This window comes from Indicator indicator, chromosome 22 (genome assembly GCF_027791375.1).
Source record: "Indicator indicator isolate 239-I01 chromosome 22, UM_Iind_1.1, whole genome shotgun sequence".
Classification (NCBI taxonomy): Eukaryota; Metazoa; Chordata; class Aves; order Piciformes; family Indicatoridae; genus Indicator; species Indicator indicator.
In genome coordinates, this window is record NC_072031.1 from 6585275 (window position 1) to 6707170 (window position 121896).

Genomic DNA, 121896 nt, shown 5'->3' on the forward strand with positions numbered 1-121896 from the left:
GCACGGCGGCAGAGGTGTGGCGGTGAAGCGCAGCTGGCCGCGTTCACACAGCCACGCCTGGCCAGGAGCGCGTTACGAAAGAGCAGGCGGGGACCCGCCTCACCCCTCTGGCACCACTTCACAGGGGATAATCATCACCGCCGTGAGCCGAAACCCAATTAACGCCGGCGAGCGAAGAGAGCAGCAGCGACAGAGTGGCACAGAGGAGTCATTAATAGCGAGGCCAAGGTTTCAACATCTGTTTTTGTCCCATGTGAGAAGACAACGTCGGATCCCTGCAGCTCGCAAGCAGGGAACAGGCAGTGGGCAGGGATGGGCTCAGACGTGGCTGCTCTGCTTTGGGGAGGAGGGTTGAGCTGTATGGATGGAGCTGTGCCCCACAGAGAGATGTCCCCAGCCCACTTCCATCGCCACCAGTGACATAGTGAGGCTGCACCTCGTATCCTGGGTTCAGTTTTGGGCTCCTCACTCCAAGAAGGACATTGAGGGTCTACAGTATGCCCAGAGAAGGGCAACAAAGCTGGTGAAGGGTCTGGAGAACAGGGCTGGTGAAGAGCATCTGGGGGACCTGGGGTTATCTAGCCTGGAGAGTATTGAGGGAAGACCTTCTCACCCTCTGCAAGGAGGTTGCAGCCAGGTGGGGGTTGGTCTCTTAAGGAGCAAGTGATAGGATAAGAGCAAACGGCCTCAAATTGCCCCAGGAGAGGTTTAGATTGGATGTGAGGAACAATTTCTTCCCTGAAAGCTTTGCCAAGCCCTGTAACAGGCTGCTCAGGGCAGCAGTAGAATCCCCATCCCTGAAGGGATTTAAAAGTCCTGTAGATGTGATACTGAGGGACATGGTTTAGTGGTGCCTTGGCAGTGCTGTGTTAATGGTTGGACTCGATGATCTTGGAGGTCTTTTCCAACCTTTATGATTCTATGATTCTGTAGTGGCCCTGTAATGGGAGGAGGCTGGCATGATCTATTCAATTTGTTTCCCCATGGTTAGATGGGTTTGGTGCAGAGCTACTATGCAGTGCATCCTTGGGAGCAAGAGCTCAGCACCATGTGGGCTTTGTAGCTCCTTCCACCTTGGAGATGGATCTCTGACTCACTGGAAAACTGCTGGTACCTGTGTGGGCAGCAGCTATGGAGCAGTGGGGTCTGCTGCCACCACAGGGAGAACAACTCTGAGGCATGGGCCATGGGGGAAGCTCACCACTGGCTGAGACAGCAGCTCCCAGCAACTCCAGTGGCACCCAGCCCATCCCCAGGCTGGAGTCCAGGTCCTCTCCCACCCTGAGCACAGGATGGGGATGGTTCTCACTCATGCATTTTACTTCCATTTTTGGCTTGATCTGGGCCTAAACTGACTCTGAGGCTCCTGGCCATCCTGGGCACAGCCTGGGGGGGTGCTGCTCTGACTCTGCCAGCTGCCCCTCCAGTGGCCTGGGACTAGATGGGTCAAGGAGAGTGGGCACAGGATGGTCACAGTATCCCCTTCCAGCAGGGTTTGCTCCCGGCGGCAGCAGCTGTGTGTGCCCAGGGAGCTCCACACTCCCAGACCAACCATGTGGCATGGGACAGGTTCTGATGGGTCATCACCGGCCCTCAGGAGCCCCTTAGCAAACCGTGGGACTTGAAGAGTGTAGGATGGGGTCTGTAGTTCTCTCTTGCCTTTCCCCAGGCCCAAAGCAGAGCTGTCTGCCCAGCCTGCTCTTCCTGCACCAGGCTGAACTCTCACACCCAGCCCGCACATAGGTAGGGACTTTCTGCTCGACCTGCCACGAGCTGGGGTCAGATCTCTGCCAGGGTAAGGCTTGCAGGCAGCTGGCACAAGGTTTGCACTGCGCTTGCCAAGCACCGCTCCGTAGTGTTGCTCCTCAAACCACGCCAGCTCCCTCCGTGAGAGCGTTCCCCTGGTTGCAGCATGGCCACTTCCTTCGCAGGTCCCGTGCTTTGCGGCGGCTGCCGTCAAACACCACCCCCACAGCCAGCCCCTAGACCACTCCTGCTAAACCACAGCCGAGCTCAGACGAGATCTGAAAGACCTTCAAGTCCTCCCTTAGTCTAAGAAGGGCCAAACCTCAGAGAGCATCAGCCAAGTGGGGTGGCGGTGTCCCGCAGAGCACGGTGACGTCCGGCTGTCCACAGGTGCCGGTGCCCCTGGCGGGGCGATGCCTTGGCTGGCGAATGGCTGGGTGGCCCCAGGGGTGGCAGCAGCACCGCGCCGCTCGGATGGGATGCTCGTTACGGCCGGGAGGGAGCCGCGCGGCGGCGGCGGCTATTGTTTCTTCACTTCCTCTTGTTATTTCCCCTCTCCGCAGATGGGGAGATCACTTCCAAGCCCATGGTGCTATTCCTGGGACCGTGGAGCGTCGGCAAATCCTCCATGATAAACTACCTCTTGGGGCTGGACGACACTCCCTATCAGCTCTACACAGGTACCGTGCTCCCTGCCACTCCCTGCTCTGCCCAGGGCCTGCTGGCACCAGCATGCCCGCGGCCGTGTGGGCAGCGATTCCCAGCCGCTGCTCTCCGATCTCCCTCCTTACAGCAGGGAGATTGTGATATTACGAAGAGTGGCTGAGGAAACTGGAGCTGTTTAGCCTGGAGAAAAGGAGGCTGAGGGGAGACCTTCTGGCTGAAAGGAGGTTGGAGCCAGGTGGGGGTTGGTCTCTTCTCCCTAGTTACAAGTGACAGGATGAGAAGAAATGTCCTGAAATCACACCAGGGAAGGTCTGGATTGGATATTAGAAGAAACTTCTGCACTAAAAGGGTTCTCAAACACTGGATCAGGCTGCCCAGGGAGGTGGTTGAATCCCCATCCCTGGAGGTGTTTAAAAGAGGCAGAGATGTGGTGCTGAGGGACATGGTTTAGCATCAACCTTGGTAGAGTTAGAGAATGGTTGGACTGGATGATCTTGAAGGTCTTTTCTAACCAAAATGATTCTATGATCCTATTCTGTGATATGGCTCATGCCACCTGGTTGCGGTGCCACACAGAGGGAAAGGTTCACCACCATGGCCCAGAGCCTGTCCATCCTCTCCTGGGAGCAGGAGAGCATCTCTCCCCACTGCATCACCATCTCACAGTGCAGGGCTAACCACTTCTGACCCCCACCATGAAAGCAGCCATCATACCACTAGGGTAACTCTCCTTTGTTTTATCCCCTTTCCCCCCTCATGTGGAGCCAATTAATTCAACCTCCCTGGAGAAAAGCCACCACCTTTTTCTCCTCCCTGCTCTCATCTCACAGCTGAGGGTAGATGTCTGTGACCAGTTCTGCAGTGTGGTAATGAAGGCCCTGGGAGGTGCTTCTCCCTTGTGCAGCCAGGCCACTTCCAGAACAACCAGTCCCCTTCCAGAACAACCAGTCCCCACAGAAAACAGCCCCGATGCTGTTTTCTCAAGAGCTTTGATAAGAATTTTAGAGCCCCACTGCTTGCCTTCCTCCAGTACCTGCTGGCAAGTGAATGATACTCCTGGGCCCCCTATCTGGTTGCAGTCCAGCCCTGTCACATCCACTGCCAGTATGGATTTCACAGCTCTGCTTCTCCTCTCGTTGCTGCACAGGCGCGGAACCCACCACCTCTGAGTTCACTGTCATCATGCACGGCCCCAAGCTGAAGACCATCGAGGGCATTGTGATGGCTGCTGACAGCGCCCGCTCCTTCTCGCCCTTGGAGAAGTTTGGGCAGAACTTCTTGGAGAAGCTGATAGGGATTGAGGTGCCCCACAAACTGCTGGAGCGAGTCACCTTCGTGGACACTCCGGGCATCATCGAAAACCGCAAACAGCAGGAACGAGGTAGGGGGTTACTGAGGGACTCCAGAAAAGATGTGGAGATGCCAAGGGTGGCTCCAGCACAATGAAGGAGAGCCCAAGGCTACAGAGGAGGTCTTGCATTTGAGGAGATGATGACTCTGGCCCGCCCATGGCTATTGCAGCAGCAGCTGGGACCTGGGCAATACACCCAAGTGTCATCAGCTAGAACAACCATTTCTGCTGATTGGAGGTGTGAGAGACAGGAGGTTCATCAAGGTGTTTCCTGGGGCTTTTGGGGCTGTTGATTACTGGCCTCAGCTCAGTATTTAATGCCCCATTTATCACCCTTGGAGCCAGGCTTGGCCAGGTCCTACATCAGGAAGCATCAGTCCATCCCCACAGCATGTAGGGTGCCAAGATGGATCAGCAGAGCTTCTTGACCCCCTTAGGCCCACTGAGGAAAGCAATGATAGGGCTGATACCTGTTCACAGGAGCAGCAAGACTCTATGCCCAGCAGCAGGGAGGACGAAGGTTCGGAGGTGAGGCTGAATGAGACATGTAGTGACTGGCCCAGGCACACAGGGATGGAGCTTCATGCCAAGAAGGTCTGAAGCGTTTTTAGGACATTAGAAACAGACTCCAGGCTGCACGAGAAGTCCTGCACCCTGTCCAACCCAGACAGGACATGAGGCACAGCAGGCTCAAGGTAACCTGAAGGAAGTTGTAGTCAGGTCGGGGTCAGGCTCTTCTCCCAGGCGACTAGTGACAGGACAAGAAGGCATGATATGAAGCTGTGCCAGGGGAGATTTAGGTTGGATATTAGGAAGCACTTCCTCACAGAAAGGCTCATTAGGCACTGGAATGGACTGCCCAGGGAGGTGGTGGAATTGCCATCACTGGAGGTCTTTAAGAAAAGCTTGGATGTGGCACTTGGTGTCATGGTTTAGCTGATGTTGTGATGTTAGGTCATAGGCTGGACTTGATGATTTCAGAGGTCTTTTCCAGCCTCAATAATTCTGTGATTCTGTGACTCACCCTGTGCTGACCATTTCTACTGGATGTGTCTCTTTCCTCTCCTCAAGGTTACCCATTCAACGACGTATGTCAGTGGTTCATTGACAGAGCTGATCTCATCTTCGTTGTCTTTGACCCTACGAAGCTGGATGTGGGCTTGGAGCTGGAGATGCTGTTCCGTCAGCTGAAGGGCCGTGAGTCCCAGATCCGAATCATCCTGAACAAAGCTGACAGCCTGGCTACCCAGGAGCTCATGAGAGTCTACGGAGCCTTATTCTGGAGCCTGGCTCCTCTCATCAACGTCACAGAGCCACCCAGGGTGTACGTCAGCTCCTTCTGGCCCCAGGAGTACCACCCGGATACCCACAGAGAGCTGTTCCTCAAAGAAGAGATCTCACTCCTGGAGGATCTCAACCAGGTGATTGAGAACAGGATGGAGAACAAGATCGCCTTCATCCGCCAGCACGCCATCCGGGTGCGCATCCACGCCCTGCTGGTCGATCGCTACCTGCAGACCTACAAGGACAAAATGACCTTCTTTAGCGATGGGGAACTGGTGTTCAGGGACATTGTGGAGGATCCTGACAAGTTCTTTATCTTTAAGTCCATTCTGGCAAAGACCAATGTCAGCAAATTTGACCTCCCCAACCGCGAGGCCTACAAGGACTTCTTTGGCATCAACCCCATCACCAGCTTTAAGCTGCTGTCTCAGCAGTGTTCCTACATGGGTGGGTGTTTCCTAGAGAAGATCGAGAGGGCCATCACTCGGGAGCTCCCCGATCTCTTGGGGAGCATCGGCCTGGGCAAGAAGCCCAACGTCCTCTCCTGCGACGTCACTGGCTGCGGTGAGACCCCAAAGAATCGCTACAGGAAGCCCTAAGGTGTTGTGTCGTGTAACCCTCCACGTGTTCCTATGGTGAATGAGCTTATGTCTTATCTGTCCAAGAAGCCGTGGTTTGTTAACCCTTTGAGAGCCACACTGGCAAAGGCTACTGTACGATGAGGACTTTGAGTCATTGACATCGATGGCAGGGGAAGATGGGTGGGCATAAGAAAGAGAATAAAAACTGTGAATTCCTGACATTTTATCTTTGTTCTTTTGAGTAGAAGGCAATGTTTAAGCTGTAAGAGTGAGCAATGCACACTGAGCTTCAACTCTAGCTGCTTTTTCACTGGTGCCAAGAGTGTGTGAAGAGGAATGGTGACCTCTGCATCCCCGAAGCCAGCAGGCAGCAAGAAGGTGGGCACAGAAGAGAGAACAGGGGAGAGTGGAGGCATTAACTGGGGCATCACCAGGGGCAAAGCGCTGGGCAAGGAAAGAGAAGCCAGGTCCCAGCTGCTGTTTTCAGGCACAAACACCCCACAGATCTCTGCAGATATTGCTCTTACTTTTCTTTCTGAGACTTTGAGGTGGCCCAGTGAGTTCTCCTTTCATGTAACAGCTGGGTTGAACTTCTGCAGCCTTCACCTGGGTGTTCTCCTTAAGAAGTTTTTTTTTTTTTGCAGCATTGGTAGCTATTTGGCAGCACTGGGTTCATGGTTGGACTTGATTATCTTAAAGGTCTTTTCCAGCTGAAATGATTCCATGATTCTATGATTCCAGGCAGGTAGCCATGATGGGATTTGCAAGTCCATGTCAAATGAAGCAGTCGACCGGAAAGGAGCCAAGCTGTGCTGGAGGAGGAGGGCCAGCACCTCCAATCACAGCCTCACAAGGAGCTGGGTCAGCACAGGGGCAGAGTACTTGGTTCCTGAGTGTGCCATCAACCTCAAACCCCACGCTGGCAAGTCAAGCCTGCAGATCAGCAGGGCTCTAAGGGTTCAAGGTTTGGCAGTTTGACCTTGTTCAAGCCCATGTTGCTGTTTCCTTGGGCACCCTGTGGAGCAGACAGGAGCAGGGGTCACTAGCTGCATCCCTTTTGCCCATCTGATGATCTGTTCTCCCCAGGACAACGCAGGCAGGTTTCTGTGACTTGTTCACCAAACTTTTCCCATTTTAGCCATTGTTGGCTCATCTCTGCAAATCAGCGCTCAGTCCTGGGAGGAGAAGGAGCATTGCTTTGGAAGCATCCAAGCAGGGTGAGGTTCCTTGTGGACAATCAACCTTGAAACCTGTCAGTGAAGGGATTAGAGGTGGCCTTGTCAGTTGGCCCTTATGACCAGCAAGACTGGATGATGAGCTGAGCACAAACTGACCAAAAGGGAGATGCTGCCCCGGATGGAGACTGGCACCTCTGAACCCACCTGCTGAACATCCTTTCTCCTTCTTCCTGCCAAATGACTACAGCCAGTGCTGCTCTCCAGGAAACCTCTGGAGCAGAAGGACTTATCTTTGACAGGAACAAGAAGATGTAGAGGTGCTGGATGAGGCAAGAAAAAGGCAAAAGGAATGAAAGAGGTAAAGAGAAAGCTGGGAATGGAAGGCTCTGTTGTGATGGGAAGGGTGTGAAGGGAAACACCCTTTATCTCCATGTGCCCAATGGGATGTGAGCTAAGGCAGAATGTCTGTGGGAGCTCCATGTTCCCTGGCACTGAGGCCAGGCAGCGCAAAGAAGAGGTCTGCTTGGTCTGTGTTTCCCAGTGGACTTCCAGGCTCCTTGCCTCTGCTTCGAGGTAGGACTCTATGCATGAACCAATGAAGATGAGATCCAAATCTACGTCCAAGTATGGGAAGGGGCATGGCTTGTGCAGAGGGATTTTGCCTGCAGTACAGATGGGACCAGAGGTCTGAGTGAGGAAGGCAGAATGGCAGAGAAAGCAGCAGCCAGAACTGCCCAGAGAGGAGCCCTGAGCTCATGAGTCAGTGCCATGAGGTCTACAACCTGCCCCAGAGCTGCTGTCCCCTCTGCTGCTGTTCCTCCTTCTTTCTTGAATGTGATCCCATTGCTCCTCATTGTCCCCCTTTGTCACCTGCTCCTCTTCAGCTCTCACTTCTGTCCACCAGGCTAGTTATCACTGTTGGTTAGAAGTTAATGGAATAGAAACACCAGCAGAAACAGGCTAAGCTCTCACTGTTCTGCTGTTATGCTGCCTGTCACTATCATGGTGAGCAAAGGCCACCAAAGGTTTCTATCTGCAAGTGCTTTGTTGTGCCATCTCTTTCCTTGCTGCCTGTACCCCCAAAACTCATGGGCTCTGGGGTTCCCAGGAAAAGGTCTCCTTCCCCAGGAAGGAGATTTGACTCTTCCTTACAGCCCTGAACCTGAAGGCACTGCTGCTCTGCTCTCACGCTGAAGGATCACTGTCCCCACCCCTTCTCTGCTTTCCTGTTCTTGTGCTTCATCCTCCAGCACCCATTGCCTCCTCTTCCCTTCCTCTTCCCTTCAGCACCCACATGCCCTGTGCAAAGCCCTGGTACCTGTGTTCTGAATGGGGCTCTTCTGTGACAGCCAAACTCCTTTTCCCTTTCCTGAGGTCTCAGGGAGATACTGGCACCAAGACACTTTCTTCTGCAGATCCAAGTGGCTGTTGGTCCCTGCAGGATTGCAGTTCCCAGCCCAGCCCTCTCTGAGCTCTCATAGGAGAGCTCTGGGAACCTAGATGTGGAAATGGGGAGCAGGGAAACCTTTGCAATTTACCAAGAACCCCCAGGTCCCTGCTGCATCAGGGGGTGAGTGTCTTGCTCAGGAGCATTGCAGAGGCAGGGACTGGGGTGCAGGCCCATGTAGACACCTGTGATCATGTGCATTGAGATGAAACTGTCAGCTTGAACATCAGCCTGTCTAATAAAACCTGGTATATTCCAAACCCACTCCCTAGAGATGCTTCTTCTGTTTCTCCTGCTGGTGCGGTGCAAGTGCTGGGGCTGGAGTGGCCAAGGGGGTGGCAGTGAGGCAGGAGCTCCATCTCTGTCTCCACACCCTGGCCTCATACCTGTCCCTCACATGGGACCTGCTGGCCACGTCTGAGCTGTTTGGTTGCTTTTTCCAACCTGGCTTCCCATGCCATGGGCGCAAAGGGGCAAAGCAAACCCCACTTTGTGCTTCAGCATAGCACAGTCCTCCCTGGTGGGATAAATCCTTCCTTCCTCCCACCCACACCAGGAGGTGCTGTGTAAACCCTCCTTGTGTGTGATCCTTCTCCTCCTCCTCTCACAGAGGCTCCCTCCATGCTGAGGGAGAGGGAAGCCAACCCTCTCCTCTTTTCTTGAGAGGCCCACAGCTCGACACCAAGCCCTGAGCAAAGCAGGAGCTGTGGGGCTGGTGGTGGGCACTGGCAGCTGTGGATCTGAGTCATGGCTGCGTGCCCACGTGTGCCACGGCAGACATGGCACACCATGACTCAGCCTCGCTGGCGGCAGGGTGGGCTGGCAGCAGGCAGGGATGCTCTGCACTGCCAATGCTTCTCCTCCCACCAGCAATGTGGTTGTGTCCTGGCTGCACCAGCCACTGCCTCAGGAAGAGCCCCACAGGGATGCCCTGGCTGAGCACCCATGGATCCTGGATGTGGTCTTTGGCCTCTCCCTGGTGGCAAAGGCACCCACGTCCAGGCAGAAGCTGTGCTGCCAACCACCCAGCTTCATGGCACATGGAAGGGGACTGAGGACTATGGCAGAAGGCAGGGGTCAGGGATCATGGGGGTGGACAGGGAGTACGGGACTGTGAAGGGAGTAAGATGGTGGAGGGCCATGGAGAAGGACAGGGAGTTTTGGACCATGGAGGAGGGTAAGAGCTTGGTGACCAGCACAGAGGTCTGGTTTCCCAGCAGAGGGCAGGGAGTCTAGGACCATGAAGGAGGGCAGGGGCTTCAGGACCATAAAAGAGAGCTGGGAGTAGGGGATCATGAGGAGAGCTGGACATTTGGGACCATAGAGGAAGGCAGGGGCTTGAGGACCATGGTGGAGGACAGGGGCTTGAGAGCCACAGAAGAGGACAGGGGGTCAGGGATCGTGGTGAAGAGTCACTGACTGAGAGGCAGATGGAGACACCATTCCACTGCAGGCTGGGACTCATGCAGTCTGCTTATTATAACCCTGCTGCTCTGTCTGTCTGTCTGTCTTTCCAACTGTCTCACTCACTAATCAAAGAAGGTTGTTCCAAGAAAGCTGGAAGAGGAGAAGGAATGTCTCAGTTGGCTGTGGCTTCCTTTGGAAAGTCTGGAAAAGCTGTGGCATCTTGGTGTGCATGAAGCTCTGCCTGATGACGAGCACAGGCTCCTGCCCAGGCTGCTGTGAATCATGAGCAGTAATGCTCCTGGCACAGCCAAGACCCATTCCACCCAGACGTGGTGCTGCCAGCAGCCCTGCTCTATCTCTTGGATGGAAAAGGCCAACATTTATCACAGAATCACAGAATTTTAGGGGCTGGAAGGGGCCTTGAGAGATCATCCAGTCCAACCCCCCTGCCACAGCAGGATCACCTATACCACATCACACTGGAATGCATCCAGATGGGTCTTGATTATCTCCAGAGATGGAGACTCCACAACCCCCCTGGGCAGCCTGTTCCAGTGTTCTGTCACCTTCACAGTGAAATAATTCTTCCTCCTGTTTCCATGGAACTTCCCATGCCTCAACTTCCACCCACTGCCCCTTGTCCTGTCAGGGAGCATCACCGAGCAGAGCCTGGCTCCATCCTCTTGGCACTCAGCCTTTATGTATTCATAAACATTAATGAGGTCACCCCTTAGTCTCCTCCAAGCTGAAGATCCTCAGCTCCCTCAGTCTGCCTTCGTAAGGAAGATGTTCCACTCCCTTAATCATTTTCATGGCTTTGTGCTGGACTCTTAGAGACATTGCTGGGGAAGAGCTGCTTGTGCTGCTTAGAGCCTGGCGTAGCCAGATCCTGCCTGCACCCAGAGTGCTCCTACCAAGGGGAGCCTTGAGTAGGTTTCCCAAAGGTCTCCTGAAGTCCAGCAGGGGCTTTGCCGATCTTCAAACACAAGCCAAGAGGTTTAGGGTTCCTTCTGGTTGCTCTCCCCAACCTCAGCCCCTCAGTGATATCTCTGCATATCCTGTATCTCAGTGGCTTGTTTGTGATGCCATGGATTGGGTTTTTGTGTTTTTATTGGCATCCTATTGCACATTACAGGGAAAGATGAGGAGAGGCTGCTTGAGTAGGTTTGGTTTTCTTGCTGTGAACTCAAGGTCAGGCCTTCTTGTGGTCATGAGCCAACCTCTGCCCCTCTGCAGCTGGAGTCAGCACGGGCCTTTCAGTAGCAGCAACCATGTCTGGGGAACATGAGGTCTCATTGCCCCTTTCACTGAAAAGGACCTAAACCCTTTGGAAAGGTCTGCTGGGAGCCGGGGATGAGTGCTGGTTCTCCACCTTCAGTGCCACAGAGGTGTCCCTGTATTGTCATTCTGGTCCAACATGTCTCTATGCACCCCATGCTGGGGTCCAAACCCCACCAAACCTTGCCCCCCAAATGCCCTGTTTTACAACTGCAAGACCCCGGGGAATGTGCCATGTTTATTAAGTCACTTACTCTCCCTTCCCAGGTGGCCCCAAAATCTTCCCCCCAGGCTGTCCACCACAGAGCTGGGGATACTGATCTCCATGCCACACACTGACTGGCTCAAGCCACCATTTATGGATCCCAGAGCAGCCAAGACACCCCTTCCATTCAAGTCTCTCCTTTCAGGGACTTTTGACCATTCTGGAGCCCAGAGGGCACCTGGCTCGCACCATCCCAGCCCTTGGGATCAGGGCTCAGATTCCCTCACCACTGCACCACTTAATTGCTCAGAGTCAGAAGAGTTTCACCATCAGGCACTGATGTGCAGCATGGGGCTTCAGGTCCTTGGCCACACATCTCCTGTCTCAAGCCAGAGCATTTTGGTCAGTTGTGTCTGTGGAGAGCCCCCAGATCAGTCTGTTTTGCCCAAAACATGCATGTGCAGGACACTGAACAAGAGGGCAAGGCAAAGTGTGTCCTGAAGAGCATGCAGGGGCTCTAAGGACACCTCTTTAGGGAGCAGGATTGTCCATTTGCAGGCAGCAGAGGGGTTCAGACCCAGAAGTGGGGTTTGCATGTGGCATTGGCCCTTCTTGGGGGAGACAGGGTGAAAGATGTGGAACATGGACACCACTGGGGACCCTGCCTTGGGGGTTGGAGACACAGCAAGTGTGGGACAGCATCACCAGTGTCCCTGTCCCTTCTGTCCTTGAACCCCTAACATTGCCTGGGGAAAGGAAAAAAAATCAAGATAAGACTCAGAGCAATGGATCTGGAGATAAAGAGGGACAGTGAGGGAAAATAGACCCTGCAGCAAGTACAGTACTAGCACCAGGAATACTATCTTGAGTATTTTGGACCTAGTGTGATAAAGATCATGTGAAAAGTGCCCTAAGAGCTTCAGGTGGCTCCTCAGAGCCATGAAGGATGGCAGCAGAATGGCACAGAGTCAGTTGGAGGGGAGGGATAGATGGGGAGGGATGGAGGAGCATTAGATATGGCTAAATTGTGAGACCACACCTTGAATACTGTGACCAGTTCTGATGTCCCCAGCATAAGAAGGGCACAAAGCTGTTGGAGCAAATCCAGAGGAGGCCACAAGGATGATCCAAGGGATAGAGCAGCTCTGCTATGAGCATAGGCTGAGGGGACTGGGGTTGTTCAGCCTGGAGAAGAGAAGACTCCAGGGGAGCCTTAGAGTTGCCTTCCAATACCTGAAGGGATGCGACAGGCAGGGTGCAGAGGGACTTTTGGTGAGGGTGTCTAGAGACAGGACAAGGGGGAATGGTTTGAAACTGTGGGAGAGCAGGGTTAGACTGGAATTTAGGAAGAAGTTCTTCAGTATGAGGGTGGTGAGACTCTGGAATAGGTTTGACAGAGAGACTGTGGATGCCTCCTTCCTGGGGATGTTCAAGGCCAGGATGGATGAGGCCTTGAGCAACAAAGTGTAGTTGAGAGCTGTCTCTGCCTATGGTGGGGAGGTGGGAATAGATGACCTGTAGGACTCCTTCCAGCCTAAGCCATTCTGTGATTCTAAATTGGGGTAGATCTGGGACTCCAGCAGCCCCCGAGTGGAGCTCTAACCACATCCCCAAGTGGTGCTGCTGTGGCAGAGAAGGGAAAGACTTTCCTGGGACCAAAGAGCCAGTGAATGTCTTTTTTCCCCCATTGCTTGCAAACATCATCACCCTGTATACAAACACAACATGCCAGAATGTGACTCAGAGAAATGGCAGCTTGGCTCCTGCTCAGGAACTGGCCTGATGAGCAGCAGGGCTCCACTTTGGAGGGGTAATTGATTCCCAGGGCAGGGAGTTTCACCAAATCACTTCATGGTAGGTAGAATGTAATCCCATGAGAAAGAAAAATAAATAAAGCCAATTATTAAAAAGTTAATTCTTTTCAATTAATTCCTTCCCATCATTGAGGGGAAACTTTTGAGTCTTAGCTGGTGGCCAAATATGTTAAGGAGCAGACAGAAATGCAGACAGTGTCTTCCCATGAGCAGGAGATTCAAACTAGATGAAGATGTTTGAGTTTGGTTTTTTTTTTTTAATAGATACTAAAGAAGTTGTGTGACCCAGTGCCATGATCCAGCACAACAAAAGATTCTATTGAGGTGAGGGAGCAGACTTGAGACTGCCTCAGGATTCTTAATTCCTGCATTTCTCAGGTTTTGGATTTTTTTAACCTAACATAAAGATGGTCAGTGAGCCAATTCTGGAAATCTCAACAGAATACCATTTTTTGGGGTGACAAATGCTGCAGTTTAAACTCCACTCAGGCATGTTCTTGTCTTTACATGTGTAAGCCATCCTGTGCAGGTCAGCAAAACTGAGCACGTCTGCAAAGCTAAGTGTGTGTGAAAAGTGTCTCCAGGACTGGGGCCAGCGATTGCAAAACAGTTTAAACTCTAATCCTCCAGTTTCATTAGGTTCTTGAAAAACTTCTGCTGTGGGCTTGAAATCCTCTCGTTCTGAGCCAAAGGTGATCTTTCTCCCTGGGCAGATTGAGCAAAACCCTTCCCATCAGTATTAACTTGTCAGGCTTCAAGAATCGCATTTTCCACTAAAGACATCTCACTTGGGGAGGGGATTCTGCCCCCTCTGCTGCACTCTGCTGAGACCCCACCTGCAATGCTGGGCCAGCTCTGGAGAGCACAGCAGAGACAGGGACCTATTGGAGCGAGGCCAGAAGAGGTCACAGCAATGATGCAAGGGGGAAGCCCTCTACTGTGAGGCCAGGCTGAGAGGGTTGGGGTTGTCCAGGCTGGAGAAGAGAAGGCTCCAGGGAGACCTTCTTGTGGTCTTTCAGGACTTAAAGGGGCCAAGCAGAAAGCTGGGGACAGACTTCTGAGCAGGGCCTGTTGTGAGAGGACAAAGGGTGATGGGTTTGAATTAAAAGAGGAAGATTCGAACTGGAGAGAAAGAAGAGGGTGGTAAGAGACTATCCCAGCTTGCCCAGAGAGATGGTAGATGCCCCCATCCCTGGAACCATCGCTGTAGTTGCAGAGGTCCCTGCTGGCTGCAGCAGGGTTGGACTCATAGCCTTTACTGGTCCCTTCCAACCCAACCCTGTTTGTGACTTTCTGCCCTTTTAATTCAGAGAGCTCAATTCTGATATTCATTGTGTAGACAAAGCTAATTATTTGCTGTGTGTCATTCAGCACCAGAGCCCAGTAGATCTGGCTGCTTTTACTAAATAAAGTGGTATCATTGTAGGCACCAGGAGTATCCTTTATTTCTATAAGTGGTGGGTTGGGGTTTTGTTTGTTTGTTTGTTGTGGTTGTTTTGTTTTGGTGTGGTTTTTTTTTTGCTTATATATAATTTAAACAAGACCTCAGCCCCAAAACTCCATGTGTTCATCCTCTTCTAGGATGCAGAGTGATGGACTCCAGGCTTGAAGAGAAAGATACCCACATGTGAATGTTGCCAAATCACCACTGCCTGACTGGGAGGATCAAGGCAGCACCAGGGTGTTGCTGAAGTTTCTGTGGCTCAGGAAGCACTCTGCTCACTCAGGGGAAGGAGCTGGCTTGTAGGCTGAGGGTAGTAGGATGATAACCTCTGCCAGAGCCCTGCCCACGCTTCTTATTTGTAAGATGTTTGAGTCTGTATGAAAGCAATGAACTTGGTGCCTCTTGATTTAAGCAGATAATCTGTAGTATAAGAAAGGGTTAAAATCAACACACCTGTGGTTAAAATCAACACACCTCCACTCAAGACAAGCTGCCTCTAAAGACTGTGGTGTGTGCCTTGAGTTTGAACCAAGCATGACATGAAAAGGGAGTAAGAGATCCATATCAAGGGCAAACCCTTCATGAAGAGCTTAAATGGTCCAGGTAAAAGGAAAACAGGCGATTGTTATTTGGGTTATAATAAAATGGGATTTATTAAATATGGGTGACAGCCATGAAAGGGGAATAAAACATCTTCCCTGCTCTTCCATTGAGCCAAAGCTGAGCAAAGAACTGAAATGAGGATGGTGAAAAAGGAGAACTGAGCAGCTGGGAAAAAGCCACTTAGCACAACAGATCTGCTCCTTAGCTCTCATGTGCCTGGTTTGTGGTCAGAGCCTTTTCTCTCTCTGCAGTCCCCTTTTGACTCCTAAGGCCACTGCAGGGATGCACAGGAGTGTGTGACATCCTTCAGCAGAGCTCACAGGGGAGCAGGCAGTCTGGTGGTAGAGGCAAAGCCTTCAAGTGAGACACAGGCACCCAAGCCAGCAGCCAGCACCACGTACACACCATGGCCACGTGCACGTGGTGTGCCCTGGCATTACAGGGAGAGGGGAGGTAGTTCCTGCCACCCTGCAGAAACACCAGCTCAGGATGGTGGAATAATTTAGTTAATATATTTTCAGCCACCCTTCAGCTTTGTAGCTCATTCAGAAGCTGGTTCTCCAGGCACCCAGGGGCTTAATATTAATAATGGAGATGTTTTGACTAGACACATAAGCCACACAATCTGCTTGTTTGTTTGTTTGTTTCTTTGTTTGTTTGGACTGAAGAAATACCAAGAGGCAATTTCAGCTCCTTGTTTTGTTTTCTGAGTATTCAAGGAAATTATTTACCAAATCAACAGAAATTATGTGGGACAGTTTCAGACATGTGGTGGTAAGAGGGGACCACACATCGTAGCACAGCAGCCAACTCAGGCTGCACCAAATTCAGGTTTTGAGAGATCCTTTGGCAAACAACTCATATGTCTACATCTCCAAAACAACACATCTGAGCAGCTCTCATGGGTATGAACCATGCAGAGCCTCCAAAATCATAGAATCACAGAATGGCTTAGGCTGGAAGGAACCTCAGAGGTAATCCACTCTGACCTCCCTGTCATGGGCAGGGACACCTCTCAACTAGATTCAGCTGCTCAAGGCCTCATCCAACCTGGTCTTGAACACCTCCAGGGAGAACACATCCACAATCTCTCTGTGAAACCAATTCCAGGGTCTCACCACCCTGGTACTGGAGAACTTCTTCCTAAGATCCAGTCTAAATCTACTCTCCCTCAGCTTAAAACCATTCCCTCTTGTCCTGTCTCTGGCCACCCTTATGAAAATTCCATCTCCAGCTTTCCTGTAGGCTCCCTTCAGATATTGGAAGGCAGGTCTAAGGTTCCCCCAGAGTCTTGTCTTCTCCAGGCTGAACAACCCCAGCTCCTTCAGCCTCTCCTCACAGCAGAAGTGCTCCAGCCCTTGGATCATCCTTGGAGCAGCCTGGTCTAGTGGGAGGTATCCCTGCCCATGACAGGAGTTTGAAACTATATGATCTTTAAGGACCCTTCCAATGCAAACCACTCTGTGACTCTATGATTTTAGCATCCTACAAAGAACACCCATTAAAAATAAGGTCTATTTGAGAGGTGTCCCTGCCCACGGAGGGGAGGTTGGAGTAGATGAGTTCTAGGGTCCCTTCCAATTTAAGCCATTCTATGATTCTGTGATTCCTAAATCCTGACTGCATCTATTTGGTGGACTGTATCACTTCTCTCTCCATGATCTTTCATTCCATCTTATATACCACTCCGTTTTGCCTCCCAGCTCCCCTTTTTAACAAGTGTCTGCTGTGCTGTTTGTACCCCAGGGCTGATATTTGTCCTTCACTGCAGACATACACATTTCCTCCTACCTCCATCAAAAGGTATTTAACAAACAGCAGAACCCAAACCTGAGTGACTTGACATTTTATTTCCATAATACACCATGGTTGTCCAGGCAGCAACACAGGTAAAGATGATGAGGAGACAAGATAACCATCTCTGTTAAAGCCTTATGCATCAAGGTTTTTAGCAACATTTTCCTCCCACCCTGTTCCCTGGAAACAGAGCTGGGTGCATGGCAGGAACATGCATCCACACCCAGCTTTAAACAGGAGTGTTTGGAAGGAGGTCCCTGCTCTTTTCATGATCATGGGCCACTGACAGCCCTGCAGATGTCACACATACTCAGCAAGAATCACACAGAGTCACAGAAACATTCAGGCTTGGAAAAGTCCAACCAATAACCCTACTCTACAAGCTTTACCCCCAAACCCCAAACCCCATGCACCACATTCAAACGACCTTTAAACACATCCAGGGTTGGTGACTAACCACCTCTCTGGGCAGCCCAAGCATCAAGCCCTCCATGGATATCCTCTGAGAGTGATGAATGCTAAAATTTAGGTCATCTTTTCATGACTTTTAAGTAGAATCAGAGAGTCATAGCATGGTAGGGCTTGGAAGGCACTTCCAGATACCGAGTTCAACTCCCCTGCCAAAGCAGGATCACCTAAGGACAAGTCACACAGGAACACATCCAGGTGGATCTTGAAGTTGTCTAGAGAAGGAGACTCCTCTCTGGGCAGCCTGCTCCAGGGCTCCAGCACCCTCACAGTAAAGAAGTTTCTCTTCATGTTGAGGTGGAACTTCCTGTGTTCCAGTTTGCATCCATTGCCCCCTGTCCTATCACAGAACACCATTGTACTCCATTCTGAAGCTTTAACTATTGCTGGGGCTTTTACTTGAGTCTTCTCTTTGTGCAGTATAAATAAAGCCTTTAAATCACAAAGTGTGAAGTGCAGCAGCCAGTGGTGTAGAATGAATTCAGTTGTTAATCAACACAAATGTTAAAGACATCACTGAGCAGCAGAACCAGTGCTCTGCTCATCTTCAGCTGGATCAGGTTGCTCAGACCCCCATCCAGCTTGACTAGAGACACCTCAGTTTCAGTCACCATAGAATCACAGAATAGTTTAGGTTGGAAGGGACCTTAGAGATCATTTACTCCAACCCCGCTGCCATGGGCAGGGACTCAGTCACCACACTAACACAGCAGGGGTCAAACTGCCCTGCATAATTTCTTTGTGTTTCATTAAAGGCTTTGTCCCACCAGCACAACAATAAACTGGAATAGTGCTTGGTTCCTGTGTCTGTAGAGAGGAGATGTGCCCTCCTTCTGTGCACAGAGAACATGAGGATGTAGAAACCACCCTAATCAAAACATAAAAACTGATGTCATAAGTTTCTCAGTGCCTTGTACTTCACATTTGTCACATCATTGCTCTGGTCGGAGGAGTGGAGGTCATCTGTATTCCTGGACAGCACCTGGAGCTGCAGCCATGCAGGTGAAATCTCAGCTACAGCTGAAGAGAATGCTGAGAAGAAAACCACCCAAAATCCACTATTACTGAGCTGGGTTGTTTTTAAAAGTGATTCTGGCAGCCAGCAGGCAGAATAACAGATTTGTAGTTAAAATACAGTGTGACAGCCTGAGCCAGGGGAAGAGAGAGCAGAGCTATTCCGGGATGCAGCTGGGAACGCTCTGCTCTTCTCCAAGCAAGCGCTGGGCTCAGGCAGAGATGGCTCTCCCCAGACCCACTGCCAGCTCAGCAGCACTCAGGGTCACCTTGTAGACCAACCTAGCTGAGGGATCAAGTCACAGAAATGCCACAGTGACTCTCTTCCCTCCAGAAAAAAACCTAAATTTAACAGGACTCGGTGCAGGAATCCCCAGTGCTCCACCAAGTTCTATGCTGTGTAATCTTTTCTAATCCCAGAGCCACGGCTTGCTGGGGATTTGCAGCAGGTTTGAATTCCAAACCTGTGGCATGTGCACAAGGTGATTGCATAACCCTGTAATTGTGCTGGTGGATTCTTTCATAGAACCTTTCATAGAATCATTAAGGTTGGAAAAGACCTCTAAGATCATCAAGTTCAACCATCAACCTAATACCACTTTGACCACTAAACCCTGTCCTGAAGTGCCAGCTCTGTGCATTTTTTTAACACCTCCAGGGATGGTGACTCTACCACCTCCCTGGGCTGCAGTCTGTGCCAGCTCCTCACCACTCTTTCAGGAATGATTTTTTTTCCTAATATCCAATCTATTCTCATCCCCACCTCTTTTTGGTCAAGTAATCTGCAACACTGTGTGGCAGCTTCCAACTGCACCCTCACAAAACCCAGGAAATGGTAAAACCACGTGCAGCAGCGTCCAGCGGCGCTGCGGGAACGGCAGGTTTAAACAGGTTCTTCAAGTTCATCCATGGTCCTGCAGGAAAATCCAGCACCAAGGGCTAGTCTATGGGGAAGCCTACCTGCAAGATTCTATGGATAGCTCAGGCTAGTTTGCCCAGGTGGTCAAGGAGACCACCAGCATCCTGTCCTGGGTCAGCGATAGTGTGACCAGTAGGCCCAGGAGAGCTATTGTCTGCCTGTACTCAGCACTAGTTAGGCATCACCTTGAGTTCTGGGTTCACTTTTGGGCCCCTCACTCCAAGAAGGACATCGAGAGGCCAGAGCAGGTTCAGAGAAGGGCAACAAAGCTGGGGAAGGGTCTGGAGAACAGGGCTGGTGAGGAGCAGCTGATGGAGATGGGGTTGCTCATCAGAACGGCCTCCTCTTTGTGGAAGGCAGAGACAGGTCAGAAGATCTTTAGTGGAAGCACCAGTAGCAGCTGTTTAACTTAGAGCAGGAAGAGCATGAGGCCAGCCTGCGGCACACATGAAGGTGAAAACCAGGAGCCTTTCCCCATAGGGGAGATGCTCCAGTCTTCTGATCTTCTTGGCACTCCAACAGCTTCATGTCCTTGTGTTGGGAGGACCCTGAACTGGACACAACCAGTGATGCTACATCTGCAAGATAAGAAAAAACTGAGCAGCTTGAGAAGGGGAGGACAAGGGAATTAACAAGATGATTAATTCTCTACTTCTTGTCTTGACTTGAAGCCACAGAAAGTCCTCCCTAATTTCTGTCACATGGGGATTATTTTTACATGCCTTTCACTGCCTTCCACCTACTCATGGAAGTCCTGCTGATGGCTTTCCAGTGACGCTTCCCACTGTGGAACTGTGACTGCAGCAGCTGGTCACTGTTGTTTTTCCATTTTGTGCTACGCTCTAAAGTGGAGTTTCAGCAGGGCAGTGAGAGTGATTCAGGTCTCCTTTGGGAATCATGGATGAGCACCACTGGAGCTGATACCCAGCTGGTGCTATAGAACTTCTGCCCTGTCATTTCTTAACTAGTGAAGACTTTGCTTTAGCCAGGTTATGGCTGTTTATTGTCTCCCAGATTTGATTGTCCTGAGCAGCTGCAAGCAGGTGGAGCTGGAGCTTGGTGCTGGGTAAGTCTAGGTGACATCAATGGCTGTTCCTTGTACAGTACTTCTCCTGCTGTTTATTCCTCGGTGCTTCCATGCCCAGACAGCCTCATTCCTAGCAAACTTAACTCTCCTGTTTCAAGTATGAAAATACCTCCTTTTTTGGCCTTGTTTTTCAAGAAGCAGAGTGCCATGGAAGTCCTTCCACTGAGCATCCCTAGTTCTAGAAGCCTGTTTGATGTGGCTGTATCTGCAGCCAGCAGTGGTACTTCCTCTCTTCGGAAATGGAGCAGGTTTCTATTTCAGGCTTTGCTGACTCAAGGGTGAGGTACCCAAGCTGATTAAGCAGCTTGGCAAGCCAGGAGAGCTTCTGGTTATGAATGGAATGAGCAATAAATTTAGTCTTCATCTTACAGAAGTTTGAGTGAAGCCACCTCCTGGTGGCAAACATTTTGCCGAAGAAGTGGTGCAGCCTGCATGGCCTTTGGTGTAAAAGGTCACTCAAATGGGACAACCATAAAATTTGCAAGTAAAATCCTGGTCCTAAGGGAAGCAACAATTCCCACTCAGCTGGGCCAGGTTTTATCCTCCTCCTTGAGGTCCAGTTTATGGAAAAAGATCTTCTGCTGCTTACTCATATAGTTTATCTCTGTGCCTCATTCTTGTGCCAGTAACATGAATGACTTGGGCTGTAATATCAGAAGGATGAAAATATAGAGCACAGTTAGAACCAACCTGGCTAACCTGAGGAAGTGAGAAGAAGGATCCACTTACTCAGCTTCCATGGCTTCACATGGAGACAACATCAGAGGTAACCCTTGTGCTCTTCTCTTACAAAAAAGTCAAATAAGCATCATGGTTTCTGAATTAAAAAAACATGGAGGAGTAACAACCCTCCAAAATACTTTCTAATGTTCACCTCTTAGTCTGTTAAGAGAAAGGTGTTTGGTTTTTTAAAACCATGACATGAGTTCTTTCACCTAGAGGTTACTATGATTCAACCCAAAGTTCATAATGAACGTTGGATGCATTAGCAAGGATGCAGCCACAGAATCACACAGAATCCCAGCACAGTGGGGGTCAGAATGGACCTCTGGAGATCACCCAGTCCAACTCTCCTGCTAAAGCAAGGTCAACACAACAGCTTGCCCAGGATCAGAATGTTCAGGCAGGTTTGGAATCTCTCCAGAGAAGGAGACTCCACAACCTCTCTGGGCAGCCTGTTCCAGAGCTCCAGCACCCTCACAGCAAAGAATTTTTTCCTCATGCTCAGACTGAATCTTCTGGATTCCAGTTTGTGCTTGTTGCCTCTTGTCCTGTCACTGGGCACCACTAGAAAGAGCCTGCCCCCATCCTCAAGCTCTGAGGTTTGTCAGAAAGTGAGACCCTCATATTTGTTAAGGTAAGAAAAAAGGACATGGACCACCTGGGCTGCCTTGCTTGAGCCTTTCTGTCTGTGGATGGACAAAACAGGTTTAAACATATTTTCCTCCAATATTTATGCTGTCTCCATAGCCAGATAGGATCAACAGTCCCCACCCCTGGCATCCATGACACCAGGCCTTCAGGCTCTCAGTTTCCCTTTGACAGCATGCAGTGAAAACCACAAACTCCTAAAGAGCATCCTCCTCCCCAGCTCCACCAGCTCCACCAGCATCAATATCTGCTGTTGTCCCAGCCAGCAGCTCCTGTGTCATACTCTTCTGCCTCGTGAAGGCGGTTTGTGAAGTCTAAAAAAGCATCATGTGGGTTGTCACATTTCAGAACCCCCCCAGCTCGCTTTCACGCAGCTCCATCAGCTCAGCCATGCAGTACAATATTATGAATGTCAAACAAAAGCTGCTCCTTAGAGCTGACAAAGCTGTGCCTCTGAGAGAGGAGCTCAATTCAGTTCTGTAGACTGAAGATGGGTATTTGGTGGCATGAAGTTAAATGTGCAAGGGCCCAGCTATTGCTCTGTAAAATGTTGCTTCTGACATGGGCACTGAGAAAGGAAGCCAGTCACAGAGGATTTTGGAATCATAGAATCATGGAAGGCTTTAGGTTGGAAGGGACCTTTAAAGGTCATCTAGTCCAACCCCGCTGCAGTCAGCAGGGACATCTGCAGCTACAGGAGGTTGCTCATGGCCACAAACAACCTGACATGCAATGATGCCGGGGATGAGGCATCTACCACTTCCCTGGGTAAACAGGGGCAGGGTCTCACCACCCTCAACATAAAAAAATCTCTTTTTTCTCTCCAGTCTGAATCTCCCTCTTTTAGTTTCAAACCATCACCCCTTGTCCTGTCACAACAGACCCTGCTCAAAAGTCTGTCCCTAGCTTTCTGCTTGGGGCCTTTAAGTTCTGAAACGACACCAGAAGGTCTCCCTGGAGCTTTTCCTTCTCCAGGCTGAACAGCCCCAACTCTCTCAGCCTGGCCTCATAGCAGAGGACTTGCACCTTTGCATCATTGCAGGTCCCTGCCTGTGCTGTGCTGAGGACTCCAGAGCTGGCCCCAGCACTTCAGGTGGGGGGCTCAGCAGAGCACAGCACAGAGACAGAATCCCCTCCCTGCCCCTGCTGCCCATGCTGCTGGGGATCAGCCCAGGGCATGGCTGGGGCTGGGCTGGCAGTGCATGGTGCTGCCTCATGTCCAGCTTTTCACCCCCAAGTCCTTCTCCACAGAGCTCTCTCCATCCCTTCATCCCCAGCCTGGATTGATACTGAGGGGTTGCACTGACCCATGTGCAAGACCTGACCTTTGGCCTTGTTGACCCTCATGAGTTTTACACAGCCTCTCTTCCCCAACTTGTCCAGATCCTAGGAGTTTCAAGATCCCAGTCAGAGTCTTTTGCAGGAAAACAGCACAACTCACCACTATCAGGCACTAAAACGAACCCAGGAGTCAAAATCAATGCTGTGTGGTGACTCCCTGCTCCACTAGGATGTTCTAACTGTGGTGGCTGAGAAAGTGACCAAGAGGAAGCGTCTGGTGTCCCTGCTGACTGCAGGGGGGTTGGACAAGATGATCTTTGAGGGTCCCTTCCAACCCAATGCAAGCTGTGAATCTCCCTCATAGGATGTCACAAACATTACCCACGCTGATGCTGTTACCTGTGCAGATGCTGCCTTAGAGGGACATGTTGATGTACAACATTCTGTGGGGTTCAGTTCCATGCAGTTAAACTCCCCCTGGATAAAACAAGAACAAAACATTGATGAGAAAATAATGGATACAACGACAAACCACTTGTTGCCCTCTGTAAGACAAATTTTACCCTCACTTGAAATAAATCCAAACAATCACTGGCGCTTCTTAATTGCTGCTCACAAGCATTTAATCTGCTTCTTGAATTCAGCAGAGAAAAATCTTCATGACAAAAGCAAAGTGAAGGGACAGTGTCCAGGACACAACACTCAAACATTTCAGAGCCTCAGGAGACAGCAGGAGGTCCTTCCTAGCCAGTGCAGGGCTAACCAGTGATCACTGCTCTCCCCAGGGCATTTTCAGCAGGTGTTCCACAGAACTGGATGATGACAGAGGACACAAGGCTGGTGCCTCTTGGGTGAGTGTTTTACCCAAAGATCAACAGGAGGAGCAGGATGGGAGTCCATGAGAGCCAAACCTAGCAGGAGCTTCCTCAGGGGAACAAGGATTGTGAAGAGCCTCAAAATCAGGATCTGAAGCCAAGCCAAGCAGGGTTTTGACGAGTCAGATGTCTCCCTCAGTCCCATTTCACTGTCCTTCAAACCAGTACACAAAAGCTGGGAAAGAGGAGACTACTTCATTAGTGGAGATCAAAAGCAGTCTCTGACTAGTAGCCAGACAAAATTTGGGATCATGTGGCTCACTCAGTTAAAGCTTGTGACATAGCCAGTGTCTTTGATGTGACTGTGTTTATTCTAAGAACAAAGTCCTGCTTTATTTGGCATAGGGGGAACACTTCTCTTGTGTCTCACACACGGGGAACAAGACACACTTCTCTTGTGTCTCTGTCTGAGTCTGGCTTCTGCTTGTCCTCTGTCCCCTGCACACGTGTACCTCCATGCCTGGAGTCAGTCTCTGCTGTGCGTATGCAGGGAAAATCACAGAATCACAGACTGGTTTGGGTTGGAAGGGACCAGTAATGGCCATCTAGTCCAAGCTCCCTGCAGTCAGCAGGGACATCTGCAACTACAGCAGGTTGCTCAGGGCCCCAGACAACCTCACCTGCAATGGTTCCAGGGATGGGACATCTCCCACCTCTCTGGCCCACGCGGGACAGGCTCTCACCACCCTCAGTGTAGAACATTTCTCCCCTTTCTCCAGTCTGAACCTCCCTCTTCAGTTCAAACCCATCACCCCCTGTCCTCTCACAACAGGCCCTGTTCAAAAGTCTGTCCCCAGCTTTCTGCTTGGCCCCTTCAAGTCCTGAAAGGCCACCAAAAGATCTCCTTGGAGCCTCCTCTTCTCCAGGCTGAACAACCCCAACTCTCTCAGCCTGGCCTCACTGCAAAAGGGTTCTACCCTTGGATCATCTCTGGGGCCTCCCCTGGACTTCAACAGGTTCACATGCACCTGAACCACCTCCTTCTGCACGCTTGCTCGCTGCTGTATGCACACAGACCTAACAGTTGGACATTGAATGAAGGTAGGATCCCACATCTTCATTTTAGATGTGCTTGAAAACAGGATTCCAGCCTACCCAAGAAGTTGTAGTAATAAATATCAGTTTGAAGGGTCTCAACTTTTCCTGCACTCCAGGCAAATAATGTTTTACTTATTTACCACTCATGCACCAAAGGAACTGAATAAAATCATGACTTTGGTGATACCAGAGGGAAAACTCTCATCTTCAACTGGAGGAAAATCTACCCTGGAGCTCTTTTCAACAACATCCTGATTTACTTAGGGCTTAAATTAGTTCTCATTTCCCTCCCATATTTTAGCTCTTTCTGGTTTCTACACCCTTTTAGAAAGGAACTGCAGCTGACCAAGACTGGTGGTTGAGGAAGGTTGTCAGAAGCCATAGCTACAAATCAATACCATCACGAAGCGAGGTGAAAAAATAAAGTATGCTTAAAATTGAGGACCTCAAAGTTCAGATCATCCAATTTCTGCAATAAGATAAATCTTACAGGTTTACATAATGAAATTGAAAAATTCTGGTAGTTCTCCCTTAAATCCTTTGCCACTGAAATAAAAACCTTTTTTTCCTTTTCTCACCAAATTGCTACAGTACCTTGGAATCCTTGGAAGTTGTTACGCTTATTAAATCCTCCAGATTAAGTAGATTAATCATCCTTTATGAAGTAAAAAGGTAACTTAAAGTCTGTTTAGATGGATCAATGAAAAGGCTGCAAAGAAGCCTTAGTAAAGCTATCAATTAAAAGCCAAACCCAGGAGCCTGTCCTGCCTTCCTGCTCTGCCAGCTAAGGGATTTCTATCTCCCTGACAGTGTTTATGTAAGAGTGGCACAGTGAGCAGCACTCTATCAAATATTGATCAGCCAAGCCATTAGTTGGAATTCAGGAGATGGATATGTCACTGCAAACCCAAAACTCTTATCTCTTTTGTTGGGAATTCTTTCTTATAGATTTGTTCAGTGTTTGTGTACATCAGGAAATATAAATTTCCTATAGAATCACAGAATTATTTTAGTTGGAAGAGAGCTTTAGAAGATCAGTAAGTCCAACTATTAAATGACCACTCCAGGTCACCACCAAACATGTCCCTCAGCACCACATCTAAACAGCTTTGAAACCTCTCCAAAGATGGGGACTGCACCACTGCCCCAGGTAGTCAGATCCAGGGCTTGACAACCCTTTCAGGGAAGACATTGTTCCTCGTGTCCAACCTAAACCTCCCCTGGTGCCATCTGAGGCTGTTTCCTCCAGTTCTGTCACTTGTTCCTTGGAAGAAGAGACCAACTCCTATCTGAATCCAACCTCCTTTCAGGGAGCTGCACAGAGCCAGAAGGTCTCTCCTCAGCCTCCTCTTCTCCATGCTGAACCCCAGTTCCCTCAGCTGATCCTCACAAGATCTGTTCTCTAGACCCTTCACCAACTTTATTGCCCTTGTCTGCACATGCTCCAGCACCGCAATGTGCTTCTTGGAGTGAGGGTTCCAAAACTGAGCCCACTATTTGATGTGTGAATATTCTATTTTATTATTAATATATTTAAATCCACAGTTTGCAATGCAACTTTTGCACAAAATTTAATATATTTACAAAGGAAATGTAAAAAAACAAAAACAAAAACAAAAACAAAACAAAACAAAACCAAAGAAAACAAACCCAAATCCAACCAAAACAACACAACAAAAACCCCAGGTTTCAGTTCCAGGAACTGTGTGGCTGTGTACTTTCTATTACTCTAAGGAAAAAAAATTATATTTGACTGAATAGTGACATCCTAAGAGAAGAAAGGACCTGTCACAGGGTAAGGAAGTGGTGCTGAAGGAAGGATTGCAGGAGTGGAGCACTTTGTGGACATCCATATGGGAAAGGCTCACCTGGAAAAAAGAAAATGCGGTTCAACGAAACAAAAATGAGGTTCAAGGAAGCAGGAAGCACAGCAGCGCCCGGATCGCGGCATGGAGAGACCGTGCAAGGACCGGAGCAGTTTCTAGCGTTGCTGAGGAGTACCTGGTGGGACCATCACCGGGGAGCAAGGATGAAGGATGGAGAGCTGGGAAGAGGAAGGGAAGAAGCTGAGGCCAGCGCAGAGGGAAGCCGAGTGAAGGAGGGAAGATACGGCCCATCTGGGAGGAAGAGATAATGAAACTGAGGGAGCGGTGCAGCGAGATAGCGTCACTTATAAACAAGCCAAGAACGAGGAGAGAACAAAAATAAGCCAGTGGGTTCCAGCGGGATGCGGGGATGCGTCCAACTGTTCGTTGGAGTCCTTATTTGCGCATGGCAAATGCCCGCCGTGTCAGCGGCCGCGGTCCGCGGGCCCCGGGACACACACAGCCCCGGCGGCGGCGGAGCGGTGATCGCTGGGAGGGACCCACCGCCTGTGGGCAGGGCGGCGGCAGCGCAGCGCGGACACCCAGACCGCGGGGAGACGAGGGGACCCCCCCGAGGGGCCCGCCCGCCTTCAGTCGCCGGTCGCCCCCGCCGTCCCGTCCCTCTCAGCCCTTCGCGCCCGAGGAGCGGCCTCACAAAGGGACAAGACCCCGTACATCCCGTCTCGGAAGGCACACGGGCTGTGCGTGTGCGCAGCGAACAGCTGCAGCGAACAGCTCCAGCTCCCGCCCCGCTCCCCTCGGCCCGGGAAGAGGCGGACGGGAAGGGAGCGGACCGGGAGGGTGTGCGCGTTCCTGCCGCGGCGCCGCGCCCCATTGGCTAACGGGGACGCGCTCCCGCAGCCTCCCCCCTCATCCCCCCGTCAGGAAGATGGTGGCGGTGGCTTGAGCGCGTCCCCGCCGTTCCCTCCCTCCCCTCGGACGGCGGCGCGCAAGCGGGCGGGCGGGCCGGCCCCCGCCCGGGCACGGAGCTCCCCGCGGCGCGGCACCACCCCGCTGGGAAGGGTGACGGGACCAGCCCCGCCGCAGGCTGTGGAGGAGGAGGCGGCAGCCAAGCCCCGTGCTGGGGGCTGAGGGGCGCCGCGGGGGCATTCGCTCTCTGGCCCACGGTGCCAGGAAAGCGCGGGGCGGCGGAGGGCCCAAGGCCCCGCGGAGCGGCGGAGAAGGGCGACCGGTGCCGTCCCGGCTGGGCGGGAGGGAGAGAGGGGGCGGCGCGGCGGGAGCCGGCCCCTTGGCGGCGGCCGTGAGGGGAGCGCTGCCCGGCGGGCGCGGGGAGGAAGCGGCGGCTGGTTGCAGCCGACATGGAAGAGCGGTCCCCTCCCGGCGGGGGCCCGGCGTTCCCCTCGCGGCACTGACTTGAGCCAGCGGCCGCCCGCCCCGAGCCTCGGCAGGGCTTGAGGGAGCGGGGCCAGAGGCAGCCCCGGCCCTGCTCGGCCGGCCTCCGGAGGGGACTATGCGGGGCTGCCCGCGCCCCAGCGCCCTGTGTGCCGAGCCCGGCGAGCGGCGGAGCGGCGCGGCGCTGCCCGGCCGCCTCTCTAGTCCGGCGGCGGGAGGAGACTAGAGGCGGCTCTCCGAGGAGCCCCGGTGGCTTTTCCCCAAGCCCGAGAGACCCAACTCTTGAGCGGGCTTTTCGGGAGGAATTGACAACATGGCTTCCCCACCGCACCAGCAGCTGCTGCATCACCACAGCACCGAGGTGAGCTGCGACTCCAGCGGGGACAGCAACAGCGTGACGGTGAAAATCAACCCCAAGCAGCACCAGGGCTGCACCTCTTCCAAGCACTGCAAGTACAGCATCTCCTCCAGCTGCAGCTCGGGGGAGTCGGGGGGCACCCGTCGGGCCGGCGGAGCTGGCGGCAGCGGCCCTGGCGTCCGCCGGCCGAAGAAGCTGCCGCAGCTCTTCGAGAGGGCCTCTTCCAAGTGGTGGAACCCCAAGTTCGACTCCAACAACCTAGAGGAGGCTTGCATGGAGAGGTGCTTCCCTCAGACCCAGCGCAGGTTCCGCTACGCCCTCTTCTACATTGGCGTGGCCTGCCTTCTCTGGGGCATCTACTTCGGCATCCACATGAGAGAGAAACAGATTGTGTTCATGGTGCCGGCCCTGTGCTTCCTCTTGGTATGTGTAGCTTTTTTTGTGTTCACTTTTACCAAGACCTACGCCCGCCATTACGTATGGACTTCGCTGATACTCACCCTCCTGGTTTTCACTTTGACTCTCGCTCCGCAGTTCCAGGCTCTGAAGCCTGTCTCAGGAAGTGGTGACATGTCCAATCGGACTCCCCCGGCAGATCCCACAGACACTTGTCTTTCCCAAGTAGGCAGTTTTTCTATGTGTATTGAAGTGCTCTTGTTGCTTTACACAGTGATGCACTTACCCCTGTATTTAAGCTTGTTCCTGGGACTGTCATATTCGGTCCTCTTTGAGACCTTTGGCTATCACTTCCGTGATGAGAACTGTTTTACACCTCTTGGAGCTGGTGCAGTTTACTGGGAGCTGTTGAGCAAAGCTTTCCTGCACATCTGCATCCATGCCATAGGTATCCACTTATTTATCATGTCCGAAGTCAGATCAAGAAGCACGTTCCTGAAAGTGGGGCAGTCCATCATGCATGGAAAAGACTTGGAAGTGGAAAAAGCCCTTAAAGAGAGGATGATTCATTCTGTTATGCCAAGAATAATAGCCGACGACTTAATGAAGCAGGGGGATGATGAAAGTGAAAACTCCATCAAACGTCATTCCACCTCAAGCCCCAAAAACAGGAAGAAGAAGCCCTCCATACAGAAAACCCCCATAATATTCCGTCCCTTTAAAATGCAGCAGATCGAGCAAGTGAGCATTTTGTTTGCAGATATTGTTGGCTTCACGAAAATGAGCGCCAACAAATCTGCCCACGCGCTGGTGGGACTCCTGAACGACCTCTTTGGACGTTTTGACCGCTTGTGTGAGGACACCAAATGTGAGAAGATCAGCACTTTGGGAGACTGTTACTACTGCGTAGCTGGCTGCCCAGAGCCCCGGGCAGACCACGCTTACTGCTGCATTGAGATGGGCTTGGGCATGATTAAAGCCATCGAGCAGTTCTGCCAAGAGAAAAAAGAAATGGTGAACATGAGAGTGGGTGTTCATACCGGGACAGTCCTCTGTGGCATTTTGGGAATGAGGAGATTCAAGTTTGATGTGTGGTCTAATGATGTCAATTTAGCCAATCTGATGGAGCAGCTTGGGGTGGCTGGCAAAGTCCACATTTCGGAAGCTACTGCGAAGTATTTGGATGATCGCTATGAAATGGAGGATGGGAAGGTGATCGAGCGAGTTGGGCAGAGCGTGGTGGCTGAGCAGTTAAAAGGTAGGTGGTTTTATTTCATGCTCAGCCTTTTGTTTTTTAACTTGTTTTCTCTAGTGCATGTTTTGTGCTTGCTGGCTTGCAGATAGAACATCTTTTACATTTAACTGGTAATCAGAAGCACCATGGGAACTAGGGAATAAAAGATGTCACAGAGATAAGCATGAAAGATCTTTTGGGGTACTCAAAATGTACGCAGAACTCCAACTCCCCTGTGAGAAGATCGTTGTAGGGAGGAGAAGGTTAATGTGTTCACTGCCTGCAAGAGGTGTTTTGTTCTACTGTTGTGTGTCATCCTTCAATTCAGTGAGTAAACTTGTTAATTGACTTCATGTGCCATACAGAGAGCATATGTGTTTTGCAAAATTATGTCTATCTGTGAAAAACTTTTTTTGGCATTGGGAGAGTTGGGACTGCAAAGGCATTTGAGAGAAATGACAGCTGGATTCACAGAAAGGAGTGAGCACTGGAGATTTGGCAGTTTGATAGAGCAAGTTGTTACAGCTTGAAGTTAGGCTGGAAAAAGTTACTCAGGTGGCTCAGTCAGCTGGCAGATGCAGCCCTAAGGATTTGGGGATGAAACTGCGAATTTGCCTTCTGGAAAAGAACACAAAGGATCCTTCATTTCCCTTTCCGGCTTGGTGAAGGGTCTGGTTTTTGTTTTTCTAGAGTATTCATTTCGCAGTGAAGCCTTTGACTGCTTGCTGGCAGCATGCAGAAGCGCATGCAGGAGGATTGTACATGCTGAGGGTTTAATTGCCCCTTTAGTCAAAGCCATGTCTTTAGTGCTGTGCCTTTGTCTGGTGGAGGTACAGCTGCCTGCAGTGTTTGTGGCCCAAAGAGGGGAGCAGATGATCAAAATGGGAGTGGAGTGTGTTGCAAACCTTTTTGTACTGTGTGAGCTTGTTCATTCTGCCCATAAACGCACCCCTTTTATAAATTAAGCATGGCAAACGGCATGGGAGAAAAGGAAGGAGTCGTAGGATGGTGTGGTGACAGAGGAAGGAGATATTTGTTGCAGCAAATACAGCAGGAGGCTGGGATGGTTGTCGGAAGGTCAGTGAGCGAGGACAGGGGGAGCGTGCTGCAAACCAGTGGTGGAAGCAGTAGCTGCAGGCCGCTCGCCTGTGGCAGGTGCTTATTTTGATGTGACACACACTTATTTTTGGTGAGCTTCTGTCCTCCTGCATTCAGCAGCGGGGCTAACAAGAGAGGCTCACAGGGAGGAAAAGTATCGACAGTGACACTGGTGGCTGGGAGCTGTAGAACTGAAGCAGATGTGTGTCCCTGGGCTTTGGCTTTCTGTTTAGCTTCTAAAAATACAGATCCAGTTAATTTCTTTGAGATTTGTTGGCACTGATGTATTTACAGTGGAAGTGTGCTTTCAAGAAAAAAAAAAAGGATCAGCCTTCAGCTTTCTGCTGCTCTGAACTGAATCTTGCTGTGCTGGTGAAAATAATTGGAACAGGTTATTGAAAAACAGCCTGGTGGTATTTCCCTCTCCCATCCACCTTTACATCTGTGCTGTAGCAACAAATGATATTAAATATTTTGTAAAGTTATAACTGTCCTCAAAACCATTAATCCCCCAATGAGGTGAGAGAATGCTCGTGCTGCTTCGAAGTATTTCTATTTATTTGTTCCTGTTTTCTAGGAGACACTCCACGCTAGCAGTGGCTTTTAATGGTCTTCTTCAGACTTCTCTCTTGCAGGAGAGCTTAGCCTGCCATCTCTCCTCAGTACAGTGGTTTGGATTTTGCAGCTTTGAATGCCTTTCTCAGGTTCTGCTTTAGACTGGACACTACAGATGAGCAAACTGAAACATAGTCTAGATGAGGTGAAGTATGCTCTCTGGACTGACATTTTCATGGTCTCTTAATATGAAACTTAGCTAGGAAAGCAGCTGTAGCATGTGGTAAGAATTAATTTAAGGAGGAGCATGGGTTGGGTTGATTTTCATCCTTTTCCCTTCTGTGTTTTGTTGTGGAACTATAATTGGTTTCCATTTCTTATCAATGTCTTACATCGTTACAAAAATCAGACTCTGGGTGTACTTTTAAACCAGGCAGACCTCTGCTGTGATCACCTTTACTCTCAGGTCTGTGGCACATGTAGTAAGTTCCTCTCCCTCCCAGACCCTCAGGGGCACGTGGTGGGTGATAGAGTGGCTCATTTTTTCCTGTTCCCTCAGTGCTTTGTTCTGCAGTCAAATTCCATAGCTGACAGGTAAATGACACCAGGAAGAAAACCCAGAACTAGCTCAAAAGGCGGTGATAAAAGCAATCTAACAGCAGTGCCACAGGCTGGTGTTGAGAACCTGCTGCAGGGGAGGGTTTTGTTAAGGAGCTGCTCAGAGATTTAATAGAGTAAACTGAGATTTCATCCTCTGCCAAGCCCCTGCTTGGTTCTGCGAGTGGAGATGCTGTGAGGAGGCTTTGCTTGCCTGTTTTGCCTGAGAATTCGTTGACAGAGAAGAGGAAGTTTGTTGTGATTGTTTAATTGTGTCACACGTAGTGCTCTCTTCAAGTATGTAAGTGCTACGGAGATAACAGGCAGAAGTTTTGTTTCCCTCCTGGTGCTTCACTTCTCAGCTTCCTTTCAACCTTTGGTATCTTAATGATATCCTATTTTTAATGCTGGGTGTCTACTTTGCTATCTCTTTGCTGTCTGAGCTGCTGCAGCAGTCATAGCTATCTTTCTAAGCAGCTCAACACCATCAAGTAAACTTTACAGAGCAAAACAAGAGGTGCTGAGGACTCGGTGTCCACATTATATATGCTTCAGGAGTTCTGCCTGAGACTGGATCTGGACTGGCTTTTTGAACAGAAGTACCTCTGTGGTTGAGCACATCAAGCATGCTCCTGCAGCGAGTTTTTTGGCTTGGTTCACCTGAGCAGAATCTGGGTATAGCTCTTCAGTGGGCACCAAAGCAGGGCATGTGGGCGTGAACTGGGCAAACCACTTCAAACCTGTGTTCCTCATTCCATCTGAATACCGATGTAGGTGTACCCTGAGTTGTCTTGTTGCTGCTCTCATTAGTTTTTGCAAGATGTGAGGCAAAACTAAGTTTCTCTTTACCTGGGCTTCGCTTAGGATGAACATATCTTTTCTTCCTTGTTTGCTTCCTTAGCTCCTTATTGCAAGAAGTGGGGGTCGGCTAGGTGCCCTCCTGTTCCTGACTTCTGAATTAAGTAGGTGGTGTCTAAAACCATCCAAGAGACTGCGACTGATGACTGTATGATGTTTTTGCCTGGTTTTGGCTGCAGTTTCATTTAGGATTGCTTAGGCCATCTGTTTTCACAGCACCTTATCCCCTTGGGTCTAAGGCGAGTACTTTTGTGGTGATTGTTGGAGATCCACAGATAAACCCTAGACATCACTTCAATTCTTTCTTCCATAATAATTTTGCCACAGGATTTGAGACATTTAAAATTTTTCTTTTCCTGCTTTGATGCCAAGCTTCTTAGCAAATAAGTTTGAGGACTGTGTGATACTGAGAGTCACATAATACAGGTTAATGTGTCCCTTCTGAACTCTGGAGTCAGAGCTCTTTTCTCAGGATATAAAAAGCTTTGCTTGTGGAAATATTTTTTGTTTTGCTCTGTTCTTCTTGATTGTTTGCATTTCTCTTTCTTGTAACTCAGGAGGTCACAGTATTGCTATTTGCCAGCCAACAACTCTTCCAGAAATACCAGGGTCACTGGCATTTTCTTTTTTTCTTTTTTTTTTTTTTTTTTTTTTAGTGCTTAAAATACATTAAGCATGTTGGGGCAAGAATGTTTCTTCTGTGTTTATAGAGCATATCACAGCAGAACCATGAGTTCATTTGGGGCAGTTGTGCTGATGCTCTAATAAGAGTCATTGTTAGTGATGTTCCCCTTAAAATAATACCTCAGCTTTCTGCAGCCAGACACCTCCTTGTTTGGTTTGCCTCAAGGAAAGGCTTTATTGCTGGGTTTCTGTTAGAAGCCATGGAAGATACAGACAGGCTTTGCTCTCCCATTTTTGTGACTTGCTACATCATGGCAACGTTAAGTAGGTCTTGTGCATGCTGTCACCTGGCTAACCAAACCAACCTGAGCTATCAATGGTGCCAGAGGGAATCAGAGAATTGTCTCAGTTGGAAGAGACACCCAGGATTATTGAATCCAACCGTCAACCATTAAACTATGTCTCCAAGTGCCATATCCATGTGTTTCTGGAACATCTCTAGGGACAGTGACTCTACCTTCCTGGACAGCCTGCTCCAATGCCTGAGCCCTCTTGCAGGGAAGGAATTCTTCCCACTATGAAATGCAAACCTCTCCTGGCACAATTCTAGGCCATCTCCTCCTGTTCTGTCACCTGACATGAGAAGAGACCAACCCTCACCTCACTATGACCTCCCCCCAGGGAGCTGTAGAGAGCAATGAAGTCCCCCCCCTCAACCTCCTCTTCCAGCTCTCACAGTGCTTACTGCATGAAGATTCACCAGTTCACCTATGGTAGCTGCTGGCCCCTCCTAAACCTAAACCTTGTCAAAGATCTGCAGCTCTTCTCCTGTTCTCCCTTTTTTTTTTTTTAACTACCTGTTTTACTTTTAAACACATTGTAAATAAACCAAATGAGTTATAAAAGTCACCGTTTGGGTCACTATTGAAAGCTTTCTGTGTAATTTAAGGCTATTATTTCTCCATAAATAGCCCAGTGCTTCACGTGGTGCCAACCTGTGACCTGAGGGCTGCTTTTCCCTTGGCAGACCATGGGGTACAGCTTTGCCTGGTGACTTGATACTCTGCTGCTGCTTCAGGTTTGGGTTACAGGGAACACAGTGCTTGTGCTCCTCAAAGACAAGTCTTGGATAAGGTTATGAAGGAAAGAAGTAGTTGCATTGTTCTTCCCTTCCTCTCCTCTGTCTCCTCTCCCCACACTTGGAGGGAGACCACACATATACTCTGACAGCAGTGAAGCTTTCCCCTGCCTGCCTCATCTTTCTGTCCTGTACCAGTCCTGCACACAGAGGACCTGAAGCTGTCCTGTGATTCTGGAAGTTCATAGGTAGATGAAAGATAAGATGAAAAGTTTTCCTCTGCTTTTTGAGCCCAGCATGCTGGGTGTAGAGTAAATCTAGAAGGGTTGTGCTTGTGCCAGCAGGACAGCTCTGCAGAGCTCTGCACAGATTCAGCTGTAGTCTCTGACCAGGGAGTGCTTTTGGGATGTATACAGGAGGTTGAGGTGCTTGTCTTGTGTCTCACCAGCTGCTGTGCAGGTCTTGCCATCCAGCATCTAGTTTCATCCTGTTCAATAGTTGTCAATCTTTAGATTCTGGATTTTGATATTTGTTGAACTCATTTGTGGCAGATACTGTAATTCTGGGTTTCATGTCTTCTGATGCTGATCTCATGGTCAGGCAGCAACTGATCCAGAGCAAATGCCAGGTTTTTCGAAGTAAGCATGTGTATGGATTTCCCACAAAACAAAGTGCTGAGTGCTGACTGAGACAGAACATGTGATGAGCAGTCACCTTATCACTTTTGCATAATCCAAGCTATTAACTGTAGTTATTGAGTGGTCCAGGATCTTATTTGTAAGACTGAGACTGAAAATAAAATATCATCCATGGGTTGACTTCACTCCTGTGTTTAAAAAATGAAAAGTATTCAGTGGCAGATAAAGAATTATAATGAGAGGTGATTTGCATGAAGGCGTAGTGCCAGGCAGGAGTAAATTCTACATTGATTCAACATTTTGACATGATCTGTAATTTTACCACGGAACAGCAAAAAGAACAGGAGGTAAATAGTGAATAAAGTTGTTCAACCTGGTACCTGTCAAGAAGTGTTTCGTAGCTATACACAGAAGACAGAACTTTGTAGGAAACATGAGTGATTATGTTTCACTGATTGTGTTTGCATTCAAAGGCTGGAGCAGGCTGCCTAGGGAGGTGGCAGAATCCCCATCCCTGGAGGTGTTTCAAAGAGGCAGAGGTGTGGTGCTGGGGGACGTGGTTTAGCACCAGGCTTAGTAAGTAGAGTTAGATTAAGATGGAGTTCATCTTGAAGGTCTTTTCCAATCAAGACAATTCTAGGATTCTGTAATTACTGAGCTTTCCAAATACTTCACGTGTGGCAATGACACCACTTTTTCTGAAGGGAATCCTGTGTGCTTGTGCCTTAGCACCAACCATCTTTGCTGCCAGGTAGGATTTGTGACCTCTACAGGAAGGTCACAATTTCTCCACTTTTTGAAGGAGATCTGTTGAGTTGGTGTTGGTTTTATTTGTGTGAGACCAAGTCAAAAATACCTCAGTTAAAACAGCTGAAGTGTGAGTATTTGTTATTATTTAAGGGAAATTTGGGTGTTGGCTTTAGAAGCTTCAAGTTTTGATCACTAATTTAAGGGCTAATTTGACTGCACACTGTGGAAAATTACGTATGAGCATAGTTGGTATCAGTCTCCACTTTGTATGAGGTGGACAGAGTGACTCTAACCATGTCCAGTTTGGGAGCCCTCAGCACAGGAAGGACATGGTCCTGATGGAGTCCAGGGAGGACCACAAAAATGATCAGGGGCCTGGAACACCTTGGCTGTGAGGACAGGCTGAGGGAGCTGGGATTATTCAGCCTGGAGAAGAGAAGGCTCTGGGGAGACCTAATAGCAGCTTTCCAGTACCTGAAGGAGGCTACAAGAAGGCTGCAGAGGGACTGTTTGCAAAGGCCTGCAGTGACAGGATGAGAGATAGTGGTTTAAAATGAGAGAGGAACAGATTGAGATTGGATGTGATGGGCAAGTTCTGCACCATAAGGGTGCTGGAACGCTGCTACAGGTTGCCCAGGAGAGGTAGTTGAGGCCCCATGCTTGGAGATATTCAAGGTCAGGCTTGACAAGGCTCTTAGCAGTCTGATCTAGTGGATGCCCCTGCTTACTGCAGGGGGATTAGACTGGATAACCTTTGGAGGTTCCTTCCAACCTGGACCATTCTATGATCCTATGTACTTTGTTTAACAGCATGGGTTGTGTCCTGACAGCGATAACAAATTAGACCCTGCAACACTGATGGTCAGGTTGTAGCCTGTTGCAGTTCTGCCTGTTTAAGCCCTGTGTAAGCACCACATGGTGAAGTAACAGTTTCAGTAGACCTTTAGACATTTTATATCCTGCAAGAGTCCAGCTTTGTTTTAGACTGTGAGAAAGTTGAGCTGAAATGTGAGGTCCTGTGATAGAATGAGGCCTCAACTACCTCCCTGGGCAGCCTGTTGCAGTGTTCCAGCACCCTCATAGTGCGGAACTTGTTCCTAAAATCCAATCTAAATCTCCTCTAATTTAAAGCTGCTGTCCCTTGTATCACTACAGGCTTGGAGGGACATACTACTGGATCCTGGAGGGAGACTATGATGTCTGCTGCATTTGGTGATCATCATCTGCAAGGGCTTTCCCTCATGTTTTTGGGTTTTGTTTTTTTTGGCCACCCAAAATTTGGGGACTGCACTGTAAACAGGTATCTTAAAAATAAGAAATCTGAGCTCCCTTCTTCCTGTTCATATCAGTAAGTCTTCAGAGGTAGGTGAGGGATTATCTAAATGCAAGAGAACTTCTATCAATAAAAGCCTTGACACAGTGGCTTTTTGGGGAAGCAGATTGATGGAAAAGATAAAACAAAGTCAAAGACATAATTTGGATTCATCTTCTGTCATGAAGAGGGTGCATGATCTGAATAGGTTGTTTAAAACTCTTTTTGCAGTTATTTCACAATATGTACTTCACTTTTTTTTCCTTCTGGCAAGCAAATAAGTTAAGAATTTACATTCACCACTTTAAAGCAAAACAGGATCTCATTGGATTTTCAGTTGCTGTAGATTGTCCTGGAATATTAGTGAAATGAGTAAATGAAAATGAGTTTCTGCCATCCCCATTTGTGTGTGAGCTCACTCTCAGCTCCTGAATCACAGTCTTGCTCCATCCATCCTGGCTCTGTAAGGAGAGACAGCCATTCCTCTTTCTGTCACAGCTGACACTTGAAAATTCTCTGCTATTTTTAGCTGATTTTTCAATCTCATATCTGTCCTTTGAAAAGAAAGAAAGGAAAAAAATTCCTAGCCTTTGGTAACTTGCAGTGGGAGTTGCTGTTGCAGAAAAGCCAGCTAGTCAATATAGCCTCATTAACACATTTCAACAGGCTCTCTTATGTAAGCCTGCATTATTGGGAGGGCTGAGCCATAGCTTGGTTGGTAGGAAATTGTTGGGACTCAATTGAAAGCAAAGCCATGCAGGTTTTGAGAGTGTAGCTGCTTTCTCCCAGTTATGATTTGGGAAAATTATAAAGTGACAGCTGAAAGAGAAGTACTGGCTGGAGGCTGTCCCATAGGCTTACAGCTTTCTCTTCACCCAAACATCATACAGGGGGCACTTGTCACAGAATCACAGAATGCCATGTTGGAAGGGACCCCAAGATTCAACTGGTCTAAGCTTTCTAGATGATAGTGGAGTTGAAATGAGCTGGCCCAGCGCACTGTCAAGCTGTCCAATGTAGGGGAATCTGCCACTGCTCTTGGAAGATGATTCCAATATCCAGCTGGTCCTGACTTGAGACAGATTTGGCTGGCTAAGCTGATCTTGCCTGGTGCTTGTCAGTACTGGGTTGTATCAGAAATCTGCATTACCCTACCAAGCCAAACTGTTTGCATCAAATTAATATTGTCTTTCATTTTTCTCCCCCCAGATAGATATCTGGCTTTAGGGAGAGAGATGTTTCATGGTTCACTTTGTGAAGGAGCAAAACTTTCTAGATCTATTCTCTCAGCTAGCAGCCCTCGCACCCCAGACGCCCCTTACAATTCACAGACTGCATTGGGCTGGAAGGGACCTTCAAAGGTCATCTTGTCCAACCCCTGTGCAGGGAACAGGGACACCTGCAGCTGGATCAGGCTGCCCAGGGCCACATCAGGTCTGATCTTGTACGTCTTCAGGGACGGAGCCTCAACCACATTTCTGGCAACCTGTTCCAGTATTTCACCACTCTAATAGTGAAGAACTTCCTCCTTGTGTCCAACCTAAATCTGCCCTGTTCCAGTTTCAAACCATTGCCCCTTGTCCTGTCACCACAGGCCTTTCTGAACAGTCCCTCTCCAGCCTTCCTGTAGGTCACCCTCAGATATTGAACTGCATCTCTGGGGTCTCCCTGGAGCCTTCTCTTCTCCAGGCTGCACAGCCCAAATTCTTTCAGCCTGCCTTCATAGGAGAGGTTCTCCAGCCCTTTGATCATCTTTGTGACCCTCCTCTGGACCCACTCCAGCAGCTCCATGTCTCTCTTTTGTTGGGGGCACCAGAGCTGGACACAGCACTGCAGGTGAGGTCTCACCAGAGCAGAGCAGAGCAATTACCTGAAAACTTGAAGTTACTGTAGGAGATACAAACCCAGAGTGTGGGAATTATGAGCAAACCATCTAAACAGCAATGTTAATATTGCAAGTCTTTGTTTCACTCACAGCATTTGCTGTTCCTCTTGTTGCACTTCTAAAGCTGTTGTCTTCAACTTGACTTGATAAATTTAGAAATCACGTTACTGTCATAAAGCAGCTCTACTAAAATCTCCAAAATTGGAACAGTGCAGAGGAACTGGTGGAATAAAGTCCACTCACTCATGAACCTTTGCTTCTGCCTGCTTGTCAGCTTATGCAGAAATACACAAACAGAGGAAAATGTCTTTTGCTAGACAAGGAACATCTTAGATATCTACTAATCAAAGGGCAATTTGCTTTCCTTCTGCCTCTTTTTTTTCCTGCTTCTTAATTTATTTTTTCAGCTGAAGAGCCCCAGCCCCCTCAGCCTTTCCCCAGAAGGGAAGTGTTCCACTCCCTTCAGCATCTTTGTGGTTCTGTGCTGGACTATTCCATGCAGTTCCCTGAGGTCGTTCTTGAACTGAGGGGCCCAGGACTGGACATGATGTTCCAGATGCTCCGGAACTGAATCTATAAAGATTTTGTTCCCTCGTGGCCTTGTTAATTTATAGGCTTTAAAAGACAAATTCCTTTTGTCCTCCTGAAAAGAGAGGGAGGAGAAAGTGGAAAGCAGAACTAGCTAATGATCAATAACAAGAATATTAACAACTGGTCATAGTTTTAAGAGACAAAACAGTGGTGTTTTGGTTGAATTTGCTTATCTGCACAATAAGCAAAAAAAATATCTGTAATTCAGATGTGCTGCCAAATATTGATTCAACCTACGGGAAATCTTCTGCTTCTGGTACTAGATACTTAGTTCTTCACATCCATTAGGAAAAACGGGATCCCAGAATACATGGGATGGTGGGAGTTGGAAGGGACCTCTGGAGATCATCCAGTCCAGCTCCCCTGCTAAAGCAGGGGCACCCACAGAAGCCTGCCCAGGATCACAATGTCCAGGTGGGGTTTGAATCTCTCCAGAGAAGGAGACTCCACAACCTCTCTGGGCAGCCTGCTCTGGGGCTCTAGCACCCTCACACCAAAGAAGTTTCTCCTTATTTTTCCTTAGGGTATTTGAATCAGAAATGGAATCTTGTTATTCTGAAATGTGCAGCTTTGGTGTTTGACTTAGATGTATGTTTTTAATACAGAGAGTAGAAGTTAATTTGTGTTTCTTTAGGGTATTACATTAGGTGTGCTGGTGTCAAGCAGGCTCCCTGTGAAGCATTTACGTAGCTGTTCCCAGTACTTCTTGGAATCAAGTTCTTGTGTCCTTTCACTCCTGTTTAATGGACATGTGAGGTCTGTCCTGTGAGGTACTAAGTGTCTTTAACCTCTGACCAACTTGGATGAAAATACAACAGATAAATCTTTTGGAAACGCTCTGGGCCTGACAGGCCCGGTGTTAAAGACAGGATGTGGTGAGGAAATGGTTCTGTAAGAGCATTATTTGTGAAGAGACCAGGTACAACCTTGGCTCCCAATTTCCTTTGTTTAGACAGCGTGATGCTTAGTGAGAGCTGTCAGTGTTTCCAGGAGGTCTGCGTGGGGACTGCACTAAGAGGAGAAATAGCGACAGGCTTCCAGAAGAAAGATGCACACACCCACACTGAAATGATACCAGCAGATAAGCAGGCTTTGGTGCAGAGCTTTTGTAACCTTTCCCAGCTATTCACAGGTTTTAAAACTTGGTTCTCATTTGGTAATAATCTGTAGGAAAGGAAAAGGCTTTAATCTGTTTTGTTCTTATCCTGTTTGGGACTGATCTTAATACTGAGGTCATAGAATAATAGAATGGCTCAGGTTGGAAGGGACCTGGAGATCATCTGCTCCTATCTCCCTGCCACAGGCAGGGACACCCCTCAACTAGACTTTGCTGCTCAAGGCTTCGTCCAAACTGGCCTTGAACACTCCCAGGGAGGAGACATACACAACCTCCTTGGGTGACTTATGTCAGAGTCCTACCACTCTCATATTGAAGAACTTCTTCCTAAGATCCAGTCTAAACCTACTCTCCCTCAGCTTAACCCCATTCCCCCTTGTCCTCTTGCTAGACACTCTTATGAAAAGTCCCTCCCCACCCTTCCTGTAGGATCCCTTCAGGTACTGGAAGACATCTCTAAGGTCCCTCTGGAGTCTTCTCTTCTCTAGGCTGAACAACCCCAGATCCTTCAGCCTATTCTCATAGCAAAGATGTTCCAGCCCTTGGATCATCCTCAAAGGCCTTCTCTGGACTTGCTCCAATCTCTCTGTGCCCTTCTTATGATGGGGACAGGACACAGTATTCAAGGTGGGGTCCTACAAGACCAGAGGAAAGGCACAGAATCCCCTCTCTTGACTTGCTGGTCGCACTCCTCTTGATGTAGCCCAGGACACAGTTGCCTTTTGGGCACTGCCAGCTCATGGTGAGCTTCTCATCAATCAATACACCCAAGTCTCTTTCTTCATGACTACTCTCACCCCAGTCAGCCTGGATTTGTGCCTGTGACTGGCCTAACTCAGATACAGGACCTTGCACTTTCACTCGTTGAAACTCATGCAAGCTGTCATTGGCCCACTTCTCAAGCCTGTCAAGACCCTTCTGGATGGATTCCCTCCCTCAAGTGAGTCCTGCACCACATGGCTTGGTGTCTTGGCAAGCTTGCTGAGGGTGCACGTGATGTAGTTATGGAAGGTAGAGGTTGTGGAGAAGGTTCCATCTCCTATGTGCATGTAAGTTCACAGTATCACAGGATGATGGGGGTCAAAAGGACCTGCAGAGATCATCAAGTCCCACCCCCCTTCCAGAGTAGGACCATAGAATCTGGCACAGGTCTCACAGGAATGCATCCAGATGTGTCGTGAAAGTCTCCAGAAAAGGAGACTCCACAAGCTCTCTGAGGAGCCTGTTCCAGTGCTCTGTGACCCTTACACTAAAGAAGTTCTTCCTCATGTTGAGAGAGATCCTCCTGTGCTGTAGTTTATATCCATTGCCCCTTGTCCTATCACAGTTACTGGTGATGAATGGTATTTCATGTTTTACTTGCTGCTTGCCAGTGTGGCACCAAATGGAAGCCGAAAGCGTTCTGAAAAGTACCATGTGAGGATGAGAAAATTCGTTCTGAGTTGTTTCACAATCCCAATAAACCACTGAAGGGAAACACACACGCCCCACGCCTCGCCCCAGGTCCTGGAATCTGTAACAATCAGTACCTGGATTTTTCTGCTGAGGATGTTAAAATAACATGTACATCTTTGGTTATGAAACGTTCCTGCTGCTGGAGTTTGCTGTGGATACAGAGGTAAATAAAAGCTCTGCTACACTTCACTCAAGTTACGTTTTCTTACCTGTGTCAGATGCTTTAATTTGGTGTTTGACAATAGTTTCCCACAAATAAATCCAAAAATCTTAATTATATAATGCTGTTGGGAGTTACTGGCTTTGTACATGTACACTTATGTGTGTTTATCATAGACTCACAGTATGGTTTGGGTTGGAAGGGACTGTCAAGATCATCTAGTTCCAATACCCTTGCCTGGGGCACAGACACCTCCTGCTAGACCAGGTTGGTCAAGGCCTCATCCAACCTGGCTTTGAACACTTCCAGCCTTGGAACCTCCACAACTTCTCTGGGCAACCTGTTCCAGTGCCTCACCACCCTCATGGGGAAGAATTTCTTCCTAATGCCTAATCTCTATCAAGCTTTTTTCAGTTTGAAGCCATCACTCCTCATCCTGTCACTCTGTGTCTTCGTCAAAAGTCTTGCTCCAGCAGCCTGGTTTGAAGGCTGCTCAAAGGTCTTCCTGGGACCTTCTCTGCTGGAGAGCAGCTCTGGAGAAGGAAGGAGCTATTGTGGAAGTGTGTGAATAGGATCTGCATGCTTGTGCTGAGCCTGTGACCTCATGCTTTGTCTGGTGCAGGTGGTAGTGAAAAGGAGATAAAAGGATGCTAGAATGACAGTGAAGCTGCTGAAGGGTGTAGAGCACAAATCTTGTAAGGAGTAGCTGAGGGAACTCGAGTTATTCAGCCTGGAGAAAAGGAGGCTAAGGGGGGAACTTCCAGCTCTCTACAACTGCCTGAAAGGAGGCTGGAGCCAGGTAGGGGTTGGTCTCTTGTCCCAAGTAGCAAGTGATAGGACAAGAGGAAATGGCCTCAAGTTGCACTGGGGGAAATTTAGTTTGGACATGGGGAACAATTTCTTCCCCAAAAGGGATGTCAAGCCTTGGATATAGTTGTGGTTTAGTGGTGCCCTGGCAGTGCTGGGTTAATGGTTGGACTCAATGATCTGGAAGGCCTTTTCTAGCCTAAATGATTCCACAATTCTGTGATGATTTTTTCTTTTTTTTTGCACATGCAAAGGCTCAGGGGAGGAAGGTGCTTGTCTCTGAGCTCAGTGACTCGCTGGGATGCCTGTTGTGCTGTTGCTTACCCCTGCTTGAAGACAGAGGCAGTTTGGGGCTGGGTGCTTGCTGTTCAGGGCTGGTTTGTGTTGGCGGTCAGGCAGTGACAGGGAAGCAGAGCACACAGACAGTTCTGATCAGGCACAGCGGCAGAGAAAACCGCCTGCGTGATGTGGCTATATTTAAAATCTTCTACATCTGTTAAGCATTTAATTCTTTCCAAGATTTCAGGAGGTGACAAAGTTGGAAATCATCTTAAAATTTAGATTAAGAATTTTTTTTAATCCCCCCTCCCTTCCCCAAGTTAGGCTCTTTGCCTGCTTGGCATCCGCACTTGCCAGCGCTTCACTGGAGTGGTGTATTTGATAAACACTTAGATAATCTGCATTACAGATGTATTTTGGGATTTAGATGAGGATTTGACTTGTGTGAGCCTAACATATCAGCCCTAGACAAGCCAGCGTGGTCATAAATCTGTGTGGGTTGTTGTGCTGCTGCTGTAATGGAGAAGCTTTGCTGCGCTGGATTGTGCTGACAGTGCTTTATGTGTCTGACCCGTTTGGAGGACAGGATTTGTTAATTCTTGGGCTGCTTACTAAGCGCGGGAGTTGGACCATGCCCCACCAGTGTTTGGGGCAGCTTTTTAAACACACAATCCACCCAATTCAAATGGCACTCTTAAAAGTTTGCAGTTGTTTGTGTTTCAAAGAGGGGCCAGTTGGTTTTAATAGCTGGATTAAGGATTCGTGGAAACGTGATGACGTGATTTTTTTTTTTTTTTTTGGGGACATTCTGGTAACACAGCAGTCTTGGGGGGAAGAAATACTGCAGTTAATATGCATTGACTCTGTCTGTAGTTTATCTGAATAAGGCAACTTTAAATGTAGCAAATGGCTTTCACAAATATAAGTAAAGCAAAATGGATTGTCCAAGTCCTCGCTGCTGTATTTAGGTGACCCAGCATGAGAGGAACACAAAGCACAGGAGTTGAAGCTATAGGCTCAGGCTTTTTGTTGTGACGTGACTTTGCCCCATCTCATAAATTGAAGACACTCATTCCCTTTCTTTCAAGAAACATTAGAACTAATATTTGGTTAATATCTATTTGGATATTTTTATAGTGATATAATTGAACTCTAACAAAAGGAGGATGAAATTTTAATTTCTACATTTACTCTTTCCCTTATCGAGGGATAAGAATCTACACCATAGACACAGCACTGAAACTGGGAAAGATCAGTGGGAATTTGGGTGACCAGTGTGGATTAAACATACCTGGATGTTGTAATAAGAGAGAGCCAAGTGCTTTGTTTGAAAATCTGAAGTCCCTATTTTTGGTTTCTTAATGAGTAAACTCTTCAGCTGTAGCTCTGTAGCCCACTCCTGAGAAAAGCCCTTCTCTGGACATTTGAGTCTCTTCATGTGTTGTTTTTCTGAGGTGCCCAGTCAATAATCTGCCAGAGGAGAGAAGTTATCTCTCATCAAACTCCAATTGTAGCTGGTATTTTGGTGGTTGTGTTTTGTGGTACTCATGCTTGCTTCAATAAAGCTTCTGGAATAGTTTACTCCAGTTTCCTGCTCTGTGAAGTTTAACGATTGGTAATGTTTTTGGGTTTGGTTGGGGTGTTGTTTTTTGTTGTTGGTTTTTTTTTGTTTTTTTTTGTTCCACGTGAAGCTTACCAGACACATGCTACAACGTGACAGTGACACGTTGGCTTGCTGAGACTGAGATTTCTACTGTACGTTCTGCTGGGTGACTACTAAACCCAGCTTTAAATCCTTAGCAGTCATCCTGGAGCAGGTCCAGAGAAGGCCACAAAGATGATCAGAGGGCTGGACCATCTCCCCTGTGGGGACAGGCTGAGAGACTTGGGGCTCTTGAACCTGGAGAAGAGAAGGCTCCAGGGAAGGAGACTCCACAACCTCTGTGCAGCCTGCTCCAGAGCTCTGTTACCCTCACAGTAAAGAAGCTATTTCTCATGTTGAGGTGGAACCTCCTGTGTTCCAGCTTGTACCTGTAGTTCCTTGTCCTGTTACTGGGCACCAGTGAAAAGAGCCTGGCACCTTCATCTTGACACTCACCCCTCAGATATTTCTAGACATTGATAAGATCCCCTCTCAGCCTTCTCTTCTCTAGGCTAAACAGCCCCAGGTCTCAGTTTTCTTCAGCTTTTTGAACGTTGGAGACAGAAAGAGCATTCTGCAGCAGCATATCCAAGATGTTTTTTGTTGTTCATTTGTATTAAGCTCTCCCCAGAGGAAAATTCCAAGACTTTTAAAACATGGAGGAGCCTCTACTTGTCCCTTGTGTAGAAAGGATTGATTCAGGAAATGTGTCCAGCTAATACTTGGCTGTTTTGAATACAGAGACTACTAAGCGTGACTCTTTATGGGAATACTTATGTTGTCTGCGTGTCTCTGGTACTTGAACTGTCAGTACACCTTGTACAAAAAAATCATGTGGTTTTGATGTAGTTTTGTCAGCCAGGACAGCAGAGAGATCAAGTGTATGAAAAGCTGAAAGTTAGGCACCAACATGTGCTTTTAGAGCACAAGTCTTGTCAGGAGCATCTGGGGGACCTGGGGTTGTTCAGCCTGGAGAAAAGGAGGCTGAGGGGAGACCTTCTGGCTCTCTCCAGCTCCCTGAAAGGAGGTTGGAGCCAGGTGGGGGATGGTCTCTTCTCTGAAAGAACAAGAGATAGGACAAGAGGAAATGGCCTCAAGTTGCACCAGGGTAGATTTGAGTTGGCCATGAGGAACAATTTCTTCCCTGAGAGGGTTTTCGGGGCCTGTCCCAGGCTGCTCAGAGCAGTGGTCGAGTCCCGTCCCTGAAGGGGTTTCAAAGCTGTGGAGATGTGGTGCTCAGGACCATCGTTTAGTGGTGAGCTGGCAGTGCTGGGCTAAGGACTGGACTCAGTGTTAAAGGTCTCTTCCAACCTTACTGGTTCTGTGATTCCATGGTTATGGGGATGTTTATAGCGCAGTCAGCAGGTTGTTGAGTACCTTCATGTTTGCCTTTAAAATTCATTACTGCAGGATTTGGAGCTTTAATTACTTAATTTTTATATATTGTAGGTTTTCATTTTAATAATTTATAAAAAAATATCTTCTTAACTGAAGTTAATTTGGAAAAACACCCCGCAACCACCTAAAAGAACCTGAAGTGAAAGGAAGATTAATGGCTGCTTTTTGGTCTAGTGGAAGGTGATTAATTCCCATGGTCTTCTGAACATGGAGATGATGGTGCTTCTGCATTTTGTGAGCTCAGATGCTGGGCTCTCTCCATGGAGCTTAGTCTTCCTTTTTGGTTGCTCTTTTACATTTGTGACTACAGATTTCTGGGGCTGCATAGGAGTTGAATTTTCTTAGTGAAGCACAAGCTACTACCTATGGTAACTTGTGTGCTTCTAAAGAGAGGTCATACTTGCTGGAAGATCATTCTCCCTCCCCCCAAAAAGACCTGACAGCTGGTTTAAGAAGTTATTTTCAGGCTGGAACGTGAAACTTGGAGGAGAACCAGACTCCTTTATAAACAAACTTAGCAGTTGTGGTCTTCCCCTCACCCCATTAAAACTGATTCTGTGCTTTGATTTATGATTCAATGTAGTTGATCACATGTTAAAGCTGGAGTTTATTTGCCCCTTTTCTATGTTTTTTAATGTTTGTTTCCTAAAGCACAAACAGCTGGGGGGTAATGGTGGGCTGTGTGGTAGAAGTTGTGGTACTGCTCCCAGTGTAATTTGCTGGTGTGAAATAGGAAAGGTTGGATTTGGTCAGCAGCCAACGTGTGCTCAGGTGGTCAAGAAGGCCACCAGCACGCTGGCTTGGGCCTGCAGGAGTAGCGCAGGGATTGTGTCCCCCTGTACTGGGCACTGGTGAGGCCACACCTGAACTATTGGATTCAGTTTTGGGCCCCTCACTCCAAGAAGGACATTGAGCAGGAGCAGGTCCAGAGAAGGGCAGTGAAGCTAGTGAAGGATCTAGTGAGGAGCAGCAGAGGAAACTGAGATTGTTCAGCCTGAAGAAAAGGAGGCTGAGGGGAGACCTTCCGGCTTTCTGCAGCAGCAGACTGAAAGGAGGTTGGAGCCAGATGGAAGTTGGTCTTTTCTCCTAAGGAATAAGTGGCAGGGCAAAAGGAAATGGCCTCAAGTTGCACTAAAGAAGGTTTAGATTGGACATGAGGAACGGTTCCGTCCCCTAAAGTGTTCTCAAGCCCTGGAACAGGCTGCCAAAGGCAGTGGTAGAGTCCCCATCCCTGGAGGTGTTTCAGAGCTGTTTAGATGTGGTGCCAAGGGCCATGGTTTAGCATCAGACTTGGTAGTGTTGGGTTAATGATTGGAGTCAATGATCTTAAAGGTCTTCTCCACCTTAAACCATTCCATGTTTCTATGATTTACAAAATCTGGCATTATGGTGTCTAGCCATAGAACTGAAGAGCAAAACTTACTTCTGAGCAGTATCTTGCATATTTTCCTGCAAGTTTCCAAGGTCCCATAGCACCGGGGTAGCTTTTCTCAAAATACTGTGGCTTATTTAGATACATTTTCAGGGTTTGTTTTCTTTGTTCTGTTGCAACTGATGATAAGCCTTTGTGTCGGTGTGAGCTGAAATTCCCCCCCCACCAACAATAACCAGGCTAGCTCAGTCTGGAAGCAAATGAAAAGCTGTATTTACAAGCAGAGTCTAAAATCTACAATGAAATGCAATGAATATGTACAAATATACAAAATTCACAACATTCACAAATATATACAATCAACAGAAAAAGCACAACCGATCTCCCTTTGCTTCCCCTCAAGGGGACCCTCCCAAAGGGGCCTCTCTCTCCCAGGAGCTTCCCCCCCAGACCCCCCTGGACAGAGAAGCAGAGTTAGTTAAGCAGAAAGTTGTTAACTTAGCTGCCAAGGTCAGTGTGTGTTATCTTCAGCCAGAAGAGAAGAAGAAACAGCAGCCAGACAGCCCAGCAACTGCCCCCACTGCCGAACGCAGAATGTGCAGAGTGCCTACTTTGTTTTGGGTAATAGTTCTTAAACATTTCTATCTATCCAATGGAAGTGTTTAGAACAATCAGTATTTTGCTTTCTTACACCCAATAGTGACTTATTTACATTCTTTCACTTTCTCTGTTCTGAACTTTGCAAGGAAAAATTAAAAAGACAGTTTCAAACCATCACAGCCTTGGAGGCATTTATAGTAGCAAAATATTTTAATGGGGTGGGAGTTGCTAAGGAAAGACTTATTAGTAAGTTTTCTTTTGTATTTTTAATTAGCCATTGAATTATATCTTCTGAGAAGTGAATTGGAGAGGAATTTTGTGATGGTATTTGGAAAAGCTTTGGGAGCCAGTGGGGAAGTGGCAATTAAAGGGTGATAGTGCAAGGGAAGAGATCATAAGGAGTTGGAATCTAAAGGCAGTGAACCAGAATTGCTTTTAGGGGGGTGTTTCTAGTTTAGTCTGTAAATCTATCAATTTTGTTTCAGTAGTAGAAGAAACAAGCAAAAAAGATGTGAACCAAATGGAGAGATGCCCAAAGAGGGCAGGCAAGGTAGATGTGTAGAAAGAGCAAAGGAATGGTGTAGTTGGTTTAGTCTGGAGTAAAGAGCTGAATGGCACAGCCAGCCATGGTCTTCTGAGTAAGAGCTGAATGGCACAGCCAGACATGGTCTTCAAACATGGTGAAGGCTGCCTATGGAGAAGAAAGGAGATGGGGCAAGAAGCTTTGTACTAAAATTGCTGGGGAGGGCAAACACCACCAACTGAAGCAGAAGTTAGGGAATTTATCTGCAGGGACTGCTTTGGATACCTAGCCTTGGAGCAGGTGAGTGTCTGGACTGGCCAGCAGTCTGTGGAGCTTTATCACATTTAGACAGAACGGTGATCCTCCAGAGATCATCCAGACCACCCCCCTTCTCAAGCAGGAGCACCCACAGCAGCCTGCCCAGGATCACAATGGCCAGGTGGGTTTAGTATCTCTCCAGAGAAGGAGACTCCACAACCGCTCTGGGCAGCCTGCTCCAGGGCTCCAGTACCCTCACACCAAAGATTTTTTTTCCTCCTGTTGAGGTGGAACCTCCTGGGTCCCAGTTTGTGCCCATTGCCCCTTGTACTGTCACTGGCCACTAATGACAAGAGTCTGGCTCCATCCTTTTGACCCCTGCACTTCAGACATAACTAAGCATTGCTCAGATCTGCTCTCAGTTCTCTCAATTCCTATGTTTGTTCTTTCTGTGAAGACAGCTTCCCACCTTCCAGAAGGGACTGGGAAGCTGTGAGCAGTGATGGGTGGCTGTTGTAAGCATGTAGCTGTGCTGCTGTAAATAAGGATGCAGTGTTTCAGGAAGAATTAAATTAGATTAAAAATAATTTTAATCCTCTTTTGACATGGAGCTGTTGCTGATTTTCTGAGGGGGGAGGTTGTTGTTTGAATATGTTCCCAGAGGAGCTCCATGGTGCACACAGATGCAGGTTGGCCCACACAGGTTGTCTGAGGGTGATCCAGATGTGTGTTGGTATCCTGGTGCCCATTTCTGGAATGAAGATGTGTTGAATTGGTAGAGTCACCATCCCTGGAGGTGTTCAAGAGGGGATTGCACGTGGCACTTGGTGACATGGTTTAGTAGTCATGAAGTCTTGGGTGACAGGTTGGACTTTGATGATCCTTGAGGTCTTTTCCAACCTTATTGATTCCATGATTCTGTGAATTGAGAGCTTCCTCTCCTCTTAGTGACAGCTGCTGAACAGGGCAAGGGGCTTCAGAGGAGTAGTGATTCTTGATATTTTATTTTTTTAGCACCTTATCAGGCTCTGCTTTTCACTACCAGGGTCCTTCCTACAGGTGTGAATTCAGCCTGCAGTGGTATTAATTTTTATGTTTATACATGCATGTTCAACAAGGGCAAGTGCAGGGTCCTGCACTTGGGGAGAAACAGCCCCCTGCACCAGTACAGGTGAGGGGTGACCTGCTGGAAAGCAGCTCCGAGGAGAAGGACCTGGGAGTGCTGGTGGATGATATGTTCCCCATTAGCCAGCAATGTGCCCTTGTGGCCAAGAAGGCTAATGGGCTCCTGGAGTGCAATGAAAAGCCAGCAGGTCAAGAGATCTCCTCCCCCTCTACACTGACCTAGTGAGGCCACAACTGGAGTACTGCTTCTGGTTCTGGTGGGGGGCAAGAGAATGGGGCCAGACTCCTGTCAGTGGTGCCCAGACGAGGGGCAACAGGCAGAAACTGGAACCTAGGAGGTTCCATCTGAACAGGAGGAGAAACTTGTTTGGTGTGAGGGTGATGGTGCCCTGAAGCAGGCTGCCCAGAGAGGTTGTGGAGTCTCCTTCTCTGGAGAGCTTCCAAACCCCCCATGCCATTGTTATCCTGAGCAAGCTGCTGTGGGTGCCCCTGCTTTAGCAGAGGGATTGGACTGGGTGATCTCCAAGGGGCCCTTCCAACCCCCACTGTGCTGGCACTCTGTAGATCTGTCAATCCATGCCTTGATTTTGTTCTGAGCTCTCACTTCTCACAGCAATGCTGCAACCCCTTGTTCTGGGGGGGATTCTTTGGCTTTTAATGTGAAAACCTTTGGGTGCTGCAGCCACACAGAATGCCTGGGCAGAAGCTGGTCATCTCTCTCCATTCTGGCTGCGGATGCAGTGTCCCTCAGCGCAGGGGCAGCCTGTGTCCCTGGCAGGTAGATGGGACAGCCCAGGTCAGTGTTCTCCAGGCCTGACTTTCAGGCTGTTTTGTCTTCTCTTTCTGTGCTTATCTGTGTTTGCCTTGGCCGGCTGAACCCCATCCCACTGCAGCCAGCCAGGCCTCGCCATGCAGCACTCATGCTTCTGCTCTGAAGGTGGTTCTGTTGTGGGTACACTTCTTTGATAAGCTTTTGTGATTAGTTCTAGTGTTTGTTGTTGGAATTTATTGGGCTCTGCTCTGCAAGCCTTGTCATAACATCTCCGGGTTTGCTTAGCTGGGAACTTCACTCCTGCTGTCTAAATTTGCAAAAGCAAAGCAGCCATAACTCTTTGGGAAGGTTTTTGTGAGAGCTGTTCTTTTTTTGTGTAATCTCCAGATTTATGTTGCAAAGAGTAACAGGAGGGTGGAAAAAATAGGTGATTTGAGTGAACGTGTAAGCCAGGAATAGTGAAAGATTCATTTCCTCTTTGGCTTGGTGTACACCACCACATGTGGATCATGAAATGTTCTCAAATATTTTCTCTTCTTATTTCTGTTCTTATCTTCTAGTACAATTGTCTAGGCTTGCTGATTGATAAGCAGGTATCAATGAGCCTGTATCAAAGATTAAGAAAATAAACTTGATGTTTTGATTGAGTCAGAGTTGGCAGGTGCTCAGAGAATCACAAAATGATAGGGGTTGGAGGGGATCTAGAGATCATCCAGTGCAAGCCCTCTGCCAAAACAGGGTCACCTAGGGCAGGTCACACAGGAACACATCCAGGTGGGTTTTGACAGTCTCCAGAGAAGGAGATTCCACAACCTCTCTGGGCAGCCTGCTCCTGGGCTTCAGCATCATCACAGCAAAGAAATTTCTCCTCATGTTGAGGTGGAACCTTCTGTGTTCCATCTTGTACCTGTTGTTCCTTGTCCTATCACTGGGCACCACTGAAAAGAGCCTGGCACCTTCATCTTGACACCCACCACTCAGATATTTATACACATTAATAAGATCCCCTCTCAGCCTTCTCTTCAGACTAAACAGGCACAGGTCTTTCAGTCTCTCCTCATAGGAGAAATGTTCAAGTCCCTCAACCATCCTTGTAGCCTCTGTGGGACTCTCTTCAGAACATCCCTGTCTCTATTGAACTGGGGAGCCCAAAACAGGACACAATATTCCAAGTGTGGTCTCACCAGGGCAGGGTAGAGGAGGAGGAGAAACAACCTGTGATGTGATTCATGTGATGGAAACAATCTCTGTGTGAGAGAAGGTTCTCTGAGGTGGGTGAGCCTGATGGTCTTAGTGGTACTATTTCAGCCTTAATGTCCCTCTCAGCTATGAGGGAAGACATTAAATAATTCGATATCATGTCAGCAGTTCTCTCCTTGCAGTTATCTACAGGGAGACTAAATAAAAATACCTTAGAAAAAAACCATGTGACTAAGATGAAAATATCTTTAAGGGAGGATCATTTCAAGGGCTGTTTTTAGTACCTAAAACTTGAGACTGTCTCACCCCAGCCCCAGTTTGGTTTTATATGGTGCTTTAATTGGCCTGGTGTTTAGGTTTTGGGGTTCTCTTTGGGTTTTATTTTCAACGGTCTCAGGAAGTTTTAGAGGATTTAATTGTTTATGTGGGATAAAGAATGGACAGAATGGATAGAGAGCAGCCCTGTGGAGAAGGTCTCGGAGGTGCTGGGGTGTGCAAATCTGGTCATGAGTAGGCACTGTACACTGCTAACCCAGAGCCAGCCATGTCCTGGGCTGATCCCTGGCAGCAGGGGCAGGGAGGGGATTCTGCCCCCTGTGCTGCGCTCTGCTGAGACCTCCCTGCAGTGCTGGGGCCAGCTCTGGAGTTCTCAGCACAGCAGAGACAGGGACCTGTTGGAGTGAGACCAGGGGAGGCCACAGCAGTGATGCAAGGATGGAAGCCCTCTGCTGTGAGGCCAGGCTGAGAGTGTTGGGCTTGTTCAGCCCGGAGAAGGCTCCAGGGAGACCTTCCAAATTTTGAAGGGGGCTACAGGAGAGCTGAAGAGGGACTTTCAATAAAGCCATGTAGTGAGAGAATGAGGGGTGATGGCTTCAAACTTGAAGAAGCTTGACTGAGATGAGACATTAGGAAGAAATTCTTCCCCATGAAGGTGGTGAGGCACTGGAACAGGTTGCCTGGATAAATTGTGGAGGCTCCAAGCCTGGAAGTGTTGAAAGCCTGTAGTATTGATGGGGCCTTGAGCAACCTGGTCTAGGAGGAGGTGTCCCTGCCCCTGGCACAGGGGTTGGAACTAGATGATCTTGGCAGTCCCTTCCAACCTAAACCATTCTACCATTCTGTGACATTAATCAGTTTAAAGCGGGTCTCTTACCTTTGCATCTATTTTATCATTTTCTTGTTTGGTTGCAGAGGGCTGGAGTTCATACAGCAAGGCTGCCAGCATGGCTTTGTATCCAGTTTCCTCCATAATTTGTTCTCCTTTTGAGTTTGCAGCTCAAGTCTTTGATTTGGTTTTGTTCAAGTCTGAGGTAACAGTGCCAGATCTAATTATTTAAATTTCCCATTGTAATCTCCTTACAACTTGAACATTCCTACAGCGTTGGGCTTTCACAAGTCCTGAACTTGTCCAGGCTGTACCTTGCATTTAATTTGCAATTGCAGTGGGAGCCGTGTCATGATCTCTCCAGCTACAGGTTGTGGAAACCAAGTGTTAAGCTCAGCCTGGGGAAAAACGTGAGGGATAAATATCCTTTGCTCATTTCACTGGAGCTGTTCTGTAGAAAGCAAACTGTGTTGAGCAATGCAAAGCCCTTACTTGGTACCATACAGAGTGTTCCCAAGATACACTGGTGGCCTTGTTTCTCCAGTCTCACATGGGATTCATTTATTTGGGATAGACTGAAGATTTAGTCCAATAACCTAAGTCTTGCCTTTTGATGGAGACAAATATGTTAATTTCTCCATCCAGTTGCCAAATGCAATTTTTTTTCACTATTTCTGGAGCTGGACATTATTTACTAAAGGACAGGAGAATGCCCAGACCACCCCAGCTGCTTTCTCTGCAGGATCTTCCATTGCAGGGGGTTAGGTGTGTCCTGCTAACATTCTGCAGTTCTCCCATGTCCATAGCCTTGTGCAAATAACTAACCAGCAAAGCTGCATCCTTGTAAATGACTCTCCAGGCTTGGTCTTCATGCTCCCCAAGCTGTAGAGGGATATCCCTAGGCAGCAGAATCCCTACCTAGGAATAGTACAGCAGGAGTTGCTGCTGCTGGCTTGCTTTCTGGCTTTTCTCCCCCTTTCTTTGCCAGCTCCCCCCTCTACTCTCATTAGTATAACTTTTATTCAAATTAAATTAAGGAAACACAAGGGAACAGGCATACATTTTAAGAGGCTGGTTCTTTTCTGCTTGTGTAGTGTTTAAGTGCTGCTTGGGGTTTGCCTCCATTTTATCTCTTGCTTTTTTTCAGGAGAGGGGCAGAAGCAAGCTAGATGATTTTAAGTAGGGGAGGTAATGAGGCTTTGGTGCTTGTAATTGATGCAGTGTTCAGATGGCTGCGTGGTTTCTTGGCCTTGCCCCCTCCATCTAGATTAGAACTGGTGCATTTCCAATTACTGTTTGGAAAATTTGCTTTACCTTCTTTAGTAAAAATCTTAGAACTGTTTTCCCTCCCCACCTCCAGCTTCTTTTTTCCCATGTCCCTTTCCCTTCCTTCCAGTCCTTCTTTCCAGATTTCCTCTCTGAAGCCACAAAAAAGGGCTGGTTTAGTGTTTGGTGCAAATGAAGGAGTGAAAAGCTGAAGCAAAGGGAGAAAATGAAGTAATGGGAGTACCTAGCTGGGGTAGACTGGCTGGAAACCTGTGCAGCAGATCTGTTGATGGACAGGAATGCCTTGCTGGTCTGCAGCAGATCTGCTACCAGGGTTTCCTACTTCCTCTGGCCTCTCATTTTCTTCCTTGTAGTTGTCCAATTAATGTGCACATCAGGATGGGATTCCCAAAGAAACAGCCAAAAAACTTGACTGGAAAGAGGCATCCTTTTAATTTTATGTGGGCTATGATCTGGAATGTTCCACAGTCTCAGAGTTGCTGGATTGGCATTGAGTCTCCAGCCTATTCATTCTCCAAAACCCGTTCTAGCTGCTTTTAGTAACCTGAAAATGTAAAGATGCAAATGGCAGATAAGAGGTGGAGCAGCTGAGCCCCTGGGGGGTTCCTTTGAAGGTAAGGAGCCTGGCTCAGGTGGTCTGTGAAGTGCCCTTCAACCTTCCTCAATCCAAGCAGCTTCTTTCCACTCTGGCTTTGTGATTTACAGTAAGCAACCCAGGGAGTAAATAATGCGATAATCTAACTAGAGCATCTCTTCTGCACTTGAACATTTAAGGGCAACAAGGCTGGTGAAGGGTCTGGAGAATAGGTCTGGTGAGGAGCAGCTGAGAGAACTGGAGTTGTTTAGCGTGGAGAAAAGGAGGCTGAGGGGAGACCTCATTGCTCTCTACAACTCCCTGAAAGGACGTTGGAGCCAGGTGGAGGTTGGTCTCTTCTCCCAAAGAACAAGTGATAGAATGAGAGAAAATGGCCTGAAATTGTGCCAGGGGAGGTTTAGGTTGGAGATTAGGAAAAATTTATTTGCAAGAAGTGGTCAGGCATTGGAACAGGTTGCCCAGGGAAGTGGTGGAGTCACCATCCATGGAGGTGTTCAAGGAACACGTGGACATGGCACTTGGGGACATGGTTTAATGGCTATGGTAGTCTTAGTTTGACATTTGGACTCAATGATCTTAGAGGTCTTTTCCCAGCTGAAACAATTCTGTGTGAGTTCTAGGAAGGAAAGAACTGGAATGTCTATGGGAAGCATAGCTTGCCTGGGGCTAATAATGCTGTCAGATTGAGGACAGGGTGCTCCCTGCCTTCCTCGGGCAAAGACCACAGCCACCAGCTATGGGCCATAAAAGGAAGCAGCATTTCTTGTCAAAATACAGCTGCTCAGTGCCTTTGCTTTCTGGGAAAAACGTCCAGTAAGTGCTGAGACAGCTTGTGAGGTGCAGATAAACATTTACTTGCTCTTAACCAGGGTTGTTGGCTTTTCAGAACCCAGGGGGGCAGGGGGATCACATCATGCTGCCGACTGATGAATGGTCGCCCTGCAAAGCCTAGACAGAAGTTTAAAGTTCAAACCAGTTTGCTTTGTTTAAAAAAAAAAAAAGAAAAAAAAAAGAAAAGCTTTTATTTTATCAGGAGGAATAGAGCAAACAAGCTCATTATTTGGCATAATCATGAATCTTTGCATTAAACTCAGTTTTGGGAGAAAAGGTAGCAAAGATTTGTTTTCCTCATTGTTTAATGTGAATGATTTTACAGTGCTTTTCCTTATTGCTCTGAGACTTTTATGTTTCTATGAGCTCTTTAAATGATGCAAGAAAGTGCTCTGTTGGCATAATGTAAACGGAGTGAGTGGAAAAGTAAATATTTAAGGTTGACATATCGGAGTATAAATAGCGGTTACTGTGTGTAATGTTTCAATTGTAAAACTATTTGGAGGGCTCTGGTAGGCTGCACCACAGCTTCTTGAAATGCTGGGGGTTTAAAATCACAGAATAGAATCAGTCATTTTGGTTGGAAAAGGCCTTTAAGATCATTGAGTTCAACCATTCTCTAACTCTACCAAGGCTGGGGCTAAACTATGTCCCTCAGCACCATACCTCTGCCTCTCTGAAACACCTCCAGGGATGGAGACTCACACACCTCCCTGGGGAGCCTGTTCCAGTGGCTGAGAACTCTTCCAGTGAAGAATTTTCTTCTAACATCCGATGTAAACCTCCCCTGGTGCAATTTGAGGCCATTTCTTGTCGTCCTATTGCTTGCTACTCGGGAGAAAAGTCCAACACCCACTTCAGTACAACCTCCTTTCAGAGAGTTCAGATTTTCCCCAAGCTGAATTAATGTTTTGGAAAGTAGAGCTAAAACTGGTCACTAGCACATCTTGGTCAGCTGTGGTGCCTCAGATTCCTGATGTGTTTGTCACTCCTCTCCTGAGAAGGTCTGATCTGCTTGTCAGCAAACACAAACTAACAGGCAGTGAGGTTTATCATTCCCAGAGATTTATCCATATTCCAGGCTGGGTTTGGAGCTGTTTAATCAGGCATCGGGAGCTTGTTTCATCAGGTGCCAGTGGTGGGTCAGCTGAAAGCCCAGGCTGCTCGGTGGGCAGCACTCACTGGGGAAGCTGCTTTGGGGGAACGCTAGTGATGCTCCTTATGGATCATGCTAATTAATTATCACATCTCCCCACGCAAGCAGAGTTTGGTTTTTCTCCCTCTTTGGAACCTGTTCTTTAGCACTCATGTTTTGCAAGAATGAGGTATTTATTGTACCTTGTGTCTTGAAGTACCTTATCCTAGCCTCACTTGAGGTACTCTTCTCTGGGTTTCTCACTCCAGCGGATTGAAGAAGATCCCAAGTGTTGCTTTAGCACAGTTCTTGTCTTTAGCAGTAATTACACAAGCTTTACTGTATCCTATCTGTGTCATTAAGACTGGCTGGCTTCCATGTGGGCACAAAACCAGTGAGATGGAAGCTTTTACCGTGCCTTGACGTTGCACAACAGCTGTACACTACTTACAGCTAAAGTTTAGCTCAGCCTAAGCCAACCTGACACTTGAACTTAATGTTTAGCTTCAGAACTAATACTAGAGAGGCATCTGTCTGTGGAAAGTAGTTGCTGTAGTAACAGGTAACACTCCTGTGGAATTCCATTGATACCTACAGCTAAAGCTGCTTTAGAAAGCTTGTGTTGTATATGTAAACCATGTTTCTACTGAAGGAGTAGTGTGAGAGGACTTTCTGAATTGCAGCAGCTATAAGCTGGGACCCAGGAGGTTCCACCTCAACATTAGGAAGAATGTCTTTACTGTGAGGGTGCTGGAGCCCTGGAGCAGGCTGCCCAGAGACATTGTGGAGTCTCCTTCTTTGGAGAGATTCCAAACCCACCTGCATGTGTTCCTGTGTTGCCTGCCCCAGGTGGTCCTGCTTTGGCAGTGGGTTTGGACTCAATGATCTCTGGCGGTCCCCTCCAACCTCTACCATTTTGTGATTTGAGTTCTTAAAATACTGAGCTGAAAATGCACCAGTCCAGGCTTGGATTGCACTGCAGAATGTGAACTTGCTGGAACTTTTCTGAGGGCTTTCTTGCCTTTCTGAAGTGTGGCTTGGTCCGAGCAGATTGATGAGTTTGCCAGGCACAATTCTAAATGTTAATTCTTCTTGTCTCCATGGCTGCTGCTGCTGTCCTTGTCCGCTCACGCCTCCTCTTGTCTGTTCCCTCTCTAATCCTGCCTGCTGGTTCTGAGTCATCCTTTGAAGCTGTGGTTTGGGGACTCCTTCCCAGGACCACGAGCTTTCCCCCAGTGATGTGCTGCGTTGCGTTACTTTCTCCAGTAAGCTTCCTTGGCTGGCAGCTCATAGCCCCTGGTTCTCCTAACCCACCTGCAGCCTTCATGGTCACTGGTCTGAGTAGCCCCTTACAGGATGAGTTTTGCATAGCAGCACAGGGACAGCGGCCAGACAACTTCTGGTTCTACCTGGCTGTCCTCAAGATGGGTTTATAATATTCATGATGAGGGTGTTTCCACGTCGCTAGGTGGGTCCAGCAAGAGGAAATGGAGGATTAAGGACAACTGCTTCCCTTTAAGTCACCTGGTTGTCATGGAAGCAGGAGAGGCAACTGAGAACAGCACAAATGTGACCATAGAATCATAAAACTGTTTTGGTTGGAAAAGCCCTCTAAGGTCATTGAGTGGAACCATCAACCTGACACCACCAGGGCCATTAAACCATGTCCTGAAGTGCCATGTGCACATGTTTCTTGAACGCTTCCAGGGACACCCTTATGCAAAGTCCCCTTCAGCCTTTCTGTAGGTTCCCTTCATGTATAGGAAGGCAGCTCTAAGGTCCCTCCCAGAGCCTTCTCTTCTCCAGGCTGAACAACCCCAGCTTTCTCCACCTATCCTCATAGCAGAGGTGCACCAGCCCTTGGCAGAGGTGTTGCAGCTCTGCATTTCTATCCCATCTGATGATCTGCTGCAACTGGTCAATCCTGTCAGTAACTGATCAGTGGTGATATTCAGGGAGGTTGGGTATGGTATGGTCACATCTTTGAAGATGCTTGCTTTAGGCTTTGTTCCTTTCCATTGCTAAATCTCTCAGATTTGTAGAGAATCAGCATGTTTAAATGCTGGAGAGAGACATGCAGCGAGATCTGAGTGGCCAGAAGCTCCTTCCCTGACCTCAAAGCTCAGCAAGGGGCCAGCAAGCTTGGTAAAATGAGTATTGCTGATTTGACTTCCATCAGTGATGCATATTTCTTTATATATATGTATTTAGCAGTGTGAACTCCAGTACATTAGTGTCATTTATAAAGGTTTAATCCCAACAGTTTTTCCTGGTTGTATGTAGTTAATTCCTACCCCACAAGGATATGTTGAGCAAACCCTGAGTATCTTTTATTACCTGAGAAACTCCAACGTCTGCTGCAGTTACAGTCAGGCTGAATCTTCATTTCATCTGTGTGTCACTTAACAACAGATGCTCTGGGGTGTAAAGGCTCCTGTAATGAGCTTTGGCATGTGCTTCCATGGTAGGTGAAATAGTTTGCATGTCTCTAGAATAAACATTTTCAGCAGCCTGTGTTTGGAGCGATGGTAAACAATCGAACGACTTCGCTCGGGCTCCTCCATGGTCAGCATAAGCTGTGGCTTGGGAGCAGGCATCCTTGTGATTCAGAACTATCGAGCCCTTTTCTAGTGGCATTTTTTGGTTGTTGTTTTAATACTCCAAAAAAGGGAAAAGATCAAAGTGCAATCTGTTCTTTCCTGCCCTTCTAGATATACAAAACAGCTGCAAAGCACAATCAACCATTGTAGTGATATGTGCCCCAGGTCTATAAATAGATGTAAAGCTTCAGGCTTGAACTGTGCTGCTGGAGAGGCCAGGGGATTTTTGCTTGGGCTTACCAAACATTCCCTCGCTTGTTTGTGGTTCAGAACCATAATTTCTTAGGCTGCTATATTCCAATTAAATGTGAATTCAAAATGACTTTGCTGTGAAGGGCTTTACATGACATCAGCTTGCAGTTTTCTCCTTTCCTGTTTTTGATTTTTTTAAATCCCCCCCAATGCTCAAAAATGCTGCCAGTTCCTAAAGGAAACAAATTTAAATGCAAGAACTAAATTCTTAGTTCAACAAGGATAAGTGCAGAGTCTTGTACCTGGGAGGAGTACACCATGCTTCAGGACAGGTGAGGGGCTGACCTGCTGGAGAGTAGCTCCACAGACAGGAATCTGGAGTCCTGGTTGATAATAAGTTATTCACAGGACAGCAATGTGCCTTGGTGGCCGAGAAGGTCAGTAGTATTCTTGGGGGTGTTAAGAAGAGTGTGGCCAGCAGGTTGAGGGAGGTTCTCTTCTTTTCAGCTCTAGCTAGAATACACCTAGAATACTGTGTGCAGTTCTGGGCTCCGCAGTTCAAGAGGGAGGGGGATCTCCTGGAGAGAGTACAGCTGAGGGCTATGAGGATGATTGAGGGACTGGAGCATCTCTCTTATGTGGAAAAGCTGAGAGACCTGGGGCTGTTTAGTGTGGAGAAGAGGAGGCTGAGAGGGGACCTTATCAATGTCTGCAAATATCTGAAGGGTGGCTGTCAGGAGAATGGAGCCAAGCTCTTTTCAGTGATACCCAGTGATAGGATAAGGGGCAGGGGACATAAACTCATTCACAGGAAATTCCATCTCAACATGAGAAAAAAACTTTTACTGTGAGGGTACTGCAGCACTGGAACAAGCTGCCCAGAGAGATTGTGGAGTCTCCTTCTCTGGAGACTTTCGAGACCCTTCTAGATATGTTCCTGTGTAAGCTGCCCTAGGTGGCTCTGCTTTGGCAAGGGGCTTGGACTGGATGATCTCTGGAGGTCCCTTCCAACCCCTACCAATCTGTGATTCTTTACCCAAAGAATATTGCTGTGGTGGGAGTGGGAGGGTTATAGAGATATGTATGAAGAGTGAGAATTGGGAGTCATGTTGCATTAAATCGTGGTCTGGACTCTCCTTCAACGTGGAAATGTGTAGTGTGGTGCCTGATAAGAGCTTCGTGTTCTCTTGAACTGGAGAGTAGGCGGCAGGAACGCTCTGCCTCGCTGTGAGAGGGAATGAAATCTGCACGGCAGATCCAGAGCTGCCAGAACTGTTCCCAGCTTTTTTTTTTAATTCAATATGCTGCATATTTTTTATTCATCATGTTAACTGGTACTGAAGAGCTGTTGAGAATGTGAGAGCTCAGGACTTGTTAGATGATGAGAGAAAAATTAGTGTGCTTGGCCGAAGGAAGGTGTTGGAATAATTTGGGTTTGGAATATCCAGGATGTGGTTGAAGCTGCTGCTGGCAGAGGTGAAGGAGACTTGAAACGGCTCATCTCCTTTCTGTGCTCTCTCCCTAAAAATTCATAGAATGGCTCAGATTGGAAGGGATCTTAGAGACCACCCACTTCCTGCCATGGGCAGGGACATCTTTTACTAGTCTCAGCTGCTCAAGGCCTCATCCAACCTGGCCTTAAACACCTCCGGGGAGGGGGGATCCGCAGCCTCCCTGGACAACCTGTTCCAGTGTTTCACCACCCCCACTGGAAAGAATTTCTGCTTAATCTCCAGTCCAAATCTCCCCTCTCCTAGCTCAAAGCCATTGTCCCTTGTCCTGTCACTCCAAGCCCTTGTCAAAAGTCCCTCCCCAGCTCTCCTTCAGCCCCCTTCAGGTACTGGTCCAAATCTGTGCTCCAAAGGGGTGTAACTAGAGCCTGTTGGTATGAGTCTTCCTAGGTGTAACTTGTCCCCATAGTATCTTGTCCTGTCACTGTGCACCTCTGAGAAGAGCCTGGCTCTGCTGTTAGGTAATTACAGTCTTCTCAAAGCTGCTAAACCCCAGCTCTGTCCTTGCTCTCTGTGTGCACCAGCCACCTAATCATTATGCTGGTCCTCCCTGGCGTAACTCCACTGTATTGGGTAACTCTCCTAGTCTGAGGAGCCCCAAACTAAACACGGTTCTCCCAGTGCCATCCAAAGCATTCACTGGAATGCCCTCATTGCTGAGGTCCCTCTGAATGCAGCCTGATCTGTCAGCCTATTGACTTTGCCCAGCATGTCATCGAGTGTGAGGAATTGCACTGGAGGCATGGTCTAGGGTGCTGCTCTCATTACATGTTCTGTCACGGATAATAAAGGTGATGAGGAGCCTTTGGGGAGGTCAGTGGATTCTTTGTTTTGGACTAGAAGATGCTGTCTTCCTGTGTTTCTTTTCCCAGTAAAAAGAGAAGCATTTTAGAACGGTTGGTTTCTCAGACAGGTTCTGTGTCACACTCTCCTCTCCTTTGGGATCAACATCCTTGCCTAGTGCTCATCAGGCAAAAATGGGCTCAGCCTTCCTTCAGTACTCAGTGCTTTTATCTCTTTGCATTTGAGAGCAGGAGTTGTTCTGTTTGTTGTTTTTTTTTTTTTTTTCAGTGAGCTCTTGCTGGGTTTCTGATGTTGTTTCGGGTCCCTCAGCTGAACTCCTGAAATCGCCTCCTTATCTCGAACAAAGTGTTGCTGTTGTGATAGTCCTCACAACAGTTCCCTCTGTGAGCTGGCAAATCTCTTCCTGGACTTGCTGTACCCTCCAGTAGATAAAGTGGCAATCTAAAAGCAACACAGGCTCCACACCAAAAGACATTTTAAAAAATTATTATTATTTTCCCTCCAGGCTTCTGCACTTGCTGTTTTGCCTAAGAGAGAAAGCCCAGCTACCCTGGCTGAGTGCACCACGCTGCTCCAGCTGGAAAGACAAATGCTTTGCTTGTGCTCTGGTGCTAATAGGAGAGCAGACTTAAAATAATCACTTTTCCTCTAAAGCAAACAACTTTTATGCTTCTGACATGAAAGATGAAAAGCACACCTCCTTTTACAACCAGAGGCTGCTCCTTGAGACTGTGGCAGCTTCATAAATTCAGGAAAAATAATAATAAAATTGTATATGCTTCAGATGAGAAAATCTGTTTAAGAAACAGGCCTTGATTTCCATATTTTGCGTATTCTTGGGACTCTATGAAGAGGACATCCAGCTGTTGTGTAATGCTGCTGGTCAATGGCTGTGAATCAGTGGAGCCCTCCAGTAACTATTACAGTAGTATTTCCTTTCTCAGTTGTAAGTTTATATGCTCTTGTTCCAGTTTCCCAAGTGAACTCTTGCATGAAATTCCAGTGGCCTGGATCAATGAGAAATTAAAATGTCCTTGCTTGGACTAGACAGCTGATGGGGGGAAAAAAAACCACATTGGGTCAGGGGTTTAGCACAACAAGGCTGTTGGAGGCTGGATTTTGTGCTCTGCAGGGGAAGAATGCTGTGCATTTTGAAGTCTCATTTTCCTGAGAGACATGGCTGGAGATTTCTAGTTTAGGAAACTGTCTCAAGTGAGCAAAACCTGCAGTGCTGGGGCCAGCTCTGGAGTCCTCAACACAGGAGAGACAAGGACCTGTGGGAGTGGGGCTGCAGGAGGCTACAGCAATGACATGAGGGCTGGAAGGCCTCTGCTGTGATGCCAGGCTAAGAGAGTTGGGGTTGTTCAGCCTGGAGAAGGCTCCAGGGAGCCCTCCTGGTGGCCTTTCAGTACTTAAAGGGGTTGATCAACAATCTGGGGACAGACTTTTGAGCAGGGCCTGTTGTGACAGGACAAGGGGTGATGGTTTGAAACTAAAAGAGGAGGATTCAGACTGGAGAGAAGGATGAAATGCTTGACACTGAGGGTGGTGAGACTGTCCCAGGTTGTCCAGAAAGGTTGTGGAGTCTCCTTCTCTGGAGAGATTCCAAACCGACCTGGGCATTGTGATCCTGGGCAATCTGCTGTGGGTGCCCCTGCTTGAGCAGAGGGGTTGGACCAGATGATCTCCAGGGGTCCCTTCCAACTCCCACCGTACTGGGATTCTCTGAATATGTGCACTGAACAGGTTGTGAACTCACCCTTAAGTCATGCACTCTGCTCCAAACCATTTCATGATTTCATTGTCCATAATTTGATTCTGTTGGTGGTTTCATTTTGGTTTCCTTGGAGGAAGACACAGCAAGCTGAAGGGTGAGTTTGATGCTGCCTGAGTTCTGCAGCTGCCTTGCTGTGCTCTGGACTCATAGAATGGTAGGGGTTGGAAGGAACCTTTGGGGATCCAACCCCTGCCAAAGAAGGATCCCCAGGGACAGGCCACAGAGGAATGCATCCCTAGATGTGCTGTGGCTTCTGAAGCAGCAAGAGCCTGGTTAGCTCAGGATGCAACTAAGGTGTCAGCAGTTGGTTATAAAATGCTCTCTTTACATAAAACAGTATGAACAATGGTGAGGGTAACAAAAAGCCTAATCTCTTTTCTCATTCAAACAAGTTCAGAGGGTTTCTTGGATACTTTTGAAAGAAGAATTGCTTTTATCAGATTAAACAGCCCCCACTTTTTATGATGATTAAGCTAAAACCACTGTGATTCATCATATTTCTCAGAAACCTTGATCTCTAACCTCAGGGGAAAAATAATCCCACAAAATACTTCATTCTTCATTGAGGAATTTTGTTTTTGAATGCTTGGATCTTGAAATAAATCAGGAAAGACTACATTAGATGAATGATTGGTAGAAATACAGAGAAATTGGAGTGCCCCTTCCAATTCTAAGTGAGTTCTAATGGCAGGAGCAGCAGCAGAGTAGCAAATGTAGGAGGTGGGGAAAGATTTAGCCTTTGTTGGCTCCTTTCAGTTTTGCCAAGAGTCTTTTAGAGTTTGGTGGGGGAAGGGAGCTGTTTCTTTTGTTTCTGTGCTTTTACAGAATCACAGAATGTTAGGGGTTGGAAGGGACCTCGAAAGATCATCTAATTCAACCCCCTGCCAGAGCAGGATCACCTAGAGTAGGTCAAACAGGAACACATCCAGCTGAGTTTTGAATGTCTCCAAAGAAGGAGACTCCACAGCCTCTTTGGGCAGCATGCTCCAGGGCTCTGCCACCCTCACAATGCAAAAGTTTTTCCTTATTTCACTTGATTTTTAGTTTCTGGGTTGTTTTTATTTTTTTTTTTTTTTTTAAAGTATGGCTGCAGTTGAGGTGTAGTTTTCACATCTGAAGACCTGAAATGTGATCTTTACTTTTCCTGGTGTCAAAGTGGCTAAGAATAGCTCCAGTTAAATCCACAAGGAGGGATTTAAGTTCCACAGGTACAGCACACCAGCACAAAGCCTCAGAAAACAAACTGGGAGGACTGAGCCCCTCATTTCCATAGGTACCTGGGCCTGTTTATATAGGCATCTTGCAGGGCTGCTTCCTTGGGCTGTACTACCCTTTGCAGAGAGGCTGTGTGCTGATTTCAGGGTTTAACTCTCCTTGAAGGTGCCTGGGCACTAGAAGGCAGAGGACGATGAAGGAATTTGCATGGACTAAAGTAAGTTTTCATAACAGAAACTTTCTATTGATAAACCTGTTACTTGCCATCATTTGACCACTAGAAAACCTTTCGTAAGAAGAATTTTCCCCATTTCTTTCCAAAATGTGAAGTATTTGACATACCCTGAAGCTACTGTCAACAGATTACTCAGGATTGTTAGCGACCTAGCATGCAAGCATAGTAGAAGCATTATTTCTAGTGGATTTTGTGTAGATACAAGATGTCTCTTCCTAAGAGCTAGGAAACTGTCTGAATCACTTCACCAGCCTATGAACTCAAGCAGATAGTGGGCCACCATTTCCTGGTTGGGGTTTGTTGAGAGGAGATGAGTTTCCATAGTGAACCATCTATTTATACCAGCTCAGAGCCCACTGATTTTCACCCCAGTTGTTTTTGCATTCCAGACACATTCCTGTACTCCCCAGTAATAACTTTGAGCCTGAGGGAAGTTTGAAATGTAATCAGCTAGTTATTAGCATGAAGTCTGAGAATGTTTTTGGAGACGATGGAAAAAAATCAAATCTGGGATGTGAGCTGACGGAGGAGCTGGTTGTTGGGGTCTTGCTTTGGTATGAAGCAGGCTGCTAGGTTTGGAGCAAATGCAGAGGAAAATAGTAGCTAATTTAGGGAATATTCAGACCTAGGAACAACAAAAACGCTGATTTTTAATTTTTTTTTTTTGCCTGTGTCTGGTTTATGTCACTTGAGGCTTGGAGTGGCTCAAGAGCAGTGTGGAGGAGAAGGACTTGGGGGTGTCAGTTGATGATAAACTCTCCAAGAGCCAGCAATGGTTGCTGGAAGCCCAGAAGGCATCTGTGTGCTGGGCTGCATCCAAAGCAGGGAGAGCAGCAGGGAGAGAGCCCCTCTGCTCAAGTCCCCACCTCCATCTCTGCACTGGGGTGGGGGACAGGTGGCATCAGGCATCCAGACATCGCAAGAGCCATTGTGCCTTTGAGGGGCTGCTCCACCTGGCTGTTTCCATGGCAGGTTTAGTGCTGTGTCTCAGGTAAAAGGCATCCATAATGTGGGTCTGACCTGGAGTCCCAAACTGTGAAGAGGAAGGGGAAGGTTCATGTGGCACATTGGGACTAGAGGTTGCCTGAATGTTAGCCATGGGGGAAATGGAAGGAATTTCAGAGACATTTTGACTGTGTGAATAAACAGTTCTGGAAAGATTTCATTTTTAACTTTGGTTTGGGACTTTCAAATTCTTTGTGTTTTGGGGAGGGACTTGTTTGTTTATACATTTTACTGAAGGAGGGGAAATAAACTGAGAAGGTGGTACTATGCTTGGGGGAGAGATGGCAGTCAGTAGCTGTTTTCTCAAATTAATCTTTCTTTTGTGCCCCAGACACTGCAAATACTCTGTGGTTGATGTTTGCCCGTTAAGAGCACTGCTGTACAGTGGTGCATACTTAGGTGGTGGCTGCACTCAGGAATTTCTCCTTCAACACCTCACCAGTGTTTACACTACTGCTCTATATTGTTATTCTGAAGTGCCTCCTGCAGCAGTTTTATTTGCATTAGTTTTATTTTTCAGTTCTGAATTAGTAACCATTTAAAACTGTTGACCACATGTAAACAAGTGGTGCACAAGTCCTGACTAACAACCCAGCTCATGGCAGCTGCCTGCTTGGATTGCACGGGACACAGAGGGAGGCATGAACTGGCTGAACCCCACAGAACAACATCAGCTCTCCTTATCTGCTTGCTTGTAGCAGATAGATGCTTGAAGTGTTCACATCAGCAGCCATCACTGCAGGCAGTGGGGCTGCTGGTTTGCCATGGTGCAATATTCTGGCTCAGATCCAGGCTGTCTGCCACCTGAGGAGCAACATCTTTTGTGGTGCACACTATTGTAGATTTTGTGTTCTGACTGAAGAACTAAGTGCAAGGTCCTACACCTGGGTTGGGACAATCCCAAGCACAAATCCAGGCTGGGTGAGGAGTGGCTCGAGAGCAGTCTGGAGGAGAAGGACTTTGGGGTGTCAATTGATGACAAACTCCCCATGAGCCAGCAGTGGTTGCTGGCAGCCCAGAAGGCAGTTGTGTGCTGGGCTGCATCAGGTGAAATGTGACCAGCAGGACAAAGGAGGTGATTCTGCCCCACTGCTCTGGTGACACCCCACCTGCAGCACTGCATCCAGTTCTGCTGCCCCCAACACAAGAAGAGCATGGAACTGTTGGAATGGGTCCAGAGATGGCCACAAAGATGATCCAAGGGCTGGAGAACCTCCCCTGTGAAGACAGGCTGGGGGAGTTGGGGCTGTTCAGCCTGGAGAAGAGGAGGCTCCAGGGAGACCTTAGAGCAGCCTTTCCAGTACCTGAAGGGGGCTGCAGGAGAGCTGGGGAGGGGCTTTTGACAAGGTCCTGTTGTGGCAGGACAAGGGACAATGGCTTTGAGCTTGAAGAGGGGAGGTTGAAACTGGAGATTAGGCAGAAATTCTTTCCAATGAAGGTGGTGAGACACTGGAACAGGTAGGCCAGGTCAGATGGGGCCTTGAGCAACCTGGTCTAGTGGAAGGTGTCCCTGCCCGTGGCAGTGGGGTTGGAACTAGGTGATCTTGAAGGTCCCTTCCAACCCAAACCATTCTGTGAATCTATGAAGAAGAGGGCTTGATAGAGGGGGAAAAAAAGAGTGATTATTAACTGATTTAACAGCAAAATGTATTTAACAGGCACTTGATCTAACCATTAATGCAGGTGAAGAAATTATGATATTTTCTTTTACTTTGGTAAAGAAGAGATTTAAAAAATGATTATCCTCTTAGTTTTAATGCAGGAGTTATCTATGATATGCAAATTTACTTCTTCGATTTGATGCCTTCAGGACAAATCTTTTCTGTTCTCTGATCATGACTTGGGCTAGTCAGGTTAATGAAGTGTGACTGAAGGTAATATCAGGAAATGTGCTCAGGTGAAATTTCTCAAAATATTTTCTGGTGAACATTTGTCTCCTTTTTGATTCAGTATTTAGGGTTCCTGGCAAAGTGTCATTTACTAAGATTCCCCTGTCTTTTATTAAGATGCTTCAGTGCAGATAAGCAGGGGTGGAGAAAAGCTGGCCAAAGTTTGTAGGGAAGCTGAAGAGCAGAACCAGTGGTTTGCATGTCCCAAACAATTCCTTCTATTCATAGAATCCTAGAATGGCTCAAGTTGGAAAGGACCTCAGCAGAGATCATCTATTCCCACCTCCCCACCATGGGCAGGGATGCCTCACAACTAGACTTGGCTGCTCAAGGCCTCATCCAACCTGACCTTGAACACCCCCAGGGAGGAGGCATCCACAACCTCCCTGGGCAACCTATTCCAGGGTCTCACCACCCTTGTACTGAAAAACTTCTTGCCAAGATTCAGTCTAACCCTACTCTCCCTGACCCTCAAACCATTCCCCTTTGTTCTATTGCAAGACACCCTTAGGAAAAGTCCCTCTCCTGCCCTCCTGTAGGATCCCTTCAGGTATTGGAAAACATCTCTAAGGTTCCCCTCAGAGTCTTCTCCTCTCCAGGCTGAAAAACCCCAGCTCTCTCAGCCTATCCTTATAGCAGAGGTGCTTTTCTATTATTATTCTGTAACTGCTTTTTAGCAATGACCAACCAAAAGAAGTTCACAGAGATAAGGGGAGTTGGAAGGGACCTCTGGAGAACATCCAGTCCAAACCCTGTGCTAAACAGAGGCACCCATTGCAGCTTGCCCAGGATCACAATGGCCAGCTGGGTTTAGAATCTCTTTAAAGGAGACTCCACAACCTCTCTGGGCAACCTGCTCCAGGGCTTCAGCACCCTCCCATAAACAAGTTTCTCCTTCTCTTCAGGTGAAACCTCCTGGATTCCAGTTTGTAGCTATTGCCCCTTGTCCTGTCACTGGGCATCACTGACAAGAGTCTGGCCCCAGCCTCTTGCCCCTAGCCTTTACTCTTCCTGAGCATTTATCAGATCCCCCCTGGGGCTGCTCTGCTCCAGGCTCAACAGCCCCAGGGCTCTCAGCCTTTCCTTATCACAGAGGTGCTCGAGGCCCCTCAGCATCTTTGTGGCCCTCCAGGGACTCTCTCCAGTAGTTCCATCTCTCTCAAATGGGGGAGCTGAGAACTGGACTCTCTATTCCTGCTCTGGCCTCCTAGAGGAGAACCTCCCTTGAATGCTGGCCAAACTTTTCTTCAGACACCCCAGGAGATAGCTGGCCTTCTTGACCCTGAGGACACATTGCTGACTCTTAGCTAACAAGTTCCCCATGCAGAGCCCACCAGTGTTGTGCCATGGGTTTTGGTTTATTGGCTGGTAGTGAGTGGTGCACTCACACAGCTCTGGGGACATAATTAGCTGTAGGATTGCCTTGGCTTAAACAAAATGCTGATGGAGCACGTGGACTGCAGGCTACCTGCACTATGCAAGAGGGAAGGAATTTGCCTGATTGTGGTCCTGTCAACACAAAGAGATTGCAGCAGTGTAAGAAAAGAGGCTGCTGAAGTCTTGTTTGAATTGGCACGGGCCCTTGTCTGGATTCTATTAAAGAATCTAAGTACTGGGAGCTACAACAGCTCACCCTGCTACCAAGGGCTGAGCAGGCTCCAGTTTCACCAGATTGTTGTGAAGTGGAATCCTCCTGTGCATCCTGCATGCTCCCTCTTCATCATCTGCAAAATATCCATCACAGACAAAGGTGACATCATCTGCTTCCAAGTGAAATGGCCCAATGAACTTCTAACTGCTTTCAATCTGGCTCTTCCTTTTCGGTTCCCAAGAGCCTGGAGCTGACAAAACTTTGACTTGGATCCTCCCTCTGTCTTCACCTCATGGATTTCTGCCTGTATGCAGCAGAGGCTGGCATGGCCAGCTGTAGCTCTGGAAGTATGGTAGGCAGTGTGTGGGCAGGGGAACATGTAATATATAGGATATGGCTTTCTGGAATGCCTGTGACTTTGTAAAATTGCCCCATCTAAGATGAGGAGCTGCTGAAGGAACTGGTGTTGTTTAGTCTGGAGAAGAGGAGGGTTGCTCTCTAGTAGAACTCCCTAAAGGGAGGTTATGGTGGATTGAGGGTTGGTCTCTTTTCCCTGAAAGGTGGGTTGAATGGAGCTGGGGGTTGGTCTCGTCTCCCTAATATCAGGTGATAGGACAAGAGAAAACAGCCTCAAGTTGCACCAGGGGGGGTTTAGGCTGGAGATTAGGAAAAAATTCTTTGCTGCAAGAGTGGTCAGGCATTGGAACAGGCTGCCCAGGGAGGTGGTGGAGTCGCTGTCCCTGGAGGTATTCAGGAAATGCGTGGACATGGCACTTGGGAACATGGTTTAATGGCTGTGATGGTCTTAGTTTGACAGTTGGACTCGATGATCTTGGAGGTTGTTTCCAACCTAAACAATTCTAAAAAATCCTCATCTATCCGTAGATGCCTGTTTTGTAATGCTGCAGTTGAAATAAATGGTTTGAAGTCCTTGCCTTGGAGCTACCCCCGTGAAGTTTTTCCGATCGCTTCTGTCCCTCCCACAGTAAAATGTATTTTTAAGTTAGAAACACTTTTTTGTTTATAATAAAAGGAAGTTTTGGAAGTATATGATAGATGTCCTCAAAGGATGTCTGTGCTCTGAGCAATCTGGAATGTCAGAACTTCCCGCATGTGCAGATTCCCCGGGGAAATGCTGACAGCTGCCTGAGTGAAAGCTGGGCTTGAAAAGATTGGACGGGAAGCTACTCCCAAAGGCTTCCTCCCTTGCCTTGCTCACTTCCATGCCCTCACCAGGCCTGGTCCTGTAAGCACAGGGATGCACATAATGCAAGTGTGCTGCAGAGGAGCTGCTGGGTCTGCATATGTGGAGGGCTGAGCAGAAGTTCAGGCTGGGTATTGCCTTAACCATCTGGTTTTGAGCCTTGAGGTACTTTCTTGACAATTATGAAAGGGGGGAACCCCCCAAACTCCACATCTGCACCCTGCATAAGAAACTAGAAGTAAATCTCCCTCTTTAATGTCTTCCAAAGACTTTACAGTGTTGTCATCTTATCATTTTTGTGAAGGAACAGTCCCTAGCATGCAAAAGAGGCATGTAGTGTATCTGAAGTGTATTTACATCTGTTTTGCATCACTGCAGCCATGCAGAGCGTGCTGGATGTCTCCCTCCCACAGCTCCCAGTTCACTGGGGGTGTACTAGTGATCAGGGCAGCGCTAGAGAATGGCTGTACTGGACTGGGATCACTCTGGTTTCATCCCTGCTCAAAGCAGCCCTTTGCTCCTCTGCAGGTATTGCAGCACTGGCACGAGGATTCACAATCCAGGCAGTGAAGCAAATGGTGACTTTCCAAAGGGGCTGTATTCATGGTTAGCTTCAATGTCTAATTCATTTTTCTTTAGCTATATTGTCAGAACACGTATTCTGTGGGAGGAATGAGAAGAATTTGAAGAAGGAGTTTGCGCCCAAAAGCTGTGTGCCTCTGTGCTTGGTTGATTCTTGTTTGGCAGCAACACCCTTCAAGAATTTAATTTTCTCTCATAGATTCACAGGCTGCATTGGGTTGGAAGGAACCTTGAAAGGTCATCCTGTCCAGTCCGCTGCAGTGAACAGGGACACATCCAACTAGATCAGGCTGCCCAGGGCCACATTAGGTCTGATCTTGAATTTCTCCGGGGACAGGGCCTCAACCACATCCCTGGACAACCTGTTCCAGTATTTCACCACCTTCATTGTGATGACCAACCTATATCTTCCCTGCTCCAGTTTCAAACCATTGCCCCTCATCCTGTCACTACAAGCTCTTCTAAACAGTCCCTCTCCAGCCTTCCTGTAGGTCCCCTTGAAGTTTTTAAATGCTTATCCCTTCCCAGGTGCTAAAATGAACAGAGAGGATGAAGGGACAATCGATACATGATAAAGGAATGCCAAGAAGACAACAGCAGATGCTTTTTCAGTCATAGAATTGCATCATGGAATTTACTTCCACGAAGGTATTACAGAGACCAAGACTGTGGGAGAGTGTCCAGAAGGACTGAGCAGTGGGAGTAAAAGCCAGACAGGATCTTTACTAGTTAATCCCATCTATTTTAGAGCTGGAATTAGGCCCTCTTCCTTGCTTTAAAGGCAGGAACATCACAAACCCTGAGAGAGATCTATGAGGAGCCCTGAGGGTAGTCTTTTGCAACGTGTTACTAAATTTGCTGGACTTCAGGCTTCCCTTGTGGCACACACTATTTCCCGTGGAAAGGCTGAAAAGTCCCAGCTTACCTTTTAACTCAAACCTACTCTTCTTTCCTATTAAGGTGTCAAGCTGTGAGCTGTATTCAGTTAAAGAAAAATGAGTTCAAAGCCCAGCGAGTCCCTGCAGGGAGCAGGCTCCTCTGCCGCTCGCTTGCCATGACCCGCAGCACACGGCCAGCGGCAGAGCTGCTGGAGCAAAAGGTAAATAAGGGCAGTTGTGAACCCCAAGCTGTAGGGAACAGCTTCACTCCTCAGCCTGTCTTTCATTTTGCCAACAAAGTTTAAAAATACCTGTGTAAATATATTCCTGAGCCACACCTGATAGCTAGACTTTGTGGCTGTGCTGAGTGTGGCTAGGCCTTGTTCTCCCCTGTGTCTTTTTGTAGATTCATAGAATGGTTTAGGTTGGAAGGGACCTTGAAGATCATCTGGTTCCAACCCTCTGCCGTGGGCAGGGACACCTTCTGCTGGACCAGGTTGCTTAAGGGCCCATGCAGCCTGGCCTTGAACACTTCCAGGGAGGGGGCATCCACAGCTGCCCTGGGCAACTTGTTCCAGTGTCTCACCACCCTCACTGGAAAGAATTCCTTCTAATCTCCAGTCTAAATCTCCCCTCTTCCAGCTCAAAGCCATTGCCTCTTGTCCTGTCACTCTTGTCTTGTCCCTTGAGAACAGTCCCTCCCCAGCTCTCTTGTAGCCCCTTTCAGGTGCTGGAAGACTGCTTTAAGGTCTCCCCAGAGCCTCCTCTTCTCCAGGCTGAACAGCCCCAACTCTCTCAGCCTGTCCCCATTGGGAAAATGTTCAGCTTCTAATCATCTTTGTGGCCTCCTCTGGACCTGCTCCCAGCAGCTTCATATCCCTGTTATGCTGGGGACACCAGAGCTTGTTTTCTTGGGGTGTTTCTTTATCCCACACAAGTGAGAAGAAGATGAAAGAGACTGAAGAGGGGCAGAGCAGCAGCCTGCATCTTCATTTCTGTCATTTAGCAAGAAATGTAGTTAGTGGGTTTGGGTACAGGGTTCCCCACTTCAACCTGGCAGATGTTGAATACCAAAATGACACACACACTGCTGATCAGCATTTTCCAAACCCACTGTTGTCTGAGATTAGCTGATCAAAAGGGAGTGTTTTGCTAAACAAAAGAGGCATGAGAAACCCGTTGGATTTCCAAAATACAGGAGATGCCTATAGTTCCTCTGGCTCCTTGCAGTTGTTCTTTGGAGATTACAAAGATAGGTTTGGGCTTTGTTTTGTATTTCCAGTCTATAAAGTCTGTTTCTTATTATCATTGTTTCTGCCTTCCAGAGACCTAAGATAACAAGTTGGCTCATAAATCTCTTTCTAATTTTAGCCACAGGAAATGTTGCTCCATACATCCAGAGTGTTTTCTCAGGTAGGCTGGGTTGTTAGGATCCAGGCAGTTTAGGTTACGTTCTTTTGTTTACCCTGAGCTGGAAGTGGTTTCCACACACTGGAGAGTGGAAGTTGATTCATTGGAAATCCAGCTCTGCAACATAGAGAAAATTCCCCCTTTTTTTTTTTTTTTTTTTTTTGTGTGTGTGTGTGAAGTCAGCCAATGCAGTCCTGCAGTGGCAGCAAATGTGTGTTGATACAAAAGACAGTGATGTGCTTTCCAGGCTAGACTTCCAAGCTTTGTTTCCAAGCTAGATTGCTGAGATATCTGGAGATAAAAAACTGAAAATCAGGACTATGGCAGAGCAATCCCGAAGTACTTTCAGGGCATTTAAAGAAAATATCACATGCAATTTTTTTAACATCATTCTCTGTAGCCATTTACTTAGCAGGGCAGTGGGATGTGTTGTATGTGACCAGCCTGGCACTTCTACCACTGTTTTTCAACAAGGGTGGATGGAGGTTTTAGATTGTATTTAATCCCAGGATGCCAGCGTGGTGGGGTTTGAAAGGGACCCCTGGAGATCATGCAGTCCAACCCCTCTGCTAAAGCAGGGGCACCCACCACGGCTTGCCCAGGATCACAATGTCCAGGTGGCTTTGGAAGCTCTCCAGAGAAGGAGACTCCACAACCTCTCTGGGCAGCCTGCTCCTGGGTGCCAGCACCCTCACATAAACAAGTTTCTTCTCCTGGTCAGGTGGAACCTCCTGGGTTCCAGTTTGTGCCTGTTGCCCCTTGTCCTGTCACTGGGCACCACTGACAAGAGTCTGGCCCCATCCTCTTGCCCCCAATGGTGAGCATTGAGCATATCCCCTCTCAGGCTGCTTCTCTCCAGACTCACCAGCCCCAGGGCTCTCAGCCTTTCCTCCTCACAGAGATGCTCCAGGCTCCTCAGCATCCTTGTGGCCCTCTGTAGACTCTCTCCAGTCATTGCCTGTCTCTCTTGAACTGGGGAGCCCAGAACTGGACCCAGGACTCCATCTGTAGCATCACTAGAGCAGAGGTTAAACATAAAGACAAAATATTAAGTTAAGTACTCAGCCCTTTCTCTCAGATCTCTCTGAGGAGTCACTTTTTAGTTGCTGTGTCTAGTGGTGTTTAACCGCAGCTGCTGATAGTGCCTTCAGGATATCAGATGAAGTCCATTTGGCCCAGTGGGCAGGCTGGGGTGGGCAGTTTCCATTCTTTCTGGAGAAGCTGCTCCTGTAGCAGTTAAAGATCAGGCTAATAGCTCTGCATCCCAGGCATGGTGCCTTGTGGGGATCTGGTAAGGTTCTGTCCTGGAAGCTCTGCACTGTTTGACATGGGCAAGCAGATGTTTGACTGTCTGCCTGTGCCCTTTTGGGAAGGAAGGTCCTGTGAGTCCTTGTGCTGGCAGTGCCCTCTTGGCACAGCCTTAGGCACCACAGAGCCTCACAAGTCCTGGGCTGCTTCAGAGGGTCCAGCAGAAATGTATTTATTTTTTAAAATAATTATTACTATTTTTTTCCAGTTGCAGACCTGCTGGGCTGCAGCTTTCTCTCCAGACATTCAAATTACAATGCAGTCACTTCTTTGATATTAAAAACGTACCTTCAGGCCTCTGCATGCCTGCATTTCTGAAACCCTGAAAGCTGAAGGTTGAGCTTCGAGGTCAAAGCACACTCAGTGAGTTGTGATGCACAATAACGGCAGGAGCGTTCCTGCTCCCACAGCTGTGACAGTTCAACTGGCTGAAAGATGCTTTGCAAGGACATCACAGCCCCTCTGATCATCCTCTTGTGAGATCCCACCTCAAGTACTCTTGTCTAGTTCTGGGGTCCATCATAAGATCACAGAGCTGTTGGAGTCCAAAGGAGGGCCACAAAGGTGATCCAAGGGCTGGAGCACCTCTGCTATGAGGATAGGATGAGGGAGCTGGGGTTGTTCAGCCTGGGGAAGAGAAGACACCAGGGGGACCTTAAAGCTGAAAAGGTGAAGTGATTCCTGTGGAGGAAGGAGCAGGGATATACAGTAGGAGTGGGATTATGTTATTATTAAATGAATCAGTAAGGCTGTGAGTAAAATATTGCCACCACTTTCTGGTATCTCTTAGAATCACTGCTGAGAGGGGTTTCAAAAGCACTTGAAGTTTGCTAGATAGAGATGTGAGAAGTCTGACATCTTCAATTTGCTAGAGAGAAAGTAATTTTCTTGTCTGCTGTTATTAGAGGACTAAAAAGTTTCAATTCCATACGGGTGAAGCATTAAAAATTGAAACTTTATTCCTATTTTATGAAGGAATTGCTTATCAGTATTTGTATTAATCACCCATCCCTGAGATCTCCTGTAGAAGACTCCCATCTTGAAAAGGTGCAGAGGGGGATGCCCTCTGCTTGTGTAAAAATTGGATTTGATTGGCCTAAGAGCAACTTCTGTGCTCAAATCATGAAAGTAAATGGGCTGAAAGGAAAGAAATAAATAAGTTAATTAAGAACCTGAAGGGCCAGAACATATTTCTCTCCTTTTCCCCATCCCTTCCCAGAAAGTGATTTCCCACTGGTTATCTGGGATGGTTCTTCTATGCTAAGGCAGCTACTGTCAGGGGTGGCAACATCACGTCCAGCCTGACCCAGCTCAGAGCAACCCAGTGGCTGGTGGCAGGGTGCAGAAGGGTGCAGGCAGGGTGCTGGCAGGGTGCAGGCAGGGCAGCAGCCCTTGGGCAGGGAGCTCCAGGCTCTGCCTGCACCCTCAGCTCTGAACTTTCCATTCACTCCACACCAGCCCAGTTTTCTCACGCTACCAAAACCAGGTTGAGGACTGAGATGTTTATACACAGCCTTATTTATACTTCTGTTTATTTTTGGTTGTACAGAAAATACTCTGTGTGAGTGCATGCATACGATTTTTTTGATTGTTACTAGGAGTATTTTTTTTAGTGTTTGGGCTGGTTTTCTGTTTTAATAAGTTCAGAGAAATGCCACTGATAAAGAGAAGAAAGAAGCCAAGTGCAGAAATTTCCTAATGTTTCTAAAATTCAGCAGTAGCAGGACTAATAAACCCTCTGTAAAAGGGCTGGGAGCACCTCTGCTACAAGGACAGGCTGAGGGAGCTGGGGTTGTTCAGCCTGGAGAAGAGAAAGCCCCAGGGAGACCTAGTAGCAGCTTGCCAGTACCTGAAGGAATCTATAAGAGGGCTGCAGAGGGACTATTTGCAAAGGCCTGCAGTGGTAGGATGAGGAATAATGGTTTGAAATGAGAGAAGAGCAGATTTAGATTGGATGTTAGGAACAAGTTCTGCGCCATCAAGGTGGTGAAACATTGGTACAGGTTGCCCAGGGAGGTAGTTGAGTCCCCATCCCTGGAGAGATATTCGAGGTCAGGATGGACAAGGCTCTGAGCAACCTGATCTAGTTGAGGATGTCTCTGCTAACTGCAGGGGGGCTGGACTGGATGACCTTTGGAGGTCCTTTCCAACCCAAACCATTCTGTGATTCTGTCAAAAACACATTTTACCAACAGGACCATGTCAATATTCAAGCTGGGTGAATTCTAGAAAGGAGTGGTTTGGCTCAGTTACTTTTTATAACGCTTACAGTTTTTCAGAGCTTGGAGACAAGTGAAGGAAATGTTGTTTCTTGAAGATACACCATGGAGCCTATGGTTTTTTTCCCCCAGGGCAAAAAATTCTTGATATGTTAAACTGGTATGTTAGGGGATGGGTTGTTGTAGCCAGTTTCCCCCCTCCCATCTTTGCTTCCTCAATCCATCTCTGGAACAAGCAGGAATGTGCTGCAGGATGAAGCCTGCCAGAGGACAGATCTGCTGTTGGGCACTTTGAGACTGGGTTGTTTTTCAGCATTTATTTGGACTAAATTTGGGGGAAGGAAGTGAGTGTGAGGCTGGGAATGGCAGGAAGGGAAGAGATGGTGAACTTTTATAAAAAGCTCTACGAGCATCTTGTAGCGCTTGCTTCAGCGCTGTGTCTTGAGCCATGTTGTTGCACAGCAACATGCACCCAAAATTGCCCCATTTGCTAGTTTTCACATCACATAGCTCTTCCATTGTCAGCTTATCCAGTTAATTGTCCTCTGTTAGCTAATTGATCTGAATGTGCTGCATGGTGGGGTGAGTATTCCTCACTCTGTGCACTGTCTGCATGGAAAATGACAGTGTGGATTGTACTGATTCACTGGAGATGGAGGAGGAGGAGAAGTGTTCATGTATAACAAGTTTTGGTTACACCACTACAGTTCTGCTGAATTAATGCCCCCTTTTTAATACTGAAACATTTCAGCCTGAAGGGAGGAGTTGCTGTTTCAGCCTGAAGGCAGGAGTTGCTGTGTGAAGTGTCAGCAAGTTGCAAGGAGTACTAAAGTGAATCGAATTTTCCTGTCAGAAGAAAGATTGAACAACAAACAAAACATTAGGTGGACAATGTTAGTAAGGTTCTGTAACAATCAAAGGTCTTCATTTCTCCTAATTTTCCAAAAGTTTCCCAAAATACCCATTTTATTCCTTATTTGCTCTCCTTCATATTCAGCACTGGGAGCCCTGCTGAATTCCTGGAGAACATGTGCTCTGATTCAGCAGGACATTGGCTTTGCTTTGTCCCATTTCACAGAATCCCACCATGGTGGGGTTGGAAAGGACCTCTAGAGATCATGCAGTCCAACCCCCCTGCCAAAGTAGGGGCACCCACAGCAGCTTGTCCTGGATCACAATAGCCAGGTGGTGTTGGAAGCTCTCCAGAGAAGGAGACTCCACAACCTCTCTGGGCAGCCTGCTCCTGGGTGCCAGCACCCTCGCATAAACAAGTTTCTTCTCCTGGTCAGGTGGAACCTCCTGGGTTCCAGTTTGTGCCTGTTGCCCCTTGTCTTGTCACTGGGCACCACTGATAAGAGTCTGGCCCCGTCCTCTTGCCCCCAATGGTGAGCATTGAGCATATCCCCTCTCAGGCTGCTTCTCTCCAGACTCACCAGCCCCAGGGCTCTCAGCCTTTCCTCCTCACAGAGATGCTCCAGGCTCCTCAGCATCTTTGTAGCCTGCACTGGACTCTGTCTCTCTTGATCTGGGAAGCCCAGAACTGGACTCAGTACTCCAGCCGAGGCCTCTCTAGGGCAGAGAGAGGGAGAGGAGAACCTCTCTCAACCTTCTGCTCATACTTTTCTTCATGTACCCCAGGAGCCCATTGGCCTTCTTGGCCATGAGGACGTATTGCTGTTTCACGGAGGACTTACTGTCCACCAGCACTCCCAGGTCCTTCTCCCCAGAGCTGCTTTCTTCACATGTACTCATGCAGGGGGTTATTTCCTGCCAGGTGCAGGACCCTGCACTTGCCCTTGTTGAACTTCATGAGGGTCCCCTCTGCTCAACTCTCCAGTCTGGGGCAGGTCTCAAACAGTAACAGATGCAGGTCTCTGGCTTGGTTTGAATGTTCAGGAGCTGCATCTATCAGTGGGATAAACAGAGAAATGGCAAAATTGGTGTTCTTCTGCCAAACCTCTTTTTATTGGAAAGGTTACAGACAAGGTCCTGTCTGTGTTACAGGTGACATTAAAAGAAGGGGCTGTGAGGGTGATTTTTTTTTCTGTCTGTAAGGAAGGTTGTGAGCAAATGACCTTTCCCTAAGGAGCAGAACCTGCCCTCTGCCAAGGGCTGCAGCCTGACATGTTTATTTCCAGCCTCCCTTCCCTGGGTGCAGTCGATGGCTGTGACAGTCACATGTTTGGCTGCCAGGGGGTAACAGGAATCAGACAAAGGGAGGGGGAGTGCACAGCTGACCCAAATGGAGACCCTACAGCCACCCCGGGAGCCTCAGAGCAGGAGGTCAGCTGTGGAATCAGGCTGGACAGCAGGCTCTGGGACCACAACCCAGTGCTTTTCAGGGCCAGGAGCTGATGACCTTGGTGCTTTCTGGAGCAGGTCCAAGCTCTGCCTGGCTGAGTGGGAGATTTCCCATACAATGAGCTCAGCTGAATTCAGAAAGCAGTGTGATTAGTGGCTCCTTCTTAGTCTTTGTGCCTAGAAATAAACCAGAACACCATAATATGAAGTTTTAAGGAAGTAAGGCATATTCGGAACAAAATTCAGCTCTTTTCTTTTTTGAACAGGTTTTTGACACAGCTCAGCTTGATACAACATGGTATTTACCAGCCTGGCCTTTAATATTGGATCTGCTTTCCAATTATGCTTCAATTCTTACAACAGTTGCAGAGGGCGTGTGTGGGTGTACGTGTGAGAGAGATTGATTCTGTGCTTTAAAAATGTGAAGTCTGCTCTGGCTCTGAAAACCCACCAGGATTTCTAGCACTTTAAACACCATTTCCTCCCTCAGCGTGCTACCTGCCTGGAGCAAGCCTCCTGGCATCTCTGTCAAAGGGAGAGTACAGGTGGAGCGATACAGGCTGATATTTCAGCCATCCAGAGGGACCTGGGATGGGCTGAGGAGAATCTCATGAGGTTCAATAAGGCCAAGTGCAAGGTCCTGCACCTAGGTCAGGGCAACCCTTGATATCAGTCCAGGCTGGGGGATGGTGAGCTTGAGAGCAGCCCTGCAGAAAAGGACTTGGGAGAGCTGGTGGAGGAGAAGCTGGACATGAACCAGCAATGGGCACTTTTGCAGCACTAAAGGCCAATGGTGTGGCCAACAGATGGAGAGAGGGGATTCTGCAGTGCTGTGTCCAGCTGTGGGACCCTCAACACAAGAGAGACATGGACCTGCTGGAGTGCATCCAGAGCAGGGACACAAAGATGATCTGAGGGTTGGAGAACCTCTCCTATGAAGACAGGCTGGGAGAGTTGGGGCTGTTCAGCTTGGAGAAACTTGGAGAAGAGAAGGCTCCAGGGAGACCTTAGAGCTGCAGTTCAATATCTAAAGGGGGCCTACAGGAAGGCTGAGAAGGGACTGACTGGAAGGGCCTGTGGTGATAGGATGGGGCAGTGGTTTGAAACTGAAGCAGGGCAGATTTAGGTTGGACATCAGGAGGAAATTGTTCACATGGAGGGTAGTGAAATACTAGAACAGGTTGCCCAGAGATGCTTTTGAGGCCCCATCCCTGGAGACATTCATGATCAGTGTGGCCCTGGGCAGCCTGATTCAGTTGCAGGTGTCCCTGCTGACTGCAGGGGAGTTGGACAAGATGACCTTTGAGGGTTCCCTTCCAACCTAACACAATCTGTGAATCTGTGAAAAGTAGAACAGGAACACAACAGGCTGAGGAGCCTTTCCAGAAGTAAAGTGTTAATGTGAGAGCTCAAATCACAACTTGCATATGAACATATAAGGTCTTAGTTCTCTCTTTCAGAAGTATCTGAGTGAAAATGGAACAAAGAAAGTACGTATCAGTCCTGACTGGTGCTCTCTGTTAGTCTCTTGTGTCTGGGATGGCAGATGTTGGGCAACCCTGATTGCCATCATGTTACACAAAGCATCTTTGTATCCTGGTGATTGTTCCCAGCCACTCTGCTGTATTTCCAAGCCTTGATAGTGTTTTGATACTTACTGTTTCGTGTCTGAGAAGGCCAAAGCAGTATTGTTACTGCCTTTCAGCCATTCTGACTGTTGCTTTCTTGTTTCCTCTAGGTCTGAAGACCTACCTGATCTCTGGCCAGAAGGTGAAGGAGCCCCACTGCAGCTGTTCACAAGCATTGCTTCCTGGCTTGGAATCTGGAGGTGGAGCCAGGACACAAGGAGCTTTGTCAGCCGAGAAAGCCAGTGAGTCCACGAAGGCTCTCAAGCACACAGACAAACCTAAGGTGAGCTCTTCTTTCAAAGCCAAGCAGCAAAGATCCCAAGCTGGACCCACTATTTCAGGTGTGGCCTCAAACATTTGTTATGTGTTAAGTTGTGGTGCTCCCTGTTAAAATACTCCAAGTCCAAAATGCAAGCTGTTGTTCAGGACCAGCTGTGGCACGTGTGATCTAAAGCAGTGCAAGCTAAGTGTGCCTTGCTCTGCAGCAGGGTGGGTGTAGACACACCACTCTTCCTGAACAGCCAGCATGCAATGGGGAGATGTGCTGCTGGCCCTGATGACTTGCTTCTGCCTGGTCCCCAACTTTCTGCTCTGGTACCATGCTGGCTGGGCTTTAATTACTGTTGAAATGCTGAATAATGCTCTGCACAGTGCAGAAGGACAAACATAGCTGTCTGAATAAGTGAAGGAGAAGCTAAAAGAATCTGCTTCCAAAGAGCATCTAGGACAAATGCCAGCTTCATTTCAGCCACCTTGGATACCCTTTCTACTGTTGTGCTAAAGGTGCTGCATCGAGTTTATGCTTAGAGGTACCTGGTTTGTTCATGCCCATGAGCACTGCAGGTCTGGCTGGTGTTTTCCTAAGCACAACTCTCTGAAAATAGTCCTCACAACACTCTGAAAATACTCCTGCCCCAAATACAGTGACGCTGGAGTGAGTTGTGGATGAGCCCAGACTCAGCTTTCACTGCGGTCTGGTAAGCACCCACAGAATACATGCTACAGGCCGGGTCAGGATGCCTGCAGCATAGTGAGGAACCTGAGCACTTACAGATGTGTTCTGCCACTCTAGATGCAGCAGGGCAGAGTCACTTCTCACAGGATGGCCAGGTACAGGTGTTCCAGAATCACAGAATCCCAGTATGGTGTGGTTGGAAGGGACCTCTGGAGATCACCCAACTCCTCCTGCTCAAGCAGGGGCACCCACGGCAGCCTGCCCAGGATCACAATGTCCAGGTGGCTTTGGAATCTCTCCAGAGAAGGAGACTCCACAACCTCTCTGGGCAGGCTGCTCCAGGGCTCCAGCATCCTCACACCAAACAAGCTTCTTCTCCTCTTCAAATGGAACCTTCTAGGTTTCGGTTTGTGCTGATTACCCCTTGTCCTGTCACTGGATACCTCTGAAAAGAGTCTGGCCCTATCAACACTGAAAAGATCCCCTCTCAGGCTGCTCTTCTCCAGGCTCAACAGCCTCAGGGCTCTCAGCCTTTGCTCCTCACAGAGATGCTCCAGGCTCCTCAGCATCTTTGTAATCTTTGCTGGACTCTCTCTAGTATTTCCCTGTCTCTCTTGAACTGGAAAGCCCAGATGTGGCCTCCCTGTGTCAGAACTGATGGAGAGTAGAACCTCCCTTGACCTACTGGCCATGCTGTTTCTCATGCACTCTAGGAGACCATTGGCCTTTTTGGCCATGAGGGCACATTTCTGGCTCATGGGTAACTTGTTGTCTATCTACACTCCCAGGACCTTTTCCACAGAGCTGGTTTCCAGCAGGTCATCCCTCACCTGTACTGGTGCAGGTGGGTGCTCCTCCTCAGGTGCAGGACCCTATACTTGGCCTTGTTGAACTTCATGAGGTTCACAGAATCACAGAATGTTAAGGGCTGGAAGGGACCTTGAAAGATCATATAGTTCAACCCCCCTGCCAGAGCAGCAGGTTCCCCTCCTGCCAGCTTTGGGCAGCTGGCAGCACAGCCTGAGGGGGTGTCAGCCACCCCTCCCAGTTCTGTATCATCAGCAAACTGTCTGAGAGCACACTGTTCCTTCATCCAGGTCACTGATGAAGATACTGAACAAGTCACCCCAATGTGCTGTGGGGTGTAGATGTAGATCAGTGCTCTCTCTGCTGAGTTGCTGTGGACCAAGCAGGCTGTGTCAGGCTTTCAGGGAATGCTAATTTGCCAACCATGCTCAAGTAGGTCTTACAGTGTTTAAAAAAATATACATCTCTATCTCTGTGTGTTAAAAAATTCTCTCAAAGAGCAGCTGCACAATTCAGTCACAAATCCTGAACAGCTCTGAAAAGGAGTGGGTCTCTTTTTCACATGTTTTTGGGTTTTTCAATGCCTGCTGGTAAGGACTGGAGAGAAGAATTTGCCAAAGAATCATGACTTACACGGCGACTGTTTTAAATACAAAGCTTTAAACAGTGTCAGTGTAGGAGAAGATGACTCCAGCTCTGCAGGAGTCTGAAGTAGGTGGGGCAAAATTACAGGTAGGCTGAAATATTTTTGTTTTCATGGGAAAAAGTGGCCATGTTGGATGCAAAGGATGACTTCGTTTTGGGCTTCGAACGGATGTTCCAGCAGACAAGATCTGGCAAGGAAAGTCAGGAAGGAGGGTGCAACAGGAATGGATTCATGGAAGGAGTTGTGTTTCCCCCTCTCCTCCAGTCTATCTGCAGTTCATTTAATTGCAAACCTTGTTGCAGTATAGATATCAAGAAAATCCATGTGGGTAATTGAAATGTTGAAGACAGAGGCTGAAATCTGGGAGTGACTCTACAACAGCAGCTAGAATTTGAATGAGAACTCTGTCACCTGCTCAAGTGGGTTTGGTATCACTTTATTTTCCAATCAGGTTTTATAGACCCCCTTACCTGACAGGGAATCATCAGCTGTTGTTGAAATGCTTTAATCATCTCCTGGTATGAAAGCAGAAAGTGCTTCTGTTTGTCTTGGTGTTTGCTGAAAGCACACTCATGCATTATTCATCGAGCTGAGGTCACACAGGCAAGAAGCCTGTGTCAATGTCTGCAACAGAGAATGGGGTTAATGGTGGTGCCTTCAGAAGCTGGGGTCATTAGATGGACTTGGGCCTTTTCTCCAAGCATCAGGCTTCTTTTGTGAGGTTTTTGTCTTCTGGTGTGAGGTGGTCTTGCACATTCTTCAGCTGAGGTGATTCTGCCTCTCTGCTCTCCTGAGACCCCACCTGGAGCCTTTGAGAGGCTCTGCTGGGTGATCAAGTGCATCAGCTGTCATGGGAAGAATGAGCTGGGAGAAATCACAGGATGTTAGGGGTTGGAAGGGACCTCTGTAGATCTTTGAGTCCAACCCCACTGCCAGAGCAGGACCATATAATCTAGCAGGAACACATCCAGACAGGTCTGGAAAGTCTCTGGAGAAGGAGCCATGCTGTAGCCACCTCAAAATGAAACATGCTGCAGGTGTGACACCAGAGGTGGAAAAGGGGCTTTGGGTGCAAAATCAGTTCTGAAAGACCTCCACCACTGCTTTCTGAAATTGAGAGAGAACCTGGAAGAAGAAGTTGTGGTTTTGGACCAGGAGAATGACAGACTGAAGGAATCCCTTCTGAGTCCAGAACAAACAAATGAAATGGACATGAGGTGTTGAGTTTGGGACAAAAGACTCAAGTTACTTATTGGAAAATTGATGCTGCTGCTTAGTAGATCACTTACCACCATTTAGTGCATAGTGTGCTGCATTTAGTGTGCTGTTCCTCATGACTGGTGTCTCTGTAACCTTTAGTAGACTTCTGGCAAGCCTGATACCAGTAAACCACCTCCAGAGCAGAGGGATTGCCAGCGGGGATCAGACACAGGGTCCTTGCCGTGCAGGGTCCTGCCTGTGCATTGCCAGGACTGGAGAAAAGTGTGAAGAACTTGCAAGTCAGGGGTCTAATTCCCCCAAAGAAATAGAATTTCAGCTCTAAAAACTGAACTCTAAGGAACTAGGTTGTTTTAAAAGCTGTTGTGTGACATTTTAGATTGTTTCCAAACTGCATAACCTGCAATGATTCCAAGTCTGATCACTTTGCTTTCCTTCTCTCCTTTGATATTTGTTGGGTGTTTGGCTTCAATGCTGCACAGCAGCCTGAGCTCCACCGAACTGCCTTAGAGTCCTGTCTCTGGAAATTAATTTCCTTTGAGTAGTTTCAGATTTGTTGCTTTCCATTTCCCTGTACTGTTCATAATACATCATGGTATTCTGTGCTTATTTTGACTTTTTTGTCTGCGTTTTGTGCTAGTTCTTTCTTCGTGAAGCCATTCAGCTCCTTTTGCAGGCAGTTTTTAAGCAAGCAAATTGCATTCCTCTCAATAAAGAGTATTTTGTCCTTCTTGGGGAGGCCTGTTGCTGTTGTGCAGTGCTGACAGTATATCTGTGAGCTTACACTAGTAAAGCTTCCCTGGATTAGATTTAGCTTTGGTAAACAGAAAATCTGTGATTTATTTTTGAAATGGTGCATTCTGTTCCCGTCAGATTTTACTCCCTGCCTCTCATTCTGTAGCTTTGTTTATCTTTTAACCACACCACAAGTATACAAGTGGACCAAATTATAAATTGCATAATACAACGAGGACACCAGAACATTCCTGGCTAAAATCTTTTTGTCTCCTTGCAGCCTTGCCCTTCATGTAGTACCACCCTTGCTCCCCACTGCGATGTCAGCATAGAGGAAGGAGCTATCCAAAATGGTTGTCAGGATGAGCATAAAAACAGTACAAAGGTAACTGAAATATTTGTCACTTCCCTTCTTTTTCCTTATTTCTCTGCTTCCGTTAGCTTCCTCCTTTTGGCATTGCTCTTTCCTTCTGCAAGGTCTTAAGCAGCAGGACTGATACGGAGCAGTTGTGTTTGCAAATTTAATTGAGGCCCTCCCACCCCTCACAAATTTTCAATGTTATTAGTTATGGTATAGGCCCAGTTTGACACTGAGAAGAGCCTAAAATTTGGACTCTTCAAATTATGCTGAAAGTACCCAACCAAAAAGGCACAACCATTTCCATCTCCTACACCAGCTGGCTGTGTGTCACCCAACTGCAAGTGACACCCATGTCTTGTTGATGTCTTTTTCACTGTAGCTCTGAAAGTGGTCCATGCCCATCCACACAGCTGAAATCCACAGCCTTTAAGTCACTTTCCTCCCTTTTTCTGACCAACATCCTACATATTCAGCATGCTGCTCCCACCATTGCTTTCCTTGCCTGTTGCTTAGCTATTCTCACTGCAGCCACCCACTTCCTCCACAGGACCAGACCTTGCCTATTTGTCATCCTGCTGGTGGCCTTCCCAGCCTCTCTGCTCTGCCTGTCACCTCTTGCTCCTTCCTGACTGTTAAGCTCCTGCCTACATGCAGACTAGATACTAGTGCTCACCACTTGATGGTTGTGTTCTCAAATAAGTGTTTTGGGGAGAGTTACTTTCTCAGCATGCTCAGAGATAGCTTCTTGTTCTTCGTTGCAGCTCTTCTCACATATAGAGCTAACTGACAGACCTGCTGCCGCTTGTTCTGTTCGTGAGCTACTCCATTAATCTGTGTTTGGCCCTGTGCTCTCTTTGTTTGACCCATTGTCTCAAATGCCTCAATGGAAAGCTTGGAAGCAGGGGTTGCCTCACTGGGCTGCAGTGGTAGGTGACAGAGGAAACCACGTTCTGTTCTAGGGTTCCTAGGAAACAGCCTAAGAGAAAAATAAGATAATCTCTCCAGCCCTGAGGGAGATAGAGCAGGCTGGCCAGCAGGTACTGGCCTCAAAGCAGCAGATCATCTTTGAGACAGAAAACACCATGGGAACTGTGCCCAGGCTGCCAAGATGGTATGTATGAGCTGATGCTTCCCCAGGTTGCTCTGGCCATGTGCCAGACCAGACCTCCAGGAAGTGACTGCAAATGGAGCTATTCCTTGGGTACCAACTTGTGAGGGTCAGGTATTCTCTTCATCAGGATTAACCTTGAAGTTTCTTCCTGCTGCAGCTGTATTAGCTTCACGTGTGTGAACCAGCAAATCATCCAGCCTTGCTTAGGAGAGGTCTGGACAGTGCTGAGTAAAATGCCTGTTTCAGTGGGAGAAACATACTATTGCAGACAAATCACATCTTTCATTTGCTTTACTTATTGCTAAGTCAAAACCTGGAGCAGTTCAGTGGCTCTCCAGTAACTGGGATGCCTGCATAACTGAAAGCCTCAAGAATAACCTAATGCACATAGTTGCTCAGGCATTTGATTTCCAAAGTCTTGGTTGCAGTCTCAGCTTTCTTGGGCAGAAGAGTCATAAGCTCCCTCTACTCATCTCCGGAGCCTGTTCCCTTGCCATGCCAAGTCACTGTGCCTGGCCCTGCAGTGTTTATGTCCCCATTTAGGGAATGTTAATGATATTAAATATGTCCTTGGACCTTCATGGGTCCCAAAAGCCTCTGGAGCCTTCGTGTCTCTTGATGAAACTGTCACATACATGACACATCAAACCTCTGAGTGCTCACAAAACCTTGTACTGCCTGTTGCCATCAGAACCCACAGGAACATTGGAGCTATCAACATTTCCTCAATAGGGATTTTCTCCTTAAACACAAGCAGTTTCACACCCTAATCCCCTCCTGTTAAGATTAACTGAGTGGAGACAGCACAGGAAAACCTTGAGCTGACTGGAGGGAAGAATTTTCATAGCGATTTGAGCCTCTGCCAAGGAGCTAAAGAAAAAGGCCAAGAGAAGTCTATGCTGACCTTCTCTGAAAGAGCTGAAATTTTTGCTGCAGATGAACTTGAAGAGCAGACAGGGAAAGCAAACAGTGCACAGGAGTCTGTAGCTGTCATTTGAGCTGCTCATAGCTCTAATGTTTCATCTCACTGCTTTTCAAGTAAGGACATCTACTGCAGGGTGAGGAAAAGGAGAAAGATCCTGTGCCAGAAAAAAAACAACCAACCCAAACGTGATAACTCTGACCATAATTTTTTCTTTCAGGCCTCAAGTTGCTCTGGAAAGTTCTCTGAGCCTAAACCAAAAAGAAACAAACTAAAAAAGAAGACCTTTCATTTCTAGAACCCTGTTGGACAGTTTTCTTTGGGTTGCTTTTGTTAGGACTCCTCATCCCAAAACCAGAGAGGTTGCCCTGGCACTGCAGTGCATCTTGTGCTCCCTAGCCACGTGCCCTCTGGGAGGGCTGGAGAGCCTGTTAGGGCTGCAGGAGGCCTTGCTCTGCAGCTGCTGGATGCTTTCTATCAGAACAGAAACAGGTGACCTTTTATGTGAGATGCCCTGTGCCTCTGGCTTACCAGCAGAGTGCCCTTCTCCAGTCCAAAGCATTTTGGTCTGCTTCTGCTGAGAGATGTGCTGCTGAAATTACCTTTCTCTTCTGTTGATTATGTCCTTTAGCAAAACATTGGCAGCACACCAAGGTAACTACTGAATTTCCTATTTTACTCTGTCAGCTGCTGTCCCTGTGCTGTGAACACCTGCAAGCTGCCAAAACAACTGTTGTGAGTGGTAGAAGGGACTCAGCTGGGAATCCTTTCATCTCCTGGCTCCCAGCACGTGGCTGCAGGGGCTCCCACCTCCATAGGGGCAGCCTGCAGGGTGGGAATTCTGCGTCCCTGATGGGCAGGAGGAAAGGGAAGCACAGCCCATCTCCCTCCTGCTTTTCCTGTAGCTCCAGGGAACCATTCCAACACACCTTGTTATGACTTCAGCTCTTGAGGTCTTGGCAGTGATAAGGAACCAAGCCCAAGCGCTTTCTAGCTCTTCCCTGCTCAAGGTGGTGTTGTCCTGCTACTTCATTAGTCTTGTACCTTCAGTGATTGTGGCTGCACCTTTCATTACCTGCCTATATTCACAATACCATGGACTTGGTTTGGGTTGGAAGGGACCTTTAAAGGTCACCTAATCCAATTACCCTGCAGTCAGCAGGGACATCTGCAACTAGAGCAGGTTGCTCAGAGCCCCAGACAATTTGACCTGCTTTGGTTCCAGGGATGGGACATCCAACACCTTTCTGGGCAACCTGGGACAGTCTCTCACCACCTTCCTGTGCCTTCTATGCTTTACAGGATGTAGATGCACAAGGAAGTTGACTTAATTTTGCATGAGCAGCCAGAAACCAGATATTTCTTAACTTAGTTAAAGTTAAGAACTTGAAGTTAATTTACACTGTAGGTAACATATTTCAGTGTATAGTTGGGGTGGTGATGATATTTATGGTACTTATTTATGGTCACTGTGGTGGCATCCAATAATAGTCTTCTGGAGGAGCTTGTCACTGCTGCACAGGCAGGAATGAAGGAACTTCTGTCATGAGTGGGCTTCAGCATGAGGATAAATGATACGTGATAAATGGTAAGACATGAAGGGGGAGACAAGCATCGAGATCTGCCAAGTTTGGTACATGTTTGCTTTTGAAAATGATCCTGACTAACTGCAGCTCATTTTCATTCTAACCATGCTTAGCTGTCTTAATTTTTTCCCCCCAATAGCTTCAGTACATATTAGTCTAGGCCAAACCAAATGTGAAAGGAGGAACTTCAGGATCCATGAAAATAGAATAATTTGGCCTTAAAAGTAATTTGTGTTCTGCAGCGAACCAAAGCGGAATGGATAATTCTGTGGACCTGAGCTGGTGTCAATATTTTGGAATGCAGTTTTCATTAACACAAAGGCAAAAAGAAAACCAAAAGGAAGAAGCATGTCTTAGTGAAGAAAACATGGTTTCATTTGCCAAAGAAATTGTTTGTGGGATGATGAAATGTAAAAAAGGGCTGTTCCCACCAGAAGGAGAAAGGAGGAAGCTCTGGCTGCAATAGCAATAGGGCCATAATGGTCAGCAAGGGCTGCTGGAGTGATCCTCTCATTATCTGTGCAAAGATAGCACAGGTTAGATATTTGAAAAGCTTTTTGGTGGAATCTTGACCTTAAGAGAAATGAATGAAATTTGGGCTTGTTGTTGGTCATGGGAAAATGTACTTTTTTTTGTTGCTCCTTGGAATTTTGGTACATAGAAAGGTAAAGAAGTGACACCTAAAAATAGCCAGGTCTTCCAGAAGATGTGGAGGATTCTATGGCAAGTGGAGTGAATTCTGTGATGAGAGCAGGTGAAAGTTCAGTGTGTTGAGGGAACAATTTCTTTCAGCCTCTGCTCCATGAAATCTCTTCTGTTGATTTCTCAACTGTTGACATTCTCTGTGTGTGTTTTGCTTTCTGTCCTTCAGGCTCCAGGAGGACATAGTCCGAAGACTCAAAATGGACTTCTGAGTCCACCACAAGAAGAAAAACTCAGCAATAGTCAGACCTCACTGTATGAAATGTTGCAAGAGAAAGGAAGATGGGGAGGAGTGAGTCTGGATCAATCAGCTCTGCTTCCTTTGAGGTTCAAAAACATCAGAGAGAAGACAGATGCTCACTTTGTGGATGTGATTAAAGAAGACAGGTAAGGGGCTGTACAGTGTAAGATGGTGTAAAGGCCATAAGGCAGGAGCAGGGCTCCTATATCTTTACTCTTTATATGTGTGCTTTTTGTCTCATGTCAATAATTATTCTTAATACATGTCATGTGTTTTCTGATCTTAGTCTGTGTTCTGCTTAATCTACAGTAGGAACTCGAGGTCAAAAACATTCCCTGCAGGAATCTGTAAAGTCAGGCTTTTATCATTTCTGTGGTTAGAAGGCATTCTTCAGCTGAGTCTTCACAAAGGAAAATATGTCTAAATCATAGAATGGTTTGGGTTGGAAAGGACCTCCAAAGGTCATCCAGTCCAACTCCCCTGCAGTTAGCAGGGACATCCTCCACTAGATCAGGTTGCTCAGAGCCTTGTCAAGTGTGACCTTGAATATTTCCAGGCATGGGGACTCAACTACATCCCTGGGCAACCTGTTCCCATCTTCTACCACCCTGATGGTGCAGAACTTGTTCCTAACATCCAATCTAAATCTGCTCTTCTCTCATTTCAAACCACTGCCCCTTGTCCTGTCACTACAGGCCTTTGCAAAGAGTCCCTTTGCAGCCTTCTTGTAGCCCCTTTGAGGTACTGGCAGGCTGCTATTAGGTCTCCCCAGAGCCTTCTCTTCCCCAGGCTGAACAACCCCAGCTCCCTCAGCCTGTCCTCATAGCAGAGGTGTTCCAGGCCCCTCATAATTTTTGTGGTCCTCCTCTGGACCTGCTCCATCAGGTCCATGTCCCTCCTGTATTGAGGGCTCCAGAGATGGGCACATTACTCCAGGTGAGGTCTTGCCAGAGCAAAGTGGCAGAATCACCTCTCTCCAGCTGCTGGCCACACTGCTTTTGATTCAGCCTAGGATGCTGTCACGGTGTTGCACTTTTATCTTTATATTCAAAAGTCCTCTTAATGCACAGAGTCTGGACCTTCCTCTGCCATTGAAAGTGTAACACAAAATCCAAACCACAGGACTCACGTTTTTGTCCAACAAAAACCCATCTGATAACATTGTGTGACTCACTGATACCTAGCAAACTGGGCTTGGAAGCAGAATTCATAGTGAATTCTCATGGAGCTACAACCTACTGACAGCATTTTCTAAAGTTAGCTTATCTCTCTATTTCAGACCCCAAAAAACCTTAACTTGGACAAAAGAAAATCTGTTTTCCATAATTCAGTAGTGTGTGATTCTTGTGAACACACCCTCACATCTCCCTTACTATGACAGTGACTTGAGTGGAGCAAGTCAATAGATAATTGGGCGTTGTGGTTGTTGTTGATGGCTGTTAGATTTCCTTCACTGCTTCCACTCAGGGCTATTTTATCTAAATATCCTTGAAACTGTGTGCTCCTGTAGACTCCAGGCTGCTTGAGACAGGGACAGTGTCAACTGAAAACATGGCTAAGTCAGGGAGAAGTGAGAGGGAGGGACACCAGTCCCTCTCCAATCTCTTCTGCAGGTTCTTTTTTCAGAATTCCTTTCTCCTGTGGCCAACTTCAGTTAGAATTTAGGCTCCCTTTGTGTTTTTCCTCTGCATTGTCAATTCTTGGTGACTAAGGATAGGTGTTTAGGTGGTATTTTCAAATAGCAGAAGCTAGATGGATTGGAAAGGTCCAAATATTGGCAGCAATCAGCAAGGACAAACTTGATTTTTGTTGATAATGTAACTAGCATGCAGCTCATTTGAAGTTCCAAAAGTAGACTAATTTATGCTATTGGTCTGCTGAAGAATCCTGGCTGAAGCTCTTCTGTTCCTGGTGCTTTCCTCCTCCACTCACAAAATGGATCATTCTTTCTGATTCAGAAAAAGGAAGAGGTAGGACCATGGTTTGACAGCAGTCAAAGCCTATATATTGTGGTTTTTTGGTCTCAATTAAATATCATCATTACCATATTAAGTGGGCCATTTTCTGTTGCCAGGGAAACTTCTCTGCTGAGTTCAGTTCATGTAAACATAACTTTCCCAAAATAATCTTCTGATGAATTAGATCTATGCAAAAATCCTTTAAGCCCTACTGTTTTCCTTTACTCTTTAACATTTCTCAATCTAAAGTTGTATGTAGTAAGTCATTTCAAAACCATTCTTGTTCCCCTCTTGTAAAACACAATACATTGGTGTTGACAAATCCAGCATCCATGATGATGTTTGAAAGGGAAATCTGAGTTTTCTCAGGGAGAAGGGTGAAATCCAACCTTTCCTTTGGTCATCTTACATGAAACCTCACTTGGAGTGTTAGAAGAGTTTGGCTGCTGTGGGTTTGAGCTTCCCTGAGCACTGGGGTGATCTGGTCTGTGTTATAAATTCCTGTCAACAGGAAATACCTAGCCCAGAAATGGTGATGAGGTCCATAAATTCAATCCTGCAGGCTCTGTGCTGCTGGGAAGAGTTAAACCTATCCTTAAGAGGATTCAGGAGCCTGTGCACTGCCCTAGGAAGCTGCCTGGGGATAGCCTGGAGGAAATGTTGGACACTGGTGGAATCTGCCCAGCGCCAGCCCCTCTCTAGAGTTGAGATGCGTGGCTGAGGGCTTCATGAGTGGCCACTGATCTCTTTGCATGCTGAGACTTCACCTGGACCTGGGCTGCATTCAGAAGAGTGTGGCAAGCAGGTCAAGGGAGGTTCTCCTCCCCCTCTACTCTGCCCTAGTGAGGCCACATCTGAAATAATAGATCCAGTTCTGGGCTCCCCAGTTCAAGAGAGACAGGGAAATCCTAGAGAGAGTTCCCTGTAAATAAAGAGTGGAATTGGTTGCTTGCAAATGGAAGGAGGTTCATACTGAGTGTGTGTTCTGAGGACTGCACAGAAGACAGGTTGACAGGCTGTCCCAGCAGGAAATGGCAGAAGCAGATGTGACCTTACTCTCAGAGCATTGGGCCCAAGGCTTTTTGTGTAAGTTGAGTCCTTGAAGCTCTTTGGCACCTACTTGAGAAAGAAAACATTTGCAGATCAAGTGCCTTAGATGTCATTAGAAAATTTCTTTCATAAACCTCTTACACCTAAAGGAACACTCAAAAACTGTTCTATTTTTGTTTGAGGATGGAGAATAGAAACAACTTTGCCATGACTGAAGCCTCTTATGTTATTTTTTCTGCACCTGACCCTGGAAAAGAAGGTGAAGTAGGTATAAATCCCCCTGGTAGATGTTGTCTCCTGGTTTGTTAGACCTAGTGAGGAAAGGCTGAGAACCCTGGAGCTGTTGAGCCTGGAGAAGGGCAGCCTGAGAGGCGATCTGCTGAATGCTCAGCAAGAGATGAAGGCTGGGGATCAAGAGGATGGACCAGGCTCTTATCAGTGGTGCCCAGTGACAGGATAAGGGGCAATGGGCACAAACTGGAACCAGGAGGTTCCACCTGAGCAGGAGGAGAAAGTTTTTTGGTGTGAGGGTGCTGGAGCCCTGGAGCAAGCTGCCCAGAAAGGTTGTGGAGTCTCCTCTGGAGAGCTTCCAAACCCCCCATTGCCATTGTGATCCTGGGCAGGCTGTGGGTGCCCCTGCTTGAGCAGGGGGGTTGGATTGGATGATCTCCAGAGGTTCCTTCTACCATGCTGGGATTCTGTGAGCTAGTTTCATTATTTTTCAAGGCCTTTGTTGATGATTCTGGTGATGTCAGGTCCTCTGTTTCAGAAGCAAATGTAAGCTACCCATCTGCTCAGGTTCCATTTCTCTGCAGCCTGGGCTGTAAAGGGAACATTCCCATCTGAGTTGCTGAGTTATTTCAGTGCCTGTGAAATCACAAGAAAGGGCTGTTTTCTAAAATGGACAACAGGGTTTTTTCTAACAGTTTATCACCTTTGCCATCCTTGGCTTGCGGTGAGTGATCGAATCCCACCTCAGACACCACTACCCCACAGCCACACATCCCCTGAGGTTGTGCCTCTGTAGCACCAATTAACCTTTACTGCTTGCTGGCTTCTAGTGCAGTTATCTGTAGTCAGCTGTGCTTATGGCTGTTCTGTTTCTGGAAGGACTTGTTAGCCTCTTTGAAAGTATGAAAGTTTACTCTGTTTTTTTGTCAATTATTTCCTGTCTGAGCAGTGATGTGGGTAAGGTGATGCCTCTGTGAGAGAGAAAGTGATGAAAAGCTCCAGGAGCTTCAAAGCCAAGCACCAGCATCCCTAGATACTGAAAGCACAGCATGGGGGCTCTGGAGGAGTTACAGCTGAGTAAACTGGTGTTGTGTCATCTTTTCTATTTAGCCTCATGAAAGACTACTTCTTCAAACCACCCATTAACAAGCTGAGCCTGAACTTCTTGGATCAAGATTTGGAGATGGCCTACAGGACAAGCTATCAGGAAGAGGTGTGTTTCTCCTGGCACTGATTTCCTTCTGTGATCTGTCTAAGCAACTGTCAGGTGTTGTTTTTAACACATTTCTTTGCAGCTGATGACAAGATTCACGAAATGTCACCATGTGGTTTACTGCTTGGCATTGCTGCCCCTGAGAACAGTCTCCTTTCAGTTTTCCTGCTTCGGGCCATGTCTTCAGTCTAGTCCAGAGTTTAGGCTGGAAATACATTTTCACAGTCCACAAAGATACACTAATTGCTTCTCATCTACCTTCTCTCTGTTTTCAACTTCATATTTGAAGGCTTTAGATAGGCCAGAGAACTATGCTAAGGTGACAGAAAAGGACTGAACACTAGTTGCTTTCTCATCAAATACCCCAGCTCTGAGAATGAAAACTTTGAATTTGGTTCTTGTTTCTGTCTTCACAGCCTCATGGTTTGTCCCTGTGGAACTCAAACCTGCTCTGAGCTCAAATGCCCTGACTTCTGTCAGGGTGCTGTGTTCAGAAACAGGCAGTTCACAACACTGTGGAATGGGAAGGGACAGACAATAAATTGGGAAGAACTTGGTGCCTGCACTGTTTTGCCACCCTCACATTAAACAGCTTCCTTCTAATGTCTAAGTTTTACCCTGCTCTAGTTTCAAACCATTGCCCCATGTCCAGTCCCCATGGGCTCTTTTAAACAGTCCCTCCCCAGCCATCCTGTAAACTGGAGATATTGAAATGCCACTATAAGGGCTCCCTGGAGCCTTCTCTCCTCCAGGCTGAACAGCCCCAACTCTCTCAGCTTGTCCTTGTAGGAGAGGTGCTCCACCCCTCTGATCATCTACGTGGCCTCCCCTGGACCCACTCCAGCAGGTCCATGTCCTTCTTGTGTTTGGAATCTTGCAATGGGAATCTTCACTGTGCAGCACTGGGACAAAACCTGTTGAAGCCTTACTATTAGCACAGTAGTGGTCCAAAAGAACAGCAACAACAGAAATCTTCTCTTGGGAGAGTGAAATGATTTGTCAGTACTGCTGGTTCTTCGATTGCCCTGCAGTGAAATGCTGCTGAAAGTGACTTCCAGCAGCACTGAGCTCGCCTCCAGTTCTGTAGTGCCTGCAGTGTGAGTGCTCTGCAGGCAGTGCTGCTCCCCAAGAGCTCTCTGAGCTACCTCTTGTGAGGAAAGGAAGGCACCATGGGCACTGCTGTGGACACTGCTGCTCTCCTTCATTCAATTGATGTGACTTTGTCTGGACTGACAGGATCCTGTCACAGCTCAGATGCAAAGGTAGTTTTGGCACTGTGCTGACTGAATCTGTTCATTTGCAGAGAGGTACGAATGAGGAACAAGCTCATTGCCCAGTACTGAGTGCAGGCAGTGTTCTGAGGAGCAGAAGACATATCCAAATGAAACCAGAGCACAAAAGTGTAGTACTGGGGATATGGGTAACACACTTCGTGTTTGTCCTTGGAACTTCCTTCTTGTGGTCCCTTGAGCAGATCAAACACTCAGAAGACTGGGCTCATCTAAGTAAGGATGTGGAGCTCATCCTCTAGTTTTTGGCTGAACTGGCCAAAGCAGCACACAGCACAGCTGCACCAGCACTGGGGCCAGGACATGATGGGACAGGAATGTGTAGTGAGGGAGAACAGAACTGGATGTCCAGAGCTTTGATCAATTTAGATTACATAGTGTCCTGATCACTGCTTTTAATCTGCTCTGAGAGAGAGATATGAACTCTGCCACAGGCAACTCACTGTTTCTGTGGAGTGGTGTTTGGAGGGTTTTCTTAAAAAAAAAAAAAATGTAAAATCAATCAGCATTTTAAGTGAAAATCCTTGAAGAAAGGATTCTGAGAACTTATGATAGCTTTATCTGTTAGTAACTCTGGGTTTAATGTTTCTTTGCATATAATAGGCCAGGAAATATTTTCATATGTTTTATTTCTGTATCATAACATTCTGTAAAATCACCCCAGGCCAGGGGCTGGCTCTGCCACTGGCTTTTTACAACACAGAGTTACTCTCAGGGAGCTGTGATAGCCATTGTACCACCTCTTCTGGTCTTTGTTGGATTCATGAAGTGGCAAATAGTTCTGTGTTCAGAGATCCATAGAATGGTTTGGAAGGAACTTTAAAGATTGTCTAGTTCCAACCCCCTGCCATGGGCAGGGACACCTTCCACTAGCCCAGGGTTGCTCAAGGCCTCATCCAACCTGGCTGTGGACACCTCCAGGGAAGGGGCATCCATGACCTCCCTGGGCAACCTGTTCAAGTGTCTCCTCACATTCACTGTAAAGAATTTCTTCCTAATCTCCAGTCTAGATCTACCCTCCTCAAGCTTCAATCCGTTCCCTCATCCTGGCACTACAAGCACTTGTAAAAAGTCCCTTCCCAGCTTTCTCACAGCCCCCTTCAGGTATTGGAAGGCTTCCTTGGAACCTTCTCTTCTCCAGGCCAAACAGCCCCAACTCTTTGTTTGTGAGCTGCTCTTTGTGGTACAGTTGAATCAGCAAACCAGCATTTAATCATTTTCATCCCTTCCCTGTATTCCACACAGGTTATAAGGAATGCTCCTGTGAAGACATTTGCCAGTGCTACCTTCAGCTCACTCCTGGATGTGTTCCTCTCCACCACAGTCTTCCTCATCCTCTCTATCACCTGTTTCCTGAAGCATGGGATGGTTGCATCCCCTCCACCACCTGCAGCAGTCGTGGTGTTCATCATTGCCATCCTGCTAGAGGTGCTGTCCCTTGTCATCTCCATCAGGTAAATACAGCCTAAGAACGTCTTGAAGTAGCAGTGGGAACTGAAGTGGTGGCTGGCTCGGGAGTGTTCTGCTTGACAGCATCCCAGGAGCTCCCTTGGGCAGTCTGTAATACTTGGAGAACAGTTAGTGAAGCCAAGAAGGCTCGTGGCAGATCTTGTGCAAAGAGAGGCCACTTAAGGAAGCAGAATCTGCATGCCACTCCTGCCCCTGCCTGTTGTTCCTGGGGATGCCACACACAACTGAAGACCTTCTCTCCTCACAGAGTCACCAGAGTAAGGGAATTCAAACATAAAACTTATCTGCCTTTAAATACCTAGATAAAGGCACAACATTCTGGGGTCAGAACTGCACAGAGCAGGCCTTGTCTCAAAAAATACCAAACCAGCCTGGCTGCAGAAGTCACATCACATCTGTCCAGCACTGGTTCTCTCAATTATCTGTTTCAAGTCTCATGGGTTCATTATTCTAATAGTTTGTGTTGTTTGACACACCACTGGAGTTCGTCATTTCCCCCAAGTCCTGTGCTGTGTGACACTCAGCTGCTGCTTGAGAAGGGAAGGGAAACTACTTTGTCCCCCACACTACCTCAGCAGTGAGGTATCCCCAGTCCCTGAATCCCTAAATGAGTCCCTGCAACTCAACCTCTCCTGTGCCCTCACAGGTGAGGCTTGGCTGCAGATGCAGACTTTTGATATTTCATAGTGAATTCTCACTCCTGACCTGTACCCAGACACCCAGAGGAGGCCTGTTCTGCAGTTCTAGGGCACCTGGGGGCCTGACCCTGGCATTTGTAACTGCTCAGTGAGTGTTCCCTGTGGGGTTTCCCCTGGGCACAGCAGCATTGCTAACACCTTCAAGCACAGCAGTTGTCCCTCCATTCCCTGACACTCACACTCTCCTGGGGGTGTTGTCTCAGTTGCACAGATACCACATGTAACCTGTTAGTAACCCAGATGACAGGCCTAATAATAAGTTGTTTGTGCTTGCAAGAGGAAGTTTACCCTGCCCCTCTCATCCCCCATTCTCACTGTGTTTCCTTCTGACACGAGCGTGTTCTAACGGTGGTGTGTGGAAGTGTGTGTCCTTGCTTGTAGTTCTGCAAATCATAGACTCATAAATTGGTTTGGGTTGGAAGGGACCTTAAAGATCATCTAGTTCCAACCCCCCCTGCCATAGGCAGGGACATCTCCTCCTAGACCAGGTTGCTCAAGGCTCCATCCAGCCTGGCTTTGAATGCTTCCAGGTTTGGAACCTCCACAGCTTCGCTGGGCAGCCTGTTCCAGTGCCTCACCACCGTCACGGGGAAGAATTTCCTCCTAATGTCTAATCTCAGATGAGCTTCTTCCCATTTGAAGTCATTACCCCTCATCCTGTCCCTCCATATCTTTGCAATAAGTCCTTCCCCAACTCTCCTGTAGCTTCCTTCAAATACTGGAAGGCTTCAATAAGGTTTCTTAGAGATTTCTTTTCTCCAGACTGAAAACCTCAGCCTGTTTTCATAGGAGAGGTGCTCCAGCCCTCTGATCATCTTTGTGGCCTCCTCTGGACCCACAGTACTAGTTCCCTGTCCTTCTTGTGTTGGGGGCTCCACAGCTGGACACAGCACTGCAGGTGGGGTTGCACCAGAGTGAGAGAATCAGTTTCTAGCCTGAAGCCATTAGCCCCCACCCTGTCACTCCATGGCCCTCTCTCAGGTGTGTGTAAGTTAAAATGGTTTTGCAGTTACAAGTCAGGAGCAATTCTACTGCAGTTTCTAAAGAAACAGGAGATTGCAGTTTGCACTCTTGGTTTGGCTTTGCAGGGTCAGAGTAAAAACCACTAAATTAGGACTTGAGTCTCTGAAGGAAGCTTGTAACTCAGTGTGCCAGTAAATGTGTGCAGGCACCTTCACCTGAAAGCTGGCATTTGGGAGCAGAGAGAGAGCAGTTAGCAAGAGGGGAAATGCTTTTAAGGAAAAGATTTCTCACTGAGTGTGGTTGATTTTTAACTGTCTTCTCTCTTGCACCAGAAATGTGTTTCCCCCTTTGCAGAGCAGCTTCTGCACCTTGCCTTAAATGAGGGAGGGTTTTTTTGGTCAGTTTAATGTGCCTGGACAGTTCTTTGGTCACATCAAGCAGTATAAAATCTACGTTAGGAAGAAATTCTTTGTAGTGAGGGTGGTGAGACACTGGAACAAGTTGTCCAGAGAGGCTGTGGATACCCTTTCCCTGGGGCTATTCAAGGCCAGGTTGGATGGGGCCTTGAGCAACCTGGTCTAGTGTCCTTGCCTGTGCCATGGGGGTTGGAAGGTCCTTTCCAACCAAACCATTCTATGAATCTGTTTAGCTCTGAGCCACTCTTCCAGCACTTTCTCAAAGAGCTGGTTTCTGCTGTCCAGATATATTTGGAGAAAACTTGTGATTGTTTACCTTTCCAGTGAAATTTTATTCCAGTTTAGTATTTTTCCCTTCATTATTGTTCCCACTTGTTTTTCCAGTGCTGCATCATGTTTGTCTTCTCTGATTTGGCATGTGTATAAAAATTATTGCTCTTAGCTTAGACATTTTTATGGGTAGGTACAGAAGGTTTTATTTCAGTCTGTTCTATACCTGGTGGTTTCTGGGTTTCTTAAGGAGAAGGAAAATTCTTATTTTCAGTGTTCTCTCTATCTAGTCACGAATTTGCAAGGTGGTTTTGTATTCCTGAGCTGTTTGTGGCTGTGGGGATGTTTAGTTTCACTGCAGCATGGTGTTGTTGAGAGCCCTGCTCTCTGGTAGTGAGCCTGGGCCATCACCAAGGTGACTTTAAGTGGCTTTCTAATGTTTTCTTTTTAACACTGTTTGGTTTTGCTGCTAACATTTCTAGTATTTTCATGAGACCGTGTTGGCTTAAAGCCCAAGTTTTACTTTCTAAGCTGGCTTGGGTGCCTCTTTTACAGTCAGCAAATTTTAAAAAGTGCTTCAGGATGGCTCCTAAGTCCCCAGATGTCCCTTGCTGCTGGAGCCCTTGTTGTGCACATGAAAGATGTGTTGCTCCTATCTTCTGATGGGAGGGAAGTGTCTGCACGTTTGTCTGCATTTACTCCCCTGTTATAAGCAGCTGGTTCTCAGGAGCTTGCTACCATGGACTCACATTCACAATCTTTCCTCTACTAATGAGATGTGTTTTGGCTTAACTCTGATCTCACATCTGAGGCATCGCTTCAATAACTCAACATACAAACCAGGATCATCTCAGATCTGAGTATCTCTTACCCATGGCACCTTCTTCAAAATAGCTTCATGGTGTACACCAAAAAAAGAGCAGTCATAGAATCATGGAATTACAGACTGGCTTGGTATTTAAAGCTCATCTAGTCCAACCCCATTGCAGTCAGCAGGGCCATCTGCAACTGGAACAGATTGCTCAGAGCCCCAAACAATCTGACCTGCAATGCTTCCAGGGATGGGGCATCTACCACCTCTCTGAGAAACATGGGCCAGGGTCTCACCACCCTCTCTGTAAACAATTTCTTTCTTCTATCTAGTCTGAATCTCCCCCTTTTAGTTTAAACCCATCACCCCTTGTCCTGTCCCAACAGGCCTTGGATGTCTGTGTAGATGTAAAAATCTCAGATGCTTTCTGGTAGGTTTTCAGCTGCACTGGCAGTGGTGTATCTGAGGGGACTTCTGTAGGAAAAGGTTTATGGTTTGGCTTGGAGAGTACTTTTGATTGTCATTTATAATATGCATTTTCTTTGGAGTAAATATATAAAATAGGGTTTAGGGATACTGAGACCTTCACAGCCTGAGGCACATACTTCTATGCAGTTCCCTTGAGCAGAAAGAAGAAAATAATTTTCTTCCTCTCCAAATACTCTTCAGAGTGAGGACTGCTCACTCTGACCACTGGTTATGCACTAAAATGGTGCAGAACTTCCTGTGCAGAAATGTCATCCCAAATGACAATCACACAATCCCACCGAGATATCTGAAGGGAGGAGGCTGGACTACAATGCTGGGCACAATCCCAGGATTTCAGGAAAAGAGATTATTTTAGAACCAGAAAATTCTTGCCTGAGTTTCTCATTGTATTTTCATTATCATAGTGCTGAGCACCCTGCCTTTAAATCAGTCTGACTTCTAATTGATTCCAGCACTCCGCCAGGACTCAGCCCAGGAAGTACTTACTGCAGCTCTTCTGGCTGAGACCCTCTGTCTAGCTGCAGGAGTGGAGAGGAGAGCACTGTCACTGCCATCCCACGATAAATGGGGTGCACTACGAAAAGTGTGGCCAGCAAGTCTAGGGAGGTTTGCCTCCCCCTCTATTCTGCCCTGGTGAGACTACACATTGGAATACTGTGTCCAGTCTTGGAGAGACAGGGATCTACTGGAGAGAGTCCAGCAGAGGCCACAAGGATGATGAAGGGACTTGAAGATCTCTCCTATGAAGAAAGACTGAGAGACTTGGGGCTGTTTAGTTTAGAGAAGGCTGAGAGGGGATCTTGCTGATGTCTATAAATGTCTGAGGGGTGGGTGTCAGGAGGTGCCAGGCTCTTCTTGGTAGTGCCCAGTGATAGGACAAGCAGCATTGGGTACAAGATAGAACACAGAAGGTTCCACCTCTAGAGGTCTCTTCCAACACCTAACATTCTATGATTCTATGAAAAGAGTTAAAACTTGTAAATTCTAGAAGAGTGGGAGTCCTCCTGGAGCAAAGCTTACGAGAGAGAAGGATGTTTTGATTCCTCTGAAGTGTCTGATAATAAATTATTGGAGTATCTCTAGATGAGGATCCCTCTGTTCCCACAAGTGCCACTCCAAAATTAATTATATCAAACTGCATGCACCAAAGGGTGCTTCATTTGTAAAGCACGTGGAAGATGTCATCTCTTGTGAATGTGGTGCAGAGTGGCCTTCTGCCCACTTGAATTGTGACTGCCTTGACTTTCCTGACTTCAGCTGTAGTTCAGCAGAGCCTAAAGTTCTGCTGAATCCCACAAATCCTTCGGGAAATGTCACTGAACATACAGCAGTGGTAGGTTTCACTTGGGCTTCTAAGGAGTGCTTCTGCAGGAGTACAGGTAGAAGACATCTGCCCACTGTTTCAGCTGTAAGCAACAGTTTTGTTAACTTGATACTTGACATCTAATTCTTGTTCTTGAGTAGAACTTGTTAGAAATGTTTGTTTTAGGAAAAAAAAAAGGTGCTTTTGATAGTATCCTTCAGGGAAGACTTCTGGGTGAAGAAGTGAGGCCAAAAAGTCACTATTTCAGCCCTGTTCAAAATAGTAGGAGGTAGGAGAACTTGATCAGTTGATCCATGGGTTTAGAAGGACCTTTCTAGAGAGAAAAAAACCCTCCTGGATGAAGAAAGCAAATACAATCAAACCAGCAGAATGGAGAAGTGCTGTTGTGTGACTAAGCAGATCTGCCCTTTGCCTGGTACAGCACCTTCCTGGGCCCCATGGTCTGATCACAGCTGAGACCCTGCGGCCAACCGCTTGGATCTGCTTAAATTCCTAATGACCAGGAGCAGAAATTTTCTGCAGCTAGAGCTTAATGATCCCATTCCATTAACAACAGAACTGATAGAGTATTGATGCAAGGGAGAACAATGTATTCCATTTGCCTTGCTTTTATTTCCAACATCTGTGACTTTGGTATTTAATATTCCACTGAACGGCTGCCATGCCAAAACCTTTTGATTTGAACTCTGGGAATTGATTTTAAACTGCCAGTAAATACAGAAATGATGATAACATTCTCCATTACCCATTAATCATTTATGTCAAAGTTACTAATTTGAAGTCCAGCTTGTGTAAATATCTGGGATGCTTTTGCATTTAAGCCCTGCTGAGCTGCCCACTGACACTGCATTATTTACTGATACTGCCCATAGCCATTAACGCTGTCTGCAGCTCTCCTCCCTGCCTGCATTTAATGCACTTCTGACTTCCTGTGATGGGAGCCTTGTGCAGTGCTCAGAGGTCTTGGCTGCCTTCTGAAGGATGAGATTTCACAGAATGCCAACGTGGGGGAGGTTGGAAAGGACCTCTGGAGATCATCCAGTCCAAGCCTGCTGCTGAAGCAGGAGCACAGAAAGCAGGCCTGTTGTGACAGGACAAGGAGTGCTTGAAACTGAAAGAGAGAGATTCAGACTGCATATAAGGAAGTCTGAGGGGGTTGACATGCTGGCCTAGGTTGCCCATGCAGGTAGTAGATGCCCCATCCCTGAAGCCATTGCAGGACAGGATGTCTGGGGCTCTGAGCAACCTGTTGTAGTTGCACATGTCCCCGCTGACTGCAGGGGTTTGGACTGAATGAGCTTTAAAGATCTCTTCAAAACTGAAATATTTTATGATTCTCTGATCACAATGTCGAGGTGCCTTTGGAATCTCTTCAGAGGGGACTCCACAACCTCTCTTGGGCAGCCTGCTCCAGGGCTCCCGCACCCTCACACCAAACAAGTTTCTCCTTCTCTTCAGATGGAACCTCCTGGGTTCCAGTTTGTGCCTGTTGCCCCTTTTCCCGTCGCTGGGCACCATCGACAAGAGTCTGGCCCCATTCTCTCACTTGCTGAGCACTGAGAAGATCCCCTCTCAGGGCACTCTTCTCCAGGCTGAACAGCCCCAGGGGTCTCAGCCTTTCCTCCTCACAGAGATGCTCCAGGCCCCTCAGCACTTTTGTACCCTGCACTGGACTCTCTCCAGTACTTCCCTGTATCTCTTGAATTAGAGAGCCTAAAACTGGACCCAGTAATCCATCTGTAGCCTTCATAGGTCAGAGTAGAGGGGGAAGAGAACCTCCTTCGACCTGCTGGGCATGCTCTTCTGAACGCACCCCAGAACCTCACTGACCTCCTTGACCACAGGAGCATGCTGACCCCAGAGTGGAGAGCGTCACAATTAAACACCACTGTGAGGAATTAAAAACCAGTGCAAGAAGATCAACATCAGCACAAGAAATGTGGTGTGGTCCTGGAATTTGCAGTAGCTTTCTTGATGCTCACAGCTGCCTAAATAAAGAAATGTCCTCATGGCAAGATGAACTGATCAGGTTCTATGATGGATTTGTTGCTATAGTTCCCACAAGTATTTGTCCTGGCATGGAGGCTTGGCAAAAAAAGACCCCCAAAAAAACCCAAACCTGCAGAGAAAAGCTTTCTGCACCATGGAGTCCCTGCTGCGTGGGTTGGGGTGAGAGACATGAGCTGCGCTGGGTACCTGCCACGCTTTGCATGCTGCAGAGCTGGTTTCTGTGCCAGCCTCCACGCCATGAAGCTCCAGCAGAGTGTGGGCAGAGGTGTTGCTTCTCCTGGCAAGGCACCGGCCGCTCTGCCGCCGGGATGTCAGCTGGGCCAGGGAATTGGTGCTCTGCCGTGGAGCCTGCCTCTGATTGCCCCCTCACAGCTCAGCCATGTCAGTGCTGACCCTCCTGCCTAGGTGTTCAGAGAACTGAGCTTTATTTTTAGAGGCATGAACTTGGGTGGCATTTTCAGAAGGACTTGATACTTGGCTGCCACTGAAGATGGGGATCATTCTGTCATTGGGGGTAGATGCAGCTGAGCTGGGCAGTGTGTGCTGCTTCAGAAGAGCCAATTCTTATTCTACAGAAGTTTTCTGATTTTTTTTTTTTTACTTTTGCATGCAATTTTTTTTTTTTTAACTTCTGTGCTTTGGAAATTCATCTCTGTGATGGAATATAGCCATCATTGCTGATGTAAATGGAAGAAGTCCTCGAAACTAGGAACTAGCAGATCTGTGAGCACCCTCTCGTGGGGTCCTGCTGCAGTGCAGCAGCTGCCATCCTCTTTCTCCACTTTTCTCTTTTTTTCTCTGCATTTAAATATATGAAAATCTGGAAATTAGATTAAAGAAACTCAAAGCTTCAAAAGAGTGCTTGAGGCTGCAAAATTCAGGGAAGAAGCCTAAACCAGAGGATGAAAATATCATCCACAAACAATACATATTTATTGAATGAGTGCAGAATGAGTGTCAAACTCACATCCAGACCTTCAGCCTGGCTTCAGGTTGGGATTTTATCCAGTATAATTCCTTATGGTTTTGACGGAAGTGGTAAAAGATCAACGGAGAGCTTTTCTCTCTTGAAAGATAGAGGCAGTGTGGAATCGTTTGTGTCACTTTGGAGACTGTGAATCATTTGTGTCACTTTGGACATTGTGAACCGTTTGTGTCACTTCAGAGATTGTGAATGTCACATTTAGTGTATATTCTATTTAATGTGGGGTTTGGGGTTTTTGTTTTTGTGGTTTTTTTTTTTTTTTTTTTTTTTTTTTTTTTTTTTTTTTTTTTGTAAGCTGTGAGCATCTCTTTCAAACCCAGTAGTAATTATTGACTGTTTGGGCTCTGTTGTAGCCCACTGTTAGTTGCCTGCCCAGACCAACTGGGATAATTCCTAGCATCCACTTGTGATTGCTTTGAACAAAGCTGGAGTACTGTGCCCAGTTCTGGTGTCCCTAACACAAGAGAGGCATGGACCTGCTGAAGCAGACCCAGAGGAGGGACACAAAGATGATCAGAGGGTTAGAGAACCACTCCTATGAAGACAGGCTGGGAGAGTTGGGGCTGTTCAGCCTGGAGAAGAGAAAGCTCCAGGGAGACCTTAGAGCTGCAGTTTAATATCTGAAAGGGACCTATAGGAAGACTGGGGAGGGACTGTTTATTAGAAGGGCCTGTGGTGATAGGATGAGGGGCAATGGTTTGAAACTGGGCCAGGGCAGATTTAGGTTGGATATGAGGAGGAGGTTCTGCAAAATACCAGAACAGGTTGCCCAGGGATGTAATTGAGGCCCCATCCCAGGAGGCATTCAAGACAAGAGTTAATGTGTCCCTGGGCAGCCTGCCCTTTGGAGGTGTCCCTGCTGACTGCAGGGGGGTTGGACCTTTGAGGGTCCCTTTCAACCTGATGCCATCTTGTGACTCTCTGACTGTACCATGTTACCTTTTAATATCTTCATTAAAATCATGAGGAACTTGAAGAGCAGTCTCAGTGTCTCCAGAGGCTATCCCAAGGATTCGCTGCCATAACTAAGTAATATTGTTCTGTGCCATGTCCCTGAGCGCTGAGCGCCCTTTTACCTTTCCTTGTCCATTTTAACTGCTCTCATTTACAATGTATCTCTGTTAAGCTGCTCTCCAGAGCTCTTCTCTTTGGCTCCTTCAGCACCACCCAGGTTTGGGTCCAGCAGCATGAAGCCAGGATGGTTCCGTGCCGCACGCCTCATGCGGAGCCAGCCGGGCTGCTCCGCGAGGTGCTGAGGGGTGAGCGAAGCAGCCTCCAGCTGCCAGCTGGGCTGCCTGCCCAGGCTGCCAGCTCTCACCCACGCTCCTCTTTCCCTTCCCTAACGAGAGAGACCAGAGGGTGGCTGTAACTGGGAGAACTGGTTTTGTTGCAGCACGGTGGTAAGATGGTGTGGACCTGCAGGGCCCCTGGGTGACTGCCCAGCTTTTCAAATGTTCCTGCTGTTAGTTTTAAGTATTTTTTGAATCTTAGAATCATAGAGTGGTTGGGGTTGAAAGGGACTGTTAAGATGATATAGTTCCAACCCTCCTGCCGTGGGCAGGGACACCTCCTACTAGACCAGGTTGCTCAAGGCTCCATCCAGCCTGGCTTTGGACACTTCCAGGGTTGAAGCCTCCACGTTGAGTCCAACCATTCTCTGACTCTATCAAGTCTGCTGCTAAACCATGTCCCTCGGCACCACGTCTTTGCCTTTTTGAAACACCTCTAGGGGTGGGGATTCAACCACCTCCATGGGCAGGCTGTTCCAGTTTTTGAGGACCCTTTCAGTGGAGAAATTTCTTCTAATCTCAAACCTAAGCCTCCCCTAGTGCAACTTGAGGCCATTTCCTCTCATCCTATCAATTGTTACTGGGGAGAAGAGACCAACTGCCACCTGGCTCCAACCTCTTTTCAGGGAGTTGTAGAGAGTCAGAAGGTGTCCCCTCAGCCTCTTCTCCAGGCTGCACAACTCCAGTTCCCTCAGTTGCTCCTCACCAGACCTGTTCTCCAGAGCCTGTGTATCACGTGCTGGGATTGCTCACATAGCCCAAGTGAAGGATGGGGAGCTCTGTCCTCACAGGTATATGAGATGTGTGCAGTGGTGTGCTGAAGGTGATGCCTCTCATTGTGTTTGTTCCAGGATGGCTTTCTTTCTGGAGGAGGTGATGACTTGCACCAAGCGTCTCCTGGAGGTGATATCTGGCTGGCTGCCTCGACATTTTTTCGGTGCAATCCTGGTTTCTCTCCCAGCTCTTGCAGTTTTTTCACACTTCACCTCTGATTTTGAAACAAATATACATGTAAGTTGTCCAACTCTGTTTCATAATGTGATGCTTTGGATCTAACAAAGCTTGTTGCTTCCCTGCTGTCTCCCTTCACCTCCCTCGTGCTTTACATCTGTTTGACACAGATCCCTTGGAGGGATAGAAGTGTGTGATGAAATGCTTCATTATGTAAATACAGTCACTGGCTTGTTTGGAAACTCTCCTACAAAGGAGGAGAAGGATACCTAGAAATGCTTCCCTACATAGATATTTGCCTTGTTGCCTAGACCAAATCCTTCTGGAGGTGTTTATTCTAGCTAATGCAGGCAGTGTATCCCAGGTTTTCCATTGCATTCATCTTAGGTTTGATTTAGAGTTTGTAGTTGGTGATGCTGTGCATAGTGAAAAATTTGGCATGCACCAAGTGAATCTCAATAACAAGAACAGTATTAGCAGGGGATGGTTTTTGTTTGCTGAGTTAGATGGAGGAACTCAAAGGAGAGAGCTCTTGGTACATAGAAACAATTCTCCTGCAAGAATGGTTCAAGGAATGCAATAAGCTGCCCTCTGAAAAGGAGCAGGAAGAGATGGGCAGCCCAGCCACAGAAAAGTCCACAGGAGATTTGGTGTCTCCTTTAATAAAAGTGTTCAGAAAGGAGAAACAAGGGATGAGATATTAAGGAGGAGGAAGAACAGTTCACTTCAAAGGCTAAGCATAGCATAAAACCAGTGCCAGAAAAATGCTTGTGAATAAAAATGGGCTGGAACCAGAGAGGAAAGTTTCTTTCTCTGCAGGTTTCTCTTGGGTAGCCTAGGTTACAATCCTTCCTTTCCAGGATCTTTAGGGAATTCAGTTTCGCGCATCTTTTGCTGTTTGAGGGCCCTAGGACTAGGTAACAGCCAGATCCACATCATTCCCTCTATCACAGATTACTACTGGATGTTGGGAAGTGTTCATTTCCAGGGAAACATGTGGACCAGTTATTTTTTGGGCCTTCCTGACTTAACTATTCCCTGATTATCACAGTCACAAAAGAGAGTATTTGATCCTTTTTCACATCCCCTGTTAGAATCATTTTGCAGCTTTTACCTTTTGTGGACTTCAGTTAACTATTTGGAAGCTGTAAATGACTTGTTTTCAGTTTAATGATGGTCTTCCTCCCTCCTGCCTACCAGTAAAACTAATGTAGGAGTGTTTTGCTCGTGCTGAAGGGAGCTGAAAACCTTCAGAGCTGTCCATTGATTTTTATATCATCCCATTCATCACCATCCTTGATCATCTCTCCAAACGTTTCAAAATAACGTCTGCAGAACCATTTAGTTGGTGTATTTTTGATACCTGTTCGGATCAGGTTGTTAGTCTGAGTGCTTCAGGCAGCAGCAGTGAGATGGTGGTGTTCATCACCAAACTGAGAATGAACTTCCCTTTCTTTCCTCTTGCAGGTTCTCCAGAGTCGTGGGGTTGTTGGCTCACTCTCCAAGAGATGTCCCAACTCGTCTTGTGCTCAGTGTTTCAGCAATCATGGAGCTCTAGGAAGTGGAGTTAATCTATAGAGGGTCAGGTAAGTGTCATATTTTACTATGACATGGTTTTGCAAAGTTTTTTTTTTATTCAGACCATTTTATACCTTCCCTGGATATAAAATAATTCCAATTGAAATTAACAAAACAACCAACCAAACAAAAAATACCAAAACAGCAATGAAAAAAAAAAACTTTCCAAAGCCATGTGTACATAGTAAAACACGGCACGGACTGACCCTCTATAGGCTGGCTTCATGCTGGGGGCATCACTTGGAGTGAGAACCAGTGCTCTGCCACTTGAGGAGACCTGAAACGGGGGGGAGGGGGGAGGAAAGGGGAAAAAAGTGAGTTTAAATGACGAGTCTTGTAATGGATGCTTCTGAACTTCCTTTTATCCATCTTTGAGTCAAAAAAAAAAAAAAAAGAAAAAAAGAAGAAAGAGGTAACAGCAACCCCCAGGTGTGGCTGTTGGTTTGGAAAGGGTGGATTGGGTGAGGCCTTTGCCCTCTGCTGTGGTTGCTGCTGCATCGCTGCGCTGATGTGTGCTGCTGCAGCCTTGCTGATCTGTAGTCTCTGCACTTGGGCTGTGAGGGAAATCTAAACTGAGAGAGAATGATCACTTGGTGCTGTGACAAGACAGCGTGGAGCTAGAGCAGAGCTCCGTGAGGCGGTCGTGGAGTCTCTGCTTTAGCCAGGATGGTTGTGAATACTCTTGATGATTCCAAAAGCTGCAGAGCAGCCTGAGGGTTTTACCCTCTGTAAGATAGCTTCTCAGGGAAATCAAGACTTTCTGGGCAGTATGTCTGTTCTGTCCTTTCTTTTCTCTATCCAGTAAAGCTATGGGAATGGAAAGGGGTTTTGAGACAGGGCAGCTGAAACAGAAAATCTGAAGTTGTCCTTTCACATTGGCACAAGTGGCGGTGTTACCAAGGAGCAGTTGACAGTGATTGATACCTGCCTTTTGTTGTCAAACCAGTTGTGCTTAGCCGAATTCACCTGTTGCTGGCCAGTGTAAAAATGTCCTCTGAGAAGGGTTTGTAACAGCAGTTGGGTAAAGTCTCTGAGGGTGAATGTTCCACATTTTCAATGCAGTGCAATTTTCAGTTGAAAACAGGCAGGGTCTAACCCAAGCAGCTAAGAGGAGGTTACCAGAAATATTTCTCTTTGTGTTTCATTTAAGAAGAAGAGGCACTGAGCTTTTGGCAAAGGTAAGCTGAAGGGATTGCAGGTTACTGAAACAACACTTGTGGAAAGCAGTGACACAAACCTCCTTCTAGGGAAACCAGTGACAAACTACCTGTGCTAAAAGTGTACTTGCTCTTTGAAGGGAAGACCTCCATCTCCAAGTGCTGTCTTCTGCTGCAGACACAGTGAGGGATCTCTTGCTGTGCGTGTCACAGATGCAGTGAGCTCCTTCTCTTTCTGTCACACATTCCTTCATGTGCACTGGCAGCTCTGTGCAGAAGGCCAGTACGAAGAAGCTAACTCCTGCTCTCTCTCTCTCTGTTGCAGTACACCATGTTCATGTGCTGTGCCATTCTGATCACCATTGTGCAGTACTGTAACTTCTGCCAGCTTAGCTCCTGGATGAGGTCTCTGCTGGCAACCGTAGTAGGAGCAGTGCTGCTCATTCTGCTCTACGTCTCCTTGTGTCCAGACAGGTGAGCATCACACCTTGGCACTCACGCACTGTGGGTTTAGATGAGCAGATTTGGGGTTCTCCACCAGTAAAGTGAGGGTCTAAACCATGGGATTTTAGTATCTGCCATGATTTTCTCTAGCACCCCAAACTTGATAATTTTATTTGGGAAGAGTTCTGCTTTTTTGTTTTCTTTTTTTTTTTGAAGGATTTCAGGAAGCTGAGAGGTCCTTTCCTGTAACCTGTTTTGAAATGACACTGTCCTCAAGTGATGTGTTTCTAGGGCACACTTCCTCTGATCGGCCTCATAGAATTGCCCTTCACCTTTTTTTTTTAAAATGCATGTTATTAAGACATTTCTGAGGTATTTAGTAGTTCCAGAGAATGCAGTTGTTCCCCCACACCCCTAAGGATTTATTTTTGCCTCCAGGAACCATGTGTCTGTGCTCCACCTCCTTCCTCAAGTTTTCCACTGTGGCAGGCAGGTGCTTAGATGTAATAGGATTCTAGTGCCTTGTTTCCATTCTCACTTTCCTGCCTTTTCAGAGGACACTTGCAAGACAGTTTCTGTGCAGGAACCTTAAGACTCTTCAGTTTTTCCTAAGCAATTTTCCCTGTAGGAGAACTCACTTGCAGTGTTCTTCTATTTTCTTGCCAGGAGGGTTAAGGGAGTCCTTGCAGCCATCCACTCCTGTTGTCAACCTCTTGTAGTCAACTTGCATTTCTCAGTGCCTTGAGAAATCTCCAGCCTTTGGCACTCTCACCTCAGTGTGGGCTTTGCAAGGACTTCTGATAGAATCATAGAATTGTTTTGGTTGGAAAAGACCTTTAAGATCATTGAGTCCAACCATCAACCTAAGACCACCATGGCCATTAAACCATGCCCCAAAGTGCCATTGTCCTGGTTCCTAGCCCTTCTTCAGAGGTCTGCTCAATCATGGGAGAAAAAACCATACAGGTTGAGTCAGACCCATAACTTTGTTAATAATACCTTCTTTTTGTTCCTCTCTAACAATTATCATTGAAGGGGGCTACAGGAGAGCTGGAGAGGGACTTTTGAAAAAGGCATGGAGTGACAAGATGAGGAGTGATGGTTTCAAACTTGAAGAAGCTTGATTTAGATTAGACATTAGTAGGAAATTCTTCCCCATGAGGGTCGTGAGGCACTGGAAGAGATTGCCCAGAGAAACTGTGGAGGCTCCAAGCCTGGAAGCGTTCAAAGCAAGGCTGGATGAAGCCTTGAGCAACCTGGTCTAGTAGGAGGTGTCCCTGCCCATGGCAGGGGGGTTGGAACTAGATGATCTTTAAGGTGCCTTCCAACCCCAAACATTCTTTTTTTGATTATTTTGGTTAATATTTTTGCCCCAGTGCGAGTGCAGCTTTATGTGTGGCACAGGCACATCCATTCTGCAGATTTCTTTATTTCTTTCACCTGGAGTAATCCTGAGAGCTGTAAACTTGATTGTGGTAGAGAAATTGCAATGCAAGTAAACACAAACATTGCTTGATTATGGACTTGCTGTCTGTAATAGCATTTTCAGCAATAGGTTCTATTTTGTTTGGGGGCTTTTTTGTTTAGGGAGGGGTTTGGGGAGGTTGATTTAGAGGCTTTTGATTAAAATCTTTGTATTGTGTGGCCAGATAAGATGAAGGCATAACTGGGTTTTAGAGTTCTGAAATTGCTTTTCCATATTTCCAAGGTAAGATTGGATTGGTTAATAATTACTCCTTCCAGGCATTTACCTTGCCTATGTTATCCTCAGTCACCCTTCAGAGGTGCTCACATCTCTGGCTGGTTGCTTCTTCCAAGCAAAAGGAGCAGATAAGTCACGTTCAGACAAAGTTTGTCTGAAGCTGCTCAAGCATTCAGTGCAATTATCACTGCTATGGTCTGCATAATGGAGAAGCTTAAAATGGCAGCTGAAATGCTGGCAGGATGCTTTGTTGATTGCTTGAACTTTCCTTCTGAAATCAGTGCTTTTCTATTGCAGTTCTGTGCAAACTCTTCATCCAGATGTGGCACAGAACTTCAGGTAAGCTTTATACGCAGTTCTCATCTTTATGTTTAGGAGTAGAAACACTTCCAGTCACTTGCATGTAGCAAAATCCCACAGCCACAGTAACACACTGGTCTAGTGGAAGGTGTCCCTGTCCATGGCAAGTGGGGGGTGGAACTGGATGATCTTTAAAGTCCCTTCCAACCTAAACCATGATTAAGGCACTGGAGCACTGCCTTGTGAGGAGAGGCTGAGAGCCCTGGGGCTTTTTAGTCTGGAGAAGAGAAGACTGAGAGGGGATTTAATAAATGTTTATAAATATGTGAGGGCTGGGGGTCAATAGGGAGGGGACAGGCTCTGCTCAGTTGCACCCTGTGATAGGACAAAGGGCAATGGATATAAACTACAGCACAGGAGGTTCCACCTCAACATGAGGAGGAACTGCACTGTGAGGGTCACAGAGCACTGGAACAGGCTGCCCAGAGAGGATGTGGAGTCTCCTTCTCTGGAGACTTTCAAGACCTGTCTGGATGCAATCCTGTGCGACCTGTGCTAGATTCTATGGTCCTGCTCTGGCAGGGCGAGGTTGGACTAAATGATCTCTGGCATCCTCTTCCAACTCCTAGCATCTTGTGATCCTGTGATTCTATGATTCTGTGAAAGAGCTGGCTGTGAAGATGGCCACCTTCACTGTGCTGAGTGTGACATTCTGGGTGCCACCCTGAGCCTGCTTAGGCAGAATAGAAAGTTGGAGAGCAAATGAAATGCAGCCCCTGGGCTTCTAATCAAACCAACAAGAAATCATCTTTTCCTGGATTTTTAATAGCTCCTTATAAATAAACCCATTAAAGAGTCACTCATTACTCCAGCATTGAGTTTCCCAGGTTTTGCAATACCCTTTCAAAAGTGTTTTTATTGGGCTTTGGTCTTAGAAAAATATGTTTGCTAATTACAGATCTGGGGGCAATGCTGGGGTGATGTTGTGCTGGGTTGAACTAGTGACCCTGTAAATAAGTGACTCAGGAATTCTTCTAAACAAACACACGCTCAGGAGTGTGGAGCTTTTATGTATCAAATGTATGTGGAGCTTGTATGTATCAAACAAAGTTACTTCTCAGAAGGGGAATGGCTTTGAGCTGGAAGAGGGCAGGTTTAGACTGGGGGTTAGGAAGAAATTCTTTCCAGTGAGGGGTGGTGAGACACTGGAACAGGTTGCCCTGGGAGGGCAACCCTAACAAACTCTTTGGCTGTTCCTTTCTCAGGGAAATAAAACAAAAGGGTTCCTTGCTCACCCCAGTCAGCACAAAAGCTTTCCTGTGTCCAAAGACAGCCTAACCAACTCCTTTGTTTTGCAAGCCTTTAGTGAGGTTATTGCCTTTTCTTGATCAAGAATTGAGATAATTATTAATGTTGCATGAGAAGAGAGATTCTCAGAATGGTAATGAAGTCCTAGCACAGAGTTCACCTCTGGACTGTCCATGCTGTGCTCAGTAAATCAAACCAAGGAATTTGCCTTGTTTTCCAGTCAGACCAGTTCTTCAGCCCACAAGAGATACAACCATAAATTGTGTCTTTCAAGCAAGAAATATATCTTTGTTTCATTCATTTCTTACCTCAGAGCAGGTAGGGTGAATCATTTTCCCATCTATGACTGCTTGAGGAAGAGCAGTGATAATCCACTGAGGTGGAAGGCTTAGAGCACTTGATGGTAGCAGGTTTTTGTAAACATCCACTCAGTGTTCATCAACAGCTGGATTCCCATTTCCACACCATTGCACCACTGTGTGCTTATTCAAGGTACAGAAGATGTGCATCCTCCTTAAACACAGCAAGGCATCCTGATCCAAACATAGGCTTAGGAGCAAAATGGCTCTCCAAAAATCTTTGAGTGGAAAGCCATTATCTTTGTGATTTGTGAGCCAGCCAAAGGAGATCCTATCTCCAGAGCTCTCACTTGTTCCATATTCAACATGCAGCCTGGATGAAGATGCCAAGTTAATAGTTGGCTGTCTGTGCCAGGAAGCACTTCGCCTGTTTGAGTTAAAGAAACTGTCAGCTTGAGCTTTCAATTTGAATGGCTCTTGAAATGAGTTTTCTGCTGCAGCAGCTCATAAAAAAGTTGACCTTAAAAAGATTTGGTGGGGTGTGATCTTTTCTGTTAGAAATGCAGGGAAGGGTTCTTTTCATGCTAAAGGGTAGTTTCAGGTCATCTCTGCTAGCTGACTGTGTTGGATGATTTATAGTCCTGTAACCTGGTCTCTGCAGCATCCAGAAATTTGATTTCCAAATGAGTAAGCTGTAACTGCTCCCTCCTGAGGCTGGCAGCAGAGCTTTTGTAGCTGTGGCGTTGTGATCAGGAATGCCTGCTCTGGCAAAGACCCTGCACCTTCTTTTCTGAAATACTAACCCATTACCTTGGTAATGAAATCAGGTCAGCTTGTGAGTGAGTCACGCTCCTCACAGGCTCATCTCTGAGGTTGTTTGACCACGTGGGAAACAAGGTCAGGCCAGCACTGGAGGAGATGATTGAGAGCTCACAGATGCCAGCACGTTGAGAGCAGCAATGTTTTCTTGCAAGGCGAAGCTTGCCTTCAGCTTGGGCCACTTTTTGTGACATCACGTTTGTGGTGCTCTCCTAATTCATTTAAGAGGAATTCAAGTACTTTGAGGAGTATTTTATACAATAAACTGTAAATAAAGAACCTTTAATGACTTGACTAAATCCCTGTGGCAGGGCTGTTTGATGTTAGAGCAGATTATCTGGATCACCCCTGTACTCTCAAAGCAGTAATATGCCATTGCTCAGATCCTCTAGCAGATCCCTTCTCACAAGGTAGGGAAAATACTGAACTGGTCTAAAAAGAACCTGAGTCATGCTGCTTTAACCAAAAGCCATTCCTCAGCTTCTCCAGCCTTATTTATTTCCTAAAAATCTTTGCTTTGACTTATTCTCCCCTCATTCTGTTTTGTAAGCCCATCAAACTGGGAGAATCCTTTGCCGCTTGCAAATGTAGTAGCCAGGATTGCATTTCAGGAATTGCTGCTATAGTCATTTGATAACTTAGCCTCTGACTTGTGTTTCTAGGGAGAAAATTAATAGATTCTGTTGAGAAAGGTAGTTGTAAGGGAGAAAGGAAGGAGTCAACACACCAGCAGTAACAGGAACCTGATGGTAGGGACCTGTTCTGTGGGTTGGGAGGGATGTCCTCTTCTTCTTCCCTTGTGGTTTTTGTAATACCAGACCAACAGCAGTGATATACTTTCACTGCTCCTAGGAGGAGTATGCTTGTGGTTGAGAAGGAGGAATTTCCAACAGAATAGACAATCTTATCTTTAATCTGAAGTTCAAACTGTAAGCTCTCTAGTGTCAATATTTAACTTCTATGAAACTTTCTTGCCTACATAAAAGCTGAGAGATACCTTCATAGCGAAAATACAGATTGCCTTTCTGTTCTCAAGGAGCAAGGCTGATGTGCTGCTTTCCCTTTTCAAGCCCTGAAGAATTTCAGCATTTTCTGCTTGTGTCAAATCTTGAGCATTGAAAAAATGGCAGTCAAGTGACTCCAGAAGGCACTGCCTGCCAATCTGTCCTTTATAGCCTTGCATAGGTAGTGTCTTCTCAGATTACTTTGGTGTCTTTGAATCTCTGCAGAACATGGAGATTGTAGACTGCAGATGTCTCCTTGTTAAGACTGGGCTGGCACTGGGAACATTGCTCCATCAATACCTCATCATGTGTCACAGGCAGTCAGCTCTCAGAAGGATTTGAAATGTTGCTCTTGATCTGTGTGAGACAGGAGTTTGTTTTTCTTTAATCTTGGCACATTGAGAAACTGTCTACCTCCACCATAAAAAGCTTCAGTGGCTATCACCTACCAAAGATGTCAACCCAGAGCTCCATGTTCTCCATTTCCATGCAGCTCTCTGTGTCTTGTCCAGGTTATCTTCTGCCAAAGCCTTCTTGGGTTACAGAATCACAGAATACACCTGGTTGGAAGAGATCTTCAGGATCATCTAGTCCAACCTTCAAGCCAGTATCTTTAAAGATACTCTGCAAAGGTGCACCTTTTTGGGGAGAAAAGAGAAAGGCACCAGGAGTGCAAAATTCCTGAATACAAAAAAATGAGAAATGCCACAAAACTGAGACCCTCCCCACCGAGCCATTCGTGGGCACACAGCTGTCTAAGCACAGACATCATTAAGCATTTGTATTTCCAAGTTTGAAGGCAGTGCTTTTAGTTCTCTCTTTAGATATAATTATAACTGCTGCTGCTGCTGCCTTGCTGAAGTCCTCAAAATAGGACTACTTGGGTGATTTCTGTGTTGCTGAATCCGATGCTGTCCCTTTAAGGAGGTGCTTGAAAAGTTTAAGAATGAAATGAATTCTTTACCGTTCTTAGCAGCAGCAGCTCTCAAGGCATGTTTCATGGTGCAGTTTGTAATGTACATGTCCTGCACTTCCCTTTCAGCAAAGCAGCAGGGGTGGCAGTGCCCTGCCTCTGTGCTTTTAAATGCACCTTTCATGTTCTTGCCTTTCTTCTGCTTCCAGCTCCAGAAAGAGTCCCTGCAACAGCTCCGTGCCAAATGACACAAAGAGGCCATCAGACCTAATTGGGCAGGAAGTGATTTTGGTTTCCTTCCTCCTGCTCCTCCTGGTCTGGTTCCTGAACCGAGAGTTTGAGGTCAGCTATCGCCTCCACTACCACGGAGATGTGGAGGCTGACCTTCATCGCACCAAAATTCAGAGCATGAGGGATCAAGCTGACTGGTTGCTGAGGAATATTATTCCCTACCACGTGGCCGAGCAGTTGAAGGTTTCCCAGAGCTACTCCAAGAACCATGACAGCGGCGGAGTGATCTTCGCCAGCATCGTGAACTTCAGCGAGTTCTACGAAGAGAACTACGAAGGGGGCAAGGAGTGCTACAGAGTCCTGAATGAGCTGATCGGGGACTTCGATGAGCTGCTGAGCCAACCACACTACAGCAGCATCGAGAAGATCAAGACGATTGGGGCAACCTACATGGCGGCCTCGGGGCTGAACGCCTCGCAGTGCCAGGACAGCAACCACCCCCACGGACATCTGCAGACCCTTTTCGAATTTGCCAAAGAAATGATGCGTGTGGTGGATGACTTCAACAACAACATGCTGTGGTTTAACTTTAAGCTTAGGATTGGCTTCAACCACGGCCCCCTCACCGCTGGGGTCATCGGCACCACCAAGCTGTTGTATGACATTTGGGGGGACACTGTGAACATCGCTAGCAGGATGGACACCACCGGCGTCGAGTGTCGCATACAGGTGAGTGAGGAGAGCTACCGCATCCTGAACAAGATGGGGTATGACTTTGACTATAGGGGCACTGTCAATGTGAAGGGGAAAGGTCAGATGAAGACCTACCTTTACCCCAAATGCATGGACAACGGCATCGTGCCCCACCACCAGTTGTCTATATCTCCGGACATTCGGGTTCAAGTGGATGGCAGCATTGGGCGATCTCCAACAGATGAGATTGCCAACCTGGTGCCTTCTGTACAGAATTCTGATAAGATAGCCCATGGCACAGATATCTCAGAAACCAAGGACGTCCTTCCTTCCGCCAAGAAGCTCCAGAAGGATGCGGTGAAAGCAGAGGAGAGGTGCAGGTTTGGCAAGGCCATGGAGAAGCCTGACTGTGAGGAAGCGGGAACTGAGGAGGTCAATGAACTGACAAAGCTAAATATCTCTAAGAGTGTATGATGCACTGTCAGAGTTGCATGAAGTGCTCTGTCAATAGAAACACAAAGACATTTGCAGTTGGCAGTTTTCTTTTTCAAGAGAGACCTTCTCAACACCCGGGTTGTACGTTTGTTTTCATTTCAGCGCCTGGTGCTGTGTGGATCACAGCTCTTCAGGGCTTGTTTTCATCCATCTCCCTCCTCCATGCCCCCATATCACATCCCAAGCTCCCCAGCTCCCTGTGCAACCATCTTACAGCTGAGTAGAGGATATTAAGTGCCTTCAGATATACTCCATTGGACTCCCTGTAAAGGTACAGAGGCCCCAAGTGAAATCATAGCTTTGGGTATTTATCTAATTTTAAAGAAAAGAGAAGCTGTGGTTATATCATTTTTATTGTTGTTTCTCACAAAACACTTTTTTTGGCTAATGCAACTCCTTGGGTTTTTTATATCTCTCTGAACAATGTTTTACTGTTATCAGACCTTTTGTATGTAAACACACAGACAAAGTGCATGTATCTAGCGTATGAGACTGACATAAAGTGCCAGTAAAGTACCACAAAAGAATGTCTTGGCGAGGGGGTGACACAGCCTGACTCAGTGTTGGGCTGGAGGAGGAGCTCTGCTGGGGCTCAATGTTTAGTTAGAGTAGGCTGAACAACTGCTGGCTGTGCTTTTCTTCTCCTTTACCGATGCTTTCTTCAACCTTAACGTGCCATTGTGTGCTTTGGATACACTTCTGTTCCATATAGCCAATGAGTTACTGGTGTGTGGGAACGAAGCAAGGGCTTGGCCGTCACCAGCTCTCAGGACAGGTTTCCAGAAGCAGAAGGGTGACCACCAGTGTCACAGTTTAGGTCTTGCCAGCCTAAAGCAGTTTCGTGTTCCTCCGTGCGAGAGCTGGATTGGCGAAGGTAGGTGAAGTTGGTGTCTCTAAGCTGGTCTGATTCAAGAGGGAGAGAGAGAGAAAACTGAAATAAATGTTTTGGGAATGCCTTTATTTATTTATTTATTTATTTTATTCCTGGGGCAGGGGCAGTTTATATAATTTGGGGAGTTTTTGTGTGCGTGTGCAGAAGGGATTGGGAGAGCTGAATCATCACTCAGTTCAATAAGAGTAATAAGGTGAGGTTTCAGCCTCTTTGAACTGCCAACCACTGTGAGGATGTTTCCTAGGCAATATCTGTTTCCAAGCTGGTGAAACTTCCAAAGCCACCAAATGCAGTTGAGGCTCCCAGCTTCCCTCTGTACTGAATCAGTGGCACTGCACAATATCATTCAGGGTTTCCCTCCCCACCCTACACTGTGCTTTTGCAGCAGGAATAGAACAGCAGGCTCCCTGCGTGTCACCAAGAGCAGGAACAGGGAGAGGAGTCCTTTCTAGTGAGCTGAGAAGCACAATAATTTCCCAGTCATGCAGGTGACTGTGCAGGTCCCTGGGACTGGCGAGCTCAGGAACCTGCTTGTACAGAGGGAACTGCATGACGGGAGCCTTAGGCTTGCCAGCCTGCCCACTGCATGCTTCCATCACCTCCTTCACTCACATTGGATAATCTGAATTACTCAGCTACTCCAGTTCAGCTGACTCCTTGTGACACTGAATAAAACAGAAGAATTTTTATGCCTGGAGGAAGTTCATTAGCCAGGGGAGAGCTGGTGAAATCCAACACTGTGCTGTCTGCACCTGTTTCATTCTTTCTTTTCCATCAGAACTCAAGTCAGCAGATATTGATACTTCCTTCTGTTCCCTATGTGAATTTGGAAGTTTGAGTAATAAATACATACATTGTGAAGTTTCTGTTCAGCTACTGGAAATCCATCTGCACTGCATGGAGCCCTCGAAGCCATTGCCTGCAAGATGTGTGGACCTGGGTTAGTTAAACAATACTCTGCCACTCTCCTCACAGCAGCTTCTGTTGATGCACATCTGAATGGGGTTTGATAGGAAATCTGGTCCGAGTTAATCTGACTTGCTCTCAGTCTGCCAGCACACCAAAAACCAAGGGGATGCTCATCCCCCAACCCCCTCCTGCTGTGGTCTCTTTGGGGCTATTCCTGCTGAGCAGCAATGTAAGATCTTTCTCAGTACACAGTTTTGCAGCAGCCTTCCTTCTCTGCAGGTCCAAAGTAGCCCCTTGTCTGCCCCCATCCCTGTCGTGGGTTGCACTTCCAACTTTCAGGTAGTGCAGTTCTGCAGATACCTCTTGCACCTGAAGAATGTACTCTTGAAACCATG

The 121896-nt window shown here is 47.4% G+C and overlaps 2 protein-coding genes and 1 long non-coding RNA gene across 3 annotated transcripts in view; 2 read left to right on the forward strand and 1 right to left on the reverse strand.

Moving 5' to 3' along the window:
* Nucleotides 1–5938, forward strand: part of SRL (sarcalumenin) — a 15467-nt gene extending 9529 nt beyond the window's left edge. The window contains exons 4-6 of the mRNA XM_054391061.1: nt 2310–2426; nt 3560–3793; nt 4835–5938. Coding sequence (XP_054247036.1) covers nt 2310–2426; nt 3560–3793; nt 4835–5646 — 1163 coding nt within the window. The 3' untranslated portion in view covers nt 5647–5938. The remainder of the gene's footprint in view (nt 1–2309; nt 2427–3559; nt 3794–4834) is intronic.
* A 9596-nt stretch (nt 5939–15534) lies between these two features.
* LOC128974534 (uncharacterized) lies at nt 15535–27034 on the reverse strand. Its single transcript, XR_008489313.1, has 3 exons — nt 26723–27034; nt 23341–23418; nt 15535–19780 (listed from the first exon to the last, which is right to left on the reverse strand). It is a non-coding gene; the product is annotated as an uncharacterized LOC128974534 (long non-coding RNA).
* A 1266-nt stretch (nt 27035–28300) lies between these two features.
* ADCY9 (adenylate cyclase 9) lies at nt 28301–121444 on the forward strand. Its single transcript, XM_054391187.1, has 10 exons — nt 28301–30084; nt 82167–82339; nt 86698–86802; nt 91269–91486; nt 95690–95792; nt 98327–98535; nt 108658–108817; nt 111818–111966; nt 113936–113977; nt 118491–121444. Exons 1-10 carry the CDS (start codon nt 28386–28388, stop codon nt 119677–119679), a joined length of 4047 nt encoding a protein of 1348 aa, XP_054247162.1. The 5' UTR covers nt 28301–28385; the 3' UTR covers nt 119680–121444.
* Nucleotides 121445–121896: the final 452 nt, after the last annotated feature.

Bases quoted from the DNA above. Each gene is read 5' to 3' on its own strand.
- ADCY9 (XM_054391187.1), top strand. From the start codon at position 28,386: ATGGCTTCCCCACCGCACCAGCAGCTGCTGCATCACCACAGCACCGAG. The intron at 95,793-98,326 runs GTGTGTTTCTCC...TATTCCACACAG, and splicing joins GGACAAGCTATCAGGAAGAG to GTTATAAGGAATGCTCCTGT. The intron at 113,978-118,490 runs GTAAGCTTTATA...TTCTGCTTCCAG, and splicing joins GATGTGGCACAGAACTTCAG to CTCCAGAAAGAGTCCCTGCA.